This window comes from Excalfactoria chinensis, chromosome 4 (assembly GCF_039878825.1).
Source record: "Excalfactoria chinensis isolate bCotChi1 chromosome 4, bCotChi1.hap2, whole genome shotgun sequence".
Lineage (NCBI taxonomy): Eukaryota > Metazoa > Chordata > Aves > Galliformes > Phasianidae > Excalfactoria > Excalfactoria chinensis.
Window position 1 is genome coordinate 24,742,742 of NC_092828.1, and position 144,179 is coordinate 24,886,920.

At 43.2% G+C, this 144,179-nt stretch overlaps 4 protein-coding genes and 1 long non-coding RNA gene across 6 annotated transcripts; 2 read left to right on the forward strand and 3 right to left on the reverse strand.

Annotated features, from left to right (window-relative positions):
• Positions 1-10,161: 10,161 nt before the first annotated feature.
• Positions 10,162-36,994, reverse strand: CHIC2 (cysteine rich hydrophobic domain 2). Its single transcript, XM_072336266.1, has 6 exons — positions 36,652-36,994; positions 29,910-29,964; positions 29,610-29,765; positions 19,870-19,926; positions 19,644-19,703; positions 10,162-16,896 (listed from the first exon to the last, which is right to left on the reverse strand). Exons 1-6 carry the CDS (start codon positions 36,984-36,986, stop codon positions 16,846-16,848), a joined length of 714 nt encoding a protein of 237 aa, XP_072192367.1. The 5' UTR covers positions 36,987-36,994; the 3' UTR covers positions 10,162-16,845.
• A 13,131-nt stretch (positions 36,995-50,125) lies between these two features.
• GSX2 (GS homeobox 2) lies at positions 50,126-51,426 on the forward strand. The gene is given in 3 exon segments (XM_072336075.1): positions 50,126-50,568; positions 50,570-50,676; positions 50,792-51,426. Coding segments are annotated over 3 exon segments (831 nt in total). The 5' UTR covers positions 50,126-50,185; the 3' UTR covers positions 51,133-51,426.
• Positions 51,427-61,717: 10,291 nt separating this feature from the next.
• LOC140251653 (uncharacterized) lies at positions 61,718-81,400 on the reverse strand. The gene is made up of 3 exons (XR_011903446.1): positions 81,348-81,400; positions 68,934-68,977; positions 61,718-61,758 (listed from the first exon to the last, which is right to left on the reverse strand). It is a non-coding gene; the product is annotated as an uncharacterized lncRNA (long non-coding RNA).
• Positions 77,719-80,251, reverse strand: LOC140251895 (uncharacterized). Of its 2 annotated transcripts, none has more exons than XM_072336069.1 (2): positions 79,979-80,251; positions 77,719-79,346 (listed from the first exon to the last, which is right to left on the reverse strand). In XM_072336069.1, exon 2 carries the CDS (start codon positions 79,264-79,266, stop codon positions 78,178-78,180), a length of 1,089 nt encoding a protein of 362 aa, XP_072192170.1. In that variant the 5' UTR covers positions 79,267-79,346; positions 79,979-80,251; the 3' UTR covers positions 77,719-78,177. The 2 variants fall into 2 exon arrangements, with proteins under 2 accessions (XP_072192170.1, XP_072192171.1); XM_072336070.1 differs by having other exon boundaries at positions 77,719-79,581.
• PDGFRA (platelet derived growth factor receptor alpha) lies at positions 80,549-115,165 on the forward strand. The gene is made up of 23 exons (XM_072335663.1): positions 80,549-80,731; positions 87,918-87,978; positions 89,172-89,486; positions 91,796-92,059; positions 92,774-92,904; positions 94,273-94,444; positions 94,548-94,737; positions 95,259-95,374; positions 95,869-95,995; positions 96,822-97,015; positions 97,433-97,527; positions 97,629-97,761; positions 101,752-101,856; positions 102,571-102,681; positions 102,960-103,113; positions 104,451-104,617; positions 105,713-105,828; positions 106,387-106,509; positions 107,102-107,213; positions 109,210-109,309; positions 109,430-109,535; positions 110,186-110,421; positions 111,803-115,165. The coding sequence occupies exons 2-23, from the start codon at positions 87,930-87,932 to the stop codon at positions 111,948-111,950; spliced, it is 3,264 nt and encodes a 1,087-aa protein (XP_072191764.1). The 5' UTR covers positions 80,549-80,731; positions 87,918-87,929; the 3' UTR covers positions 111,951-115,165.
• Positions 115,166-144,179: the final 29,014 nt, after the last annotated feature.

The following is a 144,179-nucleotide window of genomic DNA, read 5'->3' on the forward strand; positions in this document are numbered from 1 at the left end:
TTTTTTTTTTTTTTTTTTTTTTTTATGAAAACTTTATCAAATTCATCCTTGTGGGATCATCTTGATGTCAATGGTGTTAAAGCATGAATAATTTTGGTCCCAAAAAGCAATGCAGCATTGGACCTGAGTTATTTTGTGTACCAATGGAACTTATTAGTTCCCAGGCATGCAGCTAGGTGAGTCTTAGTCATGAAATATCTGAAACCAATAGGTCGATTTATCTTTAGTCCATTAAAACAGACAAAACCAAACATCTACAAAAACACAAAGCCTTCCTACAGCTTTTCCAAGTCATGCTATGATAATCAGTAGCTGTGAAAAAGAAGTCCTTACACACACATACAGAATCATATCATAGAACTTGGCTTGGAAAATGTTTCAGTCATATCACAGTATCGTGTGAGTTGGAAGGGACCTTAGAGATCATCAAGTCCAACTCCCAGGATTCGAGCCTTTCTGTGTAGCAGAGCAGTACTTCTACCACTTGTGACACAGGGGGGATTCGAACCCTGGGCCTCTGGTGTTGCAAGCAGCACTTTATACCACTGCACCACTGGGGGCACACATATGGCTTGGGCTGGAAAGGACCCTAAAGCCCACGCAGTTCCAACCCCCTGCTGTGGGCAGGACTGCCACTCACCAGCTCAGGCTGCCCAGGGCCCCATCCAACCTGGCTTTGATTGCCTCCAGGGATGAGCCACCCACAGCTTCTCTGTGCAGCTGTGCCAGTGCCTCACCATCCTTTGAGTAGAGAATTTATTTCCTAACATCTAACCTAAATTTACCCTCTTTCAGTTTATAGCCATTCTCCCTTGTTTTATCACTATTAGATGGTGTAAAAAGTCACCCTCCTAAAGGGAACTATAGAAGGTATCTCTCTTGACAAGGGTTCCTGAGATAGGAATCGGAAGCCAGCATGGGTTGGAATGCAAACTCTGAGCATCACAACAGTGTGCTTGTGCCCCAGTCCTGGGGAAGGGTGGGTGCAGCACTGGGCTTTAAACAAGGGCCTGTGAGGGGAGCCAAGATGCTGAAAGCCATCATTATAGGGTCTGAGACAAAACGGAACAACAACAGCAAAGAGTTGGGCAGTCTTTTTGAAGTGGATGTGCTCCTCTTTCACTGTTTTCTGAATCTTCTTAAATTTTGATTGGCTTTAGATTAGGAAGCAATTGGCAGACAGTCAAAATTTAGAATTGATGAAGCACAATCAGTCTGTTCATGGGCTTCTTGGAAAAGAAAATAATGATCTTTCAGACAAAAATGTTCGGGGGAAGATAAGCCATAATGTCAACACGTAAGAAAGCAAACAGTGGCACTAAAATGGCTGGAGCAAACAGTATTTAAAAGAAGGTTTTGTCCTGGAGGAGCTGTTGCAGATGTAGAGAGCTTTGTTCTTGGCGATCTGTAGGACAGTCCTTTATGCTTCCAGGACATGCTGGCAGCATAGCAAAGCCCAGGGTCACAATTAATTTGCAGAAAACACATTAGTTCAGAGGTGTGACCTGCAAAAATGTGGTTCATGACATGAAGGATTGGCACGTGCTGTATTGATCCAAGAATGAAAAAAAATGTCAGCCCCACGGAGTACCATCTAAAAAAGTAACCTCAAACAAGAGCTCCTAATACGCTTGAGGTAGCTGTGACCTGTGGTTAAATTCAAGAGGGAGTATGAAATACATGCCCAAGCCTTTCCTCAGTGGGAGTGAGGCAGTGCTAAGTCACGGTGAGTCCACTGCTTACTCACTCTTCTCTCCACACAAAAAGCAGCACAGTCCGTGGGACAGCCTGCTGGGTCCTGGCTCTGAATCCCCTTGGGATCTCAGGGCAGCCTGTGGGTTGCTGGGATTCTCATGGAGCTCATGAGTTTGGCAGTTCTAAAGCTCAGTATTTGATTTGTGTATCAAATTTGATTTACTTTTACATTTATGTGCCTGAGTGATGTGTCATTGTTGACCTGAGACTAGAAAAAGCTGCAAGAGACAGATAAAAGAAAGGTTTGAAACAGTGTCACTCATATTTGAAGATGTGGAAAACTCCTCAAGTCAACTGTGAAGATGATGAGATTTGTCAGTCAACCAGACAAAACTTCTATAACGGCACATTAGCACTGTGGTACCTTACAGAGAAGAGTTTGGGATGTACAGTTGTTTCTCTTCAGTAAATCCATGCTTTATGGGTATCTCTCGGGTAATACATGAAAATGTCAATAATAGCTTTCTTTTCTTCAAGCCAAAAAGCATGGTTGAAGGTCGAGGGCTTAGATGTCTAAGTGTGCCAAGTCAGTCAAGCAGCAGGTTGTGCCTAGACTCTAGCTGGACTTTTCAGGTTGTGAAGGATCTGTTCTTATGGGTTTACCAGTTGTCTGCTGGAGTGGTTTGAACATTTGGGGCAGGAGAGGGAGGGCAGTGGGCAGCGCGTGTACATGTGTGTGAGGAGCTGGGGAGGGGATGGAAAATCTTTAACTAATAGGCACCTTTTCATCTTTCTTTCTCTGTTTTCCTTCCAGTGGTGCCCAGATAGAAGACAAATCTTCCCATAAACAGTAATTCTTTAGAAAGTGCTCAAGTACTGCTATTACTTAACTTCCTGATTAGTAGCAGTCACCACCTGCTACTCCTGCTCCTCATTGTCCAGCATAATGGAAGTGTTCATTTCCCCTGGCTGTGAAAAGGTAATGGGAGGGGAGTACCTCTTCTCTGCTTCAGCAAAAAGAGCAATGGGCCCTCCTTGTCTCCTGTAACTAATCCAAGACCATATTTATCCAAGAAAATAAAATTCTATTTCTGCCAACAAATAGCTGGATAGGGCAGGTTACAAACGCTTTTGGAAAACAAAACACCACACAAAAGCAATCATTCCAATCTCTTTGAACTAAATCAAGGGTTCCTGCTGCAGGGCTTTTTTATTGCCTGACAGTGGCTTTGAGATCCCAAAGGAAAGATAATATATTCAATATTTTTGACACCTCAGACATGCAAAGACTTCTGTTTTCTTCTAAACTTAATAGCTGAAGCTGCCAAGAGATCTGCGTGTGCTGCCTTAAAAGACAGCTGTTAAAATAGCTTCCTTTGATCAAAATTCTCCCACTTTTATAGTTAGAGCAGATAGGGTATTATAGGAATTTCTTAGCACGGACAGAAAATCATAAAAAGAATGAAAGTTGCAAAACCCAAAAACTGCACTTGTCATGAGCGGGCATAACTTTTGAAATGTCAGTTAAAAGGAGACAACCCCTGAATAGATACTGAGGATTCTCAGACTTTCTATTTCCCTGAAGTCCCCTATTGTTTTACACCAAGAGTGGTGCTGTCTCTTCCTAGGGAAGCACAGGCGGGCAGTAGATTAGTCCTTATTTAGATGGTAAGTTCAGCCTATTTGAATTGTATTAAGCATTCTCCTTCCTTCTGTGGGATTTGTCATAAATCTTGAGTAAATATACTTAGTGCAATCTCAAAGGCTGAAGTTTTGATTTCTCAGAGGGCTCAAATCTTTAAGCCTTAAAACTTCTCTTGTTTAAGAGAGATAAAGCAAAAGAATCTACTTGTCAAAACAAACACGGGAAAAAAAGCCTCCCTACAACCCTAGACATTATCTCAATGGGAAGTGGCGCTCATTTGAGGCTTTTCGCTAGCATTCTTTGCCCAGGAGTGAAATCTATTATAGGAATTAGTACTGCCCCTTAAAACGGTAGCATTGCTAAGAAGCAAATGAATCCTACTCTCCTTCCCTCTGTTTTCCTATCCATTCTCCTTCTTCTAAACAGTATTCAAAGGTTTCTTCAAAGGTCTTCATCCTATCTTTGTTGCCATGGTCTCTCACGGAGTTGAATCAACATTTTCAAAACTAATGCCCGCTCTAAATGCATTGTTGTTGGGATGCTGAGTCAGTTCTCTGCTGACTACGGAAAAAAGAAAAAAAGGATCTTTTTTCAAATCAGTTTTAACATTCAACTAACCTGAATGGGGAAAAGCAAGAGATCTGTACTTTGCTAGAAAGAAGCAAAACTTCTCAGTGGTGAGACGCCTTGCATTCGGAGAAGAAAAACAAACTGTCCTGAGCTTTTTGTGTCAGCTGTTCTCTCTCTTTCCTCTTTCACTTTATTCATACTAGACCTGAGAAAGATAATTGCTTCTTAGAAGGAAGAAAAAAAAAAACCAACAAAAAACAGAAAAGAAAAGAACACCGCAGAAAGATCCTGCTGATTAACACACAGATCCCAAAGTAAACCCTTGCTGTGAGGGTGACAGAGATGCTTGGTATGCAGTAGCAGTGACAGGCAGCGCTAGCTTTGGCACACTTGAAATAAGCAGGGGTAAATGATGGAGAAGCATCGTTATTTCTAAGGGAACTAACAGGATACCATGCTTGCATCAGGTGTTGTTTGCCTCTCTTGTTTAACTACTTGCACGTTCTTTGGAACAAGGTCCAACTCTAACACATGTATTTGTAAAACACACAGAAAAATGTTTGCTAGCCTAATTTGAACTTCTCAGAACCCTCTATTTGCTATGTAAATGAGAGCACCAGACGCTTCATAGTTGAATTACAAGAAGAGACGAGATCTTTGTCACACATGTAGGTGCATCAACTTTAAACTGCCTCTATCTGCCCAGCCCCAGTTCTTTTCAACACTCTGAACAACTGTCCCAAGCCAGCGGGCTGACGTGGCATACTAAATTCTGTATATTTCTTCATTATTCCTAGGGGAGAAATCTGCATGAACATTCTGTTGGTGTAATTACATGCCTCAGCTAGAGAAATCTGTCTGCAACAGATTTCACCTTCATGTAACAGATGATGACTTTGCCAGAGTCTTTCTGGACATTGTAGTAACCACAGATTTTACAACATGTATTCGTAATATGGGTCATAAACTGAAAGAAAGGAAAAAAAAAATCCAAAAGTGATTAGATCCTTATAGTGTGTTTGAAAACAGCCCTTCATCCTCAAGGAAAGACACAGTTTAATGGGGAAATCTGTTTGCAGTAACTCATGAAATGTAAACGCCTTTCCTCCCTTCTGCCACTCTATCCCCCCACATTGGGGAATTCAAATAGTGAATGAAGAAATGCTGGACAAGGATCTGAAAACAACATAGGAGTGTGTTGTGGATCTTGATTGCTGAGATAGATGGGACACAATATCTGATGCATTTCATGGTGACAAGATTCCCAGGAATTTAAAGAAAAAAAAGCCAACAACGAAAGACATGCATATGAAGTTTATTCATCGATTGGGAACAGTAACAATTGTCCCCATTTTTCCTATAAAATGAATACACTGAAACACAGATAGCGACAACGGTCTTCCAAGTTTCCAAGGCTGTCCATGTTTTGAAGGCTTTAGGATATTCCCAAAGAGACCATATGAAAACTGCACATTGTTACTCACAACGAGAGACCACGCTACATTTTTTTTTTTTGCCCTTTTCTTTGTGACCACGTCACTTTTCTCCCCATGCTTTTAATTCACATAACTCTCCCCATTTCACCTCTAAATCCTTTCCTTTCTGGTCTTTGGAATTTCCTCTTTACTTTTTATTTTTTTACTTACTCTTTGCATGTGTGCGCTATTTGTTCTCCCTTGCTCAAAATCCACTGCTTTTCCCTACCCTTCAATTTTTATGCTCTCCCTAAATTCCACCCTCCCAAAACTTTCTTGTTCCCCCTTTCCAGTCTGCTCTTGGCCTTACAGACTATTTTAGCACTGTTTGTTGCTGGGGCTTCCATGGCCTTTTTAGATTTCCTGTATTTCCCTCTCTGACCAGCCCTGTCAACCCATCAATCCTACAGCTCAATGTACTGTGAGTACTTGTATTGCAAATTACCTCATCACTTGAAATCCGGTTCACCAACAAATGCCTTTTGTTGGATAGCAGTGTACCTGCACTCTTCTTGTGATTTTCCATCTTTTGGATTCCTCCAGACTCATTTATTTTCTGTCCAACAAGCATTTCTTCTAATGAGTAAATTCTCAGAGCCGCTACGTTTCACTATGTTTTCTGTAATCCTCGGTTTGGTCTCAGATGCGCTGCCCTTTTTGAGCCAAGTGATATCAACCAAAATCTCCCTCCTTTTCATATCTGTTTCAGTGCCATCAGCAACTCTGACAAAGATTGGAGAACGCTGTTCTCCCTGTCTGCCCACTTGGGCTTCCTTGCAGCATGTAGCCTCCCCACGGAAAAGGTACACCAGCACCCAATGCCATATTGGTGGGTTTTCCCACCCCACGCACAGCACAGAAGAGGGATGAGCATTGCCCTCCTCCCTTTCCTCACTCCACACCATTGGCTTCATCTTCTTTCCTTCCTTGGGCAGATTCACTGAGGGCTCTGACATCACATCTAGGGATCTGGACCTCCCCAACACTCACCAAGCAGACAAGAGTGTCTGCCTCCTCTCAGTAAGGGACAAGGATGAGAATAGCAAGGGTATTTCAGGTCAGGCCTGAGGCGAATTATCAGACAAGTTGCGAAGCTCACACAACATGTGGCCACATTATGTGTGGCTCCAGTCAGCACTAACAGCCTGTCATTGAGCTGCATGTTTAAAGGATTTGAGCAAACAGGAAACACGGAAGATAGGAGTGAGGAAAAAGCCTTCGAGGAATTGGAAAGATCACGCTGCTTGGTACACTTAGTAAGCAAATATTGCAGCCATGAGGAGGGCAGAGTACCAAGGGATAGACAGAAATGTGCCCAACTTCCTACCTTGCAAAACCAAGCATACATAAATGAGTCATCCTGTTCTAAAAAATCACTCAGCCAGCGATTTTCAGAGCTGGTTTAGGCTGCGCCTGATCATGTGAATTATCTGGGAGGGAAAAAACAAGTGTGGTTTTGGTTTAGCAGCAAGGAAACCAGAATGGGGGGGAAAGGAGGAAAAAGAAAAACAAGTCTTTGCAGCAACAAAGTAAAATTCAGTCACACCAATATAAATAGTATCGATACCAGCATTGGGAAGTAAATATAAAAACAATTTAAAATAGAACTTAGAAACCATATTGTATTGTTTAGTATGAAAATAATAGGTTTTCAGGGCAGTACTAGTCGAGAATGTATTTAATCCAAAGCAGAATTGGCTATGAAACTGTCCACTCTACCATGGGAATGCTTAGCTCAGTATCTGGTAGGTTGCCAGCCATTTAAAATGTTTTTGTGTTGGTTTAATGATTGTTCCCATGAGCACTGATGGTAAGGGTTGACATTAATTAAAATACTAAGTCATCAGAGCTTGCATTATGGGGAAAGGGAGAATGGGCTGGATCCGATTGTCTTCAAGGTTTCTTTGGCCTTCCACATTTTTTTTCTTAGATGCATCATACATGCCAAGTATCCTCTTAGCTGAGGTATAACAATGTAAACAGACCGTCTCTGCAAATATAAAGTAATCTTTTTAGGTTTTCCACACACACTCGTTTAACTGATTAGAGGACACTCATTAAAATCAGCTAATCATGTAATGTGGCTGTGTTCTGAATGCTAAACAAAATGCCTAAATGAAAGAGGATTTTAAAACATTGTCTGCCTCTCTTATTTCTACTGTATATTCAGTGGCACACAATACAGTAGGAATGCTGGGCCCTATCCTCATTAACCTCAAAACTCATTATCTCATATAAAATCCAGCCTTTTACATAGAGTTTATTGGAAAAGGTATGGAAAAGGATATGAAAGACAATGTCTTTAGGGATAGATTCAAGGAACACCACAATGGATTTCACTTAGAACTGTGATGCTAACACAGAACAGCACAAAATTGCAAGTACGATGCTATGCTGAAACGACACTTGCAGAATTTGGATACAGTAACTATCGTTATGTCTTTCAGTGACATTTCATTAATTATCCAAGATTGCCCAGAGAGGCTGTGGATGCCCCATCCCTGGAGGCTTTCAAGACAAGGCTGGATGTGGCTCTGGGCAGCCTGGTGGTTGGTGACCCTGCTCATAGCAGCGGGTTGAAACTAGATGATCTTTAAGGTCCTTTTCAACCCAGGCCATTCACTGATTCTATGATTCAGATCTTCAAGCAAAACTCATTAAATACATGAAATTCTCTAAAGGTCAAATGCAGGAGTCAAGGCTGCACTTTTCTGCTACCACCACCTAGCCAGTGAATCAGGGGAGAAGTACAACCCAAATGAGGTGTCCAAACCAGCAACCTTCCCGGCTCTGGCATGGGTACATGGGATGGGGCTTCCTGTGACACCAGGATGCTGGGCAGCACAGTCCTTACCTTTAAATGCCTGCAGCTCGGCAACTATTGCTTTGGCAAACACAGACATTGCTCAGCCAAGGCCCTTCATGCAGCCACGTCAACCTGACATCGGGTGGGCCTGAGGTCACCACAGGCTGGAGATTTCTGCTTGGAAGGAATGGCCATGCTCGTTGGCTTTTGGATGTGAATCTTCAACCTCCCCATATACAAAACGACCAAGTCTTTGAGTCCTCCCACGTATCGTGGAAGGAGAGCATCTGAAGAAGCCTTGTCCACGCACACAGGGGTGGTAAGCCCGATGCCCTTCTGGGGCCGTTCTCCGACAGAACCACCTCCGAGCATGAAGGCAGCTTGTCGTTGGGGACGGGGGAATGGCTTGCTTTTGTTTTTGTCGAAAACCGGTTTTTGTCTAAGCTGCGGCTGAGACGCGTCCGATGTGCGAACGCCCCCCGCCCCTTCCCCTCGCGCTGGGTGCGGAACGAGAGTAGCCCGCAGCGCTTCCGCAGGGCCGGGGCCTCGCTCCCCATCGGCGGGGCGCTGGGAAGGGGCCCGGGGGCCCCGCTTTGTGGCCGCCCGCCGGCCCCGCCGTGGTCGGAAGCGCCAGGGTAATCCGGGGAGCCCTCCGCAGCGAGTGGGTGGTCCGCGGGGACGAGGCACGGGCTCCGCGCTGCCCGGCCGCTGGCCTGAGCCAGCTCCTGCAGCTGGGCCGAAGGCGGCCGCAGACCGCTCTCGGCACATTTCTTCATTTCTCACTTGAGTGCCCTTCTTTAGTTCCCTTTCAACTGCCCACTTTATATCGGCTTCATTACACCACCGCTCCATTTGTAATGTAAATCGGGAAACTCAGGGAAGTTTTTCTTTTGGCCTTGTCTACGGAAGAATACCGAGAGGTATTCAAAACGTATTAACACAAATCAATGGCACCAATAAAAGCAAAATCTCCTTAGCAACATAATCTTGATTGCAAAAGGAGAACTGAGAGCATTTAGCAGAACAGTGGCCCACATGGAATACGCATTTGTCTAGAAGAATGCAGCACAAAGCCTAAAAGAGAGATGCTGAAAAAATCCAAAATTAACTCACACCGAACAGTTACTCTTTTTTTCAAAAGTACACAATTGGCTACATTAAATCTATCGTGCGCTTTTCTGCTCAGCAACATTGTATCATACCGCTTTGCAAGGCCAAATTACAACACGGAACGCTTCACAGCCCCTGGCTGAGCACCCTCCCGCACGCACTCGGTTTGGTGCACGCTGGCGCAGACGCGCAGCTAAATCATATACGCACAAATCATATCATACACGCACAGTACGAGGAGGCTGCTAAGACTGCTACACTCGAATAACCCAAGAGCTATAAAGTGTTCCGCACGCAGGAGAAAATGCTGGCTCCTTATAAACAACACCAAGCCACGAGCCCCAGAGCACAGGATGCATTCTGCTTGCTGGGCTCAGGTCCGCCCGCATCTCGTGTCGGAGCCCTCCACATATTGGGATTACATGGATGGAGCGATTCCCTTGTATTCACAAGGGTGTCTGCCTTAACGAGATGGGAAGTACACGAGGAGAGAAATAGCACGTTAAAAGTGTGCAAAGGGCTTCACCATTATCACCCAGCCATAACGGTAACACACACAACCCATCCTACCGGCACTACGGTGTGAAAAGCTTGAATAACTCCAAATGCAGACTTAATGCCAGCCTGGACGTTTTAAGGCAGGCAATTCCTCTATGTTGGGTGACTCCTGGATTACAGCTACATTACTAAATTACCGTTTTCTTCTCCCCCCCCCCCCCCCAACCCAACCCAACCCTGAGTAGAAATTAGGAGAGCACACTGAAATGCCTCACATTTATGTACACATTCTCTTTCCTTTTTGTTTCCCCTCCCACCAAACTACTGCACAGGCAGAAAATGGTAAGGCTTAGCAGGTAAGTTAACAAACATTTTATTTGTTTGTAATACAGACAACTTAAGAAACACTTTAAAAAAAGAAAATTATATTGGAGTCCATTCCAATTCTGGGTCAGGTCAGGAAAAACAATGCTGATGTATTAAATAATATCCTATAATTCGACAATAGATTAACTTCAGTAATTTAGCAGTCGTGGTTAAATAGTCTTAAATACGTGTATTTACAATTGTGCAGCCTTAAAAAGAAGTCCCTTTCGTCCTGTCTTCTCTCTGCAAAGCCCTGTGAACACAGTGCTGGCCTCTAAGCTTTCAGACTCTCATCCAGACTTCAAATATCCAAAGAGGAATGTTACAATAGCAAAAATCACAGCAACCCCAACTTCCTAAACTCTTCATTAAAGGGAACCCTCTGCAGGCATTATCATTGAGTCCGTATAAATAGCAGCTTCTTCATATCCAGTTCTGTGTTATATTATTGCTTATGCATTTTCTGCTTCATAGACCTAGCATAGATGCAAAATATTTCTTCTATTTAAACATTTGCCATCTTGAAAGCTACCACCCCTTAAGCGACTCACTTTCTGCTCCTGCTTTTCATGTTTAAGAAGCTCTTCCCAAGCACAGTCTGCAGCCTTTTACAACAAAATGAATTACGTTGGGCTGGTTTAGCACACAACGTTCAGGCACCATTTGTATGTTTATTGTTCCTTTTATGTTTGGAATTAGTATTTGCCATATTCAGTATCCTACAGAAACAAGAACCGGGTTACACTTTTCAAATCTTTAACTGCCCTGCATTTCCTTGTTACCTCACTGAACCAAGCCACTCATTGGCAAAATTACCACGCAATTAACACACTGAATATCCCAACAAGTTAGAAAGCCTGTTGCAAGCACAGAGGAGCAGAGATATTTACAGTTGATGAGTGAGACGTGTGCACTGGTACAATTAAATCCGTTTAAACAGAGACATGAAAACTATCAGCTATATCGCATCTGACTTTTGTTTTGCTTAATTTCTAAGCCTGATCACAAAAAATGGATTCACAAACTTACAGCACTGTAACAGAAAAAAAACCATCAGCTAATTACTTCGTTTCCAGCATGAGGCAAATGAACTATCAGTGATGTAAATGAGGAGAGAAAGCCTGTTTCGGCAAAGCTTGTAAGATCTGCCCTTCAAAAATGAGCATTTATTAATGGTTCCCTTCTGCATAGAACTACAAGCAAGCTAATTACAAAGGTCTCTTTTACTTACCTGAACTTAAGCTATCCTAACTGGATGCCGCCCTCAGATATACTGTCACATGACTGGAGCTGTCTGGGCAAGTCAAGAATTTTCTTTGGAAACCATCAGCCGCGCATTACAGTCCCCAGACTAGGAAAAGACGGGCCTGGACTCGCTGTGCAGCTCTCACCACCCATTGCTTCTTGGTCTGGATATTTTAAATCGAAAGACGCTGAGTTCCAAAGTATGCTCATCTCCCTATCTGCATAACAGCACGCTTGTTGTAACGAAATCTTAATGAGCTAATTGAAGCAGAAGAATTTCTAATAAACGTAATAACATTTGGTTACTAAAAGATGCATTATCCAAACGCCACGTGGTGGAGATGCGCGCATCTGAACAAGCGTCAAGAAGCAAAGTTTCATACAGGGACTCCTCTTTAACAATTTGCATGAATAATTTCTAATTCAGCCCACGCCGACTGAAACACCATTGAGATATATAAGTTTAAGAAATTAACCGACTACAGAACGCTGTTATGAGCAAAACAGCCTGAATGGATACCTGCAACCAAAGAACAAATTCAGGATGCTGGGTTTAGTTGGGGTTTTTGTTGTTGGTCTTTTTTGTTTGCACTGAAAGTGTTTGCTTTCGAGCACTTCTCCCCCTGCAATGTTTCTACTTCCCTAGGAATGCCAGTTTCCTCATTACCAGCACCTCATGATTCATCCAGCCTGAAGAGAGAACTTCACACAAAGAACGAGCACAGTAACGAAGAAGGTAGCACCGTTAGAAATAATCACTCTGTCCAAATCAGCAAAAAGAAAAGAAAGTTCATTTATCCTTATTCAACATACTATGACATTCAGCAGCCTAATAATACAGGGTAAATAGAGCTCTCGTTGCCGTATATTGGTAACATTCACAATGGTCATGCATAATACAATCAGAAGTTTTCCGGGGTGCCACTTGCAAGTGAGCCTTCATGCAGATAGGCATTCAGCTTATAAACTCCATTTTCCTATTTCCTATTAGTCCCTGAGTAGTTAATATATTTCTACCTACAATATGGCTATTAAAGGCATTATAACCACCATTACACTTAGTTGTTCGTAACGGAAATGCAATGTGGCTTTAGGAAGAAGCAGCAAGGAAATTACAGCAAATTAGTGGTGACAAATACAGACTGCATTTTTTAAATGCTTTATTTTTGTAAGCAAGGTAGCTGAAGAATAACATAAATTATTTTAGTCATGAATACAAAGTAGCCAGCTCCTCTTGCCCTTCATTAATAAATCGCTACTGTGAATACAGACATTTGGGGCTCTGAGACCTCTCTAATTGAGCATTTCCTTTACATGAAATCATCTAGATTTTGACCAAATGTAGGGTCATCACGATCCTTCTTTTTAATTACCCAACAGCAGTGCTTAAAGAACTTAAAAAGAACCAGGGATTTTCTTTGCTTAACAAGTCTTTTGCCTCTTCAATTAAAGTGATCTCTAAATTATTCAGAATTCAAATGGTGGCTTTTTTGGTGGACAATTTGCATTATTGCCAGCTGCTCAAAAACTATAAGCTAGGGCTCCCAAAACAAGGGGACTCATTTAAAATTAAGACTCCGGGATGGGGGCTGGGAGGAGGGAACGAACACAAGTTCTTTCCCTTTGACTTCTGCCTTCCAAGCAGTTACAAACTGCGTTCTAAAGCTCTCCCCTACAACCTTTGGGGCTAGATAATGACTTGAATGAAAACTGACTTTAAGTAAGCAAGTTACTCAGAAAGAATATGCGCTTTTTCAGCACACGGCCTTGAGAGTTACAAAATGAAAGTATTATTTGACAAATGAATTTCCAGATTTTAGCTTAGCTCCAAGTACTGTAAATAAGCTCTTATAATATATTTCACCTGGTCTTGCGTATCATAAGAAATTACAGGTTTGCTACAGATGTTTTTGGATTTGCATACACAGCCTATTAAAACTATTACGCAATATAACCTATTTCCAAACATTTTGATTTCTGGGGAAATTTGCTAATCCCAGTTTAAACTTCACATGATAATTATTTATCAAGAGATAAACTCTACAGAATACTTACGTATGGTCAGAAAGAAAGCCCTTCTGCCCCCAGATTTATTTCTAGCTATCACTAAAAGAATATTATTATTATTATGTTACAGAATAACTCTTTAATGACTAGCTGAAGGCCACTATACCTACAAACAATAATTAGCTTTCACAGGGAGTCAATGATGCCTCTACCAGTAGTTACTCAGGCTAAAGGTGAAACAGACATAATTAGCAACAATCATTTGTTAGATTATTAATATCAAATAGCTATCTAAATTTCACTATTGAAGGAAATTGGCAATAGATAAGATTTGTAGGAATTGCTGAGTTAGTAGAAGCTGAATAGGTTAGCCTAATGTAATAATTATTTTAGCAAAGAACAGCCTATGTCTTACAAGTTCTACTACAGCTGATCTGGTCAAACAATTTCAACGCTGGTCAGTTGGACAAAAATAAGGTAAAATATGTATTCTTACCAGCATACAAAATAAAACCTAAATATTTTATGGAAAAAAAATCAAAGAAAAATCCTGTTGATTGCTGCAGGCTTTAAGTAGGAGATTTATTGAAGGTTTTCCTCAGTTCAATTTTTGTTACTGCAATTACTGAATGGAAAGGAATCGTGCTAAAATGCTTGGAAACATTCTTACCAGACAAGGGTACTACCTCAACAGGGAGTAATGCTTCTCAGCAAAACTCACCTATATGTAAATGCACTTTTTCAAGTTTTCTGTCTAGTATGCTCAGTCAGAGATACAAATAAGAAATGTTTTAAAAGGCAACTAGTCTACCACCTTTACTGTGGGATTTAGGCTTCTGTTTGCTCAAAGCTTTGGACCCTCTACAAATAGAATTCTCAGAGAGTAACTGATAGGGAAAATACAGAAATACCTAACAGCAGATGCACCTAAAATAGATGAGTTCTTAGAAAGCACTGCTGCTTATGTAATATTTTTACTGACAAGATGTTCTCTGCAAATCTTTAAGTCAGAGTGCATTCACTGCACTTGTTTCAGCACATCCCAATCTCAAATTAGCTTGAAAAATCAGTAGGTTTGGCAAGGCAGTCACAGTGTTCCAGAATATAGTATGGGAAGCTTGTGAAGCAAGCGAAGTTCACTGGCCGACACCCAGCCCAGTACTGCTATGAGAGTATTACAAGCCATTGCCAACTTATACATCTGAACTAAAAACCTAACAGTAAAAAACTGCATCCACTCAATATATCTCCCTGCACTGTCAACTAAGAACAATGATAATAAAGTATAGGCATGGCATATTCAATATTCATTTTATTGAAAACTGAGACTTCAAGAAATCAATATGCATTTCTGGTCACCAATATTTAACACTAGTTATTATTTTGGTTCATTTTCAACCTCATCCCTGCAACTCCCAACCTCCAGAGCCTCAGCTGCCATCAACGTTATGCTTCTGTCCTCCTCCACAGGCTGAAATTGGTCCAAGCTTACAACAATACTTCTAAGCGTGAGGAGTGCTGCAGACCAGATTTGTATTAAAGAGGCTGTAACTGATTTAAAATGAAAATAGAAATAAACACTGTAACTAGTTTCTTTGGAGAGAAACCACTGTGGGCCTCAGAAGACCAAGACAGCACAAAAGTGATCCTTGTTAATGAAAAAATCACCTTCAGTCAAATCAAAGAAACATTTGTAGGCTTGTATGAAAAGCAGAGCTGAGCTACTTTCAAAGTAAACAGCAGGAATTCAGACACAAAAGCTGAGCAATGGATGGTTTTGGGGAGCTGATGCAGGGATATGAAATTAAGAAAACTTAAATCTTTGTAGACCACTCCCACTATCAAACATTTAGGAACGTAATACTCACTAGAGAATATTTTACAGAGAATAAATATTTTGAAGACATAGAAAAATAGTTCACAGCATCAAGGTACCTGTAATATATTACCTTGAAATAAAACTTGTATTTAAAAGATTAAAAAGAGAAAATTACTCTTGTAGTGGTATCAACTTCTCATTCATACAAATATTAAGCAGAGTATAATATTTGTTTTTCATATATTCACATTATTGCTTGCTACCACAACTGTACAAGGAAGATATTCATAGCTTACATTAATGTTCATGTACAGTAATTTTAGATACATAAAGGAAACTTCAAAATATGATTGAGTAGCAATTTAGAAAAGCTATATGTGAAGATATGTACAACTAAGATACAAGCAGAGGAAATAAAATACAACTGGCCTGACCCAAGCATATATCATACATCCAGTTTAAAAAAATGTCTTTATACTGTGCAGAAAGTAAGCTTTGTAAACCAAAAGCAATGAGCAGAAGCAAGGGTGCAGTACATGATTACAGAACATAAATTTACACTGCTGACCAGCATACCTTGCTTTGATTACTTCTAATACGTGGCACCTGCATTTGTACCCAGAGTTGTCCTATTCAAGATTAGTCCAATAACTTTTTTTCTGCTTATGTGGCTTAAAATAAAATCAATAATAAAAAGAACCCTGAAAGGTCAGCTTGGAGAAAAAAAATTCAGTAAAACAATTCCTTCTGCACCCCCGTGCACTGTGTCTGGTAAACAATGCAAAGAAAATGATACATGGCATTATAGACTGAATTAAAACTGCTACATTATAAACCAATGTAAAATACCGGTTTATATTTACTAATATATTGTTGAAATCTTGAATTCTACTAATTGGATGCATGCAATTCTCTCAACCATTTTCTAATATAAGTAAATCTATATCGCTTTTTTCTTCTCAGTTTAGAACTTCTTCAGAACCAGCTGACAGGACTTCTTCATGAGAAGCACAGAGATTATTCCAACTAGTGTAATGGCATATGAGTTCCAAAAAGCACAATTTCAAAAGGAACTTTATTACCCTCTTTTGTTGGAAGAATTTAGCCAATATCCAAAAAGAAATAAAACTATTTACAACTGACTAGTCACTGACAAAAGTTTAGGTAGATCTTTGATGGTATTTCAGCACATAAACTAATAATGTAAAGAACCTGCACAACGTACAATCAAACAGTTCTGTTATTTTGGGGTAAAATAAAAATACCTGCTCACTTGTAGAACATTTTCAGCTGTGTATTTATAGTAATATATGTACACACGCGCGCACACATAAAAGACTCTGAAAATCAAGATACATTAACAAACAGAAGTAGTAAAAGTAATAACTTAAGTAGTAGATAACATTTGCATGAAATGACTTTGCAGAGTTTGACCAAATGCACTTTGAACATGCTCTTAAAACAAATGGACAAACAAAAACAAAACAAAAGAATGGAAACACCACAAGAGTCTGTAGAACCAATGCTATGTCACCACCAGGAGAGCACCAAGCAAGGCACCATTGGAAAGACAACATACTTGAATAAGTCTCTAAAAATAAATCGAATGCTAATCTGGTCGAAAAATCGGTGTCTTTGGTAAAAATTCTATAAGGATGACCTGCACAAAAAGAAAAAAGCAATTATTAAATGACAGCAGCAACCCTGTTACTTATCACAATGCTAATTCACTTTTTGTTAGTGTTGTTTGGTTTTATTTTCACGTTCATCACATAATAATACTTCCACCAGCTACGAAAATCAAGTTAAACACAATGTTTTGGAGGAAGAAAATCCTAACTAGTAAAGAACCAAGAGGAAACGGAAATTTGTCTGCTAATACTAAACACATTAACAAACTGAAAGAACCCAAAATATGTGCAACGTTCACTTTCAATTACATACGTAATTCTCTCTGAAATCATTTCCACTCAGTATAAAAACAAGTCTACACTTGTACTCATATAGAAACTCATATAGAAATTCACATCGACCATTGAAAACTTTGCATATCAAACAAAGCTGCTAGTAGTTAACAGTAAACATAACTGATGTTTCTGTATGATTACGCTTCAGGTCCCTATTCAAATTTTAACTATACAGACCCAGTTCTGTAAGGTCAGGAATGCAATTCAAGTAGTTACCTTGTTTTATATTTAAATAGAAAGCTCCAAGAAAATGTTTAAAGTGCGCATTTTCATTCTTCGTAAGACTACCAAATAGCTCAATGGTTGTGCTAGTAAAAAATGAACATATTTGGTAATGAAACGAAAGATTCCATTTACTTGTAAGGGGAGCCTGGTCTTCTATCGAGTTTAAAAAGGATTTCTAAACATTTTTTTATCAAAAAGATAATAGAATTTGGCTGCTTAGGGTATAAATAAATGCTCGTCTGATTACATACTGAACATAAGAAAAGAAAAAGTGTCTCTGATATGACTTGAGGCCAACTCTATTGAAAAAAATTGAATGGGATGTTGATAGTTTTAGAAACACTCAGAAGTGGTTTGAAACTCTGAGGCAATGTAAACACCTCAAAACCCACTGATGGCTGACTTGAGTTGACCACTGGATGCTGGAGAACTCCCAGGGCTTCTGATAGTCAGGTAAGGTTTAAAAAGAGAGCAAAAAGAAAAGCTGGAAGTCTGGTGTTTATGCCAAGGGAGTATGACAACCTTAAACAATTCAGCATCTCCAACAGTGGGTGCAGAACATGAATCGAACAAGGCTGCAGATTTTGTGTACAGGACCATAATTTAATCACTTATTTTGAAAATATATATTCAAAATTAAATCAGAACTACAACATTAAGGGTAGGTTTTTTATTTAAGAGACCAGAAAACTATTTAACTGTAACTGAGGGAACGATATAAGGAAGCTTTAAAAATCCAATTATACACATCCGTATTTTACATATTCAATGTCCCATTTCACAAACTGAGAATAAAATCTTAGGTTATCACCCTGTAAAGCTCTACATCCATTCTTACATATTATTAACGCAAACAGCTCAAATCATTTTAAAATGTATTTAACATAATAAATGATCATTTAAAATGCTGCTGAACCACAGCATTTGAAAACTATCTGTATATATGTCAGGGTTTTTTTGTTGTTGTTCTTTTTCAATTTTATCTGCAAAACATTGGACAGAACCAAGTTTTTCCTTTAGAAAAATAAATCCGTGAGGTAAAATTCTTAACTCAGGAGAAACTCAAATTTACTTTGTGAAGTTTGCTTTATTCAAATATTTCTAAATTAACAGGTTTCAAAGAAAAGGTGATACAAAGCGTCTGCTTATTCAGTGAACTGAGTAGAGCGATTCTGCAGAAGAAAAAGGAACCTGAAAATCTTACGTTTCAGGCTGGAAATCAGATCTAATGTAGAAACAGGAAAATAGGCTAAAAGGAAAATGCTAATATAATTTCCTACTATTTAATCAAGTTTTAAATCAATTTTACATGCCTGAGAGCTTTGTTGTTTCAAAAAACAGGCAAAGTACAATGAAAGATCATAGATAAGTTAGAAGTAATACAGTAGATATTTCTCAAAGATTATTCTTTATTTAAAAGAATAGTTAACTTCTCCTGTCACCTACAGGGTTAATTGAAATTGTGCAAATTCAGATAAGCCTTATATTTTAACAGCTTAATTTCACCCTCTCTAGTACCCTCTGTCCACCTCCAAGAGATTTTTAGGATGGAAACATTAACAGCATCAAGAACAAGCAGGAACACTGCCAGCTAAACAAACCGAAATTCCACATAGGACATGATATATTATACATAAAAGTCATCACTGTGCAGTTCTTCAAAAGGCTTATGTGGTCTCAGCCAAAGGCTGGAGTTTTAATTTTAAATGCTAAACTTAAAAATATTATAGTGATGTCAATTTGAGATAAAGACACTTTCAAGACATTTGAGATAAGGGGCAGTTAAAACCCAAAAAGGCTAAAGGTTTCTTAAGCTCCAACAGCTTAATTGAAAGGTCTTCTTCCATACTTTTAGACTTGATTAGCATCATATAAAACAGCCATATCTGACTTGCTGCGTAACCAAAGTTGTGATTATCCTTTATACAGCATCTAAAATTTCACACTCCATCAGCTCATGTTCGAGCTATTTTATCTTGGCAATTAATTTATTATTTTTTAGAACACAGTGAAGCCTTGTTTTCAAGTCATTCATAACTTTATAAATCAGTCCTGCACATGAAACCATGCATCTGTGAACCGTAGAAAATCCTTGCACTCAAGGCGATTAAGCTCCTGACACCTTTACTGATTAATAATCACGAAAAGAATAAGATCAGAAGCAAAATAAATGATCATTTAATAGAGAAACTCACAAAACAGCCCTTTAACTTACATATTCCATCATGTTATTCGTTTCACATTTCCTTTTGCTTAGTCTCCAATGCAAGCACAGCTAGACAAGGAGGAAAGAAAAAGAAGAAAAATGAGCTGTATTTTATTGCAGCACACAGACTGGCCCATTTGTCCACCTTTCATATTTTTCGTTCAACAAAAGCATCTGTTTCCATACTGAGCAATTCAAACTCCAACAGTACGAAGCTGCTCCCTGCGGCACTCACCTTGTGGTATAACCTATTGTTTTCCCATTCTAATAACTTCTCAATCGATCTTCGTGTCTGGAAGACAAATGAGAAAGAATTTTACTCTTGAGTGGTTTTAGAAAAACTTTGTTTTGCAGCTGCTTTTGTGTGAAAAGGAGAGAGGTACAGGACAGTGACTGAGTACAGGGTGGTCTGCAGCACTACCAAAACTTCCCTGGTTTTAAAAAGTAACCAGTGGGGAAAAATGCTTTTTATGACAGGCAAGTAACTACTGACAAAGCAGTGTAGAAAGATATAACCAGTTTGGAACAAAATCAGTTCGCATATATTCACCTTCATAGCATTTTCAGCTTCAAACCCTATTACAGAAACTTTAACGTGACCTAAGTATAAATGCAGGAGCATAGCTTAGAAGTACCAGTGGTCTAAACACTGCTTCTTAGAAGGTCAGCATTTCAGCAGACAAAAGTTGCAAACAGTGTTTTACAGTGTCATAGGTTGAATACAAACACGCAGTAGTCTATTAGTGCAAACAAAAAAAGGAGCTGTTACATTTATACTCAGATTTTAGGGAGCGAATCCAAAATGCAAGAAGTTTCAGTAACTCGCAGAAGCGAATGTTAGAAAAACCTATGATTTGTATAAAGAGCAAACCTAGTATTTAGGATTCTAAAGCCAAGTTTGAATGCCTGTCTTTTCCACACTTGACACTTCAGATAGAGAATTCCAAAATCTGTTTCTTCATAGCTCTTTCAAACCACACACACAAGCATTAGAGGACTTTCTGCACTGCAAAGTTTCACGGCATTTTGAATATAATTATTCTGTTGTATTTACATTTGAGAAATACATTCTGACATTTATGGTCATTTGACTGCCAGAATATATACTGCTTAGCTCTAAATGGGATTTGCTACTGACTATGAATAAATAGAGGATAATTCATGGTGCCAGGTGTTAAGATGAGACCAACAGAGCTGCAGGTGCAAAAGGACGGAGCAATGACAAGGATCAAATACAACTTAGTGCAGCTGCAGCTTCCTTACAAGGCACAGAGGGGTGAGGGGAAGGGATGAGAAAGCATCTTGCTGCTATTACTACAAAATACAAGTACTGTAAATGAACCTTAACAAATCAAGCTAAATGCTGCCCTGGCAAACAAGAATGTCGGAGCAAACTAAAAATCAGACAACAAATTATTCATTTCCCATCATATACCAACATTTTCTGCTTTAAAAACTCCCGTTACTCTCCGACATAATATTGTGGTGGCTACAGGGAAGCACGTCTGAGCACGGACTGCGGTCACGTGATTAAAAATTAGATCATTGCCATCCATAAATACTCATTAAACTGAATTTTTTATTATTCTGTATTTCAAAAAGCCCAAGTCAAGGAATTATCCAAAGGTGGAGGTGCCAGCGACTAATTTATCACTTCAGTTTGGAATTGAGCGTTTTGGGGGTTATTGTTATTATTATGTTTTTAAAGACAGTGCCCTTTAACAATAATCAGTAGACCTCACTTGTTTCTTTGTAAAGATAGCCTTTTAGAGTCTGCTCTCCTTTTAAATGAAAATAGGGCAGCAGTTATGGTCACACTTTTGTTAATTTAGTTGCCAGTCAGCTCCAAATCAAAAGAAAATAAGGCTGCAGAGTGTAATTAACATTCAGTTCAGTCGTTTTGTCCCTTGTCTAGCCCCCAAGCTTTGTTAAAATTGCCATCTGAATGCTGAAGGCTGTAGGGAAATCGATTTGATTCTAATCGCACCATGAAAAGAACATGATCTAACTGCTTTCAGCCCTCCGTAAATCTGTACTAGGTCTTTAGCACAATGCAACTTCCAATTTAAAAAGCACTGAATGTCTCGTCAATGACTTTGTGAAGAAAAAAGAACAAGGAGCAGACATAAAAATTCCAATAGTTGTTTAAGCATTAAAGTTCATTTGCATCACAGCAAACCTGAAAAGGGCTGACCTCTCAAACCGCCTCTCAGGTCTATGAAGTTGTAGCCTTGACAAGCTCACATTGACAGAGCTCATTGACTCTGAAAGGCTACTCTATCAATGGTGAAAAATGGCAATAGGTTCTACTCTGAGCAGGCATCTGCCTGCCCACCCGCTGCTAAACCAATGGCAAAACCGATTCAAAACCTGAATCTACCTTGTAATCTTCCTCGCCGGGACCTCTTAATAATAGATTAAGATCACTATACAATTTAATTTCATTGTTTGCCCAAAAGAGTGTGAAAAACATCGAAGCTTTTCAAACTCCAATAAAATTACAAATATATTACAATGCATACACATAAATAAGAAACTGATAGGTAGTTATGTAGTATTAATTGGTTGTCTTAAATAGGAACCCAGTTTAAAGTCATTTGAGCAGCATTAGATAAAAACACACGCAGCCTTGTGACCGTGAACATTTGTGTTCCCAAGGATGTACATCCAAACCATCCTGTAGTATAACTTGGGATACACACAGCTCTCAAATCACACATTACATATAGTAGAATGTTAATGAAAATTAGACTGTAAATTATTTTTGCAAATCTTGGAGCTTGGAATAAAAAGAAATGAATTAAGCAGCATCACACAATTCACTATAGTAAGTTTTCTTCCTACTTGACAGGTGAAAAAAAGCACTTGCACGTGCAGCTTAATTAATCACTGCTCTTGACATCTCAATGATTTACAGTGAGGAGCAGGTGAGGATATACAAAACCAGAAAGGAACACTTGATTTGAGTGTAGCATTTCCAACACACTAGGATGACAAGCTTATATATTCTGTCAATGGTGTACAGAAAAACCTATACAGCAAATTATTTGTTAGCCACAACAAAAGCACAAATTAAGTGGAAGAGAGACTTGCTTATTAGAAAGATCTAACACTATCCAGCTTTCACATTTTTTCTTAGAAAACACATTAATATCTGAGCAAAGGTGAAACTGCAATTCAAATATAGTTTTTAGAATAGCAATGATACGAAGGTGAACTTTGTAACATGCTCTGTAAAATAGCAGATAGTGTTTAATGTTGTCTAAGTGTTTTTGTGACATAGATCTCTTCAGTCTAGATGCAACCTTTAATGAAAGAATCTCTCTAAAATGACTTTCAAGATGTTTAAAGATGTTCATGTATGACTGTATTCTTTGGAAATTCAGACTACCAAAAAAGCCCAGCTCAAAATGCATATTTACCAATCTGTGTTACTTTTAATTAGATAAAAGTCTTGCCCTGAACATGAAAAATATCAGAAAGACTAACTATGAACTCTTCACAAACACAAAAAAAGGAAGTAATTGTTACAAATAAAGCACAACTTGTACTATCAACTGCAAGAGCTTTCTCTTATGTCTTCACAGTGTCTAGTGATGTTAGGTTGCAGTTCCAGATGCAGTCTTGGACTGTGAGGCTGCACAGATATAAGGCTCCTTGCAGTGCCTGACCCGGAACATACACATTGCATCAAGCAGTACCAGCAAATGAGCCAAAGCTCCCTCACCTCATGCTGTAACCCAATGAATGACTAGCATAATACTAAACAAAAGGTCTTATGTGATACCCAAAGTTGTGCTTGTTTGAGTAACTCCTTTGCTTTAAGTGGAGAAACAGTGCAGACAGTAACAACAGTTTCATCATCACCGACTTTATTCAAAGCTGTCTGGAAACAGCAGAAGAATTTCCCTTTACATGCATTTGATCTGAATCTGAAAACTTCCAACATTTATGCAAATGTAGTGTTGTGCTATCCCCATGAGCTGCACATGGAGACTTCCAAATACAAAACTTTACAATAATCAAGTATTAATAATCACGAATATTGCTTTGAAAAATAAGCATACTTTAAGCTCAAATTTCACAGCACAAGGAGACCAATTCATGAAGCTTTTTGTTGATGGTCATACAGCCCAAATTTCAAATACAACTCAAGGAAAATGAGCTTAGAATCCTATCAGAACTCTGAACTCTACTATCTCCCTTCATTCAAAGAAAAAACAATGATTGAAGTAGGAATCCATTAATTTTCCAGACAAAGATACACTGGTCTACAAAATTCACACTCAAGTAATTTAGTTATCACCCCTAACAGTGACCTATAAAGTTCCAAGCTAACCAACTCACACAGTTGTGTGCTTTCAGCAAACCCAGAACATCCCTAAACTACCTCTCTCACAATCAAATTCTTTCAGAGAGTCAATTATTTCACAAAGAGTTTGAAAAAAAGTGTGGGTATATAGTTGACGCTCAGGCAATATCAAGTATTGATTAATCACCTTTGTGTGAAAAATGTAAAAACATACTATGGGTGGAGCTTAGATGGAGGAAGTCTTGATACTGCAGATAGCATTTCTAAATAGCACGTTGCTTCTAGGACTAAAATGCTTTCTGTAGAGTTTGTAATTGCGGACTATGAAAGCAATCTAAACAGTTTTACATATTATATTAATGGCATGAAAATATCAATACTGCAATCAAAGCATACATAACTGAACTGCAAGTATCTTTATAGATGTTTGAAAAGGTGTCTGTTAGACCACATAAGTGTATCTTACATCACCTCTCCTGTTAGCAGCTAAGATAATTCTTTCTAAAGACAAGTCTAAGTGTGCTTATATCAGAAGTCACTGTAGCATCCGTGCAAGAAAGTGAGTGAAACTCATACTACACAGACAGAATAATACCTGGAAACAAACAAACATAGCATTTCTGCTGGAAACTTTGTGCTATGGAGAAGCCTTATAGTGAAAAATCTTGACCTTGGCAAAACTAGCAGTATTCCCCTGAGAAGGCCTAACTGATATGGAAAAACACGTTTCCTGGACAGACAGAGATATTGACTCAATCCCTGAAGCATCAAGATGATAACTAATATTGTTACCCCAAACTTGAACTGGTAAATAAGGACTTTTAATTCCTTCATTCCAAGATGAAATTCCAGCTCTGAATCTGTCATTAAGATCTCCATCCCCCCAAATAGATTCAATTCTGGACATGAAGAAGGCATTCACCTCCTGCTGAATGACACCATCATAAGAAGGGCCACACGGAACGTGGAAGGTAGAATTGACCACGGCAGGGATGAGAACAGAACAGAAATCTACCAAAGTATCAAGTAACATGCTACAGAATATAGTTCAAAGCCAGCGTAGGTGGAGAAACTCAACGATCTCAGGTTACAACTGTATTAGGAAATGAAGCTGTGCCCAGAAACTTTCCCATTCAGTTGAAGCCAGCTGGCAGGGAAGATCTGACATCTCCATTAGTAAGTTTTCATAAATCTCCGAACCACCCATAGTGTCTGGAGCACCCTGATAATGCCCAGAAATTGTTACACAATACGGGACCAACACCTGCTGTGAATCTTCCTACAGGTACAAATTATAAAGCTCTAATTCTTAGGAACACTCCCAGGTTTCATTTATTAATAGGAAGCCTTTGATTCATGCTGTTAGGATTATCTAAGGGCAGGGATGAAGAACGGAAGAGAAGCTACATGAAAGACAGCACAAAGCAGCAGAACTTCAGAAGGCCCTGCAAAATCTGGCACTTCATTAGCATGCACATTGAAGATCCCACTGAGAGGAACAGTCTGTAGCAACCTGCCTCTCTAGGACTGAACCAGAAGAGCAGAGAATCCCAGGTGTGCTGATCCTGTAGATAATCAATTAGTTTGGAAAAAACTACATTTTGCTACATTAAAATTGAGATTTTCCATCATCATCATTGTTCCAAATTTGAAAAATAAGTTAATAGAGAACAAAACAAACAGCAACTTGTCACTTTCCACATGCATTGGGTACAGTGGAAGGCTTATGGTCTCCTCCAGCCCTCTCTTTGTAGAAGAGCTGTATCATCCTTCAGAATCAATATTAAAAAGGAGATGGGTCAAAAAACGGTATATTCAGAGCATACAAATTCTTCACTAAGCTGACTAGAAACAATACGAATTTTGCATGTTTGCTGGTTAGAATAAACAAAAATGGTACAATTTTCAAGAATCTTCCAAAGTAAATTACGATGTAAGATTATAAGAAAAGAAATTCTAAATATTAAATAAAAAGCAGCGCCTTTTGTTTTATATGATTGTCCCTCGAAATGGTTTGGAAAATTATTCCCATATCAGAGCATCTCCAGTGTCAAATTGCTGGCAGGTATGCAGAGAAGAACATCTTTGGTTTTTTCCTTCAATTTTGAAAATAAATGAACTATATTAATAGCAGCAATAAACAGAACTGATGTGCTTTATCGCTATCACCCATAAATTTAATCCTGTGTGTCTACTGTACGTTTAATTTAATCAGCAGTTTGGAAGTTGTAATTAGCTTATGTTTATACAGCACTCTGAAGATGTAAATTGCTATGTAAGTGACAATTAATAACAGGGTTTAAGCAGCATTCATCAGCTTTGTTTGAATTCAGAAACAAACAAGCAGCTCTTGAAAGTATTCGTGCAGACTGCTCTTAAATCTCTCATTCTGCTCATTTTAAGAGACTGCCTATGAACCTTCTGAAGCACACAGTTTCCATGCAGAATATTAGCTATTAAGAAATCTAGAGATATGGTATTTTATCATAGCTTTCACTGTTACTGTTTCTGTTGAAAATATTTACTCCATTTACACATCAAGAACAACAGCACTTAGTACTGTAAACGACTGTCAATTAATATGAAAAAGTGGCTTCAAACAGGCACCTCAGCCTGTAGGGATTTTTGAATTAGAGCTCAATAAGTCATTCTTTTTATTCAAAGAAAAAAACACGGTGATTTATTGTCCATCTGTATAACATGGATCTTGTCCCAGGAAGGATAATACAGTCTACGTACAACTGATGAAGATCACTGATGATCTAGATCTGCAAATAAGGGACTGTACTTCCTGCAATTTTCTTGCGGCTTTTATTCATCTAAATCCAATCAAGACCACATTAAAGGAAAGAGGCAGTAAGATACTGAATCAAATTAAACACTCATTCTACTGGTGAAGAATACCAGGCTTTTTCTCTAATATCTCACTGCAAAAGAAGAAAGGAAACAATACTACACAAAGATTTCAGAACCTACACTGAACAAAGTAATGAGAAGAAAAACACAGTGAAGCTTTCATTGTATGGAAATACATTAAAGTGACAAAACTAACAATCAGACTTGCAAATGCCTATGATTTTAAAAATGCCTAGTTTGAAGGACTTGATGATTTAACAAGACAAATCCATAACTTCATTTTCACATAAATGCACAAAAATAAGCATATATGCTCATTATACAAACAATCATTACAAGTGTGTAGCTTCAAAATAAGTTACATTGTTTACTGCATTCACGTATTAGAATTCAAAAAGTCACTGCGAGCAGCAAGGAAAAAAAACCAAGAGAATCACTGTGACTTATTCAAAACTCTGAAATTGCTGTTTTCATTTCAAGTCTTCCTCAGCCAGCTCCAGGATTAAGAGTTTCAATTTGGGAAAGCACTCCTGTACTTGCTAGTTAATTAATTCTCCTCTATATTATAGTCATCAACTCACCCAACTGAGTTCACAGGTCTTCACCTGATAGACAATAATCCTCTAAGCAGACATCTATATGTTGTGCTGCTGATACAGACAAATGATGCTGCCACAACATCTGACTTAAAGGATTTTTACTCCACAGCAATAATCAAACAGCCTGAACAAACGTATTCAGTGCTATCAAAAAGGCTATAGGCATAAAGTCTAGTGCCACTATGCCACTCACAGTGGCACAACACAGTGTTCGGGCAGCTGAGTCCTACCTTTAACTTCACCACGGTTTCAGCTCGTAAATCCAGCATGAATCACCCATCTTCAGTGCAGGAAAAAGTATGGAATTCTTTAAGTAATTTCTTCTGAAAAGTGCATCCACACATTGTTTCCAGATTTATCCTTCAGGAAGAGAGCTTGCCATAACTCCCATCCCAAGCTAACTTCAACTGAAGCCCTCCTCTGTTGCTTCACTAGGTTCATACACAGAACCTCTTTCCTCAGACTGAAACTCTGTTTCCTGGCTCCAGATACTGTGAGCCCTTACTTTTTTTCTGACTCTGTTAAACAATGAATTAAGAAGTTGATTACTAGTAGTGACTTTCAGTGACGGATTAAGGGGCATCAGCCTCGTCCTCCCAAAAGCAGCTTTACTTTTATGACCATGTTACATTCTGCTACAACATTACTTGAGAAGAGGGACCAAGCTTAAGAACACCAGAAGCTTTCTCCTTTGAAGTTAAGCATGAACAGTAGAGTCCTTGTGTTTTTAACAAACAGAGCTAGACTGGAACAGAAAACAGTTATCTCTGCAAGCTGGTTAGGTCACCAATCTATCTGTTGAAGTAATCAGCTGATTTCCTGCAGCAGACTTTCAGGATATGGATATACAGTCATCCTACAGGAAACTCACTAGTTCATAACAGCTTAAAGATACAAAACCAAGGGCTTGAAATGATTCAAACTGACAACTGTATCTTTCCAAGGACTCCAATATTACCAGCAGGTTATTCTACATACATTTAAAACTAACTTAAAATAATCCCTTAAAGAGAATAGTTGTTAAGATTTACACACAAAAAAATTAGACAAAAGAAACATGCTCTATTGTTTTCTGTTCGTTTGTTTGCTTTCAGTACATGGGAGTTCCAGGAGTTCAGACATAGCTTTTATAACATATAATGGTACTACCGATACTAAAACTACAAAAGCAGCTTGCACAACTTCTGGTTTTAGCAACACCACTTGCTCAAGCAGGTGTGCATTTGTGCAGAAGCCTTCATCTGCAAATGCTTGATCAATATTGAAAAGATGAGCAAATAAAATTATAAGCTGACATTGCAGAAGCATACAATCACCGTCAATTTTAGAGCACTGACTTACTGACTGTGTAAAATGAGGTCCTCAATAAAGAAAAGCATGATAGTGCTCAGCATACAGTACAATGATTTGCAGCATTAACGGGTATTACACAAGATGGATTACACACAAGCGTCACCGTGAACTGGAAAGATTTACAGTGCCAATACAAGAAGAGAATGGTGATGCACAGAGACTTCTTGCAAATATGTGAAATCGGATTAGCCAAAATTTTTACACATGTGAAAACAGAAGAGATGGGGAGGGTTGCAAAATTACTTGCAATGCGATAAGGGAGGTAAAAAATTAGGCACATGCAAGGAGCTTTCATTATGAACAATACACTAAGTGTTGTAGACACAGACAAAACACTGATTTCTAGCTGTCAGTGCAAGAAAAAGATATCTTACTCATCTCCAGCTTGGAAGAAAGGCAAAACAATCTTGAAAAAATTCATTTGTAAACGCAAGCATATGGCTACTTAGGTCACAGTATAATTAGAAACGCCTCACGTACTCTTCACAACAATCAGCCAATGCCCAATTCTGATGATTCCAAACAGAATCACAGAGAAGCTATTAAAAATGCACAGAGTTATTACTATAACAGTAAGTGCTGTACAGCACACAGCTCTAGCAGAGACACTGTACTAAACTACGAGTCACTGAGTTGTAAGCTCAGCATTCTGACTGGTGTCTATTTTAAGTGGTATGACAGACAAGAGAGATCAAAATGTATGAAATCAAACTAATGAAGTATATTATTGCTTACGAAGATTAAAGCTGACATGAAAAAATAAGAGGATATGAGAAACAAGAGAAAAAAAAAAAAAAAAAAAAGAACAAAGCCAACACAATTCTGACTTCCAAAAATAAGAATAGTTCAACTTACTCTTTTACTGAGGCAGATAACTGGCCACATACTACAACCTAAAGTGCAGCAGCAGCAAAGGCATCCACAAAGTAGCCATCGTACATTAACTGGAAGGTTCTTCTTAAGACAACTGTTAACTCTACTGATGCTGGCTTTAAATTCCTCGGGTGCAACCTACAAGAAAAAAGAAACTACCTATTACCACAACAGTGTGATTTATTACTCTGTGAATGGACCCCAACTTAAGCTTTTGCTTGTTTAATAGCAAATGTCTTAAATCAAATTCTATTTTTTTGTTGTTGTTGTTCAGATACTCACCTTTCCAGTTAAAGATGAAGGAAATTCTGCTTCAAATTTGTTGCTTAGTCCAAACCTGAAAAAACAAAATGATATTCATACCAGAATCAGAAATAACCCCAACCCCAACACAAGCTATGAACACCTGATATGAACCCCAAGAACAGCATCAATTTAAGGGAAAAAAAAGTATTTTCTAAAGGTAATTACTAATACTATCCAACCAGAATACGATGCAGACTTACCACCAGATACTACACACCAAATCAGAAATTAAACTACTCAAGACATCAATGTTGACAACGAGATCAATTACACAGCTCAGTTGTGCTCAAGCTAACTTGAGTGCTGACAGTTGACTATTTTAATGATATTATCTGAGAATACATTCATCAAGCAGCAAGGTATTCCTCAGACAATCTTTTTTTTACTAAACTGAATGCTCTGCTTGCCAACAGACAAGTGCGTCCAAGTATGTAAATGGTCAATGGGCAGTTCAGTGCTGCACCAATGGAGAGGCGCTGCAGGCAGACTGCACAAAATCAAGTGGGCAAAAAGTGGCACGTGAACTTAAATCAGAGGTGCTGAATCTTGGGAAAGCTAAACTAAACTATGCTTATGTGATGCTCAACTTAGTTTGGCAACTACAGCTCTCAAGGCATGGTTTACTTAAAACATGAACTCAATAGCGGCAGCCATGAGAAGTGGCATGGAAAGACTAGGAACCATTAGCTAGACAGTTAAGACCACAACATAGGGCATCATGTTGGCCCTTCATAAAACCCTTGTACACCCACGTGTTCAGTACTGGTTGCTCTTCTGGCATCCACATCTCATGGAGAACTTGGAGTTAAGAGAAAGCAGGGAGAAGGAAGACTGGTATAACTAAGGGAGTAAAACAGCTGTCTTATAAGAGGCTGACATTAACTTGGAAAACAGAAGGCTGAGGGGGTTATGTTATAGGACTGAAGTACAAAGATTCAAGGAAGGAGTGGTTAAGGTGAATGATCAACTGTTAATCATCAAATCCCACAACAGAGGGATGAAGCTGGCAGGAGACTGGCTTTAAACAGATAAGGCAAGAGCTTCTTTAAACTGCAAGTAGCAAACTCCTGGGTTTATTTTCACTTGAGATTATAGAGGCAGACTGCGCCAACAGATTTTAAGACAGATTAGACAAGTTCCCAGTCAAACAAGCACCAAAGGCAAAAAATGTTAAAGTACATATTACCCATACACAGCTGCAGATGCCAGAGACTATCGGGCGAACAGATGCCAAGAACAGGTAGGGTTTCACACAGCCTTCAAACAGCAATGTCCATTGCCACAGTTTGCAAAACCATGCCAGGATAGATGGCTTATCACTTGGATACCATAGGTAACCCCTACATATGTTCTTCAGAAGTTAAATAAGTCATACCCCTGCCAGTGACAGCATACAGTACCTTACTTACACCTAAGTCATCTAATACATTGAAATATTTTAAGTAGAAATCCCTCAAAACTGAGGAACTGCAACTCAGAAAAATGTAAGGGAAGTTTACCATTTCAAGACAGAGCACACACACACTCTTATTGGAAATACAACTCCACAACTGAAAGCTCTGTGGAAAACTCCATGACAGGAAGACCTTCTACCTTTCCCCAAAATCTTGAGTGAAACCAAGTACCTGGGCAAAGGTTATGTCAGAAGCATCATGTCATATTAGTTAAGCTACTTAAAATTGCCAGTAGGCTGAAGATGAAACCAAGTGCTGAAAAAAATCTCACGTATCCACACATTTCATATGCAGCCAAGCCTGGTACCGTCATGCTACTACACAATAAGTTCATCTACTCAACAGAGACATGTTCTCTCTAAAATAACTCATCTTCAAAGAATGAATCACAAAGCAATCTTCATGTACCTGATACTTCAACACCCAGAAAAGATTAAATGTGAACTCAAACAATAGAGGAGTGGCCGGCTGTAAGGATAAATCCATCCAAAGCAACTCTTGTTCCTCAAACAGAAGTGAGGCTGAGCCTTGCATCAAGAGATGAAAGAATTTCAGCTGTTCCTCTACCTGCAATGCTAAGGAAAGTCTTTACCTCGAGGCATGAGCAGGCAAAGCAAAAGCTCAAGTTCCCATGTTCCCAATGAAATCACAAAACAACATAATTGCAGTCTCATGCTGAAGTTTGGTTGGGAAATCAGCAGAACAGAAAGAAGGGTTTTGTTTTGTTTTTTAAATGCATGAACCAGTAGTTTTTAAATACTGACAGCTTCAAACACAAGCCAATATTCATGGAGATTACAGCACATCTGCCTGACAAAGACAACCCAACTCAAAAGCTCCAGAGCTATCTGAGTCTTTTAAAATGAAACATCAGTATTTACAGTAAACAAAATAGTCTTCCCCACTCTTCCATTTGGAAACGGTCACATTGCCTCAGTGTGATTGTAAATTGCTTCAAAAGTGGCTTTCCAGCATGGAAACTTCTGACCAATACAGATGCACTTTGGTAAAGCCGCAAGCAAATGAGACTAAACTTCATTATTCAAGATTTGTGGCAGCGTTTAATATATGTCAGGATAGCTAAACTGAAACATCAAAGCTCACCGGCTACCAATAGCATTCTGAGCTTTCTGTTTTATAGTTGCCACATGTAGGTGGTAGAAAATGATGACTCCATACTTCAAATGCTTTGGTAAGTAAGTGATACAATCCCAGTGTTATCACTGTTGACTGCATGCTGTAATTTGGAAATTAAAAGATTAGGAACTACACATGACACTTACTTACACTGTAATGTAAGTTTCACTGTAATGATACAGGAGCTCTGGGAAAAGAAGCAAAAACTGTCGTAAAAATCAAACATGTGAAGTAAAATCCTGGAGCTGCACTTCCTCAGACAGCTGTCCTCATTTAGCACTAGGTGTCTTTTGTGCTATGCTCCATTCTCAGTAAAGCATACATTCCTCTGCCTGCTCTATGCCCTTCCTTTTTTCATACCACGACTTCCATGTTTTTAATATATGCACGCTCACCTCACAAACGAGCACTTCCTTTAACCTTTCTGGAACCTGAAAAAGTGTTTCTTAAACATGTCTCTGCTTGAAAGGCACGGCTGAGTTCCTCCCTTGTTTACAGTGGGGAGAAAGAAACGGTGAGAGGTGGAATCTTCAAAGGATAGAAACTGCAGTATAGGACTCAGCCAACACACCTTTTCTCAGGCTGCAGCTCTGATCTTCCTAACACATAAAATTGATAGACATTATCTCCCTCCTCTTTGTCATCTCTTATTGAGACACTAAAACATTTTTTCCATTCTTCTCATCTATCACGGAATCATAGTTGGAAGGGACCCTTAAAGGTCATGCAGTCCAACTGCAATGAACAAGGACACCTACACAGCTAGATCGGGTTGCTCAGAGCCCCATCCAGCCTGACCTTGAATGTCTCTAAGGACACTGCATCCAAATCCCTGGGAAACCTTTTCCAGTGCTTCACTACCCTTATTGTAGAAAACTTCTCCCTTATAACAAACCTACAACTACCCCGTTTTAGTTTGAACCCATTTCCTCTTGTTCCATTACAACAGACCCTGCTAGAGAATGTCCCCTTCTTTCTCATAGCCCCCTTTTAGAAAATGAAAGGCAGCTATCAGGTCCCTCCAGAGCCTTCTCTTCTCCAGACTGAGCAGCTCCAAATCTCTCAGCCTGTCCTCACATGGGAGGTGTTCCATCCCTCGGATCATTTTTGTGGCCGTCCTGTGGACACACTCCAGGTCCATGTCCTTCCTGCACTGAGAACTCCACATCTGGACACAGTACTCCACAGAAGATGCCTCACCAGCGTAGATCAGAGGGGCAGGATCACCTCCCTTCCCCCTGCTGGCCGCACTCCTTTAGATGCAGCCTAGGATAAGGTTAGCTTTCTGGGCTGTGAAGGCACATTGCTGGCACATGTCCATCTTGCCATCCACCAGTACCCCCAAGTCCTTTTTGGACGTATCTTAACACTCTCCCATGCATGATTCTGCCATTATCCTCTTTTTTCACTCCCATGAAAATATATTTTTGAAGGTTTTGCCCTGCCATGATGCCTCACACAGTTATTTTGCATCAACACAAGATGCACAGCACAGAAAAGCATTCAGAAGCACGTCACAACAGCTCTCTGTCAATATGGCACTGCAGAAGACAACTAAACCCAACATTACCAGCTAATACAGCCTGGGATGAGGCGTGTATGTCTCAGCTGGTCCAGGAACAGGGAAACCCAGAAAAAGTCACTGAAAATACAGTAAAATAACATCTATCACAAATATTTTTCTTAGCAATTTCAAACTCATCCTGAACATCTCCTTCCACCCTAACAAGATTTTAGGGAGAAAAAAAAAAAAGTGTGAAATATCCCGCATTTTTCAATTCAGTTAAATAACGTAGATAATAATCTGTATTCTCCCAGCTCTCAAGGTTCTTGCTACTAGAAGAGATCTCAAAGAAAACAAATGCCACCTCAGATACTACTCCTGAGTACCAAGATACATATACTTTGCTGGTGTGAAAATGGCTCACCTGAGTATTTAGAAAATGATGCTTTAAAAAGAAAGAAAGAATTGTGTGCAGCATGCTCCAAATAGTGACATTAAAGAGGATTACTCTAAGCATCCAACAAAAGTCACAAAGGCCTTCACACACTTTGTCTGGATAATATTTACCTAAATTCTTTTGACTCTCTTTAAACTACTCAGCTTAGAAAGGACTCTCACACCCTTCCACTGTCTGTTGGATGAAATCAAGTCATAGTAAATGCCTTTCTGACATTAACCTGTAGTCATAGAACTGACGTATTTTAAACAAAACATTATGACTCCCATAGAAGATCAGAGGATATGACAGAAGACAGTGAAAAAGAGAGCTTCTATTTAAGTACACACACAGCAAAAGCAGTCAGCACCTCTTTAAACAGCAGAGTCAGAGACGGACCAACCCAGCACCCACTTTATTTAACCACTGATTTTTATTTTTATTTCATTTTTTGGCCAGGCCTTCAAAGCACATACATGCTTTTATGCCAGACAAAACAAACTGATTAGACATGTACACCTCGTCCTATTTCTTAAATTCAACAAGTGAGTGTGCTGACAGTGATCTAAGTACTAGTGATAAGCTTCTCAATCACTAAGAAAAATGTTATAGGCTGTAGAAAGGTGAAAGTGGCTATCACTAATCAGGGAACTGTTTGTGCGCCCAGTACAATAAACAAAGTTCATTAAAATCCAATTGCATGATTTTGGAGGTCCACGCTCACATTTCTTTACTCATCCAGAAGCTACAGAACTAATATTTTGAGGAAGGTATTACAGTTATAATGAACCAGTGACCATTAATAAACAATTAATGAGGCAGCTATCCTTCAGCCACAAAGTCCACACCAGTCACAGACATGGTATGCGAGCTTCCTCATGGCTTTACTAACGGATCTTACACAACTTGTCTTCGTGTACTGGAGAAGAAACCAGCGTTTGCCTCAGTTTCAGTTCTTGATACACTTCCATCTGTCAATGAGACAACCATCAATGTTCTTGATCAGCTCACCAGAAAAAAAAACATTAAGGCTACCAGCTTATTTGCACAGATGGCAAACAGCCACTGGATGACAAAAACTTCTCGATCACCATTAACTGAAATACAAAGTCATACACTGAACATTTTGGATATGTTTTCCTTCAGAGGGCTTCACAGCCTCCTGCCCACTCCACACCCTCCCAAGCTTCCAAACCACTCTGTCTATCACATCTTGTTTCCTGTTTATAGCCAGCTGACAATCTGCACCACCTCGTCGTCAGCATTTCATAATATCAATCAATTATAGCAGCGATGAATCAAAGCGCCACCAAACTATTCTGAAGTTAAACCCAGATTTCTGGACAGGTCAGTATCTGGAAACCAGCAGAGGTCACAGGAGTCAGAGCAGTAGAACACAAGACCTTCAACTTTGATGCTTCTGCTGCCAGGCTAGTCCTGTTGAACAGTTAAAATACACTTTCTTAAATGCATACACACACGCAAACAGAGGTATCTACATAAAGTCTGTCGCACAGCGCTTTCTCTATGTTGTTATTTCAGTATCTGAAGCTGTACATCACAGCTGATAACCCTATGCCTCAACAGTGTGAGCGCGATGGAAGCCAACTGGAGGAAAGTCACCCTCAGTTGTTGAATTATTGAGCAGCCCCACACCAACTCACAGCGTCAGCGCTGGGGATATTTGCAAACCAAAACTCGCAGAGACTCCCGTGTCAGACAAAGTGAAACCACGTGCACCCACCGCAACCCAACGCGACCGCAGACGCACCCCGCGTGTCCCAGGGACTCCTCCTGCCCCCCGAGAGCCCTCGGGGCGGCCCCACGTGAGCGCGGGTGGGCAGCGGGCAGGCAGACAGCTCCGCAGCGAGTTCCTGATCCCGCACAGCCCCACGCACCTGACTTCCTGACACCTCACCGCCTCGGACCCGTGCTTCGCATTCCTCTCTTACTCACAGCCCCGCATCCTCCTCGCCTCCCGCAGTTCCCCGCTCACCTGCAAGCCCCAAGCGACCCCCGCAGGGCCCAGGCCGGCAGCGGGGCAGCAGCACCGAGGCAGCGGCAGCAGCTCCGGCTGCCGTCCGCAGCTCGGCCCGGAGCCCGTCCCCCGCCTGCCCCCAGCCCGCCCCGGCCTCCCCCCGCCGCCCGCCCCGGCCCCCAGCGCGCAGGCCCCGGCGCGGCCCTTACACGGTGACATGGCCGGAGCCGCGCACCACCACCGGGTCGGGAGAATACTTGAGGAGCTGCTCCTCCAGCGCCCGTTCCTCGTCCTCCTCCTCTTCGTAGATCTCGTCGAAGTCCGCCATGGCCGGGCCCGGGAGGGGAAGGTCGAAGCGAGAAGCCGAGGCGGCGGGCCGGGCGGGGGAGGGCCGCGGGAGGCCCAGGTCCCGGGGTCGGAGCGGGCGGCCGCAGGCCCGCGGCGAGGCAGCGGCTGCGAGACGGCGGCTCCGGGCGAGGAAGCGCCCGTCACCCTCCGCGGGGGGAGGGGGCGAGAGGCGGGGCAGGAACAACAACAACAACATCCGGCCGGCTGCACGCCCCGCCCCGCGCCGCACGGGAAGCGCGGATGGGCGGCGGGGGCGGGCGCTGTGCTGTTGGGTAACTGGGGGCGGTGCGGCGTCGTGGGTTTGGGTGGGTGCCTGTCTTGGCTCAGCGCTCTGCTATGGGGCGTCCGCAGGAGTAGTGAGACGGGTTGGGGGTCTGCTGTCAACCGACCGCTGTCTGTTGGGACTTCTGGCTTAGCTGAGGTCTCTGTGAGGAAGGTGTTCTCCAGCAATGGCTGTTCTGCTGCTCGCATGGGCTCTGTGCAAAGCGTACGCTTGTCCCGCGGTGTGGTGAGTGTGTCTGAGTACTGCAGCCTTCTGGTAGCCTGCCCGGTCCTCTGTGTGTGGAGGGCAAAGCAGAGAAATTGCTGGAAATTGGCCTTTTTTTGGATGATGCGTGTTAAAATAAACCATGAGTCCCTGAAAGTGAGTGAGATTCTCATTCTCTCCACAGTTTATAGGATCACGGAGGTTGGAAAAGACCTCGAAAACCATCCGGTCCAGCTATCAGCCCGTTGTCACTGTGCCCACTAACCATGTCTGTAAATGCCACATCTACACATTCCCTGAACACCTCTGGGGATGGTGACTCCACCACCTCCCTGGGCATCACCACTTCCAATGCACATCTTCCAATGCATCACCACTCTTTCTGAGAATAATTCTTTCCTAATGTCCAACCTGAACTTTCCCTTGTGCTCCAGACCCTTCACAGCTTTGTTGCTGTTCTCTGGACACAATCCAGAACCTGTTTTTCCTGTAGCGAGCAGCTCAAAACTCAACACAGTACTCAAGGTGTGGCCTCACCAGTACAGAGTACAGGGGGACGATTACCCCTCTTCTCCTGCTGGATGCACTATTTCTGATACAAGCCAGAATGCCATTGGCCTCCTTGGGTACCTGTGCATACAGCTGACTTGCGTTCAGCCAGCTGTCAGTTAACACCCCTAGGTCCTTTTCCTCCATGCAGCTTTTCAGCCACTTTGCCCCAAGCCTGAAACAATGCATGGTGCTGTTGTGATCTAAGTGTGGGACTCCGCCTGTGGTCTTGCTGAACCTCATACAATTGGCCTCAGCCCATCAATCCACTTTGTAGGGCCTCCCTACCTTCAGGTTGATCCACACTTCCTCCCAGCTTGGTGTTATTTGCAAACTACTGAGGGTGCACTCAATCCCCTCATCCAGACCACCAATAAAGATATTAAACAGGATCAGGCCTTATACCGACTTCAAAACCTAAAGCAAAGCCGGTGAGACTGTGACAGCCCAAACAGCAGGTGAGCTCTTGGTGCTGTGAAGGCAGAGGAAGGCAGCACTGAGTAGTTTTCTGAAGTATTCTATGATGCTATCTTTGCCACAGAGGGGGCAAAATAATCTATTATCTGTCACTGTCACACCGGAAAACTGTATTTCTGTGCCATGACCTACTTGTAACAGGTTTCACTTACCAAATAACAAGATTCTGCAGAATAACCCAAATTTCCCACTGAGTAATTTCTTGCTTTCATAATAGTATGCTTATGTGTGGGTCGTTTTGTTGTTTGTGTTTTTTGTTTTTATCTAGTGAATGTTCTTGCGTGTGTCTCGCACATAGAAACTGGAGTTTGTGATGCTGATGACTAATTGCTTCTACCTAGCAGCCCTAAAATTGGGAAAACTGGCCAAGTTAAATATTGGCAAAAGCTAGTGAAAACCCACTGGTTTCAGGGAAGCTTCTTATGCGAGTTCACTCCACAAATGAATTTGGTAGCTTTTGTTGTTTTCTTTTTCTTCTTTCTTGCTTTGTTTTCAAATGGCTGTTTCACTGTAGCAGCCAGATAACTGGAGTTAATGCAGTGCAGCACTGTGCTGGAAATGGGTTTGCAGGAGTGGATTTACCAACACTACGTATGAGTTCTTATAGCAGGGCTACACAAGCCAGCTATACTGTTTGAGGTCTGCAATCACTGTGTTGCATATTGTAGCAAGCGTGGTTTGCTGTCTCAATGGGTTTGAGACAAGAGCAGGAAAAAATAGTCCCAGAATTTTTGATCATCATATGAGGTATACATTACCTGTTTTCTATGGTTACCTGAACAGAGGGATAGCTGTGACAAATATTGAACAGTAGTATCAAGTTCCTAGGCTGAGATGGCCATGATGTTTCATCACGCTGTGTTCTGTAGCGCGTGATGTGCTCAGAGCTCTGTGACTAGTGGGTAGTGAGCACCAACTACTTCATCATCTCACAAAGTACATATGGCTAGCAACCACCTCTGAAAGGTTTGGTTTAAGGAACTTTTTCTTCATTTTGCATAGGAACAGCTAGCCTAAAATTTGGCTGTTAGGCAGAAATGTTATGCCTTAACCACCAGGTTGCTATGTCTCTTGGTCTCATTTGCCAAAAATCTTTCACAGACACATAATGTACTGCCTTTAGAGGCAGCAAATTCCATGGTCTGTACTCTTGGTGTCCCAGTACATGCTGCAGAAGGACTTACGTTGGACCTCTCTCCTGTCTTTCAGTGGGTATCACACAACTAGTCACACCTTCACTGCTGGACCCCTGGCAGCCACTCTCTGTCAGCTATGAGACACTTGCTCAGCCAGAACAGAGCCCATCTGTGCCTTCATATCACCACATTTACTTGCTCAAAATAGTGAGATACCTCTCCTATCAACAGTGCGTTGTCCTTTCACCAAGAACAATATGAATATTGCCAGTCTTATACTGATTGTATTTTTAAGCCACTTATTCTCTTGATATCTAAATAAAAGATGGTGGGTTTAAAGTTCAACCTGAAAAGTGCTTTGCCGTTGTTTCAAGCAGGATTTCCCTGCCCCATTAATTTGTTTTCTGCACCTGCCTGTTCAGTGGGATGGAACTGGTGCCACACACAAATCAATTTGACCAAAGTAGGAACTGCTCTCAAGAGCTGCCCTGTAAGAGCCACATACTGCAACCTAAGGGGCCTCTAAACTATTGCTGCTATTTTTTTCCCCCTTTATTTATTTATTTATTTATTGGCAGCTCGTTATACCAGCTCCCTCTCTTCATCTTTTTCTGCCTGATGTATGTATTTCCTTCTCCTTTCTTTACTGCTTGTTCCTCTCCTGACTCTGTGCTTCTTTCCCACTTCCCCCTTTGCCATTCATCGCTCCCTCTGTTTCCCTCTAACATCTGTTTCATTTGCCTTGTTGCTGCCATACATGCTGGCTTGTTTCTCCGTCTTTTCCTTTGTTAATTAGTGTGGTGTTCAGCTCCTGAAGGAAACTCTTCCACTCAACAGTGAAAAATTAAAGAAGGAGCAGCGGGTGCAGTGGTAACCTTGTTCTTTGAACTCCTACCACTAAACAGCAAAGCAAAGCTGACAAGAACAGCTTCTCTTTTTCTTTCCCTGATTAATTAAGGGAAAAGAGGTAGTAAGAAGAAAAACAAAGGTGGACGATGATAGCAAGGGAAGAGAGCAAGCAGAAGAGGACAGGGCATGAAGTCAGAGATAAGGTAGAAATAGTGGACCATAGTTTACAGCACTTGATGCTACAAAGGGAGTTGAAAAAAGCCACGGGACTGTAGCAGACTTCTGAAGATGCTCACTTCATTTTGAAGGCAGAATTTCCTAACCCCAAAAGAATTTGGAATACTCTGAAGTTAAAGACTTCCTTATATTCCACATAACCAGCAGCCAAGATAAGTTCTTGAATATTTTTAGACATGACTTCTTTTCTTTTTTTAAATCTTCAGTAGAACTCGCTGATGTAGGAAATGTATGTGGTCACATTTCATCCCTTCCCATCAATAGGAAAATCTGATGCAGCACTATCCTTCTTGGTTATTTATTTATTTTATGTATTTATTGATAACAATCACATCAGTTAAGCAGAAAAACGCAAAGTCTTCATTTGTCATTTGGTGAGATGGATTGAAACTGATGGTATATTTTCACACTGCAGGTACAAAGGTGTGAAGTCCACTGAATACAAACAGCAAATCCATTTAGAAGTACAAACAGTCCAGTAAGATGAAGGTCCTTAAGATGTACAAATGGCAAATGTGCAGTACCTGACTTTTCTTCTGAAGATCACCTTTAAGAAAATATTGTTGGCACTGTTGAAAACAAGTTCCAAGGATTACTGAGGGCCAGATTCTCTGTGCTATTAGAGATACAGATGCTGTTATTTGAGTAAAGGTGCAGCTGACTTATAAGTTTGTTTAAAAAAAAAAAAGGGACCAGAAAAGGCAAAGACAAACTTGAGGATTTTCTAGCTGTTAATGATGTGATTACTCATATCCCATTGAACATCATCTTTATTTTACCTAGTTTTACTGGTTTTACCTCCATTAAATCCTCACCTGACAGCTTGTATTTATTTCAAGGACAGTATTTTTCTCTTAGTACACATGACTGAATGCCTAATATGTTTACTCACCATCTCAAAGAGTCAGTGTCTGGCTAAGATGAATAGCAGTGACTACGTAACTGCTGCAAGTGAGCTGTAAATCTTCACTATTCCATGAAATAACTTTTATATGAAGATTCAAAAATCAGATTTACTAATCTGTTGTTAAGACAAAATGTGTTATTATGACATATTTAAGAGAGTTAGACAATGACTCTGCCCGTTTTTGCTTGAGAATAGAAAGTGCCAACATTTTTATCCTGCTTAAGGGCAAATACCTTCTGCTATGCCACCCACATCTACCCAATCAGTCGGAAAACTAGAACTGCGTATTCTTTTAGGATTGAGAACATAATTCTTTGCCTGTCAGATTATTCTGACAAATTACATTATAATTACTTCCTCATTAATTACTGTGACAAATGTTGATCTAAAGAGAATAAGGAAGGATGGCTTTCATGTAAAGTCCTCAAAACATGAATAATGAAGATTTTCTGTAAGCACTTTAACGTTCACTGATATTTGAATATACTAACATGTTCACACCTTCTGCGTACAAGCAAAGACTTATTCCTAGCATGTCTGTTTCAGAGAGGACAACTTTATTTCTGATCATCTTTGAATAGTGTCTTTTGTGCTTCCAAGGAAATATTTTTTCTCTATGATAGTATCAGTCTTGACCAATAATTGCTCTAAAACCAAGAAGAATAAAATAGATGCTCTTGTTCTAGGAATTGTTTAAAGTATGACAAAAGTACTTATAGTGGAACACATTATATTCATAGAGTAGGTCCTCAAGGGAAATTGGAAGAATTACCCAACCTCTATGGTAAAGCATGAGAGATGGGAATAACTTGCATCTCGAAAAGAAAACTGTTCTCCTTTCAGAGCAAGAGAGATATTGGAAAAATAATTGCCTGTCTTTGAGATCTTGTTCTTTCTTTGGCTCCAGTTCATTTTTGGCTGCTGGCAGCCTTGCACTGGCCATCAAACCTGATGTAGCAGATACATACTTCCTTGATGAGTGTTTGAAAGAGTGAAGGACTGTCCATATGATTCAAAGGCAGTTTTTAATCAGATTTGTAAATCTTGGTATGACACTGAAACAGGGTTGTTTTCTGTCCCCAAAGAGAGGAGAGTAACAATTCCAGCCTGCAGTAGAGAATAAAAAAATGGTAAGCTTGGGTACTGGTCACTTTGTACTCAATGGACAACTTTTACCAGAATCTACCTGGGGGCAGAATAGCCTGTAGAAATTCTTACCCACAAAGGAATGGGGAAGCTGCATTAGGGCTCCTTTGCATTAACAGTTTTTAAAGTTCAATTGATCAGATTCAACAGACTTTGCAATTCTGAAAAGATCACTTGTGAAGCGCCTTTACTTACTGCAAGATCCTGAAAGATAAGAGATATTGGGCCTAATCACAGTGCTGCAGTGATCTTATTCTGGGACCTTGGGCAAAATCAGCTGTTTGAATCTATAAATCTTTGTTGCACTGGGTGAATTTCTGGCAGAGATCTCACTGACCAGAGTGCTCCAAGGGTTTTCCCCATTGGACAACACATTAATGTACAAGTGTTATTTATAAGTGTATATCTAGGAAGTGTGATTGTGGCTTTTATTTTTATGTATTTGGTACCCTTGAAAGACCTTTTGTAGCTCTGGAGAATGAGCTGGTCTCTTTCATTCCCTTCACCTGAAGAAGCTTGTATTTTAACTAACCTTTGAAAACTCAAGGCCAAATTCTACTCCCACTGCACCGCTCAACATAGTTGTTGAGTAGCTCTGTCTTATTTGAGGTTGAGATATTGTTCAAGCTTCAGACATATTCTTGGCTGATTTTTTTTTCATCTGGTCAGTCTATGTAAGTAATTATATTTGTTTGCACTTTAAAATCATGGCTTATACCCTCCTACTTACATCTTCTTATGGTTTAGGTTTTAGTACTTCTTTCTTTTTTAGAAGATTCACACCGTATATTTTTTCAATTCCAGTTTATTTTCTTACCACTAAAGCAGAGCTCTGAATCTCATAAACTTCTGCTACTCTTTTTCCATTAGATTTCATTGTCACCTCAATGCTGTATCAGAATAAACAATCTTTGAGCTAGTATACCTATGGAAAATCTTCCATTTTCTGAAAATCCTTTATTTCTAGGGTTTTTCAAAGAGAAGGCTTTGAATACAAGCTTGGAAAATATATTTGTCATAAATAAAAAGAGACAAGCTGTGCAAAAATTCCCCATATTGTTTTAATAAAATTCTGACTTTGGGTTCCATTTCCACACACTCATATTGTGTGCTTCTGTAAGATGCCCCGTTTTTCCTTGCAGTTAGAGGCTGAGTGCCTCTAGCCTACACTTTACTTAGACTCTGCTTCATGTAACGCACATTTTTGTTCCTTTTTCAAATTGAGAATACAAATACATCTAAAAGGATGAAACTATAAAATGGTTGCCTCCAGCTACATGCAATAGAGATTTGTTTTCACATTGAAGCCACATGGGCAAAGTTATATTGTGAAAAGTGAGCAGAAGAAATGAGATGGTAGGTTTCTTCTCATAAAGTTTTCTAGTTCACGTCAAAATTCAGACCAATGTTTAATCCGACACCTGAAAAAAAACACACCATTTTAGTGCATGGTTCTTTCATTATCTTAACATAAATGTAAAAAGAGGAGAGGAGAGGAGAGGAGAGGAGAGGAGAGGAGAGGAGAGGAGAGGAGAGGAGAGGAGAGGAGAGGAGAGGAGAGGAGAGGAGAGGAGAGGAGAGGAGAGGAGAGGAGAGGAGAGGAGAGGAGAGGAGAGGAGAGGAGAGGAGAGGAGAGGAGAGGAGAGGAGAGTGAATTCCACTTCCCTCACACTGAAAAGGTTTTTTGTTGTTGTTTGTTTTGGTTTTTTTGTTATTAATTTCCAGGCTAAATTTATGTACATCCAGAGTACATTCATTTGTATTTGTTTATTCTTGTGGTGATACCCTTCTCCCTCATGAGTACATACTTCCCTGAAGTATGCAAAAAGCACACCTACTCCAAGCCTTCATTTTCCTAAATAATCCATTCTCTGTGCATCTTGAGGGTTCACATTCCACTCATACTCCTCATGCTACTCTCTAGACTTGTTCTCATTTAGTCCTTTCTGAATATGGACATCCAAAGCTGTACCCTCTGACAGACAAGGTTTTCCCATGCAGTGACTTCAGTGGAATTATACTGCTGCCTATGCTGTGTAATTGCATTCACTCATCATTTGGCCATGCCACACTGATGTTTCATAACCTTGGATTAATGTGCCAATGGTTACATTTGGTTTTTAATTGCACTTCTATCTCTTTACTCCTCTATCACTTCACTCCTTCATTCCAGTAAAATGTACCACCCTCCACAGATTCTGACTTTTCCTTATAATGAGTAATGTAAAGCAAAAAGTATAGCCAAGACTACCAGTATGAGTAGTTCTGTTCTCTGTTGTGAATACAGTAGTCACAGCAAGAATTAGAGCTAATTCAGCTGTCTCTGAGAGTAGCATTCAAGGATATCCATTGTTTGTTGTGTTCCCCTGTATATTCTGTGCCTGCAGGGATAGCACCGTGTCTCCTCTAGGAAGTTCCTCCATTGCTTTGCAGTTCTTGGACTATCCCTCATCCACATTTGCATTCCAGAAGAATGCCAAAACTAAAAATAAACATAAAAAATGAATACCATTTGATTTGTTCAGTGTGGATGAATTGAACTTAATATTCATACAATATTCAGTCTGTGGAATGGCAGATCCTGCACTACCATAGTAAGTTTTATAACCTCAATTTTTTCCTCACAATCCATGCTTAATGTCCATTCTTGCCTGTCTATCTAAGAAAAGTAACATTACCTCTGGTAGAAAATTCAAAAGACCACTTTTTTGTCACTCTCAAGCAGAACGCTTCAACCTAAGCATGACTTCCAAGGGTTTAAATGCTTGAGGGTGTAATTTCAAGAACAGAAATGAAGGAGGATAATTGACATTATGCAGAAGCTTATATTCTTTATCCCTATCACTGTAAAGTGTAGCACTCCTGTGTTACTTTGTGATACGTCAGTGTAAAGACCAATTCCATCATGTATTCTGTGTTCAGTCATCTGTGGTAGGTAACAATCTTAGCTGCAAGAGCTCTAAATAAAGGTCATTCCTGAAACTAGGACTCAGACTGAAGTCTAGCCTGGTGTTGCCCCATGTAGTTAGGGACGTGGCAAAGCCTCTCAAGTCTAAGCCAAGTATCACAGAACTGTAGAATCATAAAATGTCCTGGATTAGAAGGAACTTAAACTCACCCAGTTCCATCTGCCTGCCCTGAACAAGGCTGCTACCCAGCAGGTCATATTGCCCAGTGCTCCATCCAGCCTGGCCTTGAATGCCTCCAGGGAGGGGCAGCCACAGCACCCTCTGAGTAAAGAATTTCCTCCCAACATCTAATTTAACTTTTCCCTCTTTTAGTTGTCCTATCGCTATCAGACCATGAAAAAAGTCGGTCTTCATCTTTTTTATAAGCTCCCTTTAAGTATTTAATGAAGGTTAGTACTACTATTAACAGTAATAATAAGAAGAAACAGCGGGAGAATAAGGTCATTAAGTTAAAGAAAGTTAGCCCTGCAGGCAGAGAAGGGCACTGGAAGAGCAGGCCAAGGCCGCATCTATGGGGCAAAGGGGAAAACGAGCTGTCTCTGCTCTATGGGCTGCTCCCCTGGGCCAGGCGGGGACATGCGAGCGCCTGGAGGTGGGGCAGAGTTTGAGGGGTCTCAGCCTGGTACGCTCCCGACCCCAAGTGCGGTTTCTCCCAGTTACCGCCTCCTGTCCCTGAGATCCTTTGAAACCCTCAAAAATAAAGGGGGGCGGGGGGGGGAGTTTTCAATGTTACACCCCTCTCTTTGGAAGGAGTGCAGTTTTCTGGCCTCGGCGACATCGCTCGTTAAACAATCAGCTCCCGAGCCCTGAAAGGAGAAGCATTGCACCCTTCTTGCTGAATGCACTCCTCAGTGCATATAACGCCAGGGCCTTTTGATGTTTCACAATGCATGTTACGCCCCAGGATTGTCTCTTTGGACAGATCTACAACGCTTGGCTTCATGTTTGGAAGTTAAATGGCCAGCGAAGTTGTCGAAACTCCCACGTCTGGAGCTGCGCGGCGCTCCGACCGCTCCGTCCCCGCCCGCCGCCGGGGCCGTGGGGCTGCGGGGCGGCGGGGCCGGGCCTCGACGGCTCAGGGGAAAGGAGAAAGCGGCCCGGCCCCGAGTTTTTCTCTCTTTTCTTTTCTCCACTTTATTCTTTGGCAGCCTTTAAAAAAGGGGGCCGTTTGCAAAGCGTCCTCCCCGTGTAGGTGGTTTGTGTCTCGAAGCCGCTGGCAATGCTGCCGCTCCATGAAATCAAAATTTATGATTATTCAAATGTTGGGGAGTGTGAAAAGAGAGGAAGAAAGAAGGAAAATTAATATTGCAGCTGTTCTTCTGATTAATGAGAGATAATTGCTCATGAAAAGTCACCCCTGTGGCATTTTGTTGTCTCCTGGATCTTTGTTCTTTTCCACTATTATTGAGGACTTTCTTGAAGACTAAGCGGTTCTTTTCAATTTTTGGTATTCAGAAAGTGTTGCTTGGTTACAGATAATGGAGAAATCTCGGGCTATATCGGGTAAGATGTGCCACAGACAGCAATATCACAATGCCACTCTCAGAAAAGGATGGATACAAGTTAACGATGCGCTTTCAACAAAACATTAATAGACTTGTTCACGCTTTTATAATGACCTCATTAATGGGAGCTGTGGGCAAGTCCTGTCTTTTTTTGCCTGCGCTCCCTTCACACAGCCCGGCTCCGAGATGGCTTTGGGAGCTGATACCAAATCGATGTTAGACCGGGGAAGAAGGGCTCTCCCTGCGTAAGAGCCGGCGGCCCCAAGGCCACGCGGGGGTTTACTGGGGAGGGGGCCGCGGCCGCCCAGATCCCTCTTCGGGTCACGTTCGCCTCCTCGACAGCCCCGCAAACGTTTTCTTTTCCCCCTTTTTGCTCCTCAAAACGCGGCCCCGAGGTGCGGCTCTCTCTGCCGGTTTTGCACCGGGCGGGCAGTGCCTCTCTGCAGCCGGGGGCTGGGGGAGGGAGGGGAGAGAGCCGCTTTTGTCGCATAAGCCGTGAATCTCCCCGACATAAAGGTGTTGGAGACATCTGGGAGAAAGGAGGGACCTGCGCCCAGCGCTGCGCTCCGCGGGCCGGGGGAGCGGCTCTGATGTTCTTTTTGAACTGCTCCACTTTCAAAAGGGGGCAATTTCGTTACATTCTCATTTGTTACACTGCCTTGAACTAAAGGCAGACAAAGCTATACTCTGTCACCCCGAGCAGAATGAAGGGAATCAAAGGATTTTCCCTTAAAAGGACTAATTTTCTCCTTGAATTATGAAAGTAATGGCTAGGTAACAGCCTGTGCTCTGTACCCAACCGCTTAATACCTTCTAAATCCTTCCACGTGGCTCTCCCAGTCGTAGCAATTAGAGCTCATTATAGGCTCATAAGAGCTCTCATTTCGGGGATTACTTAATGGACAATGAAATTTTATCGGACAGAATTATTGAAAAATAAAATCGTAACGAGGCCGATGTGATGTGGGCGCACGCCTTACATCATTCCGCCTGGTTTGGGATATCTCTGCTCTCAGATGACTTCTTTTCTTGCTTTCAGGGCTGAGATTTGCTTTGTGCTATTTTTTTCCCCCTCCTTTCTTTTATCACCGCGCTTGGTTTATTATAACAATTAGAAATCGCAACTTTGATCTGACTCTCGCTGTCCGCCCCGCTTACAGCAGCCCCCCACCCCCCGCTCTCAGCCCCGCTCCATCGTTGCACACTGAGGTTTTCCACGCACACCGGACGCCCTTTTTTCTAAGTAGCTTCTCCTAAAGAAAAAGGGGGGAGAGGGGGTGGGAGGGGGAGAGAGAGAGAAAAGTAACAACGTCAGAAAAGACAAAACTGCATTTTAACCGGAGAGAGCCGAACAAGCCCACTGCGTTCATCCTTGGACCATAACTATTGAGTCTAGGGAAGGGCTCCGGCCGCCCCGAAACCTCGGCAGCGGTTTGGGGAGAACTAGGTGAGGTCGGAGCTGACCCGCCGAAAGCCGCCGGTCCCTAATTGTTGTCACAAGACGCGGGATTAGCGCATTGCTGGAATAGCTGTCTGTTTACACTCCGGAGCCCCGCCGGCCGGTAAACACTTTCTAATTGAATTCTAATCACATTCAAATAGCTCCATAACCAGCCTCAGCTGCAATTCATAAAACGTTAATTGCCATCCATAAATCCTCGGTTCGCGGCTGCGGAGCGTCCCTAAAACTCCGCGGCATCGCGGCCGTCGAGGGGAGCTAGGGCCGCCCGTGTCCTCTCTGACGGGGCCGGGGCAAAGCGCTGAGCCCCGGCCCGAGGGAGAACCACCCCGATCGGAGGGCGGGCAGCTGTAGCGGTGCTGCGGGTGGTGTTTTTCTGGATTTAAACAGAGAAGGAGTACGGGGGATGTCCGTGTCCCTGCTCTGAGCACGCCAACCACTTCTAAAGGCGTGAAGGCTGCCGATTCCTCCCGGGCAGCGGTCCGGCGATCGGCCTTGCTTTGCATTTTCCGCCTTAGAGCACAGTAGTCGCTCCCCTCCGCCAGCCGAGCGGAGCGGGATGCGCTGCCGCTTCCACATGCCGCCTCGCATCTGCCCAACAGGAGTTCGATCGCCCTTCCTCCGCCGAGGACTCTTCTTAAACTCCCATAAAACAGGTCATTGGAAAATCGCGTAATATGCCGCAAATACCTCGGCTCTTTAATGCAATCTGAAATGCTCGGGAGCCACCGACCGTATTTAGCTGTTTATCCAATTTTACTTTGAATGATTGCTTCAGCACACTTGGTGCACATCAAAGCGGCCCCGGCACGGCCGCCTCTTAGCAGCGTAGAGCGCCGGTCCCGGAGAGACCGGGCACTTGGCGGGGCAGTGCCGTTGTGGTAGCACTGGGCCGAGACGTGTCCCGGTGGGGAAGGCTTTGTCCCCGTGCTCAGTGCTAATTTGGAGAAAGCTTCGAATAATAATAGCAACAACAATAACAACCAACCCCAAACTCTGTCAGAAGTGCTTATGAACACGCATAGGCCCATCCCATCCCTAATTCCCTACCCATATCCATGGAGGCGACCCGGGATCCTCCGCTCGGAAGCGGCCTCCCGGTGCCGCGGGGGAGCCCCGGCCGCTAGGGTAGCGCTGCCTTTTCTCCCTACGCAACTCCGGCTCTCCCCTCCCCTCCTCTTCCATCGCTCCCTCCGTGCGGGATGCAGAGGTGCTCCCGAGCAGATCCCAGCGCACGGTTTGACGCAAGTTTATCTCCCCTCCGATCTGCTGCTGGACGGGTGCGGGGCCGCAGCCCCCTCCCCTGCTCCCACGCTCTCACAATTTGTCTGGCACGAAGGCAAAGACTGAAGCCATCGGGCAGCGAAAAAGCACCAGTGCACACTTGGTGCCCCCCTCCCCGCTCCGTTCTCCTCCCCGCTCCCCTCCCCTCCCCCTCCTCTCGCCGCCTCTCCCGCCGGCCTGAGAAGCTGGGCAGATTTAGGTCCGAGAGGCTTTCAGCCATCACGTGTTTAAATAGTTGATATAAAACCCCTAGCGCAGGGGATCCAGGCGGGGGGACTTTAAGACCAGCCCTCTCCGGGGACCCTTTTGTTCGCCTCTCCAACATAAGCACCTTCTCGCCTCGCCAGGACTTCAGCGGCAGCCCGGTCGGCAGCAGAGCAGCCCGCCGCGATGTCGCGCTCCTTCTATGTGGACTCCTTAATCATCAAGGACTCCTCGAGGCCGCTGCCGTCCCTTCCCGAGCACCACCATCACCACGGCCAGGACTTCTTCATCCCCCTCGGCGTGCCGTCCCCCCTCGTCATGTCGGTGGCGGGCCCGGGATGTCCGTCCCGCAAGAGCGGGGCCTTCTGCGTCTGCCCGCTCTGTGTCACCTCGCACCTGCACTCTTCCCGCGGGGGGGGCGGCGGCGGCGGCGGCGGCGGCGGCGGTGGCGGAGGGGCCATCCCGCTGCTCAAGGGCCAGTTTCCCCCTGCTGCAGCCGCCGCCGCCGGCGAGGCCCAGTGCTGCCCGCGGGGCAGCCCTGCCGCCCCCCCCTCCGCAGCCCCCGCCGCCCGCCGTGCCCGCCGCCGCCCTGGGGCACCCGCCGCATCACCCCCCCGCCTGCGCGGCCACCGCCTACAGCGTCAGCGACCCGCGGAGGTTCCACTGCCTCGGCATGGGTAGGAGCCCGAGACCGGGGGACGGGGAGGCTGAGGCGGGTTTCCTTCCTCGGTTGTCCTTCTCTCCTTTTTCTCCTTTCCCCCGCCCCGCTTAACTTGTCGCTTGCCTCCCAAGGAGGGTCCGATTCCAGTCAGATCCAGAACGGGAAGAGGATGCGGACGGCGTTCACCAGCACGCAGCTCCTGGAGCTAGAGAGGGAGTTTTCGTCCAACATGTACCTGTCCCGGCTGCGCCGCATCGAGATAGCCACGTACCTGAACCTCTCCGAGAAGCAGGTGAAGATCTGGTTCCAGAATCGCCGCGTCAAGCACAAGAAGGAGGGCAAAGGCGCCCCGCGGAGCTCTCACGGCGGCTGCAAGTGCGGCACGGGCCAGGGCCATTTCCCCAGGTCGGAGGACGAGGAGTCCCTGTCCCCATCCTCGGCCACCGAGGAGAAGGAGATCTCCCCTCTCTGAACCGTCAGGGACACTTCGGGCACCGCCGTCGGAGCCCGCGGGCAGAGGCTGTCTGTGTGCTTAGCGATGGGAGCTCAGCCACGGCGCTGTGCACGGACCCTGGGACGGGCACCTGCCTTGCCCAGTTTGGGGCGCGGACCCGGCCAGGAGATCCTCCCCGCCTCTAGCCAGAGCGGTATGAAGGAAGGACAACCCACCCCAAGTATTTCGTCCCGAAAGCCGAGACTTTCAAACCTGAAAAGAACTCGTAGGCTGAGAACCTCCTGGACGAACTTTTCTGAAAGTGAATAAGGAAAGCAATAAAGCACCAGTCCCTTGGGTTCGGGCCGTCGGTTTGTTTGTGAATAGTTTTATATAAAAGTTCTATTTATATTTATTTAAATAAATGAGATCGGACGAGAATTTCTTCTTCTTTTATTTTCTGTAACTTCTTTTGCCCTAGAGAAGGCACAGTAGCAGCCGGGACAGGGTGCGCTTCTGGGCGCGGGGACAGAGCTGCTCCGTGTGCCCCAACTCCGCTATAACCCTGCTGAGCTCCGCAGCCAGCAGCCGAGAGGCTCTTCGCTACCCACGGCTCGGGCGGGGCGGGGTAGGGGCTCCGGCAGCAAGGTGGAGCCGAGTATACGAACGAGGCCGGGAAAGCCCGGCCCGAGACCGGCCACAGCTCTCCGCCGTCGGGGAAGGGAACGGGGACGGGAATGGGAGCAGACGGCTGCCGCTGTCTGTCAGTCCCGAGGCCACCAGTGCCGGCGCGGGGATGTGTTCCGAGACACTCCGTTTCTGTCCTCCCGAAGGGGCTGCGTGCACACAGCAACCTCGCTACTTTTATCCCGTGCTGAGCTGGGTGGTGATAATCGGAGATCCCACTGTGCTGTTCCCCACTCACACCTTTGCCACTGTGGGTTTTCCACTGACTCCATCCACGCTCAGCCCCTGAATCCAGTGTAGAGCCTTTAGGAAAATAATACCCTGGACACTTTCTGTTCTTGATCATTAACCTCAGAAGTTCAGCTCCAGTTCCAAGTGCCTGTCTTGCTTTTAACCAGAAAAAAGAGGAACAAGACCTCATGCAGCTCAGCAGAAACTGCTCAGTGCCGGGTGTAGCTGCTGAGAGCAGGAGGAGAAGGCCCAGGATGAGCATGGCCTGTTACTGCTGCGGGGTCTGGAATAGCATTGTGATTCTGCTGGGAAGGAATGGCGACCAGACTGGGATTGGGAACTAAGTGCAGACCCTCACTCTACTGTTTCACAGATGAGGGCTGCTCAGAGGCCGGCACCCAGCTGAACAAGGGGGGGGGGGAGGGGGGGGGGCACAATGTCTCCCCAAAGGCCTTCCCTTCACTGCCCAGGCCATTCCCTTATTCTCTTATATCATAGAACTGTAACATTAACTCTGGAAAAAAACTTAGACTATCTAGTCGACTGTGTCCTCACATAGCCCTTATGATTCCCTCACAGAGGAACTCCTGGCTCCTAAAGTTGCTCTGAGCCTTTCCCACCTGGAAGCTGTGAGAGGAGAAATCAGCACCGTTGGGTATCACAGCGATGTCACCAGTGTCCCAAAGCAGTGGGGAGCTCTAGGCCTGAGAAGCATTGCACCCTACTGCATCAGGGTGATGCTGTCTTTGGAGTTGCAGGGATGCTGCCTGTGTGCCTGTGTCTGCTCTGTGGAAGTAACTCAGGGAACAAATGGGTATTTCTATCTCCTTCTGAAGTTCAGCACCAGAGATGCAGGAATACCTCCTTGAAGTATTTAACGATTTCTTAAAGATGAGAGGGAAAAGAAGGGAGATTCTCTTACCTGCAGTGTGAATGGTAATGTGTGCTATTCAAGGACTGGAAAGAAACGGTGACCTACGCTCAGTGTGCAAGCTGTGCCACTGAGGCAGCTGCTGCCATCACCAGACTTGTCTGGATTTCAAAGTGAGCATCGGATGTGAGAAAAGCCCTCCCCATTTCCACGCAGGAACACAGCTATAGGTGTGCCCTGACGCATCCTGAAAGGCCGTTACAAGGGGAAACAGCGTTGCTAGGGCAGCCCGAGGGCAGGGACAGCAGCAGAGGGGGTGCAGGAACTGTGGGGCTGCCTGAAGGGCCATAGGACGGAACCCAAATAGCAGCTTTTTCTTTCCGTGATTCTGTGCCGTTCTGCGCCTCGTTGCAACCGCAGCGAACAAACTCTGCCCTCCTACTTTGGCACTTGTCATGGCGGTGTTTGGAGGCGCTGCAAACGCGGCCGGATTTAGCTCTCCCGAGGGAGCAATCCATCAACCACTCTTTAGGAACCGCGGCGGAAGGAAGGCTCAGCGACAAACACACGGCCGCTGCCGAAGCGGCCCCGGCACAGCGCGGCTCAGCACCACCACCGGGGACAGCCGCCAGCCGTGTCCCGTTGCCCCGAGTACGGGCGGCCCCGAGGGCGGTGATCCGACGGGCACCGGGCGGAGCGGAGCGCCGTGGGGGGAACGCGGGTCCTTCTCCCGAGGGAGGAAAAGCTGTAGCCGCCCTTCTCCGGGGCCCGAGGGGGCGGACAGAGCGCTCCTCCGGCAGGTGACAGCCCCGCGCAATGATATGGCCCGAAGCAGCCCCCCGGGCGAAGGCGAGCCCAAATGGAACGGCAGCGTGTGCTGTTCGCTCTGGCAAAAGAACTGCTTGCAGATTAATGAAGGAGTGACAATTTCAAGGCTAACGTTGGCACTGCCCAAGCCAGAGCGTGGGGAGCTCGCCAGGCTTTGCTGTATATTGTCTGCTTTTCTGAAGAGCAGACAAAGATGGATAGAGGGACATTGAAAAGCGGGAGGCGTATTTCAAGCAGTCCCATAAAGGGGGTTGTCACTTAAAGACAAGAACCATAGTGCTTTGATGACTTTGTATTAGCCTCACCGCTTCACAGAAGTGACTCTGCTCCCTTCAGGGAATTCACCGACTTTCTGCAGATGACACGTCGGTGCGACAGCTTCGGGCAGTGACCGCAGCCCCTCGCCGCGGGGCAAAACTCCGCCCGGGACTTCTTTTCTTGCTCCGGGGCTCGCTTCGCTTTCCGTCCCCAGACCTCTATAAAAACCGAGGTTTGCAGTGTTTGGGAACCTTCAGTGCAAACCGCATGAGCGCAGCACCTCGCTGCTCTGGGAGACCCCCGGCGCTCCCCGTCCCTCGTGTCCGCTTGTCCCCACGTCCTCCTGTCCTCGACCCCCCTGCTCCCCACGTCCCCCTGTCTCCGTGTCCCCAGGACGCCTCCCTAGACGCCCCCACCCGTCCCAATCTCCCGTCCGTGTGCGGTGGGGCGGGAGGGCTGTGCGGCCGGGCAGGATTCTCTGCCAAAACCGACTATTTCTTCTTTTTTCTTTCCTTCTTTCATTTTTTCCCCCCCTCCCTCCTCTTCTTTCCTAAGACAGGGACCCCCGACCGCTGCAGCCCCACAGGCTTTGAAGGCACAGCGAAAGGGCTTCGCTGTGAGTTTGAGCGAACCATTTAGTCACTGTTTCATTAGGCGCTATTTGAACCTTGCAACATGTGGTAATTTCTGGGGCAAGCTGAAAAGGGGGGATTACGGAGGAGGGACACAAGGAAATTAGCCAACGGTTAATTTAACTCGTTTTCTGGTAGAATTTTCGATACATTCCTAATTGACGGAGGAGGCAGGTGAAGTCTTCGGCTCCCGGCAGACTCATTCACGGTGAGAATAAATGGCTCTTTTTAACTCGCACTGCTCACAATATACCATCGGGGAAAAGACATGCAATGAATATGTTGATTTTATTATTATTATTATTAATGGAATTACACCCCGCCACGCAGGTGTGAGGGTAACAACCCACACCGCGAAGGAATCAGATTAACGATGAAATGAGAATTTTATTGGCTTTCTATGTCGCAGAGAGCTGGATTCAAACTGTCAAAACAAGAAACAAGAGGGGGAGAGAGATGCTGTGAAGGCAGAGGTGCCGGTCAGCGGGCAGAAGCAGCGGAATCCAAATCTTGCTATCCAAACAATAATTAGGCGTAATTCGCAGTGAATATCCACAGCCCACACTCCACTCTGTTTATGCCGCCTGTAGGACATGATTAACCTATAACGGCCAAGCTCTTCCTAGCCCGGGCTCTGCCATCAGCCCCCATCGCCCCTCTTCGCTACGAAACTCGCCCGCGGGGTCCCGCTTATATCACCCAGTGTGGGACAGCGGAGGGGCTCCTGGAGTGGGATCGGTCCCCTGCGGGCGCTACCTGCACGGTGCGGGGCCGCCCGTTCTCCCGCCCGCTGCCACCTCCGCTGGGGCCCCTTTGGAACCTGCTATAGAAAAGGGAGGTACTCTGCATGACAAAGCACAATTAAGCTCGCTATTCAGGAGCGCTGCAGCTGGTAGCCCATTGGGAGAGTGGGAGGAAACGCGAATATATTAATTATGCGAAGGGGCGGTGGAAAAAAAAAAAAAGCCAACAACAAAGCGACAACAACAACAAAACCAACAAGAAACGTAGGTATGGGCTTGTTACGGGTTTGAGTGGGTTGGCTGATGTGTGTACCTGCCTCTGTTATTTGGTGAATATCTGATGGCAAAGCCCCAGCCCTACTCGGCTGTAGGTAACTGACATCCACCAGCCAAAACTCGTGTGTTGCACCAGCAACAGGTCCACAAAGGCAGGAACACTCAGTAGAAGAAGGCAGCAACAGAGGAAATCAAAGATGTTTTCATGCTACAAGTGTTCCCGACCTTCTCAAATAGTGTGAAGCATAGGCCAGAACTGGCCAGTCACGCATACAGTTGATAGAGATTGCTTTGAGCTAAAAAACCTTTGAACAAAAGTTTGTTACTCTAGTTATTCACCAGTACAGTTAGCACTTAACTAACCTGTCACTGTTATTCCATCCTGCAGAACAGTATTGGAGCAGTCACAGCTTCAGACTCTGTGTGGCTTCAGAGAACCCCACCCCCAGTCCAGGTATTGCAAGGGGGATGTTCTGTAGTTCAGCTCCCCAGCACACTCAACCTAGCCTATAATACATATTCCGGAATGAATAGACAAGAATCCCGCACTGGCTTTCATTAAGCTAACAATCATAGTAAAGACACCATGAAATTTTTAGACACAAGTGACTTCAGTGAGGACAGGGGAACTCTGATCATAAGTCAATTATGCTTGTGCAGAAACCTCAGTGCTTCTAAGGGGACTGTAATGAAGTTATGGAGAGCAACCAGAAGTTCCTATTTTTTCCAGGTATCAGTACCTACCAGTCTTTCACAGGTAAAAGATAGCATCTCAGAAATCATTGTATTAAGATGCCATTAAGGAAAGGTCATAAGACAGGAGGCGTTTTGTTATGTTTGCCATTGGGTTTCCTCCTGATAAAAAGCCATTTTCACAGCCAGATTTATCTTCTGTAATTACCGCAAGACTGAGTGAGCTCAGGCAATGTGTGATGTAATAGACTGTGGCAGTTCAGCCCACTGGATTTTCAGTGAGAGTTGTCAAATTGCAGTGAAGTTGTCAGAGCATTTCCCCCCCCCCCCCCCCCTTTCACGATTGCTATTAACTGTGAGCAAGTGACCGAGTGCACAGAAAGTAGCTCTCAAGTTTTGGATTTTTCTAAACCAGGCACCGAGTTCTTTGAGAGCCTTGGTTTGTGGCTTCATGTTCTTTGACTACTCAGGAACAAGGCTGAGGAAGTTATTTCAAGACTCGGAGTGTGCCTGTGTGGCAAATGCCACCAGCATGCACAGGGGAACAGATGCATCCCCATACAGCCCTACTAGGAGTTGAGCTTGGTGTCTGCATGGATGATGCTGGGCTGAGAGCAGCAGTATTGGAGCTCCTCATCCTGAGGGCACTGTCAGGTAAACAGAGGGGGACGTGCTGCTTTTCATTGTGAGAGAAATCCTGTGAAAGTGAATTGCGAGAAACATAGGATGCCAAGCTGGTGTGTATCAGCCTTGTTTGCACTGGAGGGTCATGAAAGAAGATGTCAGAGTTGCTGGAAAAGATAGATCATACTGAACAGCTTGGGTTGGAATGGATCTCAAAGATCACCTAGTTAAAAAGACGGCATTTACCTCCTGCCATTGCCCGTCTCTTGTTCTCTGGCCTGTTCCCTCCTTTACTCCTCTTTATTTCATACTGAAACTTGTGTCCTTGTCTTCATACCATTTCCTGAGAAGTACAAGAAAACAGGGGGTGCAACCAGGTCATCCTGTTTACAGTTCTGCCCCTGCAGGGAGGACGGGGCAAGAGTATTTCCTTCAGACCTCTGCTCCTTTCCTGATTGACACTGGCTCATAGACCCCAGAACTGCCAAGCTCAGTGGGTGGGACAGGTCTGGGAGACAGACAGGGAAGGTCGGACAGACTGCTCTCATCCATTTCATCTCCCTGGAAAATGCAGTGTTACAGCTGCTGGCAGAAGCTGCACTCCTAGAGTTGCTGGGTCAAAGTTGAAATCGTTTTAAAAATCTTCAGTCCAAATGCAGGAGGCATTTCTTCTAGGAAGAGTGCTGCAGATGCTGGGGTACAGCAGTACCAGCAGCACCGTGTTGTGCCCAGAGACACAGAATGACATAACTGGGGTCCTTACAGTTGGGGGTCTGACCTGAGAAACTAAACATGGTGTGTGTTCAGAGCAAAGGGCAGCTCAGACACGTTGTTTTCACAACTGTTTTTTCCGCTCTTAACTTTGTGCTGAATTCTTCCTCTAACTCTGAATGGAAGGGTTCTACTGTTTTTTCCTTATGTCTGCATTTCTCCCCCTAGGCAAACCCAAGGGTGTATGAAGAAATCCGATCCTCAAAATGAGGGAGTAATTTCTGTTTCAAAAGTCAACATGAGAAACAAATATTTGAAAGTTATTTCTGCTTTACGTTCATTTTCAGCATTCAGATTCAGCCTCCCCAGTGCAGTCCATACACCTCCCATCTTCCATTCCTATTTAGTGCACAGGGACCTGGGAATCCCCCGTGTCATCTTTTGCAGGAAGGAAAACTATAGGTGTATCTATGATTCTATGGTTTTATGTGCCTTCTCTTTTTCTTTTTCTTTTTCTTTTTCTTTTTCTTTTTCTTTTTCTTTTTCTTTTTCTTTTTCTTTTTCTTTTTCTTTTTCTTTTTCTTTTTCTTTTTCTTTTTCTTTTTCTTTTTCTTTTTCTTTTTCTTTTTCTTTTTCTTTTCCTCTCCCTCTCCCTCTCCCTCTCCCTCTCCCTCTCCCTCTCCCTCTCCCTCTCCCTCTCCCTCTCCCTCTCCCTCTCCCTTCTCCCTCTCCCTTCTCCCTCCCCCTTACCCTCCCTCCCACTCTCCCTTTCCCTTTCCCTTTCCCTTTCCCTTTCCCTTTCCCTTTCCCTTTCCCTTTCCCTTTCCCTTTCCCTTTCCCTTTCCCCTTCCTTCTCCCCTTCCCTCCCCCTTTCCCTCTCCCTCTCCCTCCCCCTTTCCCTCTCCCTCTCCCTCCCCCTTTCCCTCTCCCTCTCCTTTTCCTTCTCCCTTTCTCTTTCCCTTTCCTTTTCCATTTCCCTTCTTCTTTTTTCCCCTACCTTTTCTCTCAGAAGAAAGCTGACCACATTATACCCTGGACTTTCTGCTACATTTTTATACTGTGAAGAACCCAACAGCTTTTTACAGAAAAAAAAGAGAAATGCTTTGAATAATTGGCTTTTTTCCCCTTGCTGTTTCAGGATTCATTAAGGAAGGAGATAAGGAAGATTTACTTCCCTTTTACTTTCTAACATCTTTCCCCATTGAAGCAAGCAGTAATGCTGGACACTGGTTTGTAGTTAATTGGTTGGCTTTGTACACGTGTTTTCAATTAAACACAGAAGTGTATGCACCGTTCTTTCTATGCCCTGAAAATAGTTTTAGAATATCACAGAAAATCGTGTGCTTTAAAAGATTATTCACACACAAAAAATGTATATATTTGCAAATTGTTGCAAGGTTTTGGCAGGGTTTGTTGGCAGGCCTGCAGAGCTCGCAGGGCTGCGGAGGGAGTCATGCAGGAGTGGGGTGAGAAGAGCACCAGGGGGCTGCTGGGGGCCGTGTGCTGTGACGGAGGGAACTAGAGCGAATGCCACCTAATGGAGAGACCCAACCACGGCCAGCGAGGAGGTCAGCACTCAGGGCCAGGAAGGGGAGCTGCAGCCGGTCCCTGTAAAGCCTCCCTGGAAGGTGCGGGGAAGGCAAAAGGTAAGATTTGTAAAGGCAAATGGAGAACAAAAGCTTGCCTGCCAAAAGGGATATTCTGATTCACCGTCGATTTTGCTGTTCTACTGCCAAGCTATAAAAGGGGGAGGGGGAATGACAGCCAAATCAAAAAGCAGACAGGGATTTGAAAACTTCATTCTGATTGTAGCCAGGACAAAAAGTGGCACAATGTGAATCCATTCTAGTGGCAATGATTGTCAGTGAGAATGGGACTGGCACAAAGGTAACCCCTTACAGCCTTAACAAGGTGCCCTTGTGTGGTCCCAACACCCTTCGGCTCTTTATGTTGTGGAATTTGCTGGTTTCTTTGCTGGACCGACTGTATGCTCACAGCTCTGGAACGCTGCGTTAACAAATAGGTATTCATCTTTGAGGAACAGAAGCTTCCACTTTAATTACATGGATCCCAATCACTAAACATCTTCAAACTGTTCTATAGCATCATAAAAGTGATGTAACAGTGGTTAAGGACACACTTGCAATACTAGCCTATCCTGGTCACGTTGAGCGCTCTGAAAAGCAGACATGTCTAAGATGTGCTGTGCTTATTCTCAGCAGAAAAAGTCAAGAGGCAAATATTTCTAACTGCGTGCCTTGGCTAGGACACACACAAACAACTGTACCCATGAGCAAACAACCCATAGTGTCTGCATGCAGGCGTGCATTTGCACATACAAAATGGGATTCATGTGTGTAAACAGGAGTCTGCTTACATGCATTGATTAGCAGAAAACAGTGGGGAAATGTTGCTTTAATTGTTTTAGAAAGTGAAGCAGGATGGTAATATTTGCCTGGAACATTTCATGCTGTTATCCACTTCCTATTCTCCTGGGAAAGATCTGGGAAGGGTTTGTTGGGCTGCAGATAGAGTTTGCTTGTTTTGCATCCAGCTGGAAGAGAAGTGGGACGTGGATCCAGGGATGAGTGACAGCAGGAGTCAGATGGGTCTATGCAGAAAAGCTCCCAGGGACTATTGAGGGATGCTGAGCCTCCAAGCCAAGGGTGGAGTGGTGTTGGAGCAGCACTGGGAGAAAGCAGGGGTAGGATGGGAGCCAAGGCTTTCATTAGTTGATGCTCTAACACTTTGTGGTGTATTTCTGTAGCATGTCCAAATTTTTAAGGCAAACTTGTTAGAATCTGGTTAAAATCTACATGATTCCTGTAGGTGTGCTTGGCACCTCATCCAAATACTTTGGGAATTCCAGCATGAGGTGCCATTTAGCAGATACATGACAAATTCCAGAGATACTTATGGGGGAAGTATGCCCAGTTTATAAAGAGCCATGCATTGTTTTAATAAAATATTAATACTATAAAAAAGAAAATGGGGGCGTGGGGGGCAGGGGGTGGTGGTGATGGCTTCATATTTAAGGTTGAGTTGAGCTTTCCGTCTAACACAAAAGATACTTTTGTAAATGTGCTTTAATTATCCATGCCAAAGGCGTCAGCTATTTTCCTTTATTTGCATCTTTCAATATTTCTTGGTGCTTCATAAACAAAAAATGCTCCTTTTTTTTAGGACACCATTGTCCTTCTGCTGGTGTGGTATTTGGAAACCACCCACCATGGATGTACAGTAAGTGATCTCATCCTAAATCTATTATCAGCATTCTGAGGAGAAAGAATAGATTTGGAATAAAAGGAAGAAAATGCATCTGTTCACTTGATTGAATCATAATGCATTCGCGCATTTCAACAACATCAGGGAAAAATAGTCTTCCACACACAGATCATAAAATGACAGGATGTGTCAAGTTGTTGCCTAACCAAAATGGCTTTTCTGTGAGGTTCATATTTGAATACAAGTCTGAAGAGGCTGAGGTTTGCACTGTTTTTAGCTACCCGTAGGACATGGAGATCGGTGCTATCAGAGTGTGTCCTCAATACTGTTGTGGGCAGCCCAACAGTAGAAGCAGTGCAGGAGATTTTCCACCACTGTCCTTTTTGTGTTCTTCTGTGGTTTTCTGAAGCCAATGTTAAGAGTTTGTCAGAGCTTTCACTGGCCCATTGCTTGGAGAAAACCTATCAACATATTTTGTCCTTATGTTGCGTGATGGGGAATGAAGGAGCACCAGTACAGACTGATGACCAAAAGCCACATCTTGGAACTGCAGTTGGATGCGTTATTCTCTGCTCAAGATCATCTCAGGTCTGAAGGACTGCTGTGCATTTAACTGTATCCTTGAGCTCAAATACTCAAATCCTTAATGTTTTCAGACTGAAGATTTTTTTCTGTTCTTCAAACAGTGGAGTGAATGTGAGAGAATTTTTACATTAAATTGCTGTGCATGTGGGGTGTACTCCTCTTGTGATCATTGCCTTTAGGATATAGGAACACCATCAAGCCTTAATGCATATCCAGAAGATCTCCATTTTTTTCTATGATTTGTGATGAAAACTTGCAGGCTTTGCTCTGGGGATGTTGAGGCAGTATGACCAGTGAAAATCTATTATAAATATAGGATGCGTTAACAAAGCTTTACATTTTAAGGTGAAAGTTTCATTCCTGTCTATTTTGTTTTCCATTTGTTTGTTTTCCAGTGGAAATATGTACATGGATTTTTATGATTATTATTACTATCATTTCTAATGCTAAAAGGTAAAAATTAAAGTACACATTTGAAAACAATGTTGTTGAAAGCATGGCGACTCAAGGACAGTGAAATAACATACACAAAATACAGCTTGAGGCCACTTCAGCACGCTTCCTCCATGGGCTGTATCCCAGCCTGTATACACAAATAGCCTACACTGTGTGCCTGAAGTAAGGCAAGGTGGATCCCTCCCTGCCCAGAAGAAAAAGAAAGCTCAAGAACTGGCTATGCTATATATTTTACAAGGTGTCAGAGCTTCCTGCTTTTTCACATTTACCCAGACTACAGAAATGTGAGAGACTCGTGAAAGATCCTACTGCCTGAACAATGATTGTAAAACATATTAAGTATGTCTTGGCATTTGCACCTATCTTACAAATGTGTATATATATATATATATATATATATACATACATATGTAAGTTATATATGTATATATGTGTGATGAAATAAAGTATAAAATGTTGTCAAGGAACTTTTTTCTTTTTCTTTAGGTGCCTAGAACACCTGGAATACCCAGGAGTGTACTTAAACTCTTTGAGAAACATGAACAGATACAGGCTGTGCTTAGCAGAAGGCACTGCATACAAGTGCTCTCAAGGAATCTTGCAGAGAATTTACATCATAAGGGAAGACTAAACTGATGCTCTTAGTACTCTGTGTTTGTTGATTTGTCTCTCATCACTGTGGCTGTATGCTGGATAAGTACCCAGGCTTTTGATTTGAAAACTGAATACACACTTCAAAGGCTGAATATGTAGTGAAGTGTTTCCCCAACTCACTTTCTACACCTCAGCTCAGGAACTTCTATGGCTCTAGTTGGGAAAGATTATTCCTTAGAGTGGATGGTATCCTCTCAGAGGAGGTTTATTTTGAATAAGGAGGTCTAACAGATGTGCCTCAGAGCAAGCTCATAGAGCAGCTCATACTTGGTTGCAGGTGTGATGGAAGAGGAGTAGGTGGGATTTCCTGCTTTCCCTGACCAGGAATCAAGAGCAGCCTTGGCAGCGAGGCCAGGACTGGGCTGAAACCAAAGAGGTTTGATTTACAACTCCCATATTATTTTGACAGCTTTATAAGGAGAAAAAAAGAAAGAAGGGGTAGTACTGTAATAATATAATATTTTAACTGCACATTAACTTCTGTGAGGCTTTATCTGGAAGCACCTTTCCATGTGATAGAGAGCACTTCTAGATGGAAGTAGGGCACGTGGCATAAAATGCTAAATGTAGTTTTATTAAGGACATTATTTTTTTATATTCATATTGACCTTAGTGTATGATCATCTCTGTAGGTTTCTGTATTGTGCCCCAGAGTTACTCCACTGGTGTATTTTCCAGACCAGGCAGATTTCTTGGCATTCTTTGCTTCCTGTTCCTAAATGCTGCTAATTCGTGTAGCACTTCTGCTGTACCACAGGGTTAGGAAATCCACATCGCACATGAGAAATCAGAGCTGGAATGATGGGAGAACTTATGATGGTTAAGAGAGACTGACAGAAAGGAAACTGTATTTTAATATCCTGAACACATACATATGCATATAGATACACAATAGGACAAACTTCTGGAACATAAATTCCTCATGCCTATTTTCCCCAGGAAAGTAAAACTATTCCTTGATTTCAATGGTGCAGAATCCGGCCTATCAAGACATCAGTGTAGTTCCCAGCGGGCTTACCCCATTTTCAGATTTATGGGGTTAACTCCCTTACAGTTTGATTTAAAATACTGTTATAATAGGCCGTGTGAATGTTTCAAATGATTCATTATTGGAGTAATAGTGCTTTCTGCAGTAAAAAAGCCAACTGTTATTTCCATTCCTCCAGAGTACTGAAGAGTTATAGTCTCTTTCTGGCATAATTTGGAAAGTTGTGCTGATTCTCTTCACTTTTAAGGCATTATTAATGTACGATGGGAAAATGTCCCACATCACATCTCCTTTTGGTGAAATTGCCATGGCTGTCTTTTCATATTATGAAAGCACAACACTAGAAATGATGCAGTCGTAGCCTTTATTTTTGCATAATCAACTGTCTTGAGAGGGAATGATAAACTGAAGTCTGGAAAAATGTGTTGTTGTCTGTGCTCATGATGAAGGAAACTTTTAATTTTAAAGCCAGAAACAGGTGGAACAATTGACTCTTCTTCTACATTTGCTACCTCTTCTGTAAAAGTTAATGAATAACAAAAGAAGACACTAAAGGATTCTTCCATTTTTCTTTGTCTCATTTGCACTTGATGCCTGCTTATTTATTTCAGGCTGAATCTCAGATTCTCCAAAGCAGGAGAGTAGTGCCTCTGCCTGAGAGTTTCATAGAATCATAGAATCAATAAGGTTGGAAAACTTTCCTATGATCATCTAGTCCAACTGTAAGCCCACCACCACTGTGCCCATCAAAATGTGTCCACGTAACTCAAAGCATGTCTGAGTTAGAGAGAGCTGCAACAATGTGCTAGAGCAAGATACTCAGGATTTGGTGCAGTGCTTGTATCTGTACTTGGAGCTGCTCCTACTTCACTTTACATAGTCAGCAGAGGTGGCCCAGGTTAACTTAATCACTTCAAAGAACAGAATTTTGCTAAGCTGACCTACTTTGTGGAAAACATCAGAACCCTGCAAACAGTTCAGCAGATAGGACAGAAACTGGTGGGGTCTTTGCATGGAAATGGGAACATAAAAGATGAGAAACCATAAAGGCCAAGCTGCTCTGATGCTAACAAGCTCTGCTGCTCAGTGGGTCTTATTAGCCTGGGCACAGTGCCATGCAGCTGAAGAACAGCGTGCAGGCAGCAGTGCCCCTGGGAGACCTGTATCACCCCACCGCTCAGTGTATGCATCTACTTTGTTTTCTTCACACCTCTTGTGCTAGAACTGTTTTTAAGAGGCTAAAAAGCCTCAGAGCTGACAAGGTATACAGAGCTGAAATCCGAAATGAAATCATTACTTCATCCAAAGTGTGCTCCCATATATCTCAGGATACTGAATTTCACCTTTTTATTTTCTACAGCTTGGAACTGGCCCAAAGCCGACTGAAGCCTTTGGAAGTGTTCCAGATGATTCAATGGGTTCTGATTCAGGCTTTGAATTGAGCCTCAACTTTATACATTTTTGATTATTGAAAGGCTCTAATTCTCTCCTGCTTCCATGTGTGCTGATACAGAGACCTCATTTTCCATTGGTCCACACTAGAATTTGTCACTCCGCAGGAAACATGCAACACTTTAAATTGATGCAGCCAGTCAGTGTACTTTTCTAATGGACTTTGGGAGGTGTCAGTGGAGCCGTGCGATGCAGACTGAAGGCACAGTTGACATAAATTACTTTTTAACCCTCACAGAACTGTGAGGTTGGAAATGGGAATATTATCCTTCAACTTCAAAGCACATGAGCCCCCATGAGCCACCTGTGGGGGGAGAGTCACCCACAGATGTCAATCAGCATCCCTCTGCAGGCAGCAAAGCTTTACAGAAACTTAGCTACCTGATTGCTAGAGCAAAGAAAAGTGAACATTACCATCACAGCATTAGAAAAATAACAGTGGAGAGCAGAAAATCTGGGGCCAACACAAAACATTTTGATTTGGCAGAGAAAGAGGAGATTGGAGAGACAAGAAAGCAAACGCACAGAGAGGGGGTGGCATTTGCTCTGGGAGTCTGAGCAAACATAGGGAAATACTTACCAACACCTCAGGGGAATCTGGGTTTGTGTCTCAGCAAACCAAGAGGCAACAACAAGTACATGTGAGTGAGAGGAGACTGGCACAGTACCAGCCCCTAGATACTCTTATTTGGAGAAATGTAGATGTGGGTGCTGAAGAGCGAGAAAGCCATGCGAGCAAGTAAGGATGGCAGCTACATACGCAATTATCTATGAAGTATCCACAGATGTAGTTTTACTGTATTATTTTTAGAATAAAACAGAGCTGATGTGTTGAAAGAAGAGTGCAAAGGTTAATCACTTTACAGATATAAACAACACGAGGTCCAGATCTCTCCCAGAATACAGCTTCCAGCTATGCCTGCTTTAATATCTTCCCTTTACTCCTGGAGGTGCAATAAGGCAATTCAGCACACAGCCAAGGTATTTTGTGATACACTGTCATCTCCAGCCAGCTTCTGAAAGGCTGTGTGGTGAGAAGGGAGGATTCACAAGCTGATACCCTGACACTGCTGAGCTGCTCTCAGAGAAGCGTGCCAGCTCACTGTGGAGTTACCAGGTTGCAGCCTTGGTTCCAATCCTGTCCTTTTTTTGCCTCTTCCTCCAGACTTTCTGATAGCCTACTCAGTAAATGAAGAAATCCTGAATGAATGCTGAACTTCAACAAGCCAGCTGATGAACCAGCAGCACCACTGCTGCTTTCCCTTTATTTAGGACAGTTAAATGTCAGGATGAAGAGATTACTTTCTCTCTGCACAATGACTTTTATTCTTTCCTTTCTATGCTGTAAATTCCTGTTCTGAGAAATCCTGCTATCTGTTTGCTTTCTCTCCTGGCCTTCACATACCTAGGAGCTCCAAGTTATGCTGTGAACCCACAGTCTCTCTTTTCCACGGCAAAATCTTTTAACAGTCCATTGTGATGTGACCTTGCACTTTCTTATCATGGATTTGATCTAATTTCTCTAACTCCTGTCCTTAAGTTCCTCTTTTTGCTGCTGTCCCAGTCCTCCCACCTATCAATCAGTGATGCTTCCCAGCTTGGCATCAATACACTTTATTGCCCAAGTCTTTGAGAGACTTTTGGGACTGTGTGTTGTTGCTGGCTGCTCAGCTCCCCCAGTACTGAATTTAGTCACAGCATTTAGACGGGCAGCGTCTGGAACTGGTAACTTAATTGCCTGTAAACTCTGATTTCCTCTGACATTTTCATCTTCAAGAAGATCTCATATTTCTTAAAGGAAGTAAGCAAGTTCAGGGCAGGCATATTTTCACATTTCTGATGATGGACGTGGATGAAGGGAAACTATTTAGTTCCTCAGCAATTTGGTTATTTTGAATATTCCCTTCTATCCCTCATGATCCAGTGGGCCCTTAGATCTTTCAGTGAGACTCTTTCTGATATAGGTGAAGAATCTCCTGCTGTTTCCTTATTTATTGCCTGCTGTGATTTATGCTCCTCTTTAGTGGCATCCCTAAAGCTTTATTTCTCAGTTTTGACTTTGTATTGAGCCTCTCCAACCTTGCTAGTAATGGCATTGCTGTCAGCAGTAATCATTTCTCCAGAGCATCTCTGTTCAGTAGCACTCAGCACTTATCCAAAACAAGGGCCAGAGCAGCTTCATCTCTGCGCGATGACTGAACCAGACCTGAACTCTACTAAGTTCTTCTAGGACTGATGGCTGAGACAGGAGCAAGGGGAGCATGTGTCTGCAGTCTCCAGGACAGGCTCTAATTATCCATATATCCATCCATCTATCCAGCAATCCATCCACCTGTGTGTGATGTGGGCATGCAAAGCACCCATCACTACAGAGCCCCAACCTTGGTACCTTACTGTGGTAAAAAATAAATAACAAAATATTAGTGGTAAATAAGCAATTGTTGGAAGCAAACAAATAAATGGTGGACAAATCCAAATGAAAATCTTGAGAAATTAAGAAAGTTGCTGAAAAAAATATGGGTGATGGTAATCTTTCTCTAGAAAAGATGCCTTGTGAAGTTACCTTCATTGCCTCAGAAATGCTGCAATGCCCTTCTGTTCTGAAAAAGATCCATGTTAAGGGACGGCAGTGCAGAAGCATTGCACAGCATTTCTAGTTCATGGGAATCTGGCAGGTCATGTTAATTCAATAGCATTCTCAAAATCAGAGCCTAAGGTTACGCTGCCAACTGCAAATTATACCTGTTCCTACAAAATACGTCATCATCAAAGGGGTGGGTAATGTATAGTACATTACACAGACTGGGTACATGCTTCTTTTTTTGCTCTGAGGTTACTACTCAGATTTTTCGTTACTAAAATGACCCTTATTAAAATATAAAGCTCACCGAATAGGAAAACAAACATGTGAAAGCAGTGTGACAAAAACATTTCAAAGAGATTTCAAAATAAACCCCAGAGATAACGTTTCAGAACTGTGCTGCTGGGACTTGGTTTTATTTTTAAAGTTTTTTCTGTGATAGGAATCGTAACAGGCTGATAGTGATTAAAGCTTGTAATGAAGCAAATCTGATGCCGTGATATAACTTTTTGATCTATAGCCCCACACCAGCACCCTTCACTAACCTCTGCAACTCAAAATCTCTTTGATACAAGCATAGGAAATGAAAGATCTTTCCAAAATGCTGATTTCTGTTCAAAGTGGCTGTCAAGTAAAATAAAAATCAACCTAAGTTTCTGGTATAGTCACATTCTTCTAAGTTTTTCTTGTATGAATGTTATCTGATGTACTGGAAATACCGCATATCTCCTTTTCTTGAGACAGCACGCTGCAGGCTTCTCAGTATTGTAAGGAAATTAAGGTACTTTGTCATTGTTGTTCATTTTTATTTTCCCAAAGTTTCCTCTCTTTTGATGTCCTTAGGATCTCTTAGGATTACAGTCCCCACCTGTTGAGCCCTTCTCCTACACCTCAGCTTTAACCAGATGAGGTGACAGAGGAGGGAGGAACAGGAAAGGAGCTGCACGTTTTTCTTTAGACCTGTTCCTGCATTTCACAGTTCTCTGTTTTCAAAACTGCTTAGAGAAGTTTTGGACCCATACATTGACTAAACCCATCTCCCGCTGTCTTGGATGTGAACACCTGTTTCAGTGTAGCATCCAGCATCTGGCCCACCTGTGTCCCCAGAACAGCTTGAAGACTTGGCGCTTTCTCTGGACCTCATTTCCCTCTGTTCCCGTTCCAGTAAGTGGGAACACGCTTCAGCCTAATGGAAGACAGGCAGAAGGAGCATGACAGGAGGCGGCTGTTGCAACAGCTTGATGGCAAGCAAGCAGGCTGCATCATTACATAAAGGAGTAAACAGGGATAGCTCAAGCACAGAGCTGGTGTTAGTGGGACAGGCAACCTTTAAAGAGACTTATACCATTCTCCTTTCTTCTGTTTTTCTTCTTTATTTTTTCTGTATGCCTTGAGTAAAAACAGAGAAAAGGAAACTCATTAAGAACTGCAGAAGATGAGGGCGTTTTAAATTGGTTTTTCTATTTTAAGGATTTGAATCTTCACATTTTTGACACCCCTCAAATAAATAAATAAATAAATAAATTCTTGGAGAAAACTTAAAACTTCCACTAAGGCCTTTTTAACATTTCCAGGAGTGATCTGTTTTGGCTAGTTGAAGTTTTTCCATTTCTGTGAGCAGCTCCAAGGGGCCCAATGTGAGCAGCGATTTTGTAGCATTTAGCCACAGAGGGATGTTGGATGGGAGCCTCCTGCTGAGCTGCACTCCCTGCCTGAGTTTCTCCCACAACTGTGCAGAAAGGGAGGCTCTAACATCAGGCGATGTGTGCATGCATGCACTGCTCTGAAGTTGTCCACTCACCTTGTAGAGTGTTTGGGAACATGGATGTTAACCCAGCCCCAGGTGGTATGGCCAAGCAGAAAGGCTTTTATATACTAGGTACAATTCTGGACAAAACACTTAGAAAATCTTTGATTAATTCTCATGTGCCAAGATATGCTTTGTGTCTAATGATTTTTTCAAGGTTAAAAGCTACTACACTACCTCTGAGTACTGTTCTTCATTGTTCACTACTTAAATAACTCAGCAACTTCAGCAAACATTTAGTAAATTATTTGGTATAATAGTATATTACAGCTTTTTAAAATGATTTTCTTTTATATCAGGCATCAGTAGAAACTAGGAGGAACCCCACAGACTTCAGCGTGCTTTACTCCTTGTTATGCTACAGTCCTGCACCTCTGGTATATCACTATCAGCAGAATTTGGAGACACGAAGAGAAAGCAGCAGGGGTAGCATACAGCAGGCATAGAAATCCCACCAAATGTGAGGTTTCAGTTGACCTTATTTTCCTTTGGATCAGAATCTCTACACTTTAATAGCTGTCTGGCTACTACACAAGTCCCTCAATTCGCATCCTTCCTCCACATGACAGCATATCGACCAGATGCAGCCTATAACCTCTTTGAAGAGCATCAGATGTCGCTGGTGCTGCATGCTGGGAGAGCATCATCCCCGTTATTCTGCCTGGCCAGCCTCTCCTCTGCAACACCCACATGTGTTGAGCAGGAGGAAACATCAAAATGCATCATCTCGCTGAATTCATTGCTCAGTCTGTGTCAGGGCATGAGAACTTCATACCACTGCCCAGTGCTGGGGATACAGCATAGAGCTGCTCTGTCTCTGTAGGCAGAGTGGGTTATTAACTTTACCTCCCCTACAGGTGCCCTGGATGAAGAAGCAAACATAGTAGGATCCATTGTGTCACAGAGCACACGGACCTACACAGGAGATGTCTGCTCCAGACAAGAGAGCTTCTACATGTTTCCAGGAGGATGCACACTAGAGGGGTGAGATGCCCACTGCCTGTGCATTGAAAGTAGTGCTGCAGAAGATTCTATCACGAGGAATGAACGAAGCAATAACTGATAGCACCATGGAAGGATTTCAAAAAGCTCTGAATCTTCTTTATTAGCCCCCTGCCCTGCAGGATTGTGACCCAGATTGCTGGCATGAGTTTCAGCAGGATTTCCTGTCCCCAGTGGGAGACAACCCTGTGCAGATGTTGTGCCACCAGCCCACGCCATGAGATCCAGATGCTTTCCTCGCAGAGGCACCTTTATGTCTCCATGGGCAGGGGTTTGAACGGCACACAAGAGCATACAAAATGCCTGGAGAGAACACTGCTCTGCTGTGAAAGGCCAAGTATCTGAGCGGGACGTCAGATCCTAGAGATGAAGGAAACAGTCTGCTATTCAGGCTAGAGCAAAAGCAAATGTTGCCAGAATGGCAGATGAGGACGGTGTGCTTCACATCCTGGAATTTAGGGCTGGCAAAGACATAACCATTTTAATTTGCATCATATCAAGGTTTTCTGCACATTCCTTGTGAATAGGAGATGCTGGAAGTGGAAAGTTGGCTCTGTTTTCTGTGTGTTTCCAAAGCAAAGCCTTGTCGGTGGTATTCTTAACATAGACCAAATGAGTGAAGTGAAAACAACAGAAACTTCTCTTTGAGCCCCACCTTTTGGACATGGATTTTTCTCAGAGACATCTAGCAGACCCCTGTAGATAACAGCTTGTTGTGCATAATGTCCTTATAGATTATACATTTCACTACTTCAGCTTTTCAAATGTGAAAAACATGGTGGCTGATCACCATGACCTCAAGGAAAACATCCCCATCTTCTTGATCCCCTTATCTCCACACTAACACAGTGCTGTAACTTTAAGGATTTCAACAGTTCCTCTTCCTTTCCATCAATAAATTCACTGCACTGTGGAGCCTTTGGCCTTCTTTCCAAGTACAGCTAGCACCAAACACCAGCTGACTTATTTCATTCATTTGATTAATGTTTACAAATATCTAAAGAGAGATGGGATCCAAATGGATGAGGCTCTCCTCAGTGGTGTGTAGCAATAGGACAAGGAGTAACAGCCTAAAGCTTGAACATAGGAAGTTCCATTCTGACACATGAAAGAACTTCTTTCCGATAAGGGTGACAGAGCATTGGAACAGATTGGCCAGAGAGGTTGTGGAGTCTTGTCTGCAGAGATATTCAAGACCCATCTTCATGCCTACCTGTGCAGCCTATTGTAGGGAACCTGCTTTAGTGGGGCATTGAACTTGATGATCCCATGAGGTCCCTTCCAACTCTTGCAGTTCTGTGATTCATTCATCCAGCCTAATCCAGTATCCTGAACTGAGACTCTAAGTCAACCCAAAGGTTTTCCACTAAAGGCAGGTAGTTTAAACCTGCACCTCTGTAGCTGTTCTGGAGAACTTCTGAGTGCATGATTAACTTAAATCCCAGTGAGAGAACAGAAACCTCTGCCTATACTTTCTCAACATGATTATCTCTTCCTTCTACCCTGAATTTTCTCTGCCCTGATGAACTTATCCTCCTAATGTTGACAATCACTGTCTCCTCTAATTTTCAGCAAGAGTACTCTTCATCTGTCCAAAAAGTTTGAGGACTGACAACACAATTACAGTAAGCCTGGAGACCCATTACCACCACTGTAAAGAGTGCGTGAGTACAAGCTCTGCCTGTACCCCCAGCATGGGGCATCTCTCAGACTGTGTTCCTGTCCAGATTCCAGGTATCTGTGTAAGTCAGGAGACCAGAATGAGCACAGATCTGTCCAACAGAGTTGGCCTTTGGAGATGCCTCTCTGGTGACAGGACATCTTTGTCACTGAGGACATCCTGCCAAGTTCTGGAAGCAGGCAAAACTCTAAACAGCAGCAAGCACGGCAAAAAGGGAGAGAGATGCTTTCCATTTCATCACCAGCACATCCCGCCTCACTTATCCATGTAGAGGACACTCAGTCCCACTTCAGCAAATTATGTTAGAAAGAAACAAAGGATTCTTGGCCATTTTAGAGCTTCTGTTGCTCATTATACTGACATACTCATACACTGCATTCAAACTCTGACGTCAGGGTGACATCAGATCTCTCTTAGTGCTGTCTGCTTGCCAAAGTAAGCCATAAAGCCAGTATGCTTTTGGCTCCACCACCTGCTCTCAGAATCAAATCAAGGTCAAAGCAGTCACTTCTGGCGTGCTTTCATTTTTGTGAAGCTCTAGAAAAACATTGCTATGGAGGACACATTGCTGTGGCCCATTTGGGGCTGTTTTTGTAGCACCTGCATGCTGCCACAGCTACTGGAAATGCTGCAGGCTGAGGCAAAGTGGAGCCCAGGCAGCCTGCAGGGCCACGTTCAGCCTCTGCTGCTTTATTTTTGCTTCTGGGTGGGAATCCAGCAGTTGGTTTTAATCCTGCCTTGAAGGCATCTCTCTCAGAGCCTGGCTGTCTTTGTGCAGTGCAGAGATATTCTGGGACACTCTTACAAACCATGGCAGAGCTGCGTTCCCAGAGGCTGGAGTAAGGTTGTTTTTCCATGCAGGGCCACGTGTTTGAGTGATTTCAGCTGGGAAACCCACTCTCCCTGGTGGCCCAATGGAGCTTGTTGCCCTCCCTATAGCCATGCCCCTCCTCGCAGCCAGCCCCATGGCCTCCTCCCCGGCAGGCACCCTCCCAGGGTGCTGGGCAAAGCAGTACAGGGCAGCACTCAAGACAGCATGAGGACATGAAACAACCTATCTATGTCACTGGGCTTTGCTCAGACTCTAGTGGTCTCCTTACAGGATCCAACATGCATTTTTGAAGGCAGCTTTGTTACTTCATTAATGCCAAGTAATCCCCACTGCTGAGATGAGAGGCAAACATTCTCAGCTGTGATCCCACTTTTCTCCAACTCCAAATAATTGAGAGGCCACACCGACACGAGTAAGTGTATGTACACACTTAATCTTACACTTACACCTCCTGGCTCCTTGCAACCCTACCACCATTCAGATGCTAATGGAGTTTAAGCCAATGTTTGTGGTTTGGGGCCTAAAGCAAAGTGAGGAAGAAGGTCTGTAGGCAGCATAGGGCTGACTGCTTCTAACTCTCCTTCCCTAAGTCAATATTGGGATAGGCAGCAATGAAAAAAGCTGACATACGGAGAAGGCATTTTAAGCCGGGAGAGCTTCAGAAGCCACTGGTGCGAGCAGCCCCACAGGGCAGAGGGCAGCAGGGGCACCAGCAGGTGCTAAGTGGGCTGTGAGGCCATTTGTCTCCCAGAAAAAAAAAAAAGGCACTCAACTCCTTAGCTATTTACAATGGCTCCCATCCACCCGATCTGTCTCACCACTCATATATTTTATCCTCCTATGAGCAGGGCCGCATGCTGCTGACTTCCCGTCTATGGTGGAGGACATGACCATGCTTTCCAGCACTGATCCAAGCAGCCCCCAGCTGCACAGCTGCCGATGTTCTGGAGGAAAGCATTTCCTCAAAGCCTTCCTGTTGTCATGTTGACTAAATCCTACTGCTTTGGAAAAGAATAATCTTGCAGGCATCGTAGATTCATTTGGATCTCCCAAGATTCTACAAGCTGCCTTCTTAATGAGATGTTCCCTACAAAGTTTGGTAGAGGTATGGATTTAATAAACAGTTTTTGTAATAGAAATATAACACGAATGAAGAGAAAAATAGCTAAGAAGAGGAAACACAGGTTTGGTGATGGATAGGAATTGCAAGAATTTATTTGGATTTACTTTGGCACCACAAATGTTTTCTCTCGTCACAAAAAGAGAAGAAATGGAAATTCTAAATTCTCTTGACACTGAGGAGAACACGTTTCTATTCCCTTTGACTGTAAAAATAGAAAATAGGGCTGAAGTGACCCATTCCTACCCTACTCTTTTTCTGCAGCACCCTTGGCTGACAAGGAGAACCGGCAAAGAACGTTGGTCTGATTTAGAAATTGCATGTAGCTCATTTCAAAAGTAACACCTCCTATTTATTTCAGTGGAAACTACAACAAACACAAAGAGCACAATAACACTGTTTGACAGAGCAAATTCTCAGCTACAAAACACTATCTTTCAACATAGTCACCACCACGGAACCAACGTCATCCCAGTGTCCCAGCTCATGTATTCACAGAGAAGTTCTCTGGCCAGAACAGAGTGGACAAGTCTCCGTGTTCCTGTGCTTTTGAAATAAATAAGATTTAATGACTCCTACTTCTCCATCTGACTTAAAAAGCCAAAAAAAAAAACCCCACCACACCATGTTCCTTGGATGCCATAAAGAACCCAAGTCAGACACAGCTGATGCATTATTTCCCTCTTTTCTTCCACACCTTAATGAACGTTCCTATGAATCTATGGTGAATATCCAGGACCACTAAAAAAAAAAGCATCAAAACTTTCATTGGAGCTAAATGACAGACTTGGGACACTCATCCAGCTACACAAAACAGCAGCACCTTCTCAGGAACTGCAATAAAATGACAGTGAAGTCATTTTGTCTGGGGACAGAGGCCTAATAAATGAGGTGGCACTGGACGCAGTGACTGTTAAAGGACATCTTGCCATCTGGTTTATGATGCTAGAAAAATGCTCAGTAACTTATGGCTCTTCAGTTTTTCAGCATTCCTTTAGGGACTCCGTTCAGAGTTTGCTTCCCAGAAATACTCAACAACTGCCTTCTGAAAGTCGCTCCTCCTCAGTAGGGAGTTTAACATTCAGATAAAGTCTTCATCATGAAAGAAAAACAAAAACAAACCCTGTTGACAAGTAAGTATAAATTTAGAACTATCGCAGTGCCCGAATTGCTTTGGGTAGGATAGTGATATGCATGGCTTTACCCTTGCAGAGAAGCTTGCCGTGGCAGCAATTGTAACACTTCCACTGATTTCTTTTAATTAATTTGGAGAAAGTCCTGCAAAATGATGTCGGTGCACATAAGGCATTTTAGCTATTTTAGCCACACTTGGTTTTCAAGGGTTAACCCAGATTGTGGAACCAAAGTGAAAGTTTTAAAGTACTGCTGTCATGGAGAGCAAATGCCTTCAAAGAGCCTATAGCGAATGTTATTTAAAAGAGCACTGAAACAATGTTCTGGTTTGAATTATTTTTCTTCACAGTACTTCTCTAACTTTATTGCCAAAGAAAAGACTTCCAGAGCCAATTTTTAATCTTAATTATACCAGATTCAATCTGGAATATTTCCCTTGAAGTTGGAGTTACACCAGATTTACACAATGCAGAATCTGTCCCAATTTCCCCATTAGACACTTTTTGTTTGTTTCCAAAAGATATTTGAGACTAAAACCAGAGATATATGACCAGAACAGCCACCAGTTTGAGTGTCAAAGACTACCTAGACGCTCCCATTGCCTTATTCTCGAGTCTCCCCTTAGCTATTACTTCCCTTCCGTGGATGGGGGGAGCGGGGCCGTCCCTGCCATTTCCTCATCTCACTTTCTCATTTCTCCCTCTGCAACCGCTCCACTCAAGTGAAGTGCAAACAACTAAGGGCCCTAAAGGACTCTCGACAATGGACAGGCAAATAAACACGTAACTGGAGCGGCAAGTACTCCCTGGAGAATGAGATGAGGGACAGGCTAAAACCTGTTGACCTCAGACAAAAGGAAAAGCCTCATTACTCATTTATCGAAGTGACAGTAAAGAGAGAGAAAGGATTTTCCTCTGCTTTTCAGAGCGTCAGACCCTCCTACCTAAAGAAAGCCTCTGAGCACCTATTGGAACTGCTCTTGATAGGAATTCTTGATTTCCTCTGTCTCAGATCAGGGTTATAAGAATAACCTCAGTGTCACGTCTGAGAGCAGGAAAAGCGCAGCACTGCAAGAATGGCAGCTCCTGCTGACGTACCTCCAGCACAGCCTCAATGCTGCAGCAAAGGAGCAGCTCAATTCATTTCTCAGTCTGGAGCTTTTGCTGCGTGTTTCAGCACAGATGTTTATTATTCCAGTTCCAAATGGCTGAACTATATTTGAAGAGCACTGGGTAAAACTTGCAGCTTAGGAAGCCCAGTTTAGCAGGCTCTTAGGAGGCATTGAGGGATTTCCCTCCTCTTCATCCACAGGAGGGGTGACATTCATACTCAGAATTTCTCTGTGTCACATAAAAGGAAGGACAGTGCTTTGTTTGCCACAGTATTTGAGAGCAGAAAACATCCGGGGAAGAGAAAGATCCTTTCTGAAAGTCACTTGCTACTCAGAAACTGTGGCTTTAGCTTCAGTTATTCTACAGCAGATTGCTCCAAAGAGATGTGTAGCAGAGGAAGAGTTACCGTGGAATGGTGCCCTCCAGAGCCAGGCACCTAACGGTGCTCAGTCGCCTCGGTCCCTCCTTGCCCATGCAAGAGACACGTGGGAGACACGAGCAATCCAGACACGTCCAAGGGCCCAACCCAGGCTGGCTATGCCCAGTGCAAGGGCAGCAGTGCCCCGGGCAGCTCCCCTGGACACACCTGAAGGTCCCAAGCACAGCAGCCCAGAAATGTAAAGCCCACACCAATAGAAACCAGACACAGAAACAGAGCAGCCTGTCTCGACTGTGCCTGTATCCTACTGCAAACCTTTAATTGCTACAGCTCCAAAGAACAAAGGCAAAAATAACGGTCTGGGAACCTATGGATCGAAACCAAACTTCGGCTGAATCAGCAGAGAAGGTCCCTTGATTTCGGAGGGAAAACATCCTATTTGTGGCGGGGCCGAGACTGCACTAGTAACTTTGCTTGCCTCATCCCAGCAGCCTGGGGGCTGTGCGGGGCCGGACCCGCAGGGATGCAGCCCTCTCGCTGCAATCTGATCCCGCTGATCGCGTAACTAAGACCAGCAAAACCAAGCACTCCCCAAACACCAACACACTAAACCCCACCTAAGCGGGTGCTGTTTAAGAGAGGAGATAATCAATCACCCCCAGCTGCGAGGCACAGGCGCGCACCCAGCGCTGCCCCCTCCCTAAGGCGGGGGGCTGCCCGAGGGTGCTCCGCCGGTGCCCGCTCTCCCGGCCGGGCCGGGCCGCTCCTCTCACGGGCTGCGGTGCCCCCTAGCGTCCTTCTGCGCCTCTCCGCCGCATTGCCTCACACTGAGCCGGGCTGGGACAAGAGCAGCCTGTTTATTCTGCCCCATCCTGAACGCCAGGGTGAGAGCAGAAGGAAAAACAAAGCCTGGTTCTTTCTTTCTTTCTTTTTCTTTTTCTTTTTCTTTTTCTTTTTCTTTTTCTTTTTCTTTTTCTTTTTCTTTTTCTTTTTTTTTTTTTTTTTCTCTCTCTCTTCCTCCCTCCCCCCCCCCCAACCACAATGAATAAAACCTTCCCGGCTGTTTTGGCAACTTCTAATGTCAAGAGCCAAATGTAACACTGCAAGCAAAACAACTCGACGTCGCGGCAGCAGTGGCCTTAGTGGGAGCACGGTGGGCGCAGGGAACTACCTTAAACACCATGGGGTGAATCAAAATAAAGGTGGGGAGGAGAGGTTGGGGCCGGGGAGCTGCCTTTAGCTCATTTTCTCTGGCTCTTGCCCGCCTGGAGATACCGGATCTCTGCATAGCAGATCCAGATGATGTTCGAGCAAACAGAATGGGGGAGCTGTGGAAAGAGTGGAAAATAACCTCCCGATAAACTCCCGTGGACCGAACATCCCCGGTGGGCCCGGCACACCCCTGCGCCTTGCTCCCGTTTGTCCCAGGCGGCCCTGGCGGCTGCGTTCTCTTCCCTCCATGGTAGACGTGAGCACGGATTGGTAGTGACAAGCGAGGAGAGGTCGCTCGGCTTTCTCCCTCTCAGGAGGTTTGATGGCTCTCTGCGCCAGCTTGGAGCTGCTCTACGCAGCACTGCGGTTCTCGCTTTGGTGAATGTTTTGTTCGGAAGCTGTCCGAACTGGAGCGGGCCGCCCCGTCGGGGCACATCGGCGCTGCGAGGCTGGAGTGAGCCCCTGGGTGCGGGGCGGGGACGCAGACAGAGGCAGCGGCCCCAGCGCGGGCGTCGCGGTGCTGTTCGGAGCGTGCAGCTCCCATCTGTTGCCACATAAACACACGCTCCGGGATGCCTGATGCGGCAGCACGTCGGGGGAGGAGGGGAGAGCAGAAGGGGCTGCAGTGCTGAGAATCCCCCCGCCCCCAGCCTGTCCTCTCGGTAACCCCGCGCCTCCTGGACGGGACCCCCCTGCGCCTCACGGGGCGGGAGGAAGCGCTCGGGAGCCGTCCCAGGGGGTCTGTGTTAAATAATGCCATAGCCCTCCTGCTCGGGACCAACCCGTAGGCACCGCCGCCAGACGGACGGGTCCGAGGCGGAAGGCGGAGGGTGCCTCCCGCGGTCAGGGCCCTCGTCCTTTTTCGCTGCCGTGGTGGACGTCGGGGAGCCCCGTCGGGGAAAGGGGTACGGCTGGCCCCGGCCCCACGGGCCACTTTACCAGAACCAAATTCCTTTTTTTTTTTTTTTTTTTCTTTCTTTCTTTTTTCTTTTTCTTTTCTCGCTCTTGTGAGATCCCACATGGAAGCCGTTAACGAATGCTCGATAAAGATCACGACAAAGGTATTATTCAAATGAGGCAGGTAATTGCAACCAGAAGGCGCCTTCTCCCCTTCCTTTTGCTCTTTCCTTTCCCAAGAGAGCCCTTCGCATCGCATTCGATCCCTGCGATGCTCCAATCGGGGATCGCCCCACCCGCACAGCCGCGGGGTCTCCGTGGAGCCCCCAGGCGCTGCCCACGGCCGCATCCTCGCGGTACTCGAAGCTCCACAGATGGGATTTTTCCTCCTCAAATTCCAGGGTCGGGCTGCTGCGTGTGTTCGCCCCCAGGCAGAGAATCTCCGGGTGTATTGGTTTGTTTTTCTCCTTATTTTCCCCCTATGCTTTTGATTCACTCGCATCGTTGTTTATTCACAAGCATTCCGTTATCCTGTTAGCATTCCGAGCAGAAGCCGCTCGCAGATCCGACTCCGATGGTTTCCTGCAGAAACATGTGGAAGCAATAGAGGGGACGTGAGCTCCCCAAACCGGGGAAGCCCCGGAGCGGAGCGTGCCCGAGGCCGGCACCGCTGGAGCCGCACCGGGGAGCTCAGTCCCAGCCCCCGCGCACACGTCGGGGATGGAGGCCTCGGTTTTGCTCTCGCTACATTCGGGGCATCTTCTCTTCGGAGGTTGAGCCTTAGGATAGGACGGAGAAAACCCGCCGCATCCTGTCGCTGGAAATAGAGGATCACATTTTGTTTAATGTTAAACGGGAAAAAAAAGATAAAGAAGTGTCAGACGGAGAGCAAGAGGCGGGCGAAACCCCGGGGCTCAGCTCCGACGCCCTCCGTCCCTGGGGAGGCCAGGGCGCGCCGTGCTCGGGGCAGCACTGCCCTCTGCCCGCGGCCGCCGCATCGCCGCGCTCGGTGCCCGCGGGAGGAGCGGCTCCCGCTTATCGCCCTCAGATAGCGGCTCGGCGGTACCCGGCGGGGATCAAAGCTCGCCGCGAGCGACCTCAGACGGGACGGGCTCTCGTGGCGAGAAGCGAACCAAAGACGGAGAGGAGAAGAACTGTCCCGGTCCCGTCGGAACAGCAGGGCTCGGGACGGCCGGCTCCCGGCGGCGGTTTACCTCTCGTTGTTGCTCTCCCTCACACCCACGAGGGCTCCGTCTCGCCCCCCGTGTGTCAGTGCCTCCTGCTCCCGTGCCTCGCACCGTCCGCCCGCTCCGTCCCGAACCCCCGCTCCGCCGCCTAGAAAGGACACGAGGAAGCCGACAATTCGTTTCCTGCTCAAACCACCCGGCCGCAGCCTCACACGGTGCCCGCGGCCACCGGACCCGCCCCGCCGTCCCGGAGGGTGCGAGGAGGAAAGGCTCATTCATGACATGGGGAGCACTCGGAGTTTACATGTAACTATTTTTTCTTTTTTCTTTTTTTTTCTTATAGATTTTTTTTTCTCCCCACGCAGCTCCAAACGCTCATATTCCCCCTCCCTCCCCCTCGCCTCTGCCATATGGCGGCCGCCCCCTCCCCTGCGAGGCCGGGGAAGGCTGGAGGCTGAGGCTGTCCCCCTGCCTGCGTAAGAGCCTCCGCCCTCGGGGCCGGGGGCGCGGGCCGAGCCGGGGTGGCTCTTATTGTGAAGGGGCCGGAGGGGGCTTCATTTCCTGACAGCTATTTACTTAAAGCAAATGATTAGTTTTGGAAGGATGGACTATAACATTGAATCAATTACGGGACGCGGGTTGTGAGACCATTGCAGTCGGAGCCGGAGGGAGGGAGAGCGGGAGGGAGCGCGCCTGAGCGGGGAGAGTCACAAAAGCCTTGGACATATTTTGGATATTTTACAATCTGCAGGACGGGATCTGCGCGTTCTAAAGGAGGAGGTAAGAGATGAGGAGCAGTTTTCCCACCTTTTATTTTGTTTTATTTTTTTCTTTCTCCGGTTGATTTTTTTTCACTCTTTTTTTTCCCATCCCCACGTATTTATTTGTTGCTGGTTCGCTTTCCCCCGACGTTCTGCCCAAGCGCGGCTGAACCGGTCGCCTTCCGTGGAGCTGCGGGCGCTGCCGGCTCCGGGACCGCGGGCCGTCGGGGCGCGGCGGCGGCTGCGGCGGGGCTCGAGAGGCGCGGGCAGCGTTAATGACAAACACATTGGGACACGCGGCGGGGCCATCGCGCCGCATTCCTGCCGCCGCGGCTCCGCGGGCAGCGACCGTGCGCGCCTCGGGGGGTCGGGGGGACGCGCTCCGAAGTGAGGCGGGTGCGCGCCCAGAGTTCTCCCGCTTCTCTCATCCGCACCTCTGCCCTCGCTTCCTTCACCCGCTCCCTTCCCCCACCCTTTGTTTTTCACCACCTCGGATCTCCCCCACCTCACCTCCCAGCCGATTCCCCCGACGGGACGCGCGCCGTCCCAACCTCCCCATCCTCGTCCCCGCGCGCCCCGTCTTTTTTACACGTCTCAGCGGAAAGGGAGATGCTGAATTCGGGCAGGACGGGTACCTGGAGCCCTTCCAGCTTCCATTCCGCTCTCGCAAAGGAACCGCCGCCGCCCCGCTGGACGGCCTGAGCCCACCGCCCCTCATCCCGGGCGTTCGAAGTCTTTGCGGCCACCGTTTGGATTTTTCGGAGCGCTGAGCTGCGGAGCTGCCAGCCGCTGCCAGGCTGGAGTCCCCTGGAAAAGTCCTGGGAGCGAGTAGGAAATGGCTTTTTGGCTGGCTGAGGCGTTGCTCAACATTTTTGGACGGATACCCAGCAGCCCAGGAGCCGTTCCAGAGAACAGGACTCGGTCTGCTTTTACTGGAGCGAGCAGCGACAGACCCAGAGAGGCTGCAGCAGCACCCGCCGCGGGGGGTTCCTTCTGCCCCAGCCCCCTTCCAGAGCCCCTCGACGGCATTTTCGACTCGATTCTCGCAAACGCTCCGGCGTCAGCAGCCCGCCGCTGTACGGCCCGAGCACCGCTTCGGGACGGGTGGGGACAGGCGGAACCGTCCCGGGACCGCGGGCGCGTCTCTCCGGGCCGGGGCACAACGCCAGTCTCCCGGGGCACGGCGGGTCCGTGCTTTTGCTGACGGAGCGCGCCGAAGAAGAAGCGCAGCGCACGTCGGGGCGGGAAAACACGACTGTTTGCCCCTCTCTTTACCCTCTCGTCCCGCTTTGCTTTATTTTCTAGATACCTCGTGTTTAAAACAACAACAACAACAACAAAAACCTTCGGTTTGGCAAAGGCTCTCCTATTGTTTCCTGCGCAAACAGCGCAGTGGCCGGGAGTTACCATATTTGCAAGGTCCGTTCGGTGTCCCGGCAGCCTTTGATCCGCAGCAGCTTCAGCAGAGAGAGGGAAGCTCGGGGAGCTCGGGGACACCCTGCTACCCGCCCCCTCGGGGACCACTCGAGCTCCCAGCGGGCAGAGGGAGGGAAAGCCCCGAGAATGGGGGCTGGAAAGTATGAACCAACCCCGTTCTGGCTGGCCGAGGGTCCCCGCTGCCTCCCCACTGGGAGACGGTGGACGGTCGGTTATTCCACGTCTCTCTGGTGTTGCCTCCTTTCTCTACAGCTCCCTTGTCTGATGCGGCTCAAGGGAGTGGGGACACCGTGCGGCACCCCAGAAAAAGGAGGATGCCCTCAGCATCTCTCTGTGCTGATGTGGAGCCCAGCACTGGCCTGGATGAGGCCAGAGACAGGATCAAAACAAGTAGATGAGCATCAGTGGTCCCTCTCTCATTGGTAGATCGAAATCCCAACTGCCGAGATCTGCTTTTTAACTCTGGATCCAGCAGCGATAAAGCAAGATCACCCAGAGAGGCTCTTCTATTTTAGTTACCAGTTAACAAAGAGTATTGCAGAGCCCTCGGCTAAACAACAGTTCAGCCAACCTCGACGCATGAGGTAAAAAAAGTTGGAAAAAAACGAGGCTGCACAAAGCAGCGGGATTTAGGAGTCCGCAAGCAGAGCGGCTCTCCCAGCCTGCAGGCAAGTTCCCCTGCTGCAGAATGAGCCCGTTGTCCCAGTGCTGCTCCAAGGCACCACTGGCAGAAGGTTCGTGCTGCCTCACCGGGGCCATCTTTGCCATTTGTTGGTGTATTGGAAACCTTCGTGTGGCTGTAAGAGGAATAGGCAGGTATTAGATTTCAGGAAAGCAGAAAGTAATAAATATTTTAAACGAATACATCTCCATGGTACTGCAGCATCAAGCTGGGATTTGAGCACTATTTATATAGACAGAAAAAGGCTTGTGCAACTCAGATCTTGTTGCTCACCTCCAATGGTACCAATTGGTCTAAAAATGGGCAAAATGGATAACCTTATAGAAACCTCCCCTCACTTGTATCCTTAGGTCGTCATGGCCAAAATGGCATCACTCTTGTGTATCAGCACTACAAATTTCGTTGGGACGTATTTGCTTCCCTCATTTTAAAGACTAAGGTATAGTTTCTGAGAGGTCGTTTTTCTGGTGCTGGCAAAAATTGCTGGTAATTTCAAAGGAACAAGCAAGTAAGCAAGATGTCCTGTCTCTCCCTCTTGCCTTGCTCTCCTGCTTGACTCATCTTCTGCATGTCAGTAAGGCTTTGCATGGATGCCCAAGGGGAAAGCTTGCAATGGTGAGCCTTCCTGTTTTCTGTGGTGGACAGAAATTGATTGGCTTTTCCATGCTGTGCTTCTGAGCACCTAAACTGGAATCTGAGGGGTTCTCTGAAGTTCCTGAACCTGAAAACCTGAGTGAGATGCATTCCTTGGAAGTGCCTGTCGTGTCCATCCTCTGTGACTATCTAGAAAGTCCAATTCAGATGTTGTGAATTGCTCTCCATTGTCATTTCCTAGTGCTGTGGATTCTGTCCCCATGGGTTAGGCTGAAGGGTTGGGGCTGACCAGAAGGCTCACAGGGTGCCATCCCTCTCTAGGTATCTTGCAGAGCACTAAGATGCTGTAGGAACCCAACAGGGGCTCAGCTTGGTGTGTGGTTGTTCCCACGTAGCTTGGAAGGGATGTGCAGGCTACGCTATAGGCAAATATTTGCAGAGGGTTGTGAAATGAACCTTGCTTGAGGAGAACATTTATGCCAGATTTTTCAAGTAAGAAATTTTCCTGCATTGTTTGTGCCTTTTCCCAGCAAAACCTTCAGATCCTCCTGTTTGCACCGCAGGGTTTCTTTGCTCTCGCAGAGAAATGAGTTTGTAACTTGGGAACTGCAAACCAAGAGAAGTTTCAGGAGGTCCCGACTGGATATTTACATTCAACCAGTGGTTTATGCCACAGGGAGGAAACATTCTCCTCTTTTCTTGGGCTGGAAAGATTTCCCAGAAGGACAGATTGCCACTCAGACAAAATCTCCCCTGAAATTACCCAGCCATCTCACAACAAGGATAATCACATCATTACGTGCCAAGATACGCAACTCACTTACCATCGTATAATTTATGTAAATACAAGCAATGGAGACTTCTCTCTTTTTTTTTTTATCCTCCAAAGAAGAAAAATCGTCATATTTGCATGAAATTAACATATAAGACATTTTATTGTAAGTTGATGTAGGAGACCTGGTTTGGGTTCCAGCTGCTGAGCTGGAGACCAGCGTCTCCTTCTCTTGGACGGGAGGTTTGTTTTATCAACGTGGATCAACATTGCCATCGTGTGGCGAAAAGGATGAACTGCAGCGATTCGGTAGCGGACAGGAAATGAGTTTTGTTGTCTCCAGGCTCCTGGTAGATGGGATGGCTTTCTGTCCTGAATGAGCTCTTTGTTTGATTTACTGCGGTATAAAAAAATACATATACTGCCGGGTCTTCTTACTTCACCGTCATGCTTCCCCTCTAGGTCATGCAGAACAATCGCCTAGGAGTATCATCATCTTTTAAACGTGTATTTCCATCAGCTTTCTGGATATTGATTTTACTTCGTCTTCCACTTGGCAGTCAATGAAATCCTTCCTGGCAGAAAGCCAGCACTTGGCAGTGAGAATTCGGAAGATGGGCTCCTTGCTGATAAAAGTTCTTCTGATGTTCTTTTCCTTTTCTTTTTAATTATTATTATCATTAAAGCACACAACAGAGATACCAGCTTTACAGCCAGTTCCTTCTGAAGCCCAATGATTAGGGCAGATGTGATGATTGCTTTACCCTGGGCAATCAGCCTCCACTCCTGTGAGCATGGCAAACCCCTCATGGCATCACTGCACTTTCACTGTGTGCTCCCATGATTTCTATTTTAACATTATGAGGGTCAGCTGAGGGAGCTGGGATTGTTCAGTCTGGAGACGAGGAGGTTCAGGGGAGACGTTATTGCTCCCTATAACTACCCGAAGGGAGGTTGTAGTGAGCTGGGGGTTGGCTTCTTCTCTTGTGTAACTGGTGATAGGACTAGAGGGAATGGCTTCAAACTGCACCAGGGGAGGTTCAGGCTGGATGTTAGGAAATACTACTTCTCTGAAAGAGTGGTCAGGCAGTGGAATGGACTGCCCAGGGAGGTGGTGGAATCACTGACCCTGGAGGTGTTCAAGGAACATTTGAATGTTGTGTTGAGGGACATGGTTTAGTGAGAGCTGTTGGTGACTGGTGGATGGTTGGACTGGATGATCTTGTAGGTCTTTTCCAACCTTGGTGATTCTGTGATTTTTCAAGCTATGCACAGAATCAAGGTTGGCTCAGACTTACACTGAGTGGGCACTGGCAATACTTCCATAAATCAGTGGCTTCACCAAGATAACAGCAACTTGTGGATTGATGTGGTGATGCTAGAAATGGAACCTGGTGTGTTTACTTGGGGCTGAGATGTGGGTAGTTTGGGACGAGGAGGATTTCCCTGCCATGAAGAAGGTAAAAAAGCCAAATAAGTGAAGAAAAAGTAAAAAAAAAGGTGTTGGTAAATAATCAACTGATGCTAAGCATCTCTGCCTGGAGTAGGAATGAGGAATCTCTCTTTTGCCCAAAGCAGAGGTGTTAATTGTGCCTGTGCTAAACAGTGATTTTGGCGTGCCCGAGTCTGGTGCACAAAGTAATTTAATCCAGGTCAAACAGATGTTGAGTATGGATGATGATAAGTCCTTAGTAGGCTATTCTGTCTTTCACAGTGAATAAATATTGCTCTGGGTTTTGATGAGATTAACGGATCATTGGGGCAAGATCAAAACTATGGATACAGAAAGAATACCCTGCTGGGAAATGCAAATTCAGTACATTCTCGTGTTACTTTAAACTGCTTTAAACTGCGGCACTCAGCTGTTACTGAATGCTATGGCACTCCAACTAAGACCTTAGATTCTAAGCAGCACATTGCAAATGCTATCACCTGTGCTTAATGACAGGGCTGCAGCCCTCAGTCAGCTTTACAGGAGTGTTAAGTCTGCTTCAGCAGAACTTCTGCAGGTTTGTGTGTCAAAGATGAGTTAGTTTTGAGTCTTTTCTCCCTGTACTGCATCCCTTGCATTGAGTAGCCTGGAAAAACATTACAACTGGGGAGAGATCTGCTCATTTCTGATGGAAAGGGCAGAAGAAAAAATGGTAGACGGTGGGGTAACATTGTCTTGTGGATCTTGTTTGGGAGCTTAGGAATCAGGTCAATAAAGCCAACTATGGGAATTCTTTAAAGATTTAAGTGGGTTACTTTATCAGAGAAAATATTGCAAGGTATAGATGTGATAAAAAAAGGAGTAAAGAGGCTGAAAGAAGGAACCTCTTTGATGTCGGAGAATCTGCTATCAGCGGGAGACAGATACTTAAACACATGGCAACTGTTGCTAATTGAAGAATGGGGGCAAAACAGCTCGTCTCTGTTGGAATGTTGTCAGCTGTATTTCTGAGGTTGTTTGGATGTGTTTGGGGGACTGGTATTCTGTAGGTCTTCTAATTCTGCTCCCCAGACCTTTCAGTTTGATTGGAGTGTCAGATACTTCTTGCTTTGCAAAGGAGCACCGCCTGCTCCACACATTGCAGGAGGAAAGAAGGGCTGGTTCAGAAACGCGCCTTGGCATGCTGCAATCATTTTGCTCCCATATGGTGCTGGCATCGCTTTAATGACTGAATGCACCTATGTGCTTTCCTGTCTCAGCACTGTGGAGCAGAATAGCAGAGGATGAACTAAAATTCTCCGGGACCTTTGAGAAGTGGTTTCTGTTTTGACACATCGTCCTTTATTTTACTCCTTTTTCAGGTTAGGGGTTCTTCCACATAGTCTTTATTGAATATACATTGGATTTGGGCCAAATCTGCTCACTATTAACATTGACAAGAATCTCCATTGATCTCAATGGAAGCAATGGAGCTGCTCCTTTGCAAGCCATGCATCAGTCTGCTGGAGGGCTTTGAGTAGAAATAGGATCAGGCTGCACAAAAATGACAGCGGTTGCTTGTTGCCGTTGTTGCTTCTTCACAACTGATGCTTTATGACTATTTGTTTGAAAGCTGAAATTATCACGTATGATGTATGGCTCTTCACACTGCAGTGATGGCAGTGCAGGCCTGTAGTCTGCTGGGTATTTATTCCATCAGAAAATGTTGGCATGTGTTTTAAATAGCGTGTCTCTCAATCAAGGGAATTCTTGGTAAATAAGCAATAAACACTATTGTCTTGTATTGTATTCAGTAAGCTATATATATACATGTGTACAATGGTAAGACAAAAATATCACTTACAATTGTGAGATTTATAAGAAAAGTAGGTTTTAAATATACATTTTCTCCTCCCCCCCAAAAAAGAAGCTGTAAGCAGCAAAGAAGTCAGACACATACAGCATACAGCCTCGTACCCTTTCCAGCTTCGACCCTGCACCAGGACAGGGTGTTTCTTTGGGCTCCATGCCGGATGCCGTGGCAGGCAGCAGGCTGTGTGTGCAGGCTGTTTGTTGCAAGTGCCAGCTCTGGGCTCTGCTTCCAGAATTCAGGAGTGGGGTGGGCCAGAATGGGTGAGGAGCAGCGCTCATGGTGCCTTGGCTGTGTCACAAGCGCCATGTAGCCCCATGCACAACACCAAGCTGGTGTGTGAGTGGGGCCACAGGGACATGCCTGCCTTTAGCAGTGAAGGATCCTGCAAGCTGTTGTAGCTATTAACTGGCTCCCTGTTGCCTTCTTTCTGTTTCAGTTGCCGCTAGCTATGGCTACTCCCCCAAGGACGTTCCTGATCCTGGGATGTTTTCTCACAGGTAATATTCCTCACTCCTCGAAGCCATCACCGCTCCTCAGTAAATCCATGTATAAATTTCCCTTTCCAACATCCACACTAACCCACACCAAATGGCTGGCCAGCCGCCTCCAGCTTCTATTTCTCTGCCCTTCCCCTTGGTAGACCAATAGCAGGCAGAGATCCAGCCGCTGGCCCTGCCATGCTGGAGCACCTCGGCACAGGCCAGGCTGCCTGTGTGGGCCCGGCACCCCCGTCCCCACCACAGAGCTGCCCACATCTGCAGGACGCATGGCGCTGGGAGGGGAGGGCAAGGCTTGCCACAGGGCTGCCAAATATAGAACGGGCCCTGCAGGCTCAGATAACACGTGCAGATGTGGGAAACTGGTTTCAAAGAATGTCTGGGCTCCCAGCGCTGGTTTGTTGTGCAGAGCTCACTTTCACACTGCTTCCCCGGTGAATTCCCCTTTCTTTTCCTTCAGGAACTGTGGGGGTGCACCTTCTCATTTTCCTTCAGGGACTTGGCCTTGCCCCAGCCCACCTACAAATTACCTGTGCTTGCAAATCTGATCACATAAACATAGGTTGCATCTGAAAAGTGGTGCCATCTACAACATCTAGTTCAGCGAAATACAGTTTTATTTGGCCGTAAACTCTCTGTACGCTTTGGCTAGAGGCAGACCCGATGCACAAACTTTGGATCCAAGCCCCTGCTCTGGCCCTCTGCAGAAAGAGATGCCAGATGTAAAACACAGGCGTTGGCTTTGGGAAGCAGTTTCTAACTTTCGATTGTGAGCTTACTTGAACATTGCCTGACCGCTGACTTCCAGACCGTGTTGCACGGAGTGGCCCTGCAGCCCAGCCCTGCAGTGCCCACCAACCAGCAGCCGGGGCAAAAAAGCAGCGCCTACAGCTGGGCAGGAAGCCGAGGTGTGGATTGGGAGCCTTCTCTAACCTCGCCCTCTGTCTTTCACCTCTGGATTTGCCAAACAGAGCGCTGCAAGCAAACACTCCTTGCTTAGCATTTCAAAGGGAGGCCATTTGCCCTCCGCTGGGAACAGCTCTGGCTTTTAACAAGGGCAAATTTCCTGGGGTGTCAGCGCTTCTGAAATGGCCATAAAGGTGCCTGATCTGGGTCCACACTGCCTCCTCTCCCATCCCTGCGCTGAAGATGTGCTGTGTGCTCATGTGTTCTTTATTTGTCTCTTTTTCCAGGACCGCTCCTAACACTTTGCCAGCTTCCTCTGCCGACTATTGTTCCCGACAGAAATGAGATGGTTGTACAGTTGAATTCCAATTTCACACTCAAATGCTCTGGAGACAGTGAAGTGAGCTGGCAGTACCCGGTGACCGAGGGAAGCCACAGGATAGACATCAGACACGAGGAGAACAACAGTGGCCTCTTCGTGACAGTGCTCGAAGTCGGAAATGCCTCAGCCGCTCACACGGGCATGTATGTTTGCTATTATAACCACACGCAAGTGGAGGATGGGGAAGTTGAGGGCAAGGATATCTACATCTATGTGCCTGGTAAGTGGGGGTGCCACAGACCTCCTCAGGGTTGGGTGGGAGGGCTGCCCTGTAGGTGTTTGCGGGAGGCATATTGCTGGGGGCAGCTTGCCCAGTGAGGGAAAGGAAATGGCCTCTGAGCTGCTCCCTAACATGTGAATTGAGACCAGCATCTCTGAGTCTATAGACACATTCTTCTTTCTTTATACTGCTTTTTACATGTTTGGTAGAAGCTTCAGTTCTCAAGAAGGATGAATCTGGAGTTATACAGCAGAACTAGTCCATTCATGGGTGACTTTGGTGGATGCTCCAGGATGTGTGCTGGCCAAACTAGTATCACGCCAGACACTGAAGCAGTCACTGAAGCAGCTGGGGAAGGCCATTTCACCTTCTTCACTTAATTTGAGAGTAAGGAGAAGCTCACACATGCACAGGGCCCAGGAAGTGTAAAGAAGCAGAGCTGTTTTGAGGTGGCTTTTTTAAGTGAGGCTGAAGCAAGAAATGCTGCTGCTGGCCAGCAATCATGCTGAGGCAAGATTAAAAATATGGTGTTTCCATAAAGCATTTGATGCAGTACCTGATAATTTTCATGGTAACCACAGCCTTCCTGGTCCCTGTGCCACCATTCCCTGTAGTGGTGGAAAATGTGTTGGGCCCAAGAAGATATGGCGTTCTTTCTTTACAGAAGTTCCTATCATCAGCTTTGCCCTTCCACTCCCTTCTTCTGGCTAGAAATTCCTTTGAAGGATTTCCACACTATTCATCAAAAATATAAAAAGATTGGATTTTGTTAGGTTTTTTTCCTTCCCTTTATTTCTGTGATTGTGATAGGCACTGCAGAGAGCTGCACCTGGCTGCCTAGCAAAGCACTGAGTATTTCCTTGGTGTTCAGAGGATGAGTGGCAGAAGAGCAGGGCCAGAGGAGTCCAAGCTATGATGTTTGCAGTAAATAGTTTGAGCAGGAAATGAAGGGAAAAAGAAGGGATTGTAGATAATCCTGCAAAACTTATTTAAGTTTTAGAGGAGATGATGCCTGGAACTGCAAGGAGAATTGTGCAAGGGGAAGAGGGCAGGAAAGTATAATGAGGCTTTTCTGAGGCTATTTTGAGGTGGTATTAAGTTTTTGCAGTTCATGATGTGTGATTTGAATGCAGTGATTCTTCCAAGACTTTCTCTACATTTCCCACAATGAACTTAAAACGTTTGTATTCATGTTTGAAGTAATAAGAGGTTGCAGGCTTTGGCACGTGCATTTCAATTTCCAACCAGGTCTACCCACATCGCCAAAAGATTTTGTTGTTAAGTAGGCTTGTAATTCACCTAGTAAAAGGATACAGAGGCAAGAGATGGAAGATTTCCTCAAGAAGAGTTCTTTCGGTTTGATTTTGAAGAGCGTGTAGATTTCAGTCTACCACATATGCAAGGCAGAAACGCCCTGTAATTTTTTCCACTCAGCAAACATGAAGATGTCATAAATGCAGAAACGTTTCCTTTCCTCCAAATTACAGAGAATGATTCTGTTTCCACTATAAACTGTCTTTACAATTGTTTTTCCTGCAATGAATTAGGAGGGCAATGGGTGGCAGCAACCCACTTTGGCCAAGGAAGATTACTTTGAGACTTCACACAATATCCTAGTTTCACTAAAAGCACTGAGAAAACTAAACTAGGTGAATCTTGTTTCTGTTTCAAATTAAGTCGGGAAAATGAATCCATGGATTTGGCAGCGTGTTTGGGATACAGGGCTGTGTTTGGACTATTGTTACAAAGAGCCTGCCAGTGCAGCACAAATACTATTGTTGGAGGGATTTATATTGCTGTTTATTAAATTTCATTATAAAGCTTTGCACAGAAGCTTCAGGCTAGCGGGAATTATTTGTTTATTCCGAATGGCCAAGTGCAGATAATTTGAGGGCTCTGCTTTTTATGTTAGATATGTTATGCAATTATATTTTGAACTTAGTCTTTGGACTGGCCGGATAGGAAAGCTGGCATGTATTTTGTTGACTTTAAAAGAACTAAAATTACCAGGTGTTTGTTTGCTTTTTTATGGTTGAATACCATTGTCTGAAAACCGCATGCTGCAACCATAATTGACTATGTCTCATAAATGCAATGTTAGATATGTTAGAAGCGCATGAAGAGGTGCACCCTGAAGTGTTTTTGTTGAATTTGTGACTTCAATGGCGTCAGCTATATAGGCAACACCAAAACAGATTTCTACTCTACTAATTTCAGTTAGGTCCTGTACTTAGTAATTGACATCCAATTCCTCTACATGGACTTCAAAAAAAACAAGGCGATGTAAACTTACTTTTTGTTTCTTACAGACCCAGACATGCCTTTTGTTCCTTCCTTACCAGAAGACCAGTTCATCCTAGTAGAAGAAGGTGATCCCACTGTTATCCCTTGTCGGACAAGTGACCCAAGTGCTGAAGTGACTTTAGTTAACAGTTTAGACAAGCCTGTCTATGCTTTTTATGACAGCAAACAAGGCTTCGTAGGGAACTTCCTTGCAGGACCATACACGTGCAAAACAATGGTTAAAGGCATGGAGTTCAAGTCCGATGAGTTCCTCATCTATATTTTAAGAGGTATTTATTTATTTTCATTTGGAAAACAAACAAACAGAGAAATAATGTGTAGGCCAGTTCCTTTCCCATATATAAGCTATATAATATATGTAATAAGCTATATTAGCACTGTCATCATGGGGTTATATCAGATACTTCTCTGATGATGAACTCCTTGCTGCTGCAGCTATACTGATAGTCACTTAGTTCCTAGCTCGCTTAGTAGTTGCATACAATTTTCATGGCAATAAGATGTCTTGAACTTTACTTCCTCTCTCAGATGTTTGTAGAAATCTTTTGTAATCCATGTGTTTTCATCCAGTTTGCTGAAACGTAACTTATAAGCCTGACATTTCCCAGTAGTTTCAAACTGTAGGATTTGGGATAGTGAGGAAAAAAATAAAAGATTCAAATATTTTGAGGCCATGGTTTTATCCCATAAGAGGAAGACTTTCAACTTTAGTTACTGATTTGCAAATGGGAAATACTTTTGTACTGCCTGCCTTTGAATGCACTGCATTTGAGATAGGAGCTGAAATTTGAGGCATGGATCATTTCGTAACTGACTTTGTTAAACTCAATGGCTCTACACTTATTGCTTTAAATATACAGCATTTGTATCAGTGTAAATCAGCAGTACTTTCATTGAATTTTTTATGTTATTCTTCTGCAGTGAAATCACTCAATGTGAACATCACATACTAAACTAAATTTGCACTCTCTCTTTACTCTTAGCTACTTCACAGCTGCCTGTTGAAATTGAAGCTCTGAAAACTGTCTACAAAACAGGCGAGACGATCGTAGTAACTTGTGTGGTCTTTGACAATGAGGTGGTTAATTTACAGTGGAATTATCCCGGGAAAGTGGTAAATCTCTCTCTAATGTTTGTTTGTTTGTTTGTTTGGATGTTTATAGTTACTTAATAGGAAGAAGGTGGGGTCGGAAATAATCTTTGCTCTGAATGAGGGCAGCTGAGGAAAAACAACCCAACAAAGTAGTTTGTTTTACTTTCAGGGTACCACAAAAGAAAGTGGTATCGAAAGTTAGAGTGTTGTTAGTAAGTATGCAAAGCACGAGAGGAAGGTGAGGTGTGACTGGGAGCCCATGCGCAGAGGGAGGAATGCTGCCTCTCGGGTCTTGTGCTGGCTCAGAAAAAGAAATGTAGAAATAGAAAGATCTAGGAATGTGTCAGACATCTGCACGTAGAGCTACTGCTGAGGGTGTGAATCTCTAAAATAGCTCTCTTAAATCCTGGATGTTTCAGCATAATATAGAATGATGGGGAATCAAGTTCAGAGCCTTAGTTGCATCTTGTGCCAATGTAAATTACATGACTGTTACAGTCAATGTAAAGAGACTCACTAAAGAGAATTTTTAAATGAGAAAAAAAAAAAAGAGCATGTGAGAACAGTGTTGTAAGAAAGCCTTAAAACTTCGAGACAACCTCAGAACTCTTCAAACCTGCTCAACATCTTTATTCAGTGAAATTTGGTTAGTGTCCCTGTCAGTGGAGAATTCCAGAGCGTACCATATAAAAATTTGGTAACTCAAGGCATGGAGCAGTAGAAATGTCTGCCTGATTGTGATCCCAAATGGCAGCTTTTATTTGAGTAAAGTAAGATCCCCAAAATGAAATGACTTGAGATTTTGTTCCATTTTCTACATTAAATGGCATCTTTCATAACTATCTGCAAAATGTTTTTTATTCTAGCCTCTCATGGTCAACCATTCTCACCATCCTTACCTTTACAGGATTCTTCTCCTTACCAATGAATTATTCTTGTTTTGAGAACAGGGAGGACAAAGCATCTAATAAATGGCTACTTTTTTTTCGCTGGTGGAGGGGATAAAACTTCATTCTTCTTTGGGGGAACTAAAGAAAGAAAATTCAGAAAGTGTCCCTCAGCTTTTCTATCTGAGGAGAAGGTAGCAGGATCAGTGAAATGCACCTTCAGTCTGCTCACCCAAAGCTTGCATGATATTTTGTTTCATATTAACAAAACATGAGAGCTCAGTCTCCTCATTGGTCTGTGGCTGCCCCCAGAAGGACATTATTTTTATAGACAGACCTTTATGCCTGTAGCTTCAAAATATATCCCTGACTGATTAAACAGTTCTTCTGACATACAAGGTTTAGATGGTTGCTCTTGCTCCAGTGGCATTAATCCTCAATTTTCAGCTTAGTTACTTAAGTAAGGCTTTTTTTGTTGTTGTTTTCCTTCTCCAAACTGCAGAAAGAAAAAGGTCTGATAAAACTTGATGATATCAAAGTCCCATCGCAGAAGTTGGTTTACACGTTGACCATTCCTGACGCATCAGTGAAGGACACAGGGGATTATGAATGTACTGCTCGACATGCAACCAAGGAGGTTAAGGAAAATAAGAAAGTAGTCATTACAGTTCATGGTATAGTCTGATTTCAGTGTCCAAAAATTATTAATGTGTTGGAAAATACTCTTTTTGAAAAATGCTGCACAGCATTGTTCATGCATGGCTTTTTCATTTACAGACAAAGGGTTCATTCATCTAGAGCCTCAGTTTAGCCCTTTGGAAGCTGTCAATCTACATGAAGACAAAAATTTTGTCGTCGATGTGCAGGCGTACCCCGCTCCAAAAATGTACTGGTTGAAGGATAATGTGACTCTGATTGAAAACCTTACTGAGATTGTTACTAGTTCAAACAGAGTCCAGGAAACACGGTAAAAATACTCTCATGAATCTTACTTTGCCACAATGGCTTAAGTGTTTCTTCCCTAGAAACCTGAGAGCTTCTGCTTTCTCTTTTCACTGCAGTTTCTTGCTTCTTCCTCAATAACATTTAAAAATCCTATGTTTTCTGCACTAAAGGGTGATGTCTTAATAACATTAACATCTCCAGACCATACAAATCTTGGATTCTGAGTACTAACCCTCTTCAGTCCCTCCAAGAAATTTTCTCTCTAATAATCTTTAGCTATTTCCAGAAACATCGCAGTCTCCGTTGGAGCCAAGCAGAATATAATAATGCCCACTTCTTTCTTGGTTGTGTTTTGCTAACTATTTACTGTTTGAACAATGATTTTAGTGCAAAGGCATGCCAGAAATGCTGAGTGTCAGCGCATTATAATATCGGTATGTCCAGATTATATGTTGCATTGAAGTAGATTTCTTATGTCTGCTTTCAACATACAAACAAAATGTAAGCATACAAAAATACAAACCAGAACTCTCATTTCTGCAGGTTTCAAAGTGTACTAAAATTGATCCGGGCCAAGGAAGAAGACAGTGGGTACTATACTTTGGTTGCTGAAAATGAAGATGAGGTTAAGAGATACACCTTCTCCTTGCTAATACAAGGTAATGGTTTCAAAAGCCTTCCTTACCAGAACTGATGGGCCACAGCACGAATTTTATCCACTTATGTATGGGGTCGACAATGAGTACTGGATTGCCTGGGCTATGGAGATAAGAGAAGTGTGAACTGGGATGTCTGGAGCAGTGCATGTCTGCTGAGTCCTCGTAGCTCTCGTACTGTAATCCTGGCTTTGACTTCTGCACTGGCCTTGTGCCAGAAAGAAACTTTATCCTCCCGTCTAAGTTATTCCAGCTGTCAGCGGGAACGATAACTCATTTAGCATGACATGAGGACGTGGCATACATGCAGCACTTTCTTTTCATGGCTCTAGCTTGGGATACCCTGTGTTCTTCAGCTGACATGGAGCTCCTGGCCAAGTGGCTCTAGCTGCCACTTAGCTGTCAGACAAACAGTACCTGCCCTGCTTTGTTTGAGATTTCAGGCTGCTCTTTTAGACCCCGTTGAATGTTTTAACAAATTCTTGACTCCTTTCCAGTTCCAGCCTTGATCTTAGGCCTTGTGGATGACCACCAAGGCTCTGCTGGCAGGCAGACAGTGAGGTGCTTGGCTGAAGGGACCCCACTTCCTGATGTGGAATGGTTGGTTTGCAAGGACATTAAAAAGTAAGAAGAAGAGGAACTTTGTTATCTAAATCATGACTGCTTTGTTCTTGGCTAGCTCAACATTATTAGTTATCGTACCATGTTTTCTTCATCAAGGGCCAGTAAGCCATAATTCTGATGTCTTTTTGGAGACACACTGCTTATATTTTGAGAGGTTTTCAGTACCCTTCCTAGTGTTAATGTCCTATAGAGCAATGCATCCATTTAACTTTGATAAAAGTTCTGTGTTCAATAATTGAGTATAGTAGATCTTAAAGGTAACTGTTTTCTCCATTCTGAGGGCTCCTGCTACTTCACAGGTAGCTCAGATGCCTCATTAATACTCTTGTGTGCTTATAAATTTTCACTTGAACAATTTCTCCCCGGATTATAATTTTCACGTTCTAAGACTTCTAGACATATGTAGTAATCATTCCTGGTTTTGCTGGTTCTAGACTGTTTTCTTCTGTAGCTGCTGGGAACTGCTGAGCTCTCCCTGAATATGCCAAGGAAAAGGAGAGTAAACATGAAGGGAGGCTAGGAGTCCTGGGACCTCCCAGCTGTGCTCCACTCCTATTGCACTAAAATCTCCTGCCACCTGGGACAGTTGTCCTCTTAGCCCTGCCCCAGGAAGCCTTGTATGGCATGAAAGATTCAGGCAGAAGTAGAGATCCACTGCTGTACTCTACAGGATATGAATGATGCAGGCTTTTTACAGAGGTGGTCTTAAATATTTCTTTAAAAATATAATTAACAGAAGAAAGGCATAGGAAAAGATGATTCCCACTGTGGTGACTCTTTATCCATACCTACATCCAACATGTATTTCCACTGTCAATCTCTGCAGATGCAGCAATGACACTTCCTGGACTCTTCTGACTAACAACATCTCTGATATACACATGGAAGCCCACTTGGATGAGAAGAATATGGTGGAAAGCCAGGTGACCTTCCAGAAGGTAGAGGAAACCCTGGCTGTCAGATGTGTAGCAAGAAACGACCTTGGCGCTGTTACTCGGGAACTGAAACTTGTGGCTCCCAGTGAGTTTGCTTTGTCCTTCTGTGAGATTACAGCAGCCAGCCTTACCTCTCTTTAACACATCTCGTTTTAGTCTATAAGAAAGCTTAGTAGATAAAAACATAAACTGCTGCAAATAAAAATAAATGAAAATGGATTTTATCCACCAAGGAATATCTGAGAATGAGGCATTTTACAGGTCTTTATGGGGTACCTGACTTGTTTTATCATTTTATTATGATTGATCATGGGATGTTCTTCTAAACAAAATAGACAGTGTTGCTCTGGTCTCAGAGAGGCTTTACAGTTACCAGCCCTGGGTGCTCTTTCCATGTCTGTAGGATGTGGGAAGTGCAGAGGTGTGGGAGATGGGTGTCTTGTGCATGTGTTGTGTTTTCATGGCTCTGGAGGAAAATATGGCCTTTCTTTTTACTCTACAGCCTTGCGATCAGAACTGACGGTGGCTGCTGCTGTCTTAGTACTGTTGGTGATTGTGATAATTTCACTGATTGTCCTGGTCATCATCTGGAAGCAGGTAATCTAGAAATAAAGATTTCAGTTTGGATGTTGAGCCCAGTTGGGTTTTGATCTCAAGTCAGACATAAGACTAATGATTACATTCATTGTACTTTGCAGAAGCCAAGGTACGAGATAAGATGGAGAGTCATTGAGTCTATCAGCCCCGATGGCCATGAATACATTTATGTGGACCCAATGCAGCTGCCTTATGACTCCAGATGGGAGTTTCCTCGAGATGGGTTAGTGCTTGGTAAGTTTCCTTGTGGCCTTGAAGGCCAGAGTCTCTCTTTATCTGTTTTTTCATTGTTCTCGTTCCATATCCCCTTCTTCTGCATTGGTGTCAGCCTTGAGCAACTCGTGTTAGCGTTTTCTACACCTTCATTCCAGCACTGCAGTGCTTCAGTTGTGCAGTGCCCATCTCAACACTACTTAAGTGGCCCTTGCCAGAGTTAAATTCCAGCTCCAACAGTCATTGCTGCTAAGACACCCACAAGAAGTGAATCAGTATTTTTAATTTGCAAGACATTTTGTTTATGTGGAGAGGCCAAGGGAAACCTGCAAGTAGTTATATAGTTTTATTAGAAATATTTTTTAAATTATTAATCCATGATGCGCATATATAATTGCTGAGTAACTGAATAATGTGTTTTTGTGGCTACTGCCCTTCTTCCTTCCGCCTTTGATTTCTTGTTCTGTTGTCCCTGCATTAGAGTTCATACAGAATTCAGCTAAATGGCCCGATTTGTCATTTCTATCATCTGAAATTGTAGTGATTATAAACAATTTTAATGTTCTATCCAGAGTGTGCTTTGCATGCACAAATCAGCCGTCTCTTGGAGGTGTCTGTGCATCAAGCTGCATACAAAAAATGCAGGAGAAGAGAACTGAAAGGAGATTTTTTGTTTGATGCTGTTTAGAGAATGCTGTAATTCTCTTTGCCCCACCATAAAGAAAGAATTGATGCTAATTCTTAAAAGAGGCACAATTTTTTTTCTGGCTCAGGGCTGACTTCATGTTCAATTCATGTTGCTAATTGAAAACTAGGAGAGAGTGAATATTTAATGGAATTATTTTATTACAACTCAGACTTTAATTATCTGCCTAAATAGGATTTGTCAGATCTGAGTTAATAGACCACCACTGTGACTTTGTCTCCCTCTGACTCATGAGCACTAGTCTCCTTCAGTGCTTTCCTGTTTACAAGTACATTCATGACAGTCAGAGCTTTAAACACGGGTGCTACTTGTCCTGTTAGCAAACAGGACTGCTCAAGCATTCTTCTTGATGTGGTTGACATTTCTCTGCTGGCTGTTTTGTCTTTTTAAATGTTTCCTGTCAGGCTGATGGGGACCTGTTTTGTTTCTGGGTCTGATAATTCTGGTCTGTGTGGGTTTTCCCTTATTGAAGTGGAAGATGGCAGCAAAGGAATCACACCTTTAACTCAAGGAGGCTGTGAAAGAGGATGAAAAAACATTTTGGCTCATTCAGACGAGTGCTTCCCACTCTAGCTGAGTAAGCCAGCTGGTATTTATTTGTGTGTATGGTTTTTCTTCTTTCTTTTTTTTTCCAGCTAGTAGTGCCTGGAGTGCAGAGCGGCATTAAATGCCAACTCTGAATGTTGGCTGGCTGGAGTTTCAATTAATAAATTAGAGTTACTTTGCACTTTTCTTTTTGATATCCCCTTTCCACTATGTGTAGTGCTTTGCTATTTGAAACACCCAGAAGCCAGCACAGGACCGGGAGATGTGCAACAACTAGAAATTGGGTAATGCAGTGAGCTGCTTGTGTGCCATTCTTCTGGTGCTGTTGAGAAGCTGTGAGGTCTCTGCTCATCCTCCTGCAGCTGGGAAGGCAGAGCAGGGTTCTTTAAGGAGTGGGACCTGAGTGCTGTGGCACCTCAGGGTTTTGGGATGGCGGTAGAGGCTGCAGAGATGCTCCCATCCCTTCCTAACAAACCACCCATTTATCATAGTGGAGTTCATAAAACAAAATGCTCGTCTAATAGATAGAATTAGACACATCTCCATTTGCGGCTTGCAAAAGGCAAGTTAAGGTTCAAGGTTTATAGCATTTAGGGATGTGGTACCTAATTCCTTGTGAGTCTAGAAGCTGGGTATAGAATATAAAACTTGTTTGGCTTTTGGTATTTGTCAAGGATGTTGTGGTTTAGTATGGGGTGAATCCAAGTTTAATTTTGGCCAAAGAGCAGTCTGGTCAAGAAAACTGTTTGGGACTTCATATTTGTAGGCATGTCCTCTAGATGAGAAACATGGCACCTCTGCACTGGTCTCAGAAGACATTGTGGACCTGGGCAGAGCTTGGACTGAAATTAGCTCTCACCCCAGGTACAGTCCCTCCAGAAGCTTCAGGAGCTTGGAAATGATGCTCCCTGCATGGTTCCCCTGTCACAGAGAAGTAGTTCTGTTCCTCCAGCAGGCAGATCCCAGTCGTGCCTTTATACTAAGAATAATAAATACACAATTTAATTTTGGTCTCTGCTGAAGGCCTTGACATCCAGAAAGCGATGGAGCTATTGCATTACAGATGCCTCCAACTTGTAAGCAGTCAGCTCCCACCTGGCTCTGAATTTTCAAGTGCAGAACAGATGGGATGTGCTTGGAGAGGGGTGAAAAGGGGAATAGCAGCAATAGCTCCCTGTCACTCCGGAAGCGCTCCCCCTGCCTCTGAATTCACTCAGGCTGAGCTGAGGGACAGGAGGGAGATGTGTGTCTCATGGTTTGGGGAGGAATTGGCTCGTGAAGACAAGAAGATCAAGGAGCATCAGCAAACGCGATCACTTTCTGAAGGGCTGCATCCTGCCATGTGGCTCCCAGATTTTCGGGCTGAAAAATTTCAGGGGCCAAATTTCAGGTTGTTTGAATTAGTCTGAAATTTAGTGGGAAGATTTCTCACATCCTGAATGACTGGAAAGAATAAACTTTGGAGCGCAGGAATCTTGAGAAGAAACGGCATGGTTTTTGTGTGCATGACAAACTACACTGTCATGATCTTGGAGAGGTTCGTTAGTTGTAACTCAGCACGCACCATTTCTTGCTAATGATGTAGATATTTATTTTTTGCTGGAAACTTTTTTTCCTAAGGAGTGTATACAATAAAAGTATGGGCTGTAGCCTTAGGATAACAGAAACATGTGGCATTGCATGCCAGATAACACCTTCTGATGTGCAAAAGGCAGAAAGTTCAAACTGCGAGTGAACATCATAGACAGAATGCCATTTATCTCCATAGTAAAAAGCCCTATATAGTCTCCTCATGTTGGAAGTTAGAAAAAACAAACACATGAAATGAAAGAGCTCATTGGGAATATGAAAATGTCCTGGCATCTGGAGCTCATATAGGGGTTTGTTCACTGAATAAATGTTGCCTTAATGAACTTGCTGTCCAATATGGAATCAATGAATTATAGTAGTTTGGATTATGCTTGTGCACTTCATACTTCTCTAGAATTATGCTAAATCTACACACAATTCTTCTGCACACTGCATCTGTAATAGAAAACAGGATATAATAACCAAAACTTTTTGTCTAAATTGATTTGTGGGAAGAGTAAATGTGTATAAACATTAGCTGTTTCATCATAGCACTTGGAAATTTGCAATAAAATTTATTCAAACAGATGATACACACTTGTACATTAAACTTCAGAGGAGTTTCCCTCACATGTGATCAATATGTACTTCAGCTTCCTTCAGATTACTGATGGTCCTGCTTGTCTGTTTCTAAATGTTCTGCTGATTCTCTTCAGCCTGTCTTGTTGCTAGCTGTATCAGTATCAATATAACAGCCTGAAACCACAGCTGGAGAGCCCAATTCAGATCTGAAATGAAGGACACAACTATACTGTAGTCAGATACCGACTGAGGCAAGTTTAGACATAGGAATTTCAATGCTTAGGAAGGGTGAGTGTGGGAGGGCAGAATTAGGGACAAATTTATATGAACTGCACTGTTTCTCAGAGCTCCTGTCCTACAAACTCCCACGTATAGATGTGCTTCTAATGCTTGCTTGCTTTCATTTGGGAATTGTACTTAATTTCTTTAAAATATATTTGCATTTTCTGTTTAACAACATCACATTATTACTATTGTTATTACTATTGTTTTTAACACCAGTGTTCTGTCTACGTGAGTGTACTCATATTCTGAAGAGGAACAGCAGCAGGAAATGAGGCTAATTGCTGCTACACCCTGGAATTAATAATGCTCTTCCTCATGTTTAGGTCGAATCCTTGGTTCTGGCGCATTTGGAAAAGTGGTGGAAGGGACAGCATATGGATTGAGTCGTTCTCAACCAGTGATGAAAGTAGCTGTGAAAATGCTGAAACGTAAGTTATCACCATTCCATTTTCCATTCTAGTTGGTGCATGTTCCCATTGGGTTAATTGAGCACTGCTTGTGTATAAGTAGCTTCCCCATATCTATTTTCAAATCTACCTGCAGTGTGGATGGAGCTGGTTTGTACCATTTGCTCAAGAGCCATGAGGAACTTCCTACTGCTTTTGCAGCTTGCAAAGTCCCTCTGTGCCACGCAAGCAATCCAGTGTACCCCTGGAAAAGGGCAAACAGATTGGGTCAGCTCTTGAGATCGATTAAATAAGTCCTCTTTCCTGGTGAATATCTGAAGCCCTTTTGTTACTTACAATGCTTCTCAACCAGTACATTTTGTTTTCTTCCTCCTGCCTTTTGTGTCTTCTGCCCCATGGAAGAGGTCTCCATCAGCAGAGCTGATGGTCATTCATTAGGTATTCAACAAACATGGAGGTGTGGTACATAGGGATATGGCTTGGTGGGCAAAATTAATGTTAAGTGGATGGTTAGACTAATGATCTTAGAGGTCTTTCTAAACCTTACTGACTCTGTGATTCTATGACTTATGACTCTTCTCTAAGTCTTAAGAAGTCTCATTGTCAAGAAAAGGACACAGTCTTCTTCAAGAAATAATTTTAGAAATGTTCTTCTGTGGCAAGCAAAGAGAGATCAATTGTTATTGTGAAGATGGTGATTGCTCTCACTCAGTGGTGGGTGTGCTTTTTCAACAGCTACAGCTAGATCCAGTGAAAAACAGGCACTCATGTCTGAACTGAAGATAATGACACATCTTGGGCCCCACCTGAACATTGTGAACCTGCTTGGAGCTTGTACAAAATCAGGTGGGTTTGGCTGATTAAATGGAAGCTTGTTGTGGAGCTGTCATTCACTGTTTAACAATTACACAAATATCAAGTGTGATTGACCTTAACATTAAATATGAATAAATATGAGATTTCACAAGCCTACTTGTTATTTGGCAGTAGTTACAGTCTTAATACAGACTTAATACACTGAAATCTATTGACTCCTAGTAATCTTCATGTTCTATATTTGATTCTCTGCTGTCTTTGGGAGCTGTTGTTTTTGAAAGATGCATTATTTTGCCTTGTTTCATCAGGACCTATTTACATAATCACTGAATACTGCTTTTATGGTGATTTGGTGAACTATCTGCACAAGAACAGGGACAACTTCCTCAGCCGACATCCAGAGAAACCAAAGAAAGATCTAGATATTTTTGGGATGAACCCAGCTGATGAAAGCACAAGAAGGTGAGAAAGAAGGGGGAAAAAAAAGTATGACCTACAATATAAGGAATAGCATTACTAACCCTTATTCCTTTCCCTTCATTCCTTGATTCAGAGCTCCTCATAATTCATCTCAATGGGCTTTTCTTTATCAGTACTGTTAGATCTAAAAAGATTTCAGCAGCTTCTGTTCAGTATGCCTGATATGCATCCTAAATCCATGTTTCCTCTAAGTAGATGCCCACAGCCCCAGGACCGCTTCATGTGCTCCACAGACACAGCTGCCTACACAGGAGAACACAGCACACAGATTTTGCAGACCCTTTAAGCAAATTCCACTCTGCCCAAAGTAGTGTGAGAGATATATGGATTTAGAGGAAAAGCCATTATCTTTACAGGACAGCAGTAGTCTACCTACCTAGTTCCAGCATCTCTGGAGCACACAGTCAATGTTGTCTCTCCGTTCCCTCTTCCCTATCTGATCCAGAGGTCCCAAAGCATTTTTCCATTAAGAAAGCACAACCCAGTGTGTAGGTGTTCTTTGTAGGTATTCTTTTGTCTCTGTCCATCGAAGTATGCACAGCTATCTGATTTCCTCATTTCCTGTTTGGGAAATTTACACTAGTCAAACCTCCTTCCCTTCAAACAACATTACAGAGGTTACTCTCTGTGTTCAAGCATTCTCCTTTATCTACTAACAGCCTGGCTAGTCTCAGTGTATTTTGAGCAGCTTTTGCCAGATGATGGTGGAGGAAGCTTGTCATTATGCATTCAGCAATCAAGCAATGTCATAACAGCAGCCAGGATTAAGAAGGAGCCAGAAATTCCTTCAAAAAAACACACTGGCAAATAGACCAACTGACTCAGTAGCCAAGTCCATCTGGGACTATTCATCTGAGCATGGTTAAGCTCAGCTTAACTGGGCTTGATGCAAACTGTGAGTGAATAAATTGATCTGTCTTTTGGAACTCTTTGAACTAAAAACCCTATGTAATAATAGCTGAGTTCAGTGGGATTACTGGAAGTTAGACAAGATATATTGACACATAGAAATATATGTGACTGTTGATGAAAGGACAAGTTTAAAGCTCTTGTACAGGTTCAACTACTGTAGTCTGTGGTAATGTGAGTGTGGTAATATATGGCTTTGTTGTGCTGTAGGATTCTTATGCAGGATTCCCTATCAGTAAGTCAGCTCTTAAACCCTTGTATTACCTAGCAGTGCAACTGTGTGTGTCCTGAGAACTGTCAGAACATAGGATGTTATGGCAGGGAAACCATCTTCCCTGATAGCTGATACAACTGTATATATATATACACATACATATACATACACATATATATATTTTAAATAATTTCAGCTATGTGATTTTATCATTTGAAAACACTGGAGAATACATGGACATGAAACAAGCTGATACAACTCAGTACGTGCCAATGCTGGAAAGGAAGGAGGGATCTAAATACTCTGATATTCAGAGATCTGTATATGATCGACCTGCTTCATATAAGAAGAAATCTTTGTCAGGTAATGTAGAATTGTCCCATTTGCGTGCATCACTAACACAAATAAACGTCTGGTTTTTGCCATTTATGACAAGGATGTAAACTGTGTTCTGTACACAAACGAGTATCAGCTACAAGCTGAAAGCGGGTGCTTTATGATTCTGTGATTCTGTGACTGTCAGCGTGCTCTAGCGGCACTGTGTGCTGCTGGGGCAGTGTTTGCTTCTGTGCTGAAGTGCTTAGGGGCCATATTCTGCAGTGGGGCTGCTTGGAGGCAGTCATTTCATTAGTCTTGTAGTCTGCAAGATTTTGAACAGTAGGAATGAACAACAATAATAGTAATTTTTATTACTCTGTTTCAACTTACATTTCACATTAACTGACACCGAATGTGCAACAATCCCAAATACTTTCCTTGATTATGTAATGAGGATAATGAACACATCCTATTCCCTGTTCCTTTTCTCAGAATCTAGTTATGCTTTACTTAAAAATAGGCACAGTCACTTCTGGCTCTGGGCTCCAGGAACTGAAGCATAGCCAGCCCCAGATTTACATGGCAGACTAATGTACTCATATTGTGCTCTAGGACAGTGGGGATAAATGAATCACAGAATCATGACTGCTTTTTTGCCGACATCTTTCATAAAAAATATAAGATTATTTGCCATAGAATTCCTGATTCTTTTTGCTGGTATTGGGTCTGTTCCAATGAATACTCGTTGGGAAATACAGCAGTGTTCAGAAAGAGTAAGTGGATAAGAATGTACGTGTATGCAAAAAAAAAAACTGGTAAATGTTTTTGAACCACACACTGAGTATTATAAACAACCTGTGTAACACTTCAGTGGGCCTTTTACATTTCTTTTTTTTCCTGCAATTTTGTGGGGAAAAAATTACAGACAGGAGAAAAAACAAACATTATATTTAACACCAAAAGCAGTGTGTGTCAGCAACTGATGAAGACATCAGCTGTGGTTAGTTATTGTGAAGACTGTTTTGGTCATGGCAGTCTGTTAAAGTCATCAGCTCAGAATAATGACAGGTAGAGGAAATGGATGCTTCTCTCACACTTTGCAGCACAAACGTATATATACTTTTCTCTCTTTTTCAATAGAATCAGAAGTAAAAAACCTTCTTTCAGATGACAGTTCGGAAGGTCTGAGCCTGCTGGATTTGCTAAGCTTCACCTACCAGGTTGCTCGTGGAATGGAATTCTTGGCTTCTAAAAATGTAAGCAAATGAAACACTAAGTAAAAATGCAGGAAATGGCCAAATGTCTCAACTGTGGGTTTCAGTTTAGATTCTGAAAACAAATACAATATAATCGTGTTTTGGGGTTTTAGTCAGCTTTTTAACCTGGAAACTGAGATTACCATGATTTGAGAAATCAAAGCAACATCCTCTTCCTCATTTGCAGTCTGTGTCATTGGTAAAGCCATGGATCCTAGTGGTGGATCTTGGCAGGGTCTGGGTGAAGGATCCATCCAAGCACTGGCCAGTGTGGTGCGAGCTCAAACTATCATTGGCACAGCATGCATGGAGAGGACAGGAATCACTTTTGCATCCTTCCCACTGTTGTAAATGCACATGAGGTCCCTCTGTTTCTGAGGAATTATGCCTCCATGATTCTGTTAGCGGGCAGTACTGGGGCCTGTGCAGTAGAAGAAGGTCTTGTTAAGACTGTGCCCAGAAAGTCAACATGATCTGAGTGTTTTCAGAGAGCTTGGAGGAGAAACAGCCCTCTAGGAATTAGCACGTCCTTGAAAGACTTAATTTCTCTCCATGCAGTGTGTACACCGTGACTTGGCAGCTCGTAATGTCCTTCTGGCTCAAGGCAAAATCGTGAAGATCTGTGACTTTGGGTTGGCTAGAGACATCATGCATGATTCCAACTACGTCTCCAAGGGCAGCGTATGTATTTCTTAATCTCCTGGGCTCTGCTTTAACTGCAATGAGAAGTGTCAGCTTTAAATGCTGGTTAGCAGTATTGGTTACACTAATTAACTGCTGAGATGAGCACTCTTGAGAACGATTTTTCTTCAGTTCATTAATTCTTATGACTTTCCTAAGATTGCTTGAAAGCTGGAAAGCTCTTCGGCCTCACTTAGTGCTTCACAGGCTTAAATTTTAACTGGCAAGTTTTGAGAGTGGATAAAGTAAGGATCTGTCAGCATGTAGAGTGGTAACACATCCATCAATGACACATCAGATCTAGATCATCAGTGCCACCCTTTGCATTATACCTCCAATCAGCCTACTCATTTGCTATTGGGAAAATGAATATGGTTGTAGTTTAATAAATTCTTTTGGGGAGCAAAGAGTAGCATTGCTTCTAATCCTGATATCTCCATGTGAAATGGAATTAAAAATATGTAATGGCCACGTTCACAAGTTTTTCTTATTAAAGCGAAGCTAATCTTGACTGTCAAACAACAGTTGTAACAGGAAGCATTTCTTTAATGACTAATCTATGTGGTTTGGGGTTTGTTTCTTTCTGCTACAGACTTTCCTCCCAGTAAAATGGATGGCACCTGAAAGCATTTTTGACAATCTGTACACAACATTAAGTGATGTCTGGTCTTATGGTATTCTGCTGTGGGAAATATTTTCTCTTGGTATGTACTGTGAACACTTTCTTGCATGTTGTAATTAATTTTGTTCAGTCCAAGCTGTTCTACGCAGTGTTCCTACAGTAGAAATATAGGTGTGAAATCAACTTTTAGTTTCTCCTGCATGAGGTTCCAGGTCCCAGCATGAAGTTTGAAGTAAGAAGTTCCTGCTCTCCTAAAGATTTAGGTCTATTTATTTATTTCTTCTGCAAGGTTTTGTTTTGTTTTGTTTTGTTTTGTTTTTGTTTTTGTTTTTTGACAGAAAATTGAAAGCAGGGAGTGAAAAGCTTTTCTGGAATAGCGTTGGTGCCAGGATGGAATTTCTGGCCAAACTGTGGAGGAATGAACTTCCTCATGCATCAGGGTGCCTTGGCTGCAACTCAGCCGTGTGGCTATTTAGAAGCAATCTCTTTGTATATGTTTCAAAAGATCCCATCTAAGCCCCATTACAGAATGAAAACAAAATGTCAATCTTCTGGGACACTGATTTCTCATTTCCAGGTCAGCACCATTCTCACAGTTGGTTTATGGCAGCGTAAAGTGGTTATGACAGTGTTTAGCAGTTACAGACAATATACATTTCCCAGCTGGGAGCAGCCTGGCTCCTGACTCAGGCTGATTAATTAGCCTCCTGGGCGGGTGGCTGGCCTACTTCACTAAGTGTGCTTTGCCCAGATTTACTCTGTGCAGAATTAATCACGCCTGCATGATATCTGGTACTGCCCCATGGCAACCCCAAGCCTAACGTTATTTTCTAGAATAAGTTGTTATAGAGCTGCTTCTCAAAAACAGCGTTTGCACTGCTATTTATAGTATTGATAACTGCAATTTCTGGGCATCACGAGGCCCTGTAAATATCCATTCACGAGCATCACTAGGGTCACAGAAGTGCTATTTAGATGGGGAACTGAAGCACAACTAAGCCTGTGCTTCATTGTATTACTTGTAAGGTAGGGTCTGAAGCCTATTTTTAAGTGAAAACCTTGCTTTTGCAAAGGTTGTGGTCTTTGGAGTAAACATTACAGCATGCATGCCTGCACCCAGGAAAGCCCTCTCTTTCTTGAAAAGTGAAACATACACAAGCAAATGACTTGGCCAAAGTAGCACGGGAAGACAGTGGCAGAGCATGACCTTAAGTCTTCCAGATACAGGCTGACCACCTGATCTGGGTATCAACCGGCCTCTGTGCTCAGTCAGTACTCATCAGAAATGCTACAAAGGGATTTTTTTTTAAGTGGTACCAGCCTCAGTCTTTCCTAGACAATGTTTCACATCAGAGCATACCAGAAATGCCTTGCAGCTGATGCAATACAACATACATCAGTTATTTATTTTTGCCAGCTTTGGTTTAGTTTCTTTAACTTTGATGTCATGTCAAACTTTGGTCTGAGCAGCTGATCAGTATTTGGGGACACTATCTGGGAACCATTCAGCTTCCTCAGTGAAACGTCATTATTTCAATTTTATGATCAGGTTCCACTTTAGAGCTACCTGACTTTGCAAGCAGCGAGTTGCAAAGCTCCAGTATTGTACAAGTAACTCCTCACTGAGAGGAAAGGTTATTTTATACACAAAGGCACATGTGCCTGCAAACAGCTTCCAGGCTTGTTTAATACTGCTTTTCAAGTTCGTATCTCACACACAAAACATAAATTGATCAATAACTGGAATAACTATATGGGCATCTGAGCAGTTCTCAAAAAGATTTTAGAAACCACTTGTATCTCACCCTTCTAGACTCATAGGCATACTCAACACACTCTGAAATTTAAAATATACCCCAGCGGAGCATTAAACAGACAACTGATTTATCTGCTTTCTCCAAGTCAGTATCTTTATGTGGTTCAGCAAATACTAGCTAGTCAGTATTTGTGGCTTTGCAAACATTTTTATTATCATAAGCTGTGGTTTATTTCAAGGTTGCAAGTATTAACACAACGTAGGATAATATTTTTTAATTCAGTTTTATATAGTATTTTTTTTCCTTCTGTTTTATCTGCAGGTGGCACACCATATCCTGGCATGATGGTTGACTCAACTTTCTACAATAAGATAAAGAGTGGCTACCGAATGGCAAAACCTGATCACGCTACCAATGAAGTGTACGTGCATATTTGGCTTTCCCATGCCTGGCCAGCCTCTGGACAATTTTGGCGTTTGTTTTTGCCTGATAGCTTGTTTTCCTTCCCAGTTGATTAAATTGTTTTCTGTCTTATCTGTAGGTATGAGATCATGGTAAAGTGCTGGAACAGTGAACCAGAGAAAAGACCTTCATTTTATCATTTGAGTGAAATTGTGGAGAACTTGTTGCCTGGAGAGTACAAAAAGGTCTGTATTTTGTGCATATGTTTTTAGAGGGAAATGTGACTGTTGCTCCAGCCATCAGAGCCATGAACACTGAACTGACACATCCTAACCTGTATGAGTTACACGATGCAGGCTGTGACATCACATGTTCTGCGGAAAGGAAGCTGAGGTTATTGAGAAAAGCAATTTTGCAGTTTTAGCTGGGAAGCAGAACTCTCTGCTTCCAGTGATACTCTACAAACTTCAGGTTTCTAGCAGAGCATATTTTTTTAATATATATTTTCACAGAATTTTTTAGGCAGTGAAAGTATTCCAGAAAAGGAACTGTGTATTGCCCATATGTAGAATTTCTCTCCCTTCCTCTTCCCACAGAAGTTTGAGTTTGGATTCCAATTCCTACTGCTTCTGGAAAAGCTTTGCCTGCTCCATCATTTGGTGTTCCATTTCCCAGTCTGCCCTTCCTTCTCTCTCGTCTGCTCTGTGCTGCCACACTCACTCCTGTATCTTCTAAAACCAACTCTCAGCCACTTGGTGGTGCTGGGCTTTTACATCCAGTGTTGTGGACTCACTGAGCAAATGTTCTGGGGGTTAATGAATCATAGCTACTCAGCTGAAGAAAGGTGGTCTTAGTGAATAACATCTAATGAGGTTGTTGAATTGAATGTTTTCAGAGCTATGAGAAGATCCACCTGGACTTCCTGAAAAGTGATCACCCAGCTGTCACTCGAATGAGAGGGGACTGTGACAACACTTACATCGGTGTCACCTACAAGAATGAAGACAAGTTAAAGGATAGAGAGAGCGGATTTGATGAGCAGAGGCTGAGTGCTGACAGTGGGTACATCATCCCCCTGCCTGACATTGACCCTGTTTCTGAAGATGAGCTTGGAAAAAGGAACAGGCACAGGTGGGTACCTTACAAATCAGGTAGCCCATAGTCCCCTTTCTGGGTTGCATTTGGTGATATGCATTAGTACTTTTTAGAATCCTACTTCACAATTCATTTCCTAGGCTTTGTTGGAGCTATGCATTAGGAAGGTTCTGTGCAGTGTGGCAGTATTACTGACCATAATGTTTCCAATGTGAAATGCCTTATTTTGGCTCCTCTGTGTCTGCCAGAGGAAGGCAACTGCTAACTTGGCCAAGTCATCGCAACTGTCTGATGGCTCAGCTGGCACTTTTTACATCACATTTTACATCACATTTGCCTCTACAGCTCAATGACTTTGAACCTGGGGAGATTTAGGTTGGATATCAGGAAAAACTTCTTTACAGAAAGGGTGGTTAAGCACTGGAATAGGCTCCCCAGGGAGGTGGTTGAGTCACCATCCATGGATGTTTCTAAAAACCATTTGGTTGTGGTGCTCAGGGACATGATTTAGTGGAGGGTTGTTAGGGTTGTATGGTTAGGTTGTGGTTGGACTCCACGATCTTTAAAGTCTTTTCCAACCTGAGCAATTCTGTGATTCTGTGTTTCCGTGATTCAAGTCTCAAGGGACTGATTTGTTCACCAGCTTTAGAATTCGGGATAGGTTTTTTTTTCATTATCATCTATAATATTTCTTCATAACAGTATATCCAGAAATTTGTATTGCTTCCTTATCAGCTTATATGAATGATTCCACCAAAGCACAACTCTATATAACCTCTGCTGTAAATGGCAGTGGCTTAATTCAGTGCTTCCTTTTCAGCATCATTATATGTAGGTCACTCCAAAAGTAATGTCTCCTATTTATTTCCCATAGAAACAACAATAGATACAGAGAGAACAGTATCACTACTTGATACAGGACATTTTCAGCTACAAAACACTGTTTTTCAGCGTAGTCATCACCATTAGCTGTGCATTTTTGTCAGCAATGAACACACTGGAAATTTTTTGCACTATTTTGAATAGTGGGACAAATTATGTTCCTAAGGAAAACTGACCAGATTAAGATTTATTATCTCTATCTGTAGTTCTTCATACTATCTTACTGTCTATTGCTTTTATTATTATCTGTTGTCACCCAACCTAGTCTACTGTCCCAGCATTGTCATAATTATATTCTTTTAATTAGTCAGAAAGTGTTTAGAGGTACATATGAACAACTTCCTCCTTTGAATTTCAAGGCGGTTCATTGCTCTTGAGATATAAGATGTATTGCATCCTAGGAAACGTGGTCAGAGTAAGATTATGTCATGCATTAGAAAGCACGTGTAGATGTGGTGTTCAGTTCAATTCATAAATTGGGGTACATGGTGCCTTTTAATGTGTATTTTAGCTCTGAGATCTTTGTCTCTTCCAGTTCCCAGACTTCTGAAGAAAGCGCCATTGAAACTGGTTCCAGTAGCTCTACTTTTATCAAGAGAGAGGATGAGACCATTGAGGACATTGACATGATGGATGACATCGGGATTGACTCCTCGGATCTGGTAGAGGACAGCTTTCTGTAATCCCAGACACCTTCTAACTGCACACGGGGAAGCTTACTGTGCTGTCTACAGACTTCTGTTACACAGAGAAAACCACTTCATTGCAATGTCAAGGATGTGAAGAGAAGATGGATTTGTACAGAGGGATGCCCAGTGATGGGCAAAGGAATCAGCCTGAGAATGAAAGAGAGAGAACTGTCAAAGATGGATTTTGTTAGTGTTGCTTCTTGCAGTACTTTATGAGCATCTCAGTGTTGTTTGCCATTCCAGCTGGTAGAGGACGATGGAAAGGCCGTAAACAGACCAATTTTGTGTTCCAAGGGCATTCCTATGACTTTGATGGATAGAATTTCCACTGCAGCAATACTTCATCATTGTAATTATGTAAATAACTATCAGCTCAAGGATCTTTTGAGGTGCACATTGAATACACTCCATGGATTTTAGAAGAGATCACCCATGAATTTTGTGCACTTCTTCCCTCAATCTCAGTGTCAGCTGCTGTTGAACTATCATGTGAATTGAAGAACATGCGAAAACCACTTTTGGACCAAGAAGGTCTGAAACCACAAAAAACTGACCGGTACTACAAAACATGTTACTTTTTAACATTAATGCAAGGGGAATAATAATAATAATAATAATAAAAACCAGTCTATAATAGGTGTTAGAAACCTAGTAAGTCTTTTATTAACTATAGAAGATAGCTGTTTTCATGATAATACTACTACTGTTTTCCGTAACACTAAGCCTATATTTTATAATTCACTGTCCTTCAGTAAAAGCAGTCTCAAGAAATATTATTAACTACAAGGAAAAAAATCATGACCTGAAAATTTGATGAAACAACCTTTATTAGGCCCTATGTAGTATGATAATTGCTCTGACTAGCTAAAACTTCTACAGTATGGAGAAGTTGCATCCTGTAATATGCTAAGATTTAGTTTTCTATTTTGAATTGAGCAGCTTTTCTAATCAGCTGTACTAGAAGCAATTATTGTCCTCCAATTAAATGAACTTCTAAGCATTCAAAAAATTTATTTTTTTTAATTTAGATTTATGCCAGATTTCCAAAATTTTGGAGAGTGAAAGATTATGATAAACAACCAGCAACATCCCATTGTTAGTGTTTCATAGTTTCTCAAAAGAAATCTTATTCCAGGATTAGGTATGAAAAATCAGTTTTATTTTTGAACAGCTCAAGGAAAAAAGACACCTCGCCCAGACTTGAACTCCAGATGATAAAAGCAGAAATAGTTCTGCAACAAATATCCTTGTCTTAATTCTGAAGTTTAAACAGAAGCAGAAAACCGACTATTATCTTTGCAGACTCTAACTACAAATAATAATTGCCTTCAAGTGTGCTTTCTGGATGAAGGTGCATGAGAATCTCAGCCTGCAATAGTTATTTTTTGACACCACTTACAAGAGCAAAGTATTATGATTACTGCTATCACTGTACAGTGTTATTGATATTTTATGTTTTGGAAGACTTACATGTGAAAGAAAGGTACATCACTGCAAAGGGCCCCATCCTTTCTGGTGCTCATCTTTCAAACCTAACTCTAATTCAGTGCGATGAGTGCCTCACAGGACGCACTCAGCATCTGGCATGGCAGAACCAATGCAAATGTGGTACAAACTCATCTCTGCGTTGCAGTACTTTTCCTAGGAAGTATGAAAGATGGACCAACAGCAATTGACAACACACGCTACCTGGATCTGAATAACAAACTAAGCATTACCTTGAAATGGCCCTAAGGAAAGCTACACAATTCCCCATCACGTCATTTGTGGATGGCTGTGGATTGAAGAAAAATAAATGCAATATTGTCATTTCTACAGGCAAATAATTTTGTCTCTGAGTTTCAAAAATATCATCTGGTTGTGGCCACATACAGATGTCCTGCAGATGTGGAAACGTGACCTGAAGTGAGGCACCTGCATTTTCAGCCCTGGTGATGTTTGACAATCATAACAAACCATGAGCAATGACATGTCCTCCTTTCTCTGCAGTCAACAGACCAATACCAAGTGTCTTTCTGAGCTCCGCATGGGGACAACTGTGAAATATAAAGACTCTTGATATAGCCTGGACACACAAGATGATGTAAAGTCCCCCTCCAGTTATGAACTATAAATTGAGGAAACACAAATTGTCTATTGGATATCCCAGATATCTGAATGGCCATTTGGGACCGCACATGCCTTAATTTGCATGTGTAGTCATTACAACTGCATGCTCAAATTAGGCAAGTGATTTCACCTGCACTTTTGCACATGGCCCAGTGTTCTTCGGGGTTTGAAAATCAGGCCTGGCATGTTCTACTATACCAGTTACTGGAATACAAGGACATTTTCCCACGGTCTCCCCTTCCTCTCACTGATTTCATTCTGTATTGCACAACATACACTGGGGCTAGATCAAAATAGTGGATGTGAACCAGAGCCTGCTCACTTTATGATGAATGGTAGAGTTAATTTTCTATCCGTTCATGAGTGTTTGTATACATTAATTTTACCTGTGGCAAGAGTCTAGCCAAACCCAGCTCATTTCAGAGTGGAATCCAATAAACTTGCCTATAAACTGGAATGAGAGGCAGAGGCAGAGTGGGATCTATTAGAGAGGGAGAAGTGGGAGGAGATGATTCCTTTAGTTTTACAATATTTTCAGTATTACCAACACTTTATGGCTTAATTTTTGAGAAGCCACTGGAAAAGATATTCCCAAATCTCACTCTAAGGTAATCTTATAATGACAATCAGTGTTAGCCTATCACAGCATTAGATTTGAAATGGCCAACCAATTCCTTACAGTGTGGTCTGCAGCTTGTACAAAATGGTCCTATTACATGGTGAAGGACGTGAGATATGGTGATGTTATACATCAATATGTATATAAGTATTTTTATATAGACTTTTAGAATACTGCCAAAACATTTATGACAGCTATATCACTGCCTTTGTTTATATTTTTTTTTTTACTGTGATATATTCCACAGGCACGTTAACTGTTGCACTTTGAATGTCCAGAAGTTATATTTTAGAATAATAAAAAAGGAAGTGTTTCCAAAATGGTGGTTGTTGTGAAATATTTGAAGAAGGGCAAGCTAGCCCTGGTGATGGTAGGCACAAAATGTATTACATAATGCCCCTGTTGATATTTTGTCTTTGAAAAATCAAATCCTGTAAATAAAGATCTCTATATTTCAATAAATGATATATAATTTAAGGATATGTGAGGGGTCTATACTCACTTATTGAAAGATTGTTATAAGGGATCAGTCTTGCTTGATTTTTTTTTTTCCTGACTGAGATTTTGGGCATTGGGCAGCAAAGACAGTTCCCTGAGCCCTTCTGCTGTGCACAGTGAGGAACTGCCAATGAGAAGGTAATTTAACCGGTGAATTCTGTCTGTGTGAAGCTCCTTTGACCCCAGGCTGTGGTAGGTTTAGTGCTCCAGTGACCGACGTCTGAGCTCCCCACAAAAGATAAAATCCTTCTGGTTTCAGCACTGGCAGATGTACTGGTAGGTTCAATGCTGCCTGTCTGCACGTGCTGGGTAAAGGGGTGCGTGGGATGCAGAAAGCAGCACTGTGTCATGTATCTTCTATATATGCTCTGCTTCTTCTGATACAGGTGCACAGTAAGTGGTTTTATGCAAAGGTTGTTTTTAATAGGGGACTAAAGCTGCCTTATGTCAGCCTTTAGTCTTTAGCTCTTGATGAACATGGAGGATGGATACGTTCATCTTCAAATTGCCATGGTTTCTCTTCTTCTGGACATAGATGCAGGTATTTGTTTTAAATCTGTGCTGAACTGAGCTTCTTTATGAACCAAACCAGACTTTGCTCTATGATGCTGTACTCCCACAGTAGCTTATATGACTGAATGTGAACTTGAGAAGAATTAAATAATATCAGTCTGAAAACAGTATAAAAATTGTCAGATGGAAAGTGAGAAATCCTTGTTGTGGGAAAATCTTGTGAATGGGAAGGTTAGCAACCTCCTGTCCAGAGAGTATTCACTTTCATTTTAACATTTTTGGGGTGAATCTTCCATCTAACATCTCATTCTTAACCACTTCTTTACAATGCAAAACTCCTCCTTGCATCAGTCAGGGTTCAGCAGCCTGGGCTCTTGTCTTAGGTAAGAATTATGGCAGGTTTCCTCTCCTTTGCACTCTTCCCAGAGAGGTTTCCTTCTCCTGCAAAGCTATGTGGACATACAACCCTTCCCACCACTTCAGGTGCTATGGAGGCAGTCATGGCGTTGTTGTGTTTGTCCCTCTCAGCCTTGCTTTCTGGAGGGCCAGCACCCATGCAGGGAGTGACAGATCCATTAATCATCAAGCCATGATTAAGGGCCACACAAGAACTTGCGGCTGGATGCAGAGCTCAGGTTCAGCTCTTACTCTTTCTTTTTGCAGAGCAGGAATGCATTCTCCACTGCAGAGTGTGACTGCATGTGTGTGAGTGCGTCCACTCAGGGAACCCTCCTGTTGAAGCAGACTCATCCTGCACAATAGCCCATTCCTCACTGCATTGGAGACAACAGCCGAGATGCTTATGACCCTGCTCCCTTCCTCAAGGCCTCTGCAAGTATTTGGCTACCAAGGGAGCCTGCAGGCTTGTGGAGGAGGCATTTGCCTAGGAGTCTGGAGCTGTGGTGAGAGCAGCATTGTGCCCTGTGCAACAGATAGGGTGGGCTTCTGGCCAGGATGGGAAGGGAAAATCAGTCATTATACGTGGGCCCTAGGCAGGACAATTCAGCATATACAGGTGAGCAGACCTTTGGCTAACATTCTTGCTTGTTATGAGCCATGCCAAGGGGAAGAAGCAGTTTTATCACATGGAACCAAGCTGTCCAGCCACCTTGAGTTGTTTCTGATAGCACCTAAGGCATGGTGACCTTGCACCTGTCCCATTGAGAAGACTATATCCCATCACCTTCTGGTACTGGGATAACCCCTGGAAAGATCAGAGAAAATGGAAGGTAAGCATTTCATATGCTCACAAATGATGAAGAAGGAAGGCCATCTTGCAGACCTGGACTGTCTTGTTAAGCTAATGGCTGGATGAGAGTCTATACATCATGTGAGTTCTGGTTTCACAGCAAGGAAAAGGGTTGTAAGCTCAGCACCAATGGCCTCATCAGCCCATCCCTGTCTCTGCCCTGTGCCCTTTGGCACTGCCAGCTCTCCTGAGTATGAAAAACAGTGGGTGATGGTGAAGGAACCCAGCCCTTCCTCTGGCAGCATTCAGTTCCTTCAAAATGGAAAACACGATTGTAGTTCACCCCCCTTCCTATAACTAGAGGAAATGTTTGGGACACCTGTATAAGTTTTAATGTTTGCTTGCATTAATTAACACCTTAACTGAAAAAGCAAGCAGAAGTTTTCTTTTCCGAGTTGGCCACAAGATGGAAGCATCAGACAAAAATCTGCTTAATAGTTCCTCTTTTCCTCACCTTTTTTTCCTCATTTGGTTTCAGCAGAAACACAGATATGCTGACACTCCAGATAAAGAGTAACTGGCGACTTTAGGGAAATAGGAGGTAAAGTAATACGTATGTTGTTCATGAACTCCAAATTTCTGATTTGGAAGTACCTTGAACTTGTGTACAATAATCATGGCATTAAGACCTGTGGAAGATGCTCATGTCTAAGAATAAAACACATGCTCAAGTTTACTTGTACCAAGAAAAACTGGAACTGAATAATGGTAGACAGAGAAGTTGCCAGGTATATATTTGGCCATAGTTACTCATTTTATGCTACAGCATAAAGACCAAACTCAGCAAAGCTGGAAGCTTTACTGGCTGCTGCCATGCTATCTCACTGTAAATATAAAAATATATTGCTGGAACCATTGTAATGCATGGAGCCAAAACCTCCAAACTCCCAGCAGGAGTCCAGGTTCTAATTTTTATTGCGTTTACAAACTATTCCAAATCCAGCAGCAATCTCATGTATCACACATTTCAGTATCCTGCCTGCCACTAGCAGTGCTGCATTCCACCAGCAGGAGCTTCACCTGCTCCATCATTTCTCCATGGAAGGGATGTAAGGTTTGTAAGAACAGGGATGTGGTTTGGCAGACCAGCCGATGTAGCTGAAAAAGATTCAGAAATAACTCACGTTAGAACTTGAGGTCAGATTTGGTATCTGAAGCTGAACTGTACTTCTCAGCTGCACTAGATGATCTAATATAAGACATCATTGGACCGTCAGAACATTTTGTTTTCACATTTTGACTTGAAAGACTACACTGTGCACTTACGTCCGGGTGTCTGAGACAAGAGCCAGCAGCAGTGTGTGTCAGCTGATGCTTGAATCTCAGAAATGCTGATTTAAAGTAAGTTATAAGCTTTGAAGTCAGAGCCACCTTGCTGAAGGTAAGCCAAGTACGGATGTACTATCGGTGATAGCTCTGTGAAAATGTGGCAACTACTAGTAAGTGTGTTTGGGTGTGCTTGTATTTATACAAGTGTTGGTGAGCAATTTGATTGATGGCTTTAAATGGTAGAGTTTTATTTTGCTCACAGTCTACTTGGAATGCAAAATGATGGGTGCCTTGGTAGGTAAGATTGCCCCTGTCTTGATGTGGGAATGATGGCAATACTTAAAAGCCAATCTTCCATGATAAAAAAAAAAGGAGTCTGCTGTCATCATTTAACCTGGCATTCTCTACGACACAGACCAGAGGGTTTTCCCAAATTAATTCCTGTTTGAACCAGAGGCTGTCATCTAGAAAATAAAAGCAGTCTTTTCTCATCTCTGTGAATCCTTGTGTAAATATCAGGTTTTGCAGCTGCTTACATGTGAGACAAGTGCTATTAGTTCAACACTCTGGGCATAAACCAAACCACAACTTACATTTCCACGCTGTTTGCTCAGAGGAGCTCAGAAACCCGTTAGCCATCCTTCAGAGTCTGGCTGGATGAGCGGGGGAGAGGGATTTCGTCAACACATTGCCATCACTTTCAGTTTAGTTCCTCATTGCTATCTTTGGCAGTTTTGGCTACACGTGTATAATACTCTAATGCTCTGTATATGCAACAAGAGCTCCTCTAGCTGGAAGTTAGCGGAGGAGGAAAAGTGCCTGTAGCCAAAAATATGGTATGACATCCTGACCCTGAGTGAACTCAGTGAAATGTGAAGGTTTTCTCTTTTTTTCCTAGGAGCCCCTCGGTCTTTTCCGAGCTGTGCCATCCATTTGCATTGAGCAGAGCAGGAGGGATTCTGCTTGGTGTTTGTCTTTCACATGTGCAAATGCAGTAATAACAGAATCATAGAATGGCTTGGGTTGGAAGGGACCTCAAAGCCCAACCAGTTCCAATCCCCTACCATGTATAGGACTGCCACCCAACAGATCAGGCTACCCAGAATCACATCCAACTTGGCCTTGAGAGCCTCCAGGGATGGGGCATCCACAACCTCTCTGGGCAACTGTGCCCACATGAATAACAGATGGAGGACATTCATTACACCAATCCCCTATTCTCATCCCCTGGACTGTGTGGGAGAGGCTCTCTGGCTGCAAGGTGGCTGAGGAGATGCTGTGGCATGGTTTATTCCACTGCTGTGTTGCAAAGACAGGGTGCACAGGTTTCCAAGCACTGCTTGAAGTCACTCCTAAGGATCAGCAGAGCTAATGCATTCTCACTGTCCTTTCCTGGTTCCTTGGCTATTCTCACAGTGAGAAGCCCTAAGAATTAAATACCATGAAAAGTGTTATTGAAAATGTTCAGTGAAACAGCATTTGAAAGAAAATGAGTCTGAAAATGTCAGCATTCTGTAAAAGAAGAAAAAAAAAAATAGTGCGAATATATGTTGCTTTACTGTCAAAAACTGAGCAACCCAAACCTGTCCTAAGCTGCCAAAATTAAAACCTTCATGTTTTGGCTCGAATATTTTGGTATTCAGATTTTCTCCTGAAAATGCCATGTTCGCTATGGAAAACGTAAGCAGAGGGATATTTATTTATTAATTTATTTATCCTAATGAAATCCACTCTTGGCCCCTCTTTCCAGAAAAGATCCCTCTTTCCCTTCTCCTGCTGGGAGCTGCTTGTCTGCTTTGACACCTTGTGCCAGGATTGAGCCCATATCACTGCAGGGACTGGTGGTAGGAACAGCTGCCAGAGGTTGCTTAAACAGGGACACTCCTTGACAGCGTAGAAGTACAAAGGGACAGCTAAGCATTTCATCTTGAAGAAACCACCAGAACTTCAGAAAACTGTCAAAGCTTCCACTTTGTCTGAGCCCTGCACTGAGAGGACTCAGAGGGTATTTTGTTCTGTTTTGATCTTGCTCAGTCCTAGATGTGTCTAAAGACACTCTTGTTGGGATTTGTGCATTGATACCTCTTCTAGGAAGCAGTCCGAGGGATTTTATGGTCCTGTATGGAAATAAAAATGATGGGTAGTCTAAAAATATCAGATTAGTCCACTGCCCCATTACACATAAGCCAAACAGCTGTCAGGTGGCAACGGCAATGGAGAATCCATTATTTCTGTTGGCAAACTGGGCTGAACAGCTGACAACTTATTGTCCTATCAACACCCAAAAAAACACTCACTCCTTCTCCCATTTGGCTAGTTTTATGTCACATAGACATGAAGCAGCTAAAATACCAACAAATTATGATTTTATTTCATTCTTATGTTGTCAAAACTAAAGTAAGACGATGCGCTGAGATTAGATAGTTACATTTCTGAAAGCGTGTATGTACCTGTATCTTCTTTGCTCTTTGAATGGTCAAGCATTCCAGATATTTGTTGTCCTCTGCAGTGAAGATAACTGCATCTTTTTGATTGTTTTCCATTTCCTTAAAATACCCACCAGAAAGTCTTATGTGACCCAGAGCCTGAGCTGAGATCCAATCATTTTCATAGAGTCTTGAAGACATGCCTTTTTCAATAACCTTCTGATTTTTTCCAGCTTTAGCATTTCTGTGATTGAAAGTGCTCAGAGGATGAACTAAAAAGCAAAAGAAAATATTACTTTATTGCAAAAGTTACACACCTCCCAAACTTTTCAATATATCAGTGTGAGCGAGTCAAAATGATTTGCTGAAATTTTGCCTAAAATCTAGACATGTGGTGTCAGCATATCAACCTTTGCATGCAGTTTGTGTTCTAAGTCATCCAGTAGGATAGATTCTGAAGAATACATAGATGTATAACCATGTATCCACTCACGTCTTTCTAAAAGGTGCATTTTATTTCCTGAGGAACTATTTTTATGGAATTTGAAGCTATTGCATTGGATGGAGCAGTAGAAGCAAAAGATGTGAGGTAATACAAGGGCCCTGGGGAAGCAGGAGGAGCAGGATCTACCTGTGCAGTGATTGTGATATCTGTGTTCTCCCAACAGTGTGTCCTATCCCAGGATAAGGCTCCAGATTAGAATTCAACAAGATCACTTATTTCTTTTTTTGTAAAGAGAGTGGCAGAAAGGTCCTTTAGTATGCAACAAACTGAAAGTGGCGGCTGATAAATAATTACATTCCCTTCTTCCCTTCCTTTTAACTACGCGAACATATAAGTAGGGAAAACATGAAAAGTTGTGTCCTTCTCCTCTCTTGTCCTTCCCCTCAATGAAGCACTGAAGGCTGCATCATCCTCGTGGTATGTCAGTGGTCAGTACTTTGGAAAATCAGTCTGACTCCTCTTCCGTCCCTGCAGGTGCTGTGACTCATTCATATCGCTCTGACAGACACCGAGGCTTTGCTCTGTGCTCACTGCAATGTTTGGAATCACAGCTTGGTCTTAGGTTTGGAACCTACAGATTTTGAAGTGATGCGCAAGTGAGTGAGTGTTCAGAAACACAGATAGGTCCCCTCTTTAAAATAGAAGTGTTTTATATAAGGGCTACCCATTGGAAAAGAGAAATAAAAAAACTCAGAAAAAACAGCATGATAAAAGCAATATGCACCTGCACCCTGCTACCATCTCCAGATCCCAAATCTACCATTCTGCAGTTCTTTTTATATGAGAGTCCATTTCTCTCTTAGCTTCCAGTGTGGACTGATCTTCCAAGGCATGACCTAACAACGACATAGAACATGCTGGATTCTTTCAGTTCCACATGGCCAGTTTTTGGGTTGTGTTTGCTTCATGTTACTATGTTGATTTGCAACCAAGAGAGTGAGAAACACACTGTGTGTGAATGGAAGTGAAAATGCTTTGATTCCAGAAGCTGGGGCTGTATCACCCAGAGAGCAGAGTGAAGCAGCACATCACCCTGGCAATCCAACTCCTCTGCCAGCACAGCAGTTCCACAGGAGTTCATAGGAGATTAGGGACCCCTTCTCTAAGACCTCATTCTCTGGGAAAAATACCAGCAATCCGATGATTTAGTATCATTGTGTGCACAGCTATATGCTTTGGCAGGAAAAAAAATTCATTTCTTTCATCTTTTTTTAGTCTGGTAGTAACTCTTTAAGGTGTGTTGCTAAACAATCCTATATTTTGCCTGGATAATAGTCTTTAATAATTAGCAGTAATTAGTCTAATTCAGAAGGAAAGTTCAAGGGTTATATGCAAAAGAGACCTGGGCACTGCCTTCAGTCTTAATGATTCACATCCATAAAACAGGGAAACAACTCCTACTGATCTCCCCCATTTTCACAGAGACCAGGTTTATATTCTGGCTCATGTACCATCATTAGCATGCAATAATGTAAATATCCAGGCCGTCTTATCGAGTTGAGCTTCTCATCTGCTTTTTGTCTCCTACAGGTTCAAAGATCTGTGTGTACACAATCACAGGTGTACATATGGGGTCTGTTTGGGATCTGGCACTTCCTCTTCCACCTCATCCATTCCTTGGGAGGCAGAATGGAGCATTTTGTATCTCTGAAGTCCATTTCCTCTTGCTGCTCCTTGTCATTTCCCAGTGGGTTATACATGTGTGTGTGAGCACACAGCTGGGGAGAGGCTGAAGATCAGCATTCGAGTGGGACTTCAAGTTCTTCCCAGGGCACAAGTCCTTCCTGACTTAAATTTGGTGCTTCCAGTTTTATGGTTGCTTTCACTATTTGTTTCTTGGAAATAAATAAAGAATAAATAAAAAGAGGAATAGAGAACAGCTAATTAGAAGAGGTAGTAAAAGAGTGGAGATGAATCTCTAGGTGCAGAAGATGTTGGAAATGAACTAAAGTCAATCCTGACCCAAAGTCTGCAGTGAAGGAGCTGCTGATGGGAAGGAAATGGCAAAGTTGATGCCAAACAGCAGCTGCCAAACCAAGAGAAGATACTAATACACTTGCTTCGGTTTGTACCACACCCTACCTGCCATTTAACAATGATGTTAAATGACACTGAAAATTGAATTTAAAACATACTTTTCTAGACTAATTGTACAAAAAATGGCCACCTGAGCTGTGATAAGGCTGGAACTTTCCATTTTGCAACAGCATGGGACTGGGTCTCCTTGCTCTCTCCAGGAGGACCACGCCCTATCATGGGGCTCTGCAGCTTTGTATGCTAGAGGGATGCTGTCAAAACGATACTGCTTATTTCCTGAAAGGAGTTAAAGGTAGCTTGAGGATTACACCTGTCTTTGCCAATATCTGTCATTAGACAATTTCCTGTCTCCAGCTTTGTGCTTTATTTCCTGCTGGTGTCTAAAGGATGCACACTGACAGCAGAAGACAGTGGCTGTTGTGAAACATGGGCGCTGCCTGTAGGGCTGTGAGCAGCAGCGGGACAAACTGGTGATCCCTGGTGAGGATGCTGCCTTTGCTTCAATCAGTTGTGTAGAGTGAGTACACTATGTCCGTGGTTGGTTTGGCCCTGCTCACTAATTGGGCTGAATGTACAGACCGACTAAAGCATGTGCTGAAGGTTTGGGAGAGGCATCTTGAATACCTCCATCTGCTTGTAGCCACGTTTTCTGGCAGGTGCAGAGCCTTCCTTGCTGAAGCTGTTACACTCTGCATGCAAATATTAAATATTTATGACAGCTGATGGTCCCCTGTGTCCCAGCTCCCACCTGGGAGCCCTGATTGCTGCAGTGTTCTCCCTAGAGCAATCTGTGTTTGAAAGCAGCACAGAACAAAGCTGGATCAAAAGGAGAGCCTGCAGAAGCCTTTCTGTACCACACAACATTTTACAAGGCTGTGGCCAATCTTCTGGGTAAGGATGCAGGCATAAACCTCTTTGTACAGGAGAAAGCAGGTCAGAACTGGCATTTCCTTTGGCCTTAAGACATGCCAAGCCCACAGCACTATGAGGTTTTCCTTTGGGCATAGAGACTTCTCTATCTCTGGGCTATGTGAAAGGGTGGTGAAAAGAAGCCTACACCTGCAGTGGAGATCTTAAAACCTCTGTAGCAAGTTTCTAATGTGGCAGCCTTTGGGGTTTCAGTAGATCAGAAGAGCTGAAAACAAATAAAGGAAATGATTTTGTAGAGGGTGTGCAACATCCAATAGAAAGGGATGATCTAGAAATAGATGCCTTTGTGGCTTTTATCTGCTCAGGTGAGAAGAAGTGCTAAAGAATTCTGAGGTCAGAGATAGCTACAATCAACAAAACTACTGCAGAATCAGGTCCTTCATTCAAATGTTCACAGACCACAGCAGTAAATATAGTTCAGACACAAATATGTTTTTAGATTAAGAGTGTTCTTTTAAATCCTTTCCCCCCCACCCCCATCTCTTATGAGAGTGCCAAGTAGTGCCAGTTTGGAAGCAATTTCTGAAATGTGGACATCTGTCTTCTGGGATTTGTACTGAAAACACCATATTTTTTCATATGGCTCACCAAACAAGCCATTCATTAGTAACTAGTTTCAATCTGTAATGACTTCGGGTGTGATTCATCCTTGTAACTCTTGAGTGTTGTACCACTGTCAGTGGGGTTCGTGTGAGCATGCATCTGAGGTGCAGAAGTGAATGTGGTCCTGTTTCTGGTCAGACTAATGATTCTCATGTGATGTTTCACATCTCTTCATCAGTCCTCTGAGTCTGAGAAAAAGCTGCAGAGACACATCTACACTATAACATTGCTCTAAAAATAACAGTTAATCTCCTGTTTGGGATGTTAATTTATAGAAGGAAAGGCTTTGGAAAAAAAACCCAAATCTTGTAATTATGCGAGTGGCTTTTTTTTTCTTGAGATATATAACCAGTTCTTCTGTTCTTAGCTTAGAAACCATGTGTTATGTGCTACCCCCAGATCTTTTTAGCACTAGCTACAAGGTATTTTGCATTAGTCCACAAGTAAGAAAAAGCTTTTCATCAGTCTGAGGTATGGTATAAACAACCTCAGGAAGTTTGGGATATGTTGTTAAAACTGTTCTGCAGTATCCTTGTTGCAGGGAGTTTTGGCACCGCAGACTTTTGCACAAGTTTATTATGAAATTCACTCATTGGCTAGCTTCTGACCTGTCCCAGTCTCCCACCAGAAGATCACTACTTTTATAAGCAGGGCATGAAAAGAGAGTGTGCATTGCTGCTCATCTAAAGATTCATCCCTCTTGCTTTCCTCTTATTATAAACCTCTTCTTTTTCCCTATTTCAACCCGCTGCTCCTTTGTACACCTGTACCCAAATTTATCCAGGCTGGCTTTGAGCAATTCCCTGAGCACCATGTCAGGACTGTGCTGGCTTTTGGGCCATGATGCCCTCAACAGGAAGGCTGAAGCACCCATTGCAGGTGTGTGTGTGTGTGTGTGGGGGGGGGGGGGGGGGGGATGGGCACAAAAACTGGCAGAAAAATACAGGTACTCTATCATTAACATTGGAAAAGACTACTAAGATCATCACTGACCTAGCCTCACTATGCCCACTAATGATGTCCCTCAGTGCCTCAGTGGCACATCCACACAGTTCTTGAACATCACCAGGGACAGTGACTCCACCATCTCCTGTGGTAGCCTGTGCCAAGACCTCACAAACACTTTCTGAAAAGAAACTTTTCATAACTATATGAAAGAAGAGCTCCTTGGCTCCCCATTAAAGAGGAGCTGCATTTCCTGAGGACATGGCCCTCTTCCAGCCCTGTAGGTGGCCATCTTCATGTCTCAAAAAGAGAGAACTAAAGTCCTACAGAAACTAGGAAGTGTTTAAGTGCCAAATGGGGAAAATCAGGTGCTCAGATATTTCTAGCTTTTACTACTTGATTTCTCTTACATTTAATACACTAAAATGAAGCAAGCCACAAGCAGGCCCAGTGCCTGGAGGAGTTTGAAGTTCAACCAAAATGTCAGTCCTAGGCCTCATAGCTGCGGACATAACAAGAACAGTATTTATTATTGCCAAGGAGGTATAAGTATATGCAGTTACAGAAAAATACGAAACTATGGAAACATGAACATTCACGGTGTTATATGAGGAAAAGCATTAGGTACTTATTTTCTCTGACAGCATAACTTGACCTGACTAGTTCAATACATTCCTACTATAGCATCTGTCCCACTACTGCCCTCAGAGAGGTCTTCAAATTCTCCAGGTTTTTGTTAGAGTGCTCCAGCTGTAGTCACCCATCTCTTTAAAAACCCCTTCCCCTTGCTCTTTCATCAGTCATGCTCATCAGGTTGAAAAGAGCAAAAGGTCATGACCCCACAGACACAGAAACAGGGATGAATGCAGCCAGACTATGGGCAGAAGAGCATTGCCAGTACCACAACTAAATTTGGCTCAGGCATCCAGTGACGTTATCTGACGTGGCCAGGAGTCCCAGAGCCATACAAACTGGCCTTCATCACAGCTTCCTGAACCACCTATCAGTCTGTCAGGCAGCAGTGGAGTCACAGAAGAAGAGGGGAAAGACACACATTTAAAAAAATGCAGGTCTGGATCTACTTATTTCCTCATCGGAATTGTGTTTTCTTTCTTATTTTTATTTTTTGCTTCCATTGCTATAAATTTCCTAAGAAATCACCCTGCAGAGCCTTCATAGGAATTCAAACCTTTTTGGCTGATGGTACAATAAATAACACACTTCTTCAAGGTCAGATACATCAGAGCTGTTGTTCAAAGCTTTTAAAATAGATGGCTTAGTGCTAAATCAAAAGTATTTTCTTGACTTGGGTTGCATGAAAGGCTTGAGCTACAAGCCTTATTCCCATTTATTTTAATCAGGCACTCCTTCAGTTTGTCTCCCATCATTTCCTGGTTTTGCTTGTTTTGGTGGAAATCAACTTGCACAATGCCCTAAGGAGCACCTACAGTACAACATTAACCTTCCTTAAACAAATAATCCTTGCTCACCCACTACAGGCAGCAGATATTAAAGCAGATATGGTAGCAACAGGAAGGGAGGACTCTGACAAACTCAGGTGCAATCAGGTAAAGACATCTGAGAGACTTCCTCTTCTACGACAGCAAGCTGACTTTCGAGTACATAGAAGTGACCATAACACCATGTAGCAATATGTCTTTTCCAAGGAAAACATTTTGTCCCAGTCTAAGAGTGCACTTCATTGATTCCTTGTTGTCCACATGCTAGGTATCAGGGGGCTTTGGGGTTTAATTACTGCCATGTGGTGCAAATGGTTTTTCACAAGTAATTATCACCATTATGTGCGTCTCCTGCATGCAAAGAACAAGCAGCCCTTTGCAGAACCCCCAGCTTGGATCTTGCAACTTATTAGTTCATTTTGTAGAGTGGAAGGGTGAGGGCAAACAGGTGAGGTGGCAAATGACATAGGTGTGCTGGTGTAGCACAGGTTCTCTTGGAAGGTCCCACAGTCCTCTCTGAGCTGCGGAGCTCACTGGAGGAGGAAAGGGTCTGGCTTGACTCTCAGGTTGGTGTTTACAGGGCAGGCAGAGGAAAAGTGGATGTTTCACTTGAAATGTTATGAAAATGGTTGAGAAATAATGCCTGCAGAAGTCAGTTCTCAGAGTCTATTTCTGTTCATCTGTGATGAAAAGGCAGGCAACAGAATAAAAAATTCTGCAAATCCATTTCCTTTTACTACATCATCGCACGGTTCATGAACTGAAAAAAGGAGTTTGAGAAATGCAACTCACATTCTAAGTGCAATTATTAGGTTTAACTTATTTTTCTGCTCAAACCAATAAGATCTTTTCTTTTCTTTTCTTTTCTTTTCTTTTCTTTTCTTTTCTTTTCTTTTCTTTTCTTTTCTTTTCTTTTCTTTTCTTTTCTTTTCTTTTCTTTTCTTTTCTTTTCTTTTCTTTTCTTTTCTTTTCTTTTCTTTTCTTTTCCTTTTTCTTTTCTTGATACGTTGGGTTTTTCCTTCTTTAAAACAATACTTACCTCAATACTCATTGGCTTGGCTAAGAGATTCATAGGAGCGAAATCTAAAAATACAAAAGATAGAAACCAGATTTTGTTATCTAAAATATACATCCTCTCCTGTCGTGCTGGTAACTTAAGTTCACACAGTGTAAACACAGAACTAACAAGCTCTGGTATTGTCATTTGGGTTACAGCTTTTAAATGTAAACTAGCTCCAAGCAGCTCACAAGGCTCTCCGAGAGATCAGGTACATAGATTTCAACACATCTTCAAGACCACGAGTGTTTGATTGATATAGTACAGTACTCCCGTTCATGTAAATATTTGAAGTTGGAGAAACCTTCTGTTTTAAATTCTGTTAAAAAAAGCCAGTTTAAGCTAACTTCCCACAGCAGAGCAGGCCTTACACACACACAGATACGTGTGCTGCTCTGCTTCTTGTATGCAGATCCCTCTTGCGAACATGGATTTTGTTTCTAACCACCCTTTGCTGTCAGGAAGGCAGCAGGGCCTGATCCCCAGGATGCTGAGGAGCCCTGAGTGACTTAGGAGATCACTGGATAGATGTAGCTGCGGTGCTCACAAGGTACCCATCACTTTCTGAGTTTTGTGTAATCATTTCCAGGGAACTCAGCCATTATAAGGTGACTACCATTGCACCAGAGACCTCGCTGGGCCTACACACTTGCACGTTCAACTCTCATGGCAGCATTTTTGTTACTCTCACTGCTTCCTAAAAACACAGGACCATGTTTTTATCTCCTTGTTATAAAACAAGGACGATTCTGTTTCTGACTAGAGATGGCCTTCATAAATGAACGTCTGAAAGAAAGGAAATGAGGACACTGTTCAGATTCTTGTCATCCCAGGGTATGGGCAGAAGCTTCAAGTAAGAAAATCCAGAAGAGAATTGCCAGAAAAGTAAGAATTGCAGCTGATGTTAAAAAAAGATTTCTGAGATGCCTGGTTCAACAAATCCAGAACTGAGAACTATGTGTGAGGAGCTGCAAACAAAGAAAAGATCATCTAAATGTCACAAAAATCAAAAGGCTGATCTGTAATCAGTGAAGGTAAAAGACACAGTGGAGTACAAGGCATGACACAAGATCAGGCACAAATGCTCTGGAATGCTCTTGTCCTCAGGTTTGTACTTTTTCTTGTAGTTTCATAGGTTCTGCATTAGGATGCTCCTATGGCCACCCTTCAGCAGTGAGCATGTCTTCTGGCCACCTGTGGCTCCTACCACAGCACTCAGTTGTCTCGGATGGTTGCAAAGATGCTCCGAACCCACTCTTCTAAGAACCTGAGGCAAAGAAATCCAAGCAGTGCCAGAAATGAGAGGTAGACTTTCGGTCAGATCATGTCCGATACCAACAGGACTTCTGCAGGAGCAGATGAACGATGTGATGTGGGTGTAGTGATGCTGTGTTCAACACAGTGAGGAGATGCTCAGGAACATCACTACCACCTGCATGTCTTCTACTTGTGTGCAGTCACAGTCCCCTGCCAGAGTGATTTGCAGCTCTCCTCAGCCTTGTACCCTTATGCCAGCCACCATTTTTTTCCAGGAGAAATTGTGCTGGTGACAGAAAGTCTCAGAAAGGAGTCAGAGGGTCAGAAGAATTGAGCTCTAAAGCTTATGCAGAGGTTGTGTGCCTCCTGACACTCAGTATTGAAAAGAAATGCTAAGACTGCAAGGGGAGACTGCTTGCACCTGCTTTGTGATCTTTTTGTTTGTTTGTTGTTTTGTTTTGGCTTAAATCTCATTTATGTAGGTGAAGACAGTCCATGAATTGGCTTATTCCTTTCCGCCTGTGGTTTAGGTAGTTGAGGCATATATTTTAAGACCATTTTCCTTTGCAGGAAATGCGAAGCTGTGGAAAGCAAAATATCATTTTAGTAAAAATAATACTGCCTAACAAAACTCGAATGATTTAGCATGTGTGTAAAATAGCAGATATACCAGAGAGACTCTCTTGGAAATGGTATTTGGTGAATAAACTTTTTTTTTTTTTTTCCACACTGCATTATTTAAAGTTAGGTGGATCCATCCAGAGAGGCTGACATCCAGAGTAGGCGGATTGTTGCTCATCACTTATTTCTCAGCCGTTGCTCCAAGCATACACAAAACATAAACAAATACTGCACCAGTGTCCCCAGCATCCCTTCCACATCCAGCAGAGCCAACTGTGAGCCATCTCTGCAGGGTTTTACTCCATATAATATTGAATCAGCGTGGGCAGCATGAAGCCTAAGGAAAGCAGGCGGCTCTTTATCCTCAGGGACAAGTCACAGGTAGCCAAAAAGAAAATTCAAATGTATTAGGTATTCATTATTCACTGCTGAGAATTTTTTCCTTTTCATATGGTAGGAAACTATTTCTTTTAGCAGCGTATTCAGGCGGATGATAGAGAAGACAGTCTGTAGGTTTTCTAATTACCCAGAAAGCAGTCTGTCTGCTTCAGTGAGGGTTGTTGGCCACATACAGGTGTCCCATCAGCTTCCTTCTGTTGTCCTGCAGAGTCGCCCCACGCCTGTGCAGAGCGGGACAAAAGCAGGGAAGCAGTCTGCAAGCTAATCATCCATATATGCTGGAATTAAACACTCGCAGCAAACTCTCTTGCTTGGTTAATTCCCACCTGAGCAGTGAGTTTGCATTCGGGCTGCAGGAATGCACCCAGACTTCACAGAGCCTGTAACTGAATTTTGGACACACAGAGCAATTAGAGGAAGTGCACTAAGTGAAGTACGCTTTAGTTTGTGTGTTGCAGAACCTTCCCTTGGCAGGTAGGATTACTTTCACATGCATGTAGTAGGGTGACATTGCTCTGGTACACACTGTGCACTGTAGCGCTGTCAGAGTGACTTTAAGGCACAGACAGGGACAGGCAAGCAGCCGGTGCTGCACAGGGCTGTGACTATCCCTGAGAGCCCTGAGGCTCTGTCTTGCTTGCCAGGGAAATGAGAGGGAAAGCACTGAATTGCATGGTGCCACAGCAGAAAAGGAATAATAAAGAGGCTGTGAATCCTCTGACAAGCCAGGTAACAACACTGAGCATATCTCTGCGATGCAGCTGTCCTAATTTGGGGAAAATATTTACATTTAATCCACATCAAATATATAAAGCACACTGTTGTTTCCTTAGCAGAAACAGGATGATAATTTTAATGGTGTGGGTGTGAGAGACAACTTCTTGTTCCATTAACAATTTTTCTATATGAAATCTTATAATAATACACTGGTGGGAAAACAGAGCATTACTACTGCAGGTTGTCCCTCTTTCTGGCCAAAGCCTCAGACAAATACAGCTGCCTAAGAGAGCACTTGGCTTACGATTTTGTTTCTCCTGGACACCAACTTAATGTTTTGAAAGAGGAAAAAAAAACATTTGCCTGCTGTTGTCTCATGGATGCCTCATGCCTATTCATTTCATTTTGTTGTTTGTCGTATTCCAAAGTAAATGCATTCTTCCCGACAGCACTTGATTCTTTTCATGCGCTGCAAAAAAAGATGACTGACGGCTGGTGCCTTCTCTTTCCTTGAAAAGAAGCCCAAACCTGCAAAGCTTTATGGCTGTGAGTAATACTCAAAAACAAATGTGATATAGCACAGGAATTATGGACATGAGCAATGCCCGAGGAGTCATTGTGCCCTTATGAGAATACTCCCGGATCTGAGCAGGAAATGACAAAAATGAAAGTTGAAAGAGGAAAACACTAAGAAAGAGAAACCCCGAATGCCAGACCTTCAAATCTGAGAGTCTATCTACTGCATAGAATTTGAAGGTAAATGGATTACAGGCATAAATGTTACATCTGCAATCATGTGCTAAGAGTTAATTCCATTTAGCCACTGCAGTGTTTGCTTTGTGGGTGTCACCTGATGATTGAAGGTTACTTATTTCAGTTGTACCTGGGCATAAGCACTGGCTGTGAAAATTATATTTTGGTATTTAAAACACTGAAGGCAAAGGAGATGCAGGCATAAGGATGGTGAGTAGCATGCCATGGTTATTTCAGAGTTACAAGTGAAAAATGCCACATCACTGACAGTTTGTTGCTTGCAGCAGACATGGGTCATCATCATCATCACTGGGAGGAGGACACTGTAAAGAGTACCCAAAACATTAACCAAAGCTTCCAAGTGACTCACCAGGGAGTTGGAATAAGATGATCTTTAAGATCCTTTCCAACCCAAGCCATACAATGATTCTACTATACCTACTGTCAGAAGCATCACATAAAACCTGCTGCTTCCAGTGAGATGATACGGTAAAATCTCTCACCAAGATCACTAATGGAAGGGCAGGACCCAAAACCTGCAGTCAAGACTACTAAAAGCCATGGGAATGTAGTAGGAGTGATCTCTGAAGTGCAGTACCATGCTGCATGTGCAGTGTGGGCTGCTTGGTGCCAGCAGGCATGCAGCCGTGCTCTGGACAGGGTTAGCTCTATTCTTGCTAGACGAGTGCCAGGTAAACTTCTACTCACCTGCTGAGCTGCCTGTATTCTCACAAGGGTGCCGGTGGGGTACCAGTTTGAATAATTAAACTTTTCATTTTACTCATGAGCAAAGTAATTATTTTAAAAACAGAAACCACAAGGGTAGATGTTGGCTTTCCAGTAGCCTTTATTTAGCATTACCAAGCTGTTCAGATTCACTTTCCATCTATTTGCAGTGTCCTTTTAGTTATTCAGCGCGAGGTTTTTGTTTAAAGCAAAGTGAGAAAACAAAATAATTAGATTTACCCTTTACTAATCTTTCTGAATGGAAGTGATAGAGGAACACACACGCTTTTGAAATTTTCTTTAAAAATAAGAATACAGAAATGTCAATAGCTTTTTATCTTGGCTTCTCTGCTTTGATTGAGAGATGCACGAAGAGAGCCTGGAAGATGGGGGAGGGTTGAACCATATTGGAGCTTCCCCTCCTCTCCTTCCCAGGACCTCTTCTCCCACTTTGATCTGATAGTTCTGATCTGTCAGGCTTAGGTACCACATAGGTGAAAATGGGCTCTCTCCAGAATAAGACTTGTTGCCCCGAGGTCTTCTGCTACCACAGTGAGATACTGGTAATAGGCTTCTCACCTTGGGTTCAGCAGCAGAAAACTGCAACAGGAGATATGTCCGAGTTTGGGTCTCCAGGACAGAGAATCAAGAATGCATTTTTAGCTAGAAAAGGTTTTAATGGAAATTCTATTCAGTGTAAAGCAATCTCCCTGAAGAAAAACAGCTTTGTTGCACTAACAGCCCTGTGTTCTTTTTCCATCACGAAATGTATTATTTTGATATGCACACCAATTTTCATGCGTGTAATTGGTGTTTCTTATTCTTACTATTCAAGGGACATATTTGTTGCTTTATTTGTGCAATTCAGTCGCAACAACGTAAAACTAAGCTTAGGGTGCAAGGATGCGGGGTTTTTCCTTGCCTGTGTTCAGTTCTGCTTCCAGGTAAGGAAGTCTCTGTACCTGATATGTATGTATGAAGAGTGCCGCTATGGAGCATTCAATTTGTTGAAAAGCATAGCCATTGATTTGTGACTCTTTTCTTCTGCCATAGTCTTCTCCATTGTACTCATGCAAATCAAATCACTTTCTTAGTGAAACAATAGCTTTCGTACAAGCGTATGGCATTATTATTACGGCTGCATTTCACAGAAAGTATGGATTTACTTTAGAAATTCATCTTCCATGCTTTTTTTACCTTGAGTAATGAAGAGTTTAGCCCCAAACAAATATTTTTCAAACTAATTTTTGTTAACCCTGAATAGTCCTGGCTGCTTAAGTGCTGGATAATGAGAAATTTTTGTTCACAGGAGCATTCTGCCAATGCCGGTGGCATTTGGTGCAGGTCATTGGGAAACTCTGAGGGAAGTTGTTGGTGATATCAGTGTGTGCACAGATGTACTGGGATATTAATTAAAATAGACTTGTTCCTATAACTTGGTGTAAATTCCAAATTTATAAAGCTTCACTTTCAAAAACTATCCTTCTTGCTGTTTAATGACTGCCAGCCCCTGAATCCCTCTCCTTTAGACTGGCTCCAAAGTTTCCATGACAGCCGATTACAGTACCAGAAGAAGAATGCCTTGCAGATTCAATTAAAGCATGAGGGAAGAAAGGTGAATAAGATGGGAACCTGCAGCCGCCAGGAGAAAAGCTTCCGTGTTTAAAGGGAATCCAGAATAATATACTTAGCAAAGGAAGATTTTTACCATAAATACAAAATAAAGAAATAAAAAATGAAATGGAATAGCAGTTGACTGAAAACGAAGCCATTGCGTATTCTCTTCCGTGTGTCATTTCTACAGAGTGCATCTTTTTCAGAAGCCGGTTAGAGCTGAGATGATAATTTGCATGTCAAGCAAACTGTCTTAATTTCCTCATTCTTGTTGCACTTCTAAGATGTCTGTGGTGGGTATGTGTTCTAACAAACATGTTTGTCAATGAAGAAATCACAGCAAATGCTTGAGTTAATGACAGTGTTCACTGTTAGTTTGGCACTCTGCTCTGGCTCCATTGGCAGTTTTGTCTATAATGATAGGAACAGGCAAACTAAGGAGCTTGCTTAACAGAGGGACACAACAAGCAGGCTCAGAGGATGCACAGAACACTGCAGAGTTCAATATTCCTACTCACTGTCAAATAAATTCTAAATCTGAAGCAATTTCATATTAACAGTTCTGATGTGTGATCTTTACTTGCATGCACTGCTGGTCAGAAAGGCATACAAAACCTGGTCATACGACTGTAATTTAAATAAACTTGTAGCTTTAGCCATTACTGTGTGAAACCTAAATGCACTGCATTTATAATAAATCCATTGAGCTTTTCAAGCCCATTAAAAATAAAAATGAGAAAAAAAGGAGTTCTTCCCTTCTCCCCTTTCCCCTGAGAATGAAGGGTTTTTGAACTGGGAGACAAATTTACATTGCGGGAGCTTCAGGTGGTAAAGTTAATGACTTCATTGCTTCTGCTCAATAGCATCCTGTCATTGCAAATGTAAAAAGAGTGATAACAGACTGATTTACAGTCAATAACACCACAATGGTAAGTAAATACCTTTGCCAAGAACAATTTTAATTACGGATGTATTGGAATTGTTTAAATGAGGAAAATCTGAAGTGAATAAATGGGAAGGAATTTATTTTTTAAAAAGCAAGTTCAAAAAGAGAAGGACAGATTTATAAGGGAAAGAAGGGCAGCAGTTTCAGAAAGTGATTGTAAACCAGGTAATACCTTCTCATTTCAGGGTTCAGTGGAGTTAATAATCTTGTACGTTCTGCTTATTTCTGGATCTTCATGGTCAAGTAGCAAATATCTAAACAAGGCTCTTTGATGTGAAACAACATTAAAATGCATTCTATGCGCCAGTTTTAATACTACATCTCACCTATGGCTCCAAAGTCTCAGTCACATTTTTGTGCACGTGTCTACAATGTCCTGGCTGACTTGCCATACTTTTTAGGTTCAAAGCTCCTATCTCTATCAGAAAATGCCTCTTACAGATGGACTTTTGTTTTAATTAAAACAGGTGAATGAGATCTTCATGAATTTGGGGAATTTATCTTGACAGTATCAATCTTCTGAATTTACATTGCTCAGATCTGAGAAAATGGCTAGAGTGAGAGGTCGAGCAGAGCTCTGTCTACACGTAACATCCAGGCAAAACTCTACAGGCTTATGTAAGCATAGTTTTTATGTACCATGATACTTGTATCAGCAAAGGCAGAACTTTGCAAATGATACAGATAAGTTGTACAATTCTGTTCTGTGCTCAGTAAGACTCTGCCAAAGATCACCAAAGTAAGCCAGGCCTGTTTTAGCCATGTGTGGTCCAAATGAGTGTCTGGCTCTCCATGTGCAAAATGAGCCTATGGAAGCGTGAAAGTCTTGAGAAGACATTCTAAAACTCGCTTCATGTGTGCAGCTCTGCATTTGTTGTACAAAACTCAGTGGTATCTTGAGTCCTACTTGGATAGGACTTGGTACCTACATGGTAGCTTGTCACAGTCAGCATCCCTTAGGTAACAGCTTGACTCTGAGTCTGAGGTAGGTCCAGTCAGCGACAGGCACTGTGAGTTCACTTCCACTCAGTTCAAAAGTTAAAAGTGCATTGGAACAGGCTTATTTCAGCCAAAAAGTTTGGGCTTTTTTCAGTTTCAGAAACCAGACACATGATTTAAGTCAAGTGCTCCCGCTCCCATGTCTGGGCAGTTTCTCTATTTTTCATCCAGTTGCATCAGGTCTTTCTGCTTAGAGCCTGGTTCAGCATTCCCAGGGTGGGAAAATCACTGCAAGAGATGTTTCAGCAGATCAGTTTTTTCTCCCTTCTGTGCTTCACCAGAGGGCACCTCCTTGGTGGCTTACTTCGTAGGGCGTGCTTTACCATCAAGATGCTTACAGAAATGGTGCGTTACAAGGAAATTCCCTTCCAGTGAAGAGAAGACAACGGGTTTCAAATATTGTGTCATGTTTCATGTAGCAGAAAGGCCTGATGTAAACCACTGAAGCATTACACAGGTTCTTAGCCTTGGTATTCATTTACAAGAATGCACCCAACGCTTGATGAATACCTATTACTGTTAAAAAGACTGATTTACCTTGAGTGGTTTTGGGGTAGAGTTTCAAAAGATTAATTGGGAGGGAAAGAAAAGCAAAAGGCTGTCCTCTAAATGTAGGTAGGCAATGCATATAGCTTTGAACGATTGCTGTAGTGTTTAGTCTAATGCCTGCTTCCATGAAAACTCCAGCAAAACTAAGCATCCCATCCTTCTCCACATGACTCTACTAAAAACTGAAAGGCATGGAAGAATTAATTATAGATGAAAAGGATATATCTATGAAAGTATTGGGTGCTGAGCAAACATGCCACATATTTTATTTATTTAAAATAGCAAGATCCCATGTCCCTGAGGGCAATAATAAATATTTCACCAGACAGACTTTAGGTGAAATTGAAATGCTCTAATTGAAAGTCACTGAGGACGTATCTATTGAAAATCCACCTTCCCAGAGAGTAGTGATGGGTTTCTGTGGTGTGGAAACTCAATTTTGAAATTTTCTATTCTCAACAGATACTTATAAAGAAAAACGTGTCCTGCAGTCAATCACCGCTTTATCTTCCTTCAAAATCTTAATTTTGTGCACATCTGTATTGGTGCGGATGTACATTAGCAATTACAGTCACTAGCAGCTGGGTGCTTTATAGTGCGTTGTAAAGATTTTTTTCCTAAAGGCCCTTTGCTCTGCAGCTTGCTACAGCCGAACTGAATGAATCTCTCAGTGTCATACTGGGCTCAGCCATTGAGAGTGAAGGCTCTTCCTCTGCCTTTACTGATGCTTGTGCATGGAGCATTGTTGCTTCATTTCCATCTTCCACAGATGGATTGCTAGGAAATGTGTGAAACTGCCTTGGGCACCAAGAAAACAGGGGCATCAAGCCAGGACATTACGAGAGTATTTCCAACAGAGGCAGCTGCAACATGCTTTTGCTCCACACTGAGCCTGACTCTCCTGCCCTGGCCGGGCCAGCTCTCCTTCATCAAAGAAACAGGATGCATTTCAAGTACAACCAAATTGGGAAATTACAGTAAAAATGCAAAATGTAATCTCTCCTTTAAAGCATATTCAGATTCATCTCTCAGTGTTGAGGACCTGTGTTTTTCCACTTTTGAGATGAGTACTTCCATCAGATACCTCCAAGTTAATGCAGAAGTGATAGAAGGTAAAGAGAAGTACAAATACCAACATTAAACAGAGACTGGAATTGGATTTTTTAAAGTCCACATTAATTCTTCCTATTTGTCACTTTTTATTTCTCATCATTTGACTAGAGTGATGCTTGTTGATACATTCTGAGAGGAGAAATTGAGAACAGAACAGATGAGCCAGTACAGCATCATGCTGCAAGGAACAGAAAGGAATTACCCATGCAGTCTCAGTGCTCAGCAGACCTGAGGCACCTTGCAAAGAGACGAAACCATCCTGATTTGGCTCTAAATTAGAAGTGTGGGAGGCTGCAATCCCTGCTAATAGCGGGCTCTTAGAGTTGTACCTGTCCCTGGAGGAAACAGCTGTCTGGGGAATAAAAGAAATCTCACAAAACTGGAGCTAACTGACAAAATTACAAACACTCTTAGAGTTTTTAAGGAATTCTCTCACAGAAAAAGCATCTACTATCTAATGCCAAGAGAATTACACAAATGCAATCTACTGCAGTGTAAATCATACCATAACAAGTTCAGGACATCATTGGTATGTTTTACAAATATCATCATCAGTGTATTCTCTGTATATTGCAATTCATATCATCATTCTGCATCTGGAATGAAAAAAAAAAGCCAAGGATAACAATATGGAAACAGATGGTATTTCCTCTACCTAGATGAATATTTACATTCCTAGCAACTTAATCTTGAAGAAATACAGGAGAAATAGAAGTGGTACAAGGAACTGACAAATTGAGAGGAGAACAGGGAAAAATGTGCTGATAAGAAAGCTGGGCAAGGGGAAGAAAAATAATAAGGAAAATAAACTGGTAAATCCTGTTTTGTGTTACAAGAAAGAGAGAGGGAGCCAATGGAACTGAAAATCAGTAATCACAAGCCTAATTAAATCACCACGCTTTGTCTTTACACAATGCATAATTAATCTATGTCACAGATGTTCTAGAGTCAAGAGAGATTAGATGATTATATACATAATATGAACATCTGCAGCTATGTGATATAGGATGGAAGCCCTCGCACCATATGGCACCAACCAGGTACTTACTGCTGGACTTTGGATCAAACTTCTCTTATTAACAGGTTATTTTATATCTCCTCTGCAATGAGCCTGTGGTATCTTCTAAATAGATGGCAGACAGCCACCATATCAAGTTCCTGAAGTGCTAAACTATTTGGCCTTTGCTGACTTTTACTGTTTATTACACTCTGATTTAATGAGAAGCATGTATATATGCATCAACTTCAATAATAGCATATTTTCCCAAAAGAAAATTAAACATAACTTACTTCTTCATGTGGTTCAATGCAAAGATTGCATTTAAAATGCTTTGATTAAAAATATACGTTAATTCTGCATATATTATACAGATTTAATCATATGGAGGCACATCTCTTCCCGCGGAAGGCTGCCTGCCTTTAAGCAGATTCTGCCTTTGAAAGCTTCTAACTCTGGATGTGACAAAATCATTAGTATTTTCAAAGAATCACAATGAACACTAAAGAGAGAACCCCCACTTCCCACATACAAACTTTCTAGTGATAAAGAGCCTTTTCAGACTGTATAATCCTATTTACTGTTCTTAATTGGAGAACTGTGTTTGTCAAAAAGTACAGAAGTCTTCAGTGGCTTGAAAGTGAGTCTGGCTCATCAGCTTCCAGGGGAAGAAAAGGACTATTTATTTTAACCGTTGAGCCTAAATGCAAACTACACAATAAATCTGTCTATCCAAATACTGACCTATTTCATGTAATGTCGGGGTGAGGCTGGCCTTGCTGTATGAGGCTATTGTTGACGACAAAAAAAGCAAGCCCTGTTCGGGCACCCCCTTGCAGCTCCCAAAATGGGGATGTATGCTCACCCGCCCACACACCCTCAGCCTGAAAAAGTCTGGAAAGGAACCTCAGTTACCCAGCTCCATCTAGTGTCTGGGAAGGAAATCACTCCTCGCAACCTGCCCTTAGCCTTGAGATGAGGTGCCACCGGCTTTCTGTCCTGTTCTGCCTGGAAGCCATGGGAAAACCCAAACTTGCATCATTTCTCTCTTGGAGAAGCTCACCTTGGGCAGTGCTGAGCCCAAGGGTCTATGGACCCTTGGGTATCACTAAGGTATTTCCAAGGTGACCAGGTAGATCATATGAGGTGGTTATGGACCTGGGCATGCTCCACTTGTTGAGACATCTGTGCCTACAATGGAAAATATCAATAGCAGAAAGGCACCGTGCCACATCCAAAGGGATTGTAAGTAGGAGGTGGTTTGGGAACTCCTCAGAAATGCAACAAGGTATGGTCTCTCCGAGGAAACTGCATCTTGGGCTTCTAGAACAAAAATGTCCAAGGCTGTTTTCCCTGTTTTCCCAAAGCAAGGCTGACCTATAGATAGCAGAACCCAGAGAAAACTCAAGTGAAAATTATTCTTCAGGCCCCAAGGTATCCTTTCTGAAGTGCAGGTAGCTTCCCTCTGAGGTTTCCCTGGCTCACAGGTGATGTCTCCATGACAGCCACTAACAGAATTCCTGAGCAATATGCAGGAGCTCGGCTGCCAGTCACATTTCTGCAGTGTGACATGTTTCAACTGTGTATCGTCACATAGAAACCCACGCCACAACCTTGTCTGAGCATTTTGAATACGGTTGAGATTGAGCTGCTTAAAAAAAAAAAAGCACAGCACGTTTCAAGAGTCAAACAATAAGAAAATTCCTGGAAGTACTTGTAAAATTGCATTAAAAAATTCTGCTTGGAGCCAGCTAGCTTTCTTTCTGTCCGGCTCAGAGTTTTCTTCCTATTTTTCTCCTTAGTACCTCTAAATGTCTAGATTCACAATGCACTCCTGCCAAGTTTCCTGGGAGACTTGGGGTCTGGTTTAGCAGAAGCTGTTCTGTCCCTGCTTTTCTTCTGCAGATGGGCCTCGATACCTCCACACTGAGACGATTTTCTTCTACATCTTCTCCTTCAGCTGCCATTAGCTAATCTTGCCTTCCGACAGCTCTTTTCTCAAATCCTAAAAGCAGTCGTAACCCTGAAGAAACAGTTGTGGAGGATACCTTTGCTTCAGGGTATTCAATTTGTATCATTGCTGGAGAGATGGTTATTGTGGGAAAAACAGGCTGCATGCAAATCCCTGAAATTCAGGAGGCCAACAACCCTGAGAACCAATTACAGACAAGGGAGTTGAGCAACTGCTGCATATGTAATATTTTAGGGGTACATTGCCAGCAAGTTATTTTAAGATGGCACTGCTCCAGGCTACCAAGTCTCCAGCCATCTTCAAGGGCCCCACTCCTCACGCTGTTTGGGGACAACCAAAGAAACCCACATGAAGGAGTCTCTCCACTCCAATTCCCAGTGGCTGAAAGGTGCCAAATGCCCCATCCTCACCTCCATGCCATACCACAGGCCTTCAAATGCACAGTTTTTCTGTCAGAGCAATGATATGCAGCACCTTGTCCTTCACCCCACACACTCTCCTATTGCCTCCTTCTCTAAAAGTCTCCTTTAATTAGTCCACAGCTAATCCTATCTATGTGCTGCTTAGATTCACTTAATGCCCCATACCTTCTCCCCCCAGTTTTCTCTAAACTATCTCAGCTGAAAGCTAATTCTGAAGATGATCCATAAAACAAAGTTCTTATGTAGTCCATCTTTGCACATTTCCAGAGGTAACGGTATGCCTATTAAATGTGAAAATCAAAGGGAAACGTTCTTTAAAACAATAATTTTGCACTCCTTTTCTTTTCCTCTCTGGGATTAAGCTAGCAGACAATATTTAGTCTGCTGAGACAGTAGCATGGGACATTTCAAAAAGGAATTTTTTTTTGGCAGGGAATATGGAAGAAATTTGCAGATTCTGGCAGCTGGACTTGCATTTAGCTATGGACTGACCCACCATGAGCTTATCAGTGCACAGCTGAGGGGCAGTCAGCATTACTAAGCTTTTCTAACTACTGTCTCTGGAGAGATAAACATCAGTGTATTCCTTTATCTAGAAAGCTACTGTAGGTATCATGAGACTTATTGACTCATGATCATTAGTAAAGTCACAAACCCACAGTCACATTTATCTCCAGTAAAACATTTTGCCATCTATGCTATCAAAATATTGCAGAAGTCCAAAGAAATATGTGCATTTTTATCAGAATCTTTTTTTTTTTTTTTTTTTTTTTATCAGAAGTTTAGTAGTAATTACAGTTAAGTGAAAACCAGGTTGGAAAAAGGCTCACAGTTCTTAAGATGTTTGAAGTCAACTTGCTTACAGCAAAGATGACCAAGGGTTGCTTTAACAAAGAGTGTTATCATTCTTTTTTCATTCTGAACTTTCTGGAGGACAAGATTCTTCAAATTTGAAAATGGTTATGAAAAACAAAACTATGGCTGGAGTAATGAAGGAACTGGTTTGAGTTTTTGACCAAAGCATGCTCAGAACAATTTTGTCTTTACTGATCTGATTCTGTATTCTTTTTCATTTCCAACCTTCTTGGTTTTCAGTAGCAATGAAAGGGGCATTCTGAAAGGGAAGAGAAATGGTTTTTATGGTATTCTGTTCAGAACAAATGGGGAAGTGTCAGAAATCTAGATAAAATTAAAGTCAGAATGTAGATTTCCAGACAGATTTCTCAAGTATGACTTTTTGGATCAGTGTGGCTAACCTTAAAGTGAGTATTTCAGTTTGTTTAAATTCTTTAGCCCGTGCCCAGTTAAAACTGAATGGAACTTTCGGACCTAGTTTGGATTGGGCTCTAGATCAGAGAATAGCTGTTGGAAAAGCTACTTAGCTTTTCTAATCACCATGAAGGGTACATTTGTTGCTATTTTAATAGCTTTTCCCTGCTTTTTCATAAAAGAATGATGAGATAATGAATTAATCAAAATGATTAAACAATGTAGTGCTCTTATGTTAATGAGAAAAGTGAAATATTGCTGTGGCTGTCCATGTGCCAGCAATCTAGGTGTTTCTAGAAACCCCGAGGGACTCAGTATCCTTTATGTAAATCCAATAAACTCAGGAGTATGGCACCATTTCCTGGGTAGCTTCTTTAAGAAGACAGGAGGAGAATCCTCAGCTCTTATTCTCTCCTTGTCAAGAAAACTCACAGCTGGAGATAAGGAAGAGCATCCCCAAGGATGGGAAATAGCATTCCAATAACATCTGGAGGGTCGCTCCTTAAAGAGAAGAGCAGTTGAATGAATGAGAGAAGTAGTGGCAAACATTGGATGATGTTTTACTTCTGACAGCCAAAAGCTTGAGCTGTAGGTCTGATGCCTGACGTTCCCTGGGTGAGTACCAAAAGCAGATGATGGGAAGAAGATTTCTGCTGCGTCTGGGAGAAGGATTCACATCCAGTACCAGAAGGCAGGAAGAGACCTCACCAAATTTCCAGGGGCTCAACCTCTGACTCTGTAGCATTGCATCTCTTTTCCCCAGTTACAGTTCTCTTGTCTAGACTAGGAAATTACTGAAGCAGAATGTGGTTCAGAAGCCATGAGAGAGTGCTGTGCTCACATCTTGCAGCAGCAAATGGATGGAGCGCTAGGTACCCCTGCTCCTAAACAGAATGTGTCAGAATGAAGCTCTCAAGTGAAAACTGTAAGTAGAATCTGACCTTTCACATTGCCGGCAGGTCTGGGAGTCCACGGATAAGAAAAAGATGTTATTCAGCACAGTCCAGACTTTCTAATGAAAGACTGAATCCAATTTGAAAGGATAAACTGTACAGGCCTTGACAGGAGGTCTATCTGTTGGAAAAAATATTTGGTCTATCACTCACAATGGAGCTTTCCTTTCCCTAGTCCCCCACATTCTCCATCAGGATGTTTCAGAACTTCACCAGAATTTCATAGTCCTTCAGCCTTGCTGCAAGTGGCAAAGGGTGAAAACAAGCACTCTGGTACATGTTTGTGCACCAGAGGATCAGCTGGGTTTGCACTTTGAAGTATCGTAGCACATTCATTTTGTCCTGCTTCATTATTCCCTCAACAAGATGCCAACACCACTAAGTGCTCAAGGTTCAGGATGTGACTTTGGGATGCTACAAGAAAACTGGAAGTGTCTCTTCAGTGACTAATGTGTTGATTATAATATCTGCCTGCTCAATTTTGCATAATACATGTGAGAGAACTACAGAAGAGGAAGTCAATAGACTTGGATCAATGTGTATGCAAACAGCCAGGTGATGCATGGCTACTGCACTTAAAAAGATTTGTACAAGACAAGGCCATCGCGGTGCAAAACTGGGCTTGTTCTTTTATGTATGTTTTCAGACCAGCGCTGGGAAAGTGGAGCTAGATGAGTGAAATTAATGTTACATTTG

Excerpts from the sequence above, each read along its gene's own strand:
- CHIC2 (XM_072336266.1), bottom strand. The coding sequence starts at position 36,986 with ATGTTGTTGTTGTTGTTCCTGCCCCGCCTCTCGCCCCCTCCCCCCGCG. Across the intron at positions 19,927-29,609 it reads TTATCTGCCTCAGTAAAAGA|ACACGAAGATCGATTGAGAA; the intron begins GTAAGTTGAACT and ends TTTGTCTTCCAG. Across the intron at positions 16,897-19,643 it reads CGAATAACATGATGGAATAT|GTCATCCTTATAGAATTTTT; the intron begins GTAAGTTAAAGG and ends CTTTTTGTGCAG.
- LOC140251895 (XM_072336069.1), bottom strand. The coding sequence starts at position 79,266 with ATGCGAGTGAATCAAAAGCATAGGGGGAAAATAAGGAGAAAAACAAAC.
- PDGFRA (XM_072335663.1), top strand. The coding sequence starts at position 87,930 with ATGGCTACTCCCCCAAGGACGTTCCTGATCCTGGGATGTTTTCTCACA. Across the intron at positions 95,996-96,821 it reads GTTTGCAAGGACATTAAAAA|ATGCAGCAATGACACTTCCT; the intron begins GTAAGAAGAAGA and ends CAATCTCTGCAG. Across the intron at positions 110,422-111,802 it reads GGAAAAAGGAACAGGCACAG|TTCCCAGACTTCTGAAGAAA; the intron begins GTGGGTACCTTA and ends TGTCTCTTCCAG.